We start from the raw sequence: 144,179 nt of genomic DNA, 5'->3' as shown, positions 1-144,179 counted from the left end.
ATTCCAGCAGTACAGTCAATGGATGCTATGGAAGTCCAATGCTCTTCCATCCTCCCTCCCTGCCTTCCTTTTTTTTAAGACAGAAGTTTCTACTACTTTTAGCTGTGGTTTGAAAACATTGCCTGTGCATATTCTTACACAGAAAGGAGAATCTGTGCTGGACATTCCCTCAATCATACACTGCATTTTTCAGGAGAAGCAATATTTTCTGTTCTCGTAGTATTCCAGTTTTGTTCATTGTTTTTCTGTTCTTTTGTGAGGCTGCTTTCCAAAGTTGCAATTTGGGACAGAGATAAGCTGTTTCAATCATATTTGTACTAATGGGGTTTATTTCAGGAATCACAGGCTTTAACACTGATAGTGCTTGCCTAAGGTTGTAGTCTTTAAAAATAATTACTACATTTTAAAAAATCATGTCACATAAAAAGAAAGAAAAATACCTTCCCCACTCACCCCTCTCCACATGGTTTATAACTAAGATTGGGGAGGAACGGTAGTCTTACAACCTCTGATTGATAAAATCCAGGGGGAAAGCACACATATCATTTAGTTATTTATTTTCATATTGTGTTTATTGCTGCCATTCTATTCTATAATTGTCTGTAAAAATAATAACTATATTTTCATTATTAACATATTTAGGAAAGAGTCACCAGTTTAAAATATATCCAGATTGACTTTCCTTTATCTACGAAGATAGTATAAGACATTTTTCCATGACAACTATAAAACAAATCCTTTGATACTATATTAAAAAAATAAACATAGGATTACTACTGGAATTTTTCAAAATAGTAAACAGTGTTTGAATTACTAAGTCCCCAAAAGAGCTAACAATTGAACAATCCCACCACATTTGTATACCATTAGGTGCACCTAAACAATCTCTCAAATATAGATCTGTTTCTGAATCCATAATTGTACAGATTTGAAGTTATGTTCTGTATAATTCATGTAATAACTTTAAAGTATTTTCCAAAATCTGAGCTGAGGCTAATTGGAAAAGTTTTTAAGACCAGATTTTAGGCAAAGTGTCATCAGACAAATTTTTCTATTGATTTGTTCCCCAATTGATTTTAAGAACTCTCTTATATTGGTTATTAATTTTTAATTAGATCATAAGACCAAGGTACCTGTCCCAAAGGCTGCAGTCTTGAATGTTCTTGTCTGAGAGTAAGGCCCTTTGAATTCAAGTGAGGCTTTTCGAAAGTTAGCACTATGGTATTCTTTCCAACATATGGAGTATGTCGGAAAGAACAAATGAGTTTGGCAGGAAATATAAATAATATTTTTTTTCAACTTGTGTATGCCAAGAGTATACAGCTTTTCCAGTACTGTACTAATTCTCTCTGCTCTGGGGAGAGCTGGAAAAAAGAGGGGAAGTAAAGTGGACTTCTAAGAAGCACATGAAGGATGCAAAGAGGAGCACGGATATCACAAAACAGGGTGTGGGCTACAAATGGATGGTCGCCTAGAAGACGCTTTCTTCTAATGTGGCAGAAGTAGAATCACTAATAGGGCTGTACCACATGTTCTCTAAACCTACAGTTATGTAGAACCAAGAACAGCATATAGGATTTTTCGATAGTCTGGAAATGGCCCTCCAAGAGTAGAGACAATTAGAGGAATCTTGGATGCCCTTCCCCTGGTCCCATAGTTCTTTCTTCAGTGATGAATGGCTGGATCATGGGATGTGCACTGGATTGGAATGTCCCATAGGCAGATTATAGGTGGCTCTGAATAATGCCAAAAGTATTCCATGCTTTTTACCATATTCCAAGCAACATAAAGGTAGACCATATCTGGGATTGGTCTCAATTACTTCATTCCCACAACACGCAGCAGGAGAGGAGAATCCGAGTCTTGCAAGAAAAGGAACAAGCACTGCTCCTTCTTCCATTGTTAGAGCTCTCTGAACTAGGATTAGCGTTGCCCTCAATTTAACACTTTGCTTCATAATATGTTTGAATTGTGGTGCTGGAGGAAGCTCTTGAGAGTCCCCTGGACTGCAAGGAGAACAAACCTATCCATTCTGAAGGAAATCAACCCTGAGTGGTCACTGGAAGGTCAGATCCTGAAGCTGAGGCTCCAATACTTTGGCCATCTCATGAGAAGAGAAAACTCCCTCGAAAAGACCCTGATATTTGGAAAGTGTGAAGGAAAGAGGAGAAGGGGACGAAAGAGGATGAGATGGTTGGACAGTGTCATCAAAGCTACCAACATGAATCTGACCCAACTCCGGGAGGCAGTGGAAGATAGGAGGGCCTGGCATGCTCTGGTCCATGGGGTCACGAAGAGTCGGACATGACTAAACGACTAAACGAAACGATGTTTGAATTAAAACATGTAGCTGGATTAATAGCTGCAAAATGTGGTGCCATTTCCTTCTTGCGGTTATTGATGTCATTTCCCTTCATTGTCTTAAGAAGATTAAGGAAATTACATTAACAAGAATATAGTACTGAAAATACTGAAGATGCATTGCCATGTGACATAAATGTAATCGAGAGGCACCTTTCAGCATTCAGGAAAACAAGCCTGAAAAGAAGTTTCGCCACAGTCCTACTCAGCAATCTTCTGCTTTCTTCTGTAGCTATGATTTTTTTTGAACCTTGATCCCTGACAGATTTTCAATTGACAGCATGCTTTGTATTCAATGCATTCTACTTTAAGTGTTAAGAAAGGCATTAAACAAATGTCTTTCTTTGAGATGTATGCACAAATATACTACACACAGTTTGGGACTTTTTTTTACTAGAACTCATTTTTTTAAAGGATTTGTGGTTTGTTTGCTTTTTTAAAAATCTAGACATAGATCACTTCATGCCTTTAAAAACTACAAATCCCAAAGGTTAAGTTTAATTCAACCTCGAAGCTTTTTTAAAAAGGGGGGGGGGTATGTTGCCTTTGGCACTGAGTTTCTGACAAATGATAAATAATCGGCAACTTTGTATGAAAATGTGTACTATAATTATTATGGCCATGACATGATGTCTGACTCATCCTTGGCGGCTTGGATCACATGTGTGGGATTGTGTTTTGGACAGAGCACTCCAGAATAGCAACACTCCATCAAAAAACACAGCAGTACACCTGTATTCCAAATGGCCGAATAAGGCAAAACATATGTCACCCGAACGCTGCAAGTGAAATTCAGCAGAAAAAGCTACAGGAGAAATAAAGGCAAGGACCATAATGCTGGTATGGCGGAGGATTTGTTTCTCCCTCTGTCTTTCTGGGATGATTTATTCGTCACTAAACCTCTGTTCACAAGCTATGTTTGATTTCACTTGATGCCGCCAAAGTTGCTTGCAACCGGATCTTTTAGGAAAAGAGGGCCAAAGAGTGTTTTATCCAGACAAATAAATTACAATTGCAGGCATAATTCACAGTGAAAAGCTAATGCTTCTAATGTGTGGTGGTCTTTTAAAATACTACAGGTACGATTCTTATTTACACAGAGTCTTATTTGTACTGCTTAGGACAGAAGGTCCTCTGTTGCTAGCCACATATGTTTATTTTTACAGTATTTCTGTTTACTGTATAGGGTGCCTTCACTCCAAGATGCTCCAGCATTGGCCGGGCAGCCACACTGTTCTTGCCTGAGGGGCAGCTCCAGTGGCTCTGTTTTGGACCGATGTTGAGCTCCACCTCTGGCGTTCTCAGTCGGAGGGAAGCCTTCAAGCCCTGGCTGGCTAGTGGTGGAAGCCCTGCCGTGGTTTTAAAAAGTGGTGCAATTTATTAAGTGCACAAGGGCTGGTGTCGTATGCAGCAACGGAAGTTGCTGAGAGTTCATTTTGCCTTTTCATGTAGTTATGGCCTTGGTGTAAACTGTTCACGGAGGAAGGAAATAAAATGTCACAAAATCAAAAAGGGAAAAGACAGTACTTTGTTTGCAGCGGCGAAAGACTCAGGAAGGCTCCGTTTGGTCAGCTACTGTATAAAAGAGTCCAGGTGCCAGAGCTTCCATTGGCATCGTCTTTCTTTGAAAAGACTTTAGCCACCGAGTATGCTTAAAAAATGAAATGAGCAAAACAAAACAAAACTCAGTGCCCCCCAAGCCCTCCTTCTCCTCCTCATTATTATGATTTGATCAATGGCATTTTCTAGGAAGAAAGGAGAAATGGCAATAGAAGGAAAGTGACATTAAGAACACGCGGACCTTGTCTTTCACATGGAAGCACCACACACATCCATATGGCAGAAGGAATGGATGGATATTTTTAAAAGAATTGCTGGATATATAAAAGCATGCTGCTGCAAAAGTTTTAACAGAAATGATTATCGTCCATTCATTGTGCCCTTTATGTTTTCTTTTACGACCCCCCTCCTGCCCAAGAAACACTGAATACAGTATTTCAAATTTCACAGTGAATCACATTCACCAGGATGACAAATGTAAATGTTACTCCTCAGGCATATGTCGGTGTGATGAGCCAAAAAGCCAGCAGCGTGAGTGCACATATGGTCTTGTTTGTACTCCAAAGTACGAAAGGACGAAACAAGTTAACAAATACAGATGGTTAAAATCAGTAAGGGTGTTTAATGAAAACAAACAAAACACCGGCTGTATATAAACCAGAACCTATTTACCTTTTGCTCCTTTTGGCCAGTGGAGGAGGACTGTTTTCTGAGGCTACAGCAGCCGCTCTCTTGTGACAAATGTCCTGTGCGGGTGTCCTTCTGAGGATTGGCTTCCACAGATGCTGCTGAGCGGCGTCTGTGTATGTACGTTTTTAATTCTTCCTTGAGAATAAAAATACTGTACATGTTTGGTTTAGTTTGGGGTGTTCAGTTTTTTTTTTTAAATAAGGGTTTGTGCAATCTGTGATTTACGAGAGAGATATATGTAGAAACAAGACAGTACTAACAGGGAAGAGAGACATATTTCACCGTGGTTCATAGATCATTTTATTTTAATTTATGACAATTTACAGCTCTCTCTGCATCTGAGAAGAACTCAAAACAGCTTGCAAATGATTTATAGGCAGTCCTTTCACTTATTAGTTTATTTTAGTAATCATCATCACCATCATATAAACACAGTGCAGATATTTAGTGAAGATATTCAAATGAAATTTGGAATTGACAGATGTGCAGCTCTGTCTATATTCTGTGGCAAGATCCAAAAACTAGATGGAATAGAGTTAAATAACTAGGGTTAAAAACTAACTGGAATAGAGTTAAAAATTGCAATATAATAAAATCACTATCAATCACTATCAAGTGATGAAAATTATAAATACCTTTGAATACTAGAAGCAGACAGCATTGTGCACACAGAATTTGAAGAACTGACAGAAAGGGAATATATCAAAAGACTGTGGAAAATCTTAAAATCAGAATTGAATGGTGGAAATACAATCAGTCATAAACAAATGTGCAGTTTCTGTAATCAGATACTCAGCTGGAATAATAAATTGGACCCAAAATGAATTAGAAGAATTGGATGGAAAAACATGGAAACTAATGAACATGCATCACGCACTACATCCAAAAAGTGATTTGAACAGATTATATTTACTATGAAGAATTGGAGGCCGTGGATTACTGCCAATACAGCAGGTAGTAAAGGAGAAAAAATAAGCCTAAATGGTAATACAGTATCAGTATAAGCAGAGAAAAATTACTTAAGGCCATGAAAATAGAGAATATTTAAAAAAACAGAAACAAAGGCTCAATATAAGAAACGACAGTTAAACAATTGGAAAAATAAACCGCTATATGGAAAACACCTGAAAAATATTGATGGAAACCATGATCATAATTCAACATGAGCATGGCTAAAATAGGGGACCATTAAGAAAGAAACAGAAGAACAAGAACAAGAACGCCAAACTAATGTGATGAAAGCTAGGATCCAAGGAATTAGCGCTAACAGCAAGTGTCGGCTCTGCCAAGAAAAAGAGGAAACTGTGCCATACCTATATATTCTGTTCCCCACTGTGCCGTGTGTGTGTGTGTGTGTGTGTGTGTGTGTGTGTGTGTGTGTGTGTGTGTGTGTGTGTGTGTGTGTGTGTGTGTGTGTGTGTGTGTGTGCATGCATGCATCTGCAACATCATTCTTCCCCACCCCCTCTTTATCTCATACACAATGCCACATAATCTACAGTACAGTAATAAGTTGGTATATTATATGTGGATAATAATATATCAATGAACCATAGAAGCATAGCATTGTAGAGGGGGAATTGACCTCAAGGATCACTGAGTCCAGCCCTGCCAGCACAGGGAAATATCTATCTATCTATCTATCTATCTATCTATCTATCTATCTATCTATCTATCTATCTATCTATCTATCTATCTATCTATCTATCTATCTATCTATCTATCTATCTATCTATCTATCTATCTATCTATCTATCTATCTATCTATCTATCTATCTATCTGTCTGTCTGTCTCTCTGTCTCTCTGTCTCTCTGTCTCTCTGTCTCTGTGCGGGCAGGGCTGGACTCAGTGATCCTTGAGGTCAATTCCCCCTCTACAATTCTATGCTTCTATGGTTCTGTTCCCCACTGTGCCTAATGTGTGTGTGTGCATGCGCATGTGTGCATGTTCTTGTCTATATCTATCTACTGTGTTTCCCCGAAAATAAGACAGGGTCTTATATTATTTATATTATTTATTTATTATATTATTTTTTGCTCCAAAAATGCATTAGGGCTTATTTTCAGGGGATGTTTTATTTTTTCATGTACAACAATCTACATTTTTTTTCACATACAGTCGTGTCATCTTCTTCTGGTTGCTGCACAAAGGTGGAGGGCGGGGTTTCACTCAATTGGGGCTTATTTTTGGGATAGGGCTTATATTACGAGAATCCTGAAAAATCATACTAGGTCTTATTTTCAGGTTAGCTCTTATTTTCGGGGAAACAGGGTATCTACCTATAAGTCCCTGTGAAGGGATCTTCCTACACTGGCAGGTGTGGGACTCAGCCATCCTTGAGGTCACTTTCCAGCTCTACAATGCTATGGCTCTAAGTTAAGCTGAGGTAATTTGATCAAAGCAGCTTAGTAAGCTTCAGAGCAAAATGGGGATATGAAGTCAGATATGCTTGTTTCTAATGTTTGGCCCATTATACCACATGAGCTTTTCATGATACAAAGCTTTTCTATATCAGCTCTACATACTTCATTCCAGAGAAACCACCTGTAGGCAACCTGTTCCCACAGTGCCTGATCAGATAGATGCCTCTGAAAAGGCAAGAGAGGAATAGCTCACTTTTGCAATTGTTTCCCAGTGGCTGGTGTTCAGCCATGTGCTGATCTGGAGACAGAGTATGGCCATCATGACTAGCAGTTATTGTGCCTCAGGGGAATCCATTTACGATGTTGCAAAGAGCATGAGCTCTTCTCAGATAAATTCTGGAAGGGATTAATAAATAAATCAGTACTTAAAAATCAACTCAATAAAATTCATTGTTTATCGAAAGGATTCATGATTTTTTTTTAAAAAAAGGGAAATTATTATTATTATTATTATTTATTTTATTTATATCCCGCCTATCTGGTCGTGTTAGGACCACTCTAGGTGGCTAACATCAAAAAGAATAATACAGTAATATACATATAAAACCAATTTACATAACAAAAGATACTAATCATTAAATGCTAGTGAGGTTAGGTTTTTGAGTGACAAACAACGATTTACATTAATTTCTTTCACTAGCATTTTTTTTACAAGGGGTTGCCTTTTGTGTTTAGTTTTAGTAATTTTAATTTCTTAAAAAACAATACATTAATAGCCGTTACTACAATGAATTACTGTTACATGTCCCCATTAATATTTTAATATCAAGAAATCCATTTTCTTTAGAAGTGAAATGTAAATGCATTAGGGTAAGTGCTCAAGTTCCCTAGCTCTGATGTACCATACCTGTTTCAGTAGGATTAGATGCAAGTTCTGAAGGCATCAGCCTTGGTGTGTGGCAGTGAAATCCACTGACACGTAGTGAACAAACTGTGGATAATTTAATAGGATTGTTTCAACAGAAAGAGTTGTAGCCAGCTATGGAATGGGGCAAAAGAACTGGGTTCAAAATGTAATCATTCAAAGCCTCTGTATTTGCTTGTTCGGTGGGAGATCTGCATCTCTCCAATATCCTTAGCCTGTCCCCTAACCCTAGGGCTTTTTCCAGAGTCAGTGTCTGCACCAACACTGTGGGTGTGATCAGGTGTCAGGAAAGGTGTTACCAGAAAGGGCTGCTTTGCAGGGAGCAATCTCTCTTAAAGCAATCTTTCCATCTGTCAGGGAATTGCTTCAGTCCAGCCCTAAAAAGTAGTAGCCCTATTGCTTGACCAAAAAGGGTCCAGCTTCGGCATGGATTGGGGTCAGACTGAAGTGCAATTTCCTGTATTGTTGTGTGATTGTCTGGAGATAGATTGCACTGAACCAATGCACAAGTGGACAAAAATATGATGCCTTTCACTGTGTGATCACACCCAGAGTTACCTTTGTTTTCAAGTTGCTAATGATTTTCCAATCTATCTCCTTGAGGGCTTACCATCCTTTCCCAAAGGGGGGTGGGGCTTTTCTAACTCCCTCACAGAAAACAACTCTTCTCCTGCATTCAGACATATAGATCACAACAAGAACTGTCGGGAAGTATAGTGCCAGTGCTCCACATGCCCATCAGGGTGACAGAGGGAGAGTCCTATGCTTATAGTTAAAGACCAAATTTCTGCAGCTCTTCCATCTCCCTCCCCCCATCAGATTATCTCTTGTAAGAGGAAAGCTGGAAGAAACAATGGGAAAACACACAACAGGGCTGGAAACGTCTTTGACTGGACCTTCTAAAAACTTTGACACAGTGCAATGGCACTATATCTGGAAGCATCACCGGTGTCTTGAGAAGCTCTGGGCTGAGAGATCCCATGAGAGCATTAATTGAAACTGCCCTCTGAACAAACCCTCCAAATAGCAACCTTGTTACTTGTTTTATGGAAGGCACCAAATTAATGAAGGCATAAACAGCACTCAGTGCTTACTCTATAGAACAGATCTACATAAGGCAGAACCTTATGATTCCCACAAAGAGAAATAAACCAAGGTGCTCATTTCATTCACTAAACAGAGCCAGCTTTATGCTAGCCTACGTTTGGAATATGATTAACTGAATGGGGTGTTTTTATATTGGAGCAGTTACAAATAAAATATAGCCTCAAAACGTTTCTTGCATTGTCAACTCTTTGATTTGATTTGATACTGGGAATAGACACGTACTTGAGGAGGGTCTTTGCTTTAAACAAAGCCAGTGTGTTGTGAAAATTGTGGTGCTATTCCCCCGAATGCCTAGCATTCACCAGCTCCATAGATCCCTCAGCTGCTACTGTATTTATGTTTAAAGGACAATGTTCTGAAAAATTAGCCATGGTGAATTCTATACAGTTGCTATATGTTTTTTAAATACAGCAACCTCTTGTGATGATATATTCACCTTAATTAGATGCAGTTTTTTTTAAAGAGAAGGAATGATCTTTAACAATTGTGCTTCTAAAATTTGAGTTTCTAGGGATCCCAGCATCTTAACACTCTGTTAACTCCAGCCTTTGGGAATGAGCAAAAATATAAACCAGTTATCTGGTAGCAATGTCATCCCCCCCCCCAATACAGCTTAAAACACTCAGAAATCAGTGTCAGGGGATTTTTTTTTTAAAAAATGAGACATTTATCATCTCGCTTTGGGGTTAATCTTTTGAGCCTGCACTAGGGTGGATGAGGTAATATTTCCACATGTTAAGGATAAGATAGAATAGAATAAATGGGTGGGAGAAAACGGGATTGTAACATGCTAAAAAGATTATGAGCCTGTTGGTTGAAATCAGTATGAGCTGTGACTGAGTAGTCATGTGTGAAAATGCCAGATTAGAACGGTTTTAATAGGGAATGTGATGCCCTTTGAAACACCAGTTTTGAACAGAGTATGCTGCAAAGGGGGATGCTTGGAAGAGTACAAAGATAAGTAATTGGAAGTTCGACACTATGCTGGGTGGAGAAGCTTATACAGCTTATAGAAACAACACATTTAGTGGATAAATGTCAAATTGTGGTCTCGTTGATTTACTTAGTAGTGTCAGCAGCTAACTTCCATGGAGTGTTGGAATGTTGAAGATAGGAGCCACATGGGAGAGAATGTGGCATACTGTTGCTACCTCGCCTGTTATTTATATTGTGAGAACTATTTTGGCATTTGTGTCTGTCCATGGTTCAACTTGATTAAACATTCACATCCTAATGTGCTGATTGAAGAAACCCATTAACTTTCATTTTCCTTGTCATTAGTGAAAGTGCAGTTCATCCAGATATTTTGTTATAATTTGCTTTTATCTGACATGAATGAAAAATGATTTCAGATATGAGAGGTGATGGTTGCGAATCTTATTCGCTTTTTAATCTCAGTTCCTTGCATCTCCAAATTCCAAGCAAATCAATTACTCTTAAAGGTATACTTGTAGTAACATGAAGGGGACTTTCACCTATCAAATTTACCTCATAACCAAGCTCTCTGATGTTCTCATACAATAACAACTTGGCACATAAGGGTCATGCATTTTACTGCCAGATAATATTTTAGAATTCACTCCACACTTCCTCAGAGCTACACCGAAGAAGCTGCAAACCTTGACAGGTCTCTTCGTGTAAGAATTGTAACAGCTTTGAGGAGGATGACTAAGATGTGTGGTAAAAAGTGTTTTGAGACATGCCTGCCTCTTTTGGTTCCAAGAGTTGAAGGTGGACATGTGGCGATCTTGTTTCACATACTGTTGGGCAAATATCCATATGCTATGTGTTAACCAAGAGTGGGAATGGTGTACAGGAGTCATGCTCTTCTCACATTATAAATATGACACCTGAAATAATCTTTGGGTCTTTTTGTGTGGAATGTGTCTCTAAGGAAAATGGTTCACTTGCCCATGAGGATTCGTCTTGAAACGATATCCGCTCTAGCAAATGTGGGAAGTCACACCTTGGATGTGGTTTCTATTCAGGGCTAAGGAATGATAATCTGTGATAAGGAATAGATCATCACCCACTCATATTTGATCACAAGGCTGTCACCCCTGCAGGGTGCAAGGCATTTTTCGTGGCCTGCCTCTTAAAATGGCTGGGTCCAAAGGGTTTTCTCAAGTCCTTGAGGAATTATTCTGCCTCATTAGCAATGAGGTAGAATTGCTGAGACTAATTTCTGCTTGGAACAGGAGGAAGAGCTGAGACCTTGACACAATTAGTCCTGGACTTCCCGGTTCAAATCCAAGTTGTGTCACCTTTTTGGAATCCAGTACGTGGAAACCCCTCCCAATAACTTATATCTGGCCTGTTCTGTACTGTATTTGCTTCTAGATGGACCTTGAAACCCTTCCTTTTTGAAGCTGCTTTTATCTGAGACTACAGATAGCTTGCTTGACTGGAGCAACCTTTCTGAGTCCTGAGAGCCTCATGTCACTGTGGTTAAACTGCTGTACTGCAGCTAAAAAAACTCTCACGACCTGGGGTTCAATCCCAGGTAGCCGGCTCAAGGTTGACTCAGCCTTCTATCCTTCCGAGGTCGGTAAAACGAGTACCCAGCTGGCGGGGGGAGCAATGTGTAGCCTTGTAAACTGCCCAGAGAGTGCTTGAAGCGCTATAGGACAGCATATAAGCAGCATGCTTTGCTTCGCTTTGTGTTCATTTCTACATGTTGATATACTATTTATATTACACTATGTTACACTCATTTTGCTGTCTTGTAAAAGTCTTGAAGAAAGGAAAGTGGAAGTACATTGGCTAATGTGATGGCTGATCTTTCATTGAAGCACATACCAAATTACTACAATCCAAAGGGACATTAGCAAGGATGATTCACATATATGCAGAATTAAAAACAAAACCAAACAAAATGCCTGAAACAAATGGTGTTCATTAAATTTGTTTGTTTGTTTGTTTGTTTTGTTGTCAGTCCAATAGATCATGTTTGATTGAATGGAGATCTTTGCAGCATATCATGGCAACCAGCAGTGAATGAATCAGAATATGATAATACAGAAGGGAGACTACCTCCATGCTTCTGCAATGTGAGGGCATAAAAAGCAGAGAGGCTTCAATAGATTGACTTTCCAGTTGCTAGACACCTTTCATATCTTTTGAGCAAAAAATTGTCCCCTGTTCCATAAATGAATCAGAAAATCATAGTTTATCCAACTTTTTTTTCGCTTTAAAGAAAAGAAGTTATCTGGAAAGAAATTTCCAAAATAGATGAGAAAATGTATTGATCATAATTTTCATCATGGTGTACCCTATTTGAGCAGCAAATTTGAGTGATCACATGAGGCAAATGTACCCCTTTTCTAATGATACTTTTCATACCTCTATTGTACTGAGTAGTGGTCATGTTTTATATATACCAGAATGAATGTTTCAATGTGTTTTCTTCTACATGAATCATTATGGCTGGCTACACCATGGTACTGATTTATTTTCTCTCTTCTTTTATGGGGCACTGCAGCCCCTTACTTTATTTTATTTTATTTAATTACCAATTGTCAATGAGTCAGAAAAGGGTTCCTGTTCATTAATATTTCCTCTGTTGTGCTGGCACCTCTGGTAGAACTGCATTGAACTCTATGGACCTGGCATGCCCATGCAGGGCTGTGTCGCTTGCCAGACAGTAGGTGGAGTGATGCAACACTTACCAATGTCCTGGCTAGAGATGGGAAGGCCAAGACAAAAAAAAAAAAAACACACACACACCTGGAAAATTTGGGAAAAAACATTTTTTCGCCAAAGCCATTTTCCCCCCTGGAAAAATTGAAAAAAAATATGGAGTGTGGTATATGCTCTTTTACAATGACAAATAATATGTCTGTAACATGGTATTCAAACTATATAACATGAAGATCTTAATGAATGACTTCTGAGACTTTATGCACAGTATTTAAGTATATAACCTGGCGGATTTAGGGGATATTGTCCTTGTGAAGCCGTCGACATAAATTTACCTATGTATCAATATACCAGCCACAATTTTTTTTAAAAAAAAATTATAGCAGGGCAGCTGTGCAGCAATAATGCTGGCTACCTTCCCTGGTGACTTGGCTTTGGAAAAGAATCGAGAGGGTCATGGCCATATGTCATAGCACTAAGGAATACATTGATACACCATCAGAACAAAATAACACAAGCCTCCCAGTGAGTGGGAAATGAATCACAATTACCCCACAGGTAGGGTAAATGATTCAATAATGTCTGTGTGTCTTGTGACTGGAAATTTGTACAACAGTCTAACTGGGGTATAAGTAGGGAACATTTGCTTCATGTGATCATGCCCTAAAATTTCATCAGTGAGAGCCTTTGTAGTATGGTGGGCAGATTGTTGAATTTGGGCTCAGGAAAACTACCATATTTGCCGGTGTATAAGATGACTGGGCGTATAAGACCACCCCCCAACATTCCCACTCAGAATGTAGAGTTTGTTATATACTTGCTTTATAAGACTACCCCCTCTTCTGCATGCGTGATTCTGTTTTGGCTGCATCATGGGGAGAGTTCCTTTTGCCCCTTTTGGTTCCTTTTCGGAGAGAGCCAGGGTTTGCTGGAAGAAGGAACAGCAGAGAGACGGCAGCCATTTTGGAGAGGCGGCAGCCATTTTGAGAGGTAGAAGCCATGTGGGCGCATCTCAAAATGGCTGCCTCCTCTCTGCTGTTCCCAACAGTCAGCTGTTCGGCGCTAGAGTCAGGCTCTTCCCAGGCTAGGAGCCGGGCTCTACTGGGTCTTACTACCAGGTAAGTGACTTCGCTGGGAGAGAGGGAGGGTTTGCTGGACATGCACCCGATGTACAAGACGACCCCCCACTTGGAGGCATGTTTTTCAGGGCCAAAAAGTCATCTTGTACGCTGGCAAATATGGGGTAGCTGCAAATCTCTGCTCATGTAAACTTGGCAGGGAATGGCACTGGTAAAACCACCCCTTAAATATCTTACATATCTTGGAAATTCTACTAGAGTTGCCATAAATTGGAACTGACTTAATGGCACACACACAGAAAGACAGAAAACAGAGCTAATGGGTGAGACATTATAATGGATGGGTAGAGAGAATTCATTCTCTTCCTTTCTTTGACTGGTTGACTTTGTTACTCTCTTGAAGGTATCTGGGAGGATCCCACCTTTTCTTTTCCTTGTTTAAACACAGTCTGAAGCACACTTGTGTTACGTGAAGGCCACTTAAAATTATTTACATTAGGAGACTATTCTCAGCAGTTTAATTGAGAGCCTACTAGCTGCAGAATTTTTTTTTAAAAAAAAACTTTTTCCGAAAACAGGATTTGTCCAGAAGCATCCTCTTCTAATTTTAAATGAAGCATTTTCCACAACAAGTCAGATCAAGTCAGGAAAAGACACTCTAATTACAAGACACTTGTATGGGAACAGTTAAAAGCAGATGTGAATTGACAAAAAGAATAGAAAAAATATTTTCCTCATCAAACCATGCATGAAAATTCTGCAAAGAACGGTTTGATGCTTCAAATATGCAATCTAGCTTATGTTTGATCTATCAACTGGGAAATTCAAGTTGACTTTTGCTTTTTCAACTTCACTTTGTGAGAATGAGAGTTGAGCAAAATTGTACTAATGTACTAATGGTTCAACCCATGATACCTTCTTTCAATGGAATTTGCCTTCCTTCACATACTGGCTGAAATCTTGTTGTGCAGCTCTATGCAATGGTGATAACTTAAGTATCAACAACAGCAAATTGCCACTGGTTAAAGTATTCCTTTAAAGGGTTGCATGTGACTTTATCACATTGTGTACATGTCATGCACATCACAAAATCACCTTTAATAAGTGACAATTTGCTATTGATAACGATATCATCACAACTGCTCCAGGATTTAAGCTACTATGTTTTTCTCTGTGTGCTAACCCTGATTGACATTATTTATTAAATTCAGAGTTTTCAAAAAGTAGAGAATGCCAGAGAATTAAGGATAATCCTGCAGGATCTCATTTATACTGTTACTTATATGGATACTACAGTGCCTCCAGAAACAACAAGACATCACCTCACTTATTTTCTGTACTGTATTTAAGTTAGAACGTCTAATATATGTCATTCATATATTAGAAATGTATGTTGATATAATTTAATGTAGTTTAGAATCGTTGTCTATTGTCATATTCTGTTGTGAACTGCCCAGAGTGGCCCTTGGCCAGATGGGAAGAATACAAATGAATTAAATAAATAATAAATTAAATTGTAAAAAAACATTCTAGATCCAGAAGCTAACCAGAATGGCAGCTGAATCTTATGCCAGTTCTGGTGACAGGATAGCATTTTCCTACCACTGCACATGATGACAGCAAGCTAACGTAGGGATCTGTAGTTGTGTGATCTGCCAGAAAAGAGCAGGTATTAGTCTCATACCCCTTCATAGACCCCTTCATGCAAGCCCCTTAGCCTTGTCATGGCGAAGGGGCTTGCATAATTCAGAGAAGCTATGGGCTATGCCGTACAGGGACACCCAAGACGGACAGGTCATAGTGGAGAGATCTGACTAAACATGATCCACCTGGAGCATGAACTGGCAAGCCATTCCAGTATCTTTGCCAAGAAAGCCCCATGAACAGAAACAAAAGGCTAAAAGATATGGTGCTGGAAGATGAGCCCCTCAGGTCGGAAGACATCCAACATGCTACTGAGGAAGAGCGGAGGATAAGTAGCTCCAGAGCTAATGAAGTGGTTGAGCCAAAGCCATAAGGACGCTTAGCTGTGGACGTGCCTGGAAGTGAAAGGAAAGTCCAATGCTACAAAGAAAAATACTGCATAGGAACCTGGAATGTAAGATCTATGAACCCTGGTAAGCTGGATGTGGTCAAACAGAAGATGGCAAGAATAAACATTGACATCCTGGGCATCAGTGAACTAAAATGGACGGGAATTGGCGAATTCAATTCAGACGATTATCATATCTACTACTGTGGGCAAGAAGCCCGTAGAAGGAATGGAGCAGCCCTCATAGTCAACAAAAGAGTGGGAAGAGCTGTACTGGGATACAATCCCAAAAATGATAGAATGATTTCAATATGAATCCAAGGCAGACCTTTCAACATCACAGTAATCAAAGTTTATGCATCAACCTCCAATGCTGAAGACGCTGAAATTGACCAATTCACCTTCTGGAACTGATACCAAAGAAAGATGTTCTTGTTATTATAGGGGACTCGAATGCTGAAGGAGGGAATAAAGAGATAAAAGGACCAACTGATAAGTTTGGCCTTAGAATTAAAAAAAACACCATTGCAAAGGCTAATTGAGTTTTGTCAAGAAAACAAGTTGGTCATCACAAACACTCTTTTCCAACAACACAAGAGGCATGGACATCATCAGATGGGCAATACCAAAATCAGATTGATTATGCTCTCTGCAGGCAAAGATGTAGAAGCTCTATACAGTCAGCAAAAACAAGACCTGGAGCTGATTGTGGCTCTGATCATCAGCTTCTTATATCAAAACCCAAGCTTAAACTGAAGAAAGTAGGAAAAACCACTGGGCTAATCAGGTATAATCTAAACCAAAGTCCTTGTGAATACACAGTGGAAGTGAAGAACAGATTTAAGGAACTCGATTTGGTGGACAGAGTGCCTGAAGAACTATGGATGGAGGCTCATAACATTGTACAGAAGGCAGGAACAAAAACCATCCCAAAGAAAAGGAAACGCAAGAAAGCAAAGTGGCTGTCCAATGAGGCCTTACAAATAGTAGACAAGAGAAGGGAAACAAAATCCAAGAGGGGGAAAGTTACAGAAAATTGAATGCAGACTTCCAAACAATAGCAAGGAGAGACAAGAGGGCCTTCTTAAATGAACAATGCAAAGATATAGAGGAAAATAATAGAAAGGGAAAAACTGGATATCTGTTCAAGAAAATTGGAGATATTAAAGGAACCTTTTGTGCAAAGATGGACATGATAAAGGACAAAAATGGTACGGACCTCACAGAAGCAGAAGACATCAAGAAGAGGTGGCAGTAATAGAAGAATTATACCAGAAAGATCTGGATGTCCCAGATAACCCAGATAGTGTGGCTGCTGACCTTGAGCAAGACATCCTGGAGAGTGAAGTCAAGTGGGCTTTAGAAAGCATGGCTAACACCAAGGCCAGTGGAGGTGATGGCATTCCAGTGAAACTATTTAAAATCTTGAAAGATGACGCTGTTAAGGTGCTACACTCAATTTGCCAGCAAGTTTAGAAAACTCAGCAGTGGCCAGAAGATTGGAAAATATCAGTCTACATCCCAATCCCAAAGAAGGGCAGTGCCAAAGAATACTCCAATTACCCTACAATTGCACTCATTTCACACACTAGTAAGGTTATGTTCAAAATCCTACAGGGTAGGATTCAGCAGTATGTGGACCGAGAACTCCCAGAAGTGCAAGCTGGATTCCGAAGGGGCAGAGGAACTAGAGAGCAAATTGCTAACATGCACTGGATTATGGAGAAAGCCAGAGAGTTCCAGAAAAACATCTACTTCTGCTTCATTGACTACCCAAAAGCCTTTGACTGTGTGGATCACAGCAAACTATGGCACATTCTTAAAGAAATGGGAGTACCTGACCACCTTATCTATCTCCTGAGAAATCTATCTGTGGGACAGGAAGCAACAATTAGAACTGGATATGGAACAACTGATTGGTTCAAAATTGGGAAAGGAGTACAACAAAGCTATATATTGCCTTGGGAGATCTCTGGCTGGAAACACACATACACACAAACACACCCACCCCCACCCCCACCCACCCACCCACACACACACACACACACACAGAGAGAGAGAGAGAGAGAGAGAGAGAGAGAGAGAGAGAGAGAGAATATTCTAGGAGTCTGTTTTTTGTTCTTAGTACCTATTAAGTGTGTATTCTCCATAAATATATTGTATATAATTAATAAATGAAAGACTGGCACAAATAAATACACTATTAAAACTGGGGAAAGTTAAAAGTTTTGGCAGTGTCCACAGCTAAATATGCAGGACAGGATCAGATCAAAGTCATTTAAAGCAGAGGTCCTAAACCCCCAGTCCGCGATCCGGTGTTGGTCCGTGACCTGAGCCGGACTGCGCCGTGGAGACAGACCTCCCACCCCCTGTACACACTCACCCCCGCACAGTTGATTTGTGCATGCACATGCACATGGGCGCAGGGGGTACCCCGCCTTCCCCCGCCGGTCCACAGGGTGAAAAAGGTTAGGAGCCCCTGATTTAAAGCATCAGGAGTATCAAAGATGATCAGGATCAAGATTGAGCCTCATAGCAGAATCATGGCCAGGATTCTAATCTGATTACAATGCTAAGTATGTTTATTTGGATGTTTACTTATTATCTGATTTACGCTATGTCTCGTGGAAATCAATGGTACTAAAAAGTCTGGGACCATTTAATTTGCTGGGCTATTTAGTTGTACCTAATTATTCTCTTACAAGCTGATGTAAAGACTTGAGAATTAGAGTGCAATTACATGGTCAAAATACTGCAGGATTTGCTCTGCTTATAAAACAGTTGAATTCTAAGTCTGTTTTTACTGATCACATGATGCAAAGGTGCAATCCTTTGTGCTCCCAAAGTGGTTCTCCCCCCTCTGTCACTGAGGGGCCTTCTACATTATCAGGCCAGAGCAATTTGAATGGTCTTTCCCCCATGCAGTTAGTTATTATACTTTCTTGTCAAGACAAGGTGATATTTTGGTGATGTAAGCAGTTATGGCATGCTGCTTAGGCTCAGGGGGACTTGCAAAAGTGAAGCACCGTGATTTTAATGTGGGGTTCTTGTCCTGAATCCTGTCAAACACAGTAAGCTTCAGGTTGTATGGGAAGACCCTTTTGTTGTGAAACAAAAGCTTAGTGCTGTTAATTACCTAATTGCTCTATCTGAAAGTGAACTAGTTTATCATGCCAATAGTTTAAAACCATATGAGGCCAAAGATGAAGTAATTCCTGTATGCACTATTTGAAAGAAAGAGAAAAGAGTAAAAGATGGGAAGGGGAAAGTGGTGATCCCCAGGGATGTTGGCAAGTCTTTGGAACCAAGTCCCAAGCCCCTAGTCTGACTCCTATTAAAAATGAGCTCTTTTCCAAGAAAAAAAGGGGGAGAAGTGGGTGGGTTCTGAGTTGTGAGTTGAGTTTGAGTCATTTAAAAAAAATACCCAAGTTGAGTCTGAGTTGAGTCACTGGTGCGACTCCTGACTGACTTGACAGTGAGTCCTGAGACTCTAGTCCCTACCCCTGGTGATCACTATTATGAAATCATTTTGAGGTGTGAATGATGATGTATTTTGCAAAATTACTGTTCAAATTTTTAATGTTCTGTACTCCTAGACTGTTATTTTTCTATAGAAACGTTTTCGAGAAATGCAGTAGTCTGAATCTTCAAATGAGAAAGCAGCTTCACAGTGAACCATAAAGGGATCAGCAGAGGCAGGACCAGAGGAAGGAAGGAAAGAAGGGGAGCTGTGGGCTGGAATGTGACTTACATCACATCCAGTATCAATGTTGAACTCTGGAATCAATCCATAGCCCCCATGTGAGTGCTGGTTTTGATTTCAAACACGATAGAGGATGACAATCAAATTTCCAGGGTAGTCACACCCTTACATTCAGTACATAGCCTTCTAACAGGAGTCTTGTCTAGGTTTCGCACAACAGTTTATTGACTGGAATGCTTATATATAACTATTGTCTGGAGCAAGCAAGAAACCAAAGTAGGGTCTCTTCAGAAAGCCTGTTCTCAGATGGAGTATGCCAGACCAGCAACAGCTATTGATGAATGGAAACTAGGTACTGAAGTTCTGAGGCCAGGGCCTAGGTTTTTATGACAGAATGAATGGACATGTTTTGTTTACTTTATTTTCCTTTATACGAACCCACGAATTTAAAAAGATTTTCAGATACTATGTACATTTTACATGTGCATTTCCTCCCTCCTCCTGGTGTGCTCCCCTCTGCATGATCGGTCACATAACTTGGTCACATGACCCATTTCCCATTCAGTGCTTGCTGATTCACATAAAAGCGGTCTGCTGGAACGAAAACAAAAACCCTTACATGATTCACCTTACACAATCATGTTAAGTGAACAGGATTCTAGCTGTTGAATTTGTTGGATCTTAAGTTTGGGGAAATCCAGCAATTTTGCTTTCTTCCATATTTAAATGTTTGAAACCTCATGGTCTTTCCATGCAGGATACAAAGATATTTGCAAATATTGATAAATGATTCAAAAATGATTCACAAAGGTTGCCTGTCAGTGGCAGCCAGTTTAAATTGTCACAGCTATTGCCAGCATGGAGAGGACTGTATTGCACTTGTCCACCATATAGATTTTAAACTAATGAAGAGTCTCTTTGGAGAAAGATGAAGCAACTGTAGTTCAGCACTAGGACAATTCAACAGTGATTCAAACAAAGGATTAAGCACTCAAATACAGGGGCTGATTTACTATGGAATTAATGAAGCTTAAGTTTCAGGACCCCTAATCCTGGAGTGGCCCAAGAAGTGACTTCAGTTAACTTCTGAACTGAAAAAAATTGTGATGATTTGTCTTGGAACAACCCCACTGAAGAAGATAACAGGGGTTAGTCAGAGCTCATTGCTGGTTGCAAACGGCCTCCCATAAACCATTCAAGCTTTAAGGGACCCCGAAAATGTAGGTCTGCCACTGCTCAAATGCTTGAGTCTTTTGGGTTTCCCCACACTCAGAATTTTTGAACCTCAGTTTAATATATTTGAGAATATAAAGACATCTGGAAATTTTGGTACATTCTTATTAAAAAAATGAACCCAAAGGAAAATCTTGTTCACCGCTCTTCCTAGATAAGTGTGGGTTGGCATCCAAAGAATTATCAATGAGCAAAATAACTGCTGACCTATTCAATCGGTAGGTAGAGGTCTGCTGGAAGCAGCCCAGGAAGTTTTGCGGCTGCTTCTGAGCTATGGTAAAATAACAGACAAAATGCTTTTTCCCCATACACCTGCTCTGATGCAGTCATTTTCTAATGTGCTGCCCTTATTAAAAACACACACTTCATTAAGTTTATGGGCTTACAGTACTGTACTTTCAAATAGCCATGTCATCAATATATTCTTTTTTCAAGTGTAAAATGTTTGTACTTACGAGGTTTTTTTTTTTTGTTGGAGGTCACTGGTGCCATAGATATCTGTGCAGATGGACCAGAGAGGAGTGGAGGAGGGAGATGCTGAAGTTTAAAACAGCATATGGGGAATCATTCAGAATGGCAAAATGGAGGTATTTGCATAAGGCCTTATTCAGTAACTAAATGTCTGACAGAGTCACATGACTGGCAGTGTCTTAAATGCTTGAGAGCTGCAAAAAAACACCACTGTTCCTGTAAAATCCGTTGCCACCGATCAAGTTACTGCCTGGGAAGACTTTTAACAATCCTCTACTTTACTTTTAACCAATAACAATTAGTATTAGCAAATGGCCCAGGCCATTGCCTGGAATCACATATGATTCCTATTCAAGGAAGACAAAAATCTTATTCAAACCAGATCTGTAAGCTCAACACAAGTTACTCCGCTTAAAATAATGACTCTGAAGTATTTATTGGGAATCAAGTCTCTCCCCTCCCCTTCACACACACACACAGTTTTCTTTGTCAGCCATCTGGAGGCAGGAGGCTGAAGCTGGACATATGCTTCATTTTGAAAATGATTATTCATTTTGTCTTTATGAAACCATTGTCTTTCCGTTATAACCAATCATCAGGCTAGCTTTGAAAACAGATGATAGGTTTTGGCTGTGGTAGGGAAGAGGGAGGGAGAAAGCAAGGAGACACAGCATAAAACAGATTTTTTTCCTAGGTGATTTATAATGTATTTCACAGACAAAACTGCCTTTTCGGGGTGGGAAGAGGGAAGAGGATATTAAAAAAAAAAATCAAATGCTAATTTTAGGTCATTCAAGTTCCTTTCCTAAATTAGTTGAGGCACAAAGAGATTATTCTTCAGAAATGATGCATGCCATGTATTCATGAAATATAAAGGATTTCTTTTGATTTCTAGTGCTTGGCAAGTATATGATGCCGTTCCTTTACCACATACCTCATGATCTAAAGGGAAGGGGAAACACACAACTGTTTTGATACAGAAGAAAAATATTGGCACTTCTAAGTCTTTTACTGCTTCTCTCACATGAAAGGGCTTGAAAATCTATCCTCTTGCTCGCTGCTGTAAATAGTTAAGAGGGTTTAAGCATAACCCTTATTTTTTTGTGGATACAAATAAGAAAGCACAAATATTTCAGATACTTCATTGTAGCAGACCCCTCCCACATCCTTAGGCAAAATTTTTGAAAACCTCTGTTCAGGGAATGGAAAATTTGCAAATCACCCGGAAATTGGAGGAGGAAAAGAAAGGTATTATGTTCATATGAAGAAAAAGTCCTGGAATAATTGTGGCTGGTAAAACTGGGCAATGTATGCTGAAGACTACTATAAAAATTATAGTTCCATACACGTTAGAAGATCAGCAGTCATACTCAGACTATTAGCCTCTTGGACTAGCAACCTCCTTGAGTTGGCTTCTTCCAGAAGGAATAGGCACAGCTATGGCCTTGCCATTCATAACACATCACAAGCCAAGAACAATTCTGTCTCAAGCATTTTCTATCGGTTCTTTTTTGGGGGCAGTTGGATATGTTCCACCATGTAGTATTCATAACTTTGGGGGATAGCCCCCTTTCCTTTGTAGCCGATGTACATAACTGCAGTTGTTATGCATCAGAAGGATAAGCAACTGTGCCACTCCAGACTTTGCTGGAGTACAACATTCCATAATTGCTCTCTATGAGCTATGTCAGCTATGGTTGATAAGAGTTGCAGCCCCACATTATTTAAAGGGCTGCTGTTGCCCACACCTGGAATGCAACAACAACTATTGTCTGCTCTCTCAGTCAGATGAGTCACACAATCCACCACTTTTCTCACATTATATTTTAAATTAGGGGAGGTACAAATCATTGGGGCAGACAGGGGTATTCACATTGTGGAACCTGAAAGTTGGGAAATCTGAAGAGTTTCTTCTTTGGAAATTGCAAATTCTGTCCCTTGTTTGTGTCAGGAATGATTCAAAATGAGTTGCGGAGTTTTGAATTTCTGTTAAAATTCCTTTGTTCTACACAGTAGAAATGCAGAGAGCCACAGAGGAGAATAGATACAAGTTCCCCAGGATCCACCCCTTTCTCATTAACTGGCATTTGCATCTCAGTAATTAACTCTGAAATATTTGTAAGAAAAAGAATAAAAAACGGTTGCTTACAGTTGCTTGAAATGACAGGCTTGTGTATGCTGATTTCTTTACTACCCTCATATTTCGCAACTAATTGAACAGATCAACAGCAAACAAACAACTTCCTCCAACCAAGGAAAGAGAAGGAAAAAGCGCTCAGCAGAGAAGCAGGGCTCTCTTTGAATTCAAAGGCTGGAAAGAATAATTGGTTAGTGCTTAATGAATAATCACCCCTCCCTAGAAAAATCCCTCCCAGTCACATAAAGTATAGATAGCATGCAAGGTTGCAAATAAAACTCTAATACCCCTTCTCAGATTTGCATGTAGTCACCCTCTTGAAGCCCTATTTTGCTACATAAGTTCTGGAAGTGGTCTCTTGGAAGAGGCTTGGTCAGCATCAAGGTTCCCGCTAAGCTGGGTGCACAAACACATGCATAACCCTATTTCCCTCCATGCAGCTCTATTCCTTCTCCGTGCAGCGATCATGTGAGGTACTGGGCATGATGGAAACCAGTGTACAGGGAGGCGGAGTCACGTGTGCACGCAGGGCCGAAGCCACATATGAGACAAGAGGAACCCTGCCCTGTGGGGCAGAAAATTAGAGGGTACATTGGTCAGCATGTCTACTGTCATCTCTGTGGTGTGACAGTACATCATCTCAGTTATGCCTTTCTCAGTCAGGTCACACACCCAGTAGTTTCTCTGGCCTATACATTCGTTTCCTCACTTTTCAATAGTTTGATGCAATTCTGGTTGTCTTCTATTACCTGGATTGCCATTTCTTCATTTATCCCAAAGTCATTCAGAAGCTTCTCCAGCCATAAGAGTTTTCTGTATGCTTCATCTGTAGCAATGAATTCAGACTCCGTGGAAGACAATTCTACAACATCTTAGAGTCATAGGGAGGCCAGTGTGGCTTCACAAAAAGCTCAGGGAGGCCCTAAAAACCAAAAAAAGACATGTACAGGAACTGAAAAGGTCAGACCATCAAGAATGAGTACAGACAAGTAGAAAGGAAATGAAAGAATGGCATTAGGAGGGCAAAAGCTGAGAATGAGCTGAGGTTAGCTAGGAACACTAAAAGCAATAAAAAGCATTCCTCAGGTATGTGAGTAGCAAAAGACAAACAAAAGACATAGAGGCACAGCTCTGCAATGGAAATGGAAAAATGATAAAAGAAGACAAAGAAAAGACAGAGGTGCTCAATTCCTATTTTAGTTCAGTCTTTTCCCATAAGACAGACTATGAAATTCCAAACAAATTGGAAGTGTAAGTGGGGGAGGGGAAGGGGGACAGGATTGCAGCTGGAGATTGATGAACAAATAGTCAAGGAATACCTTGCCACCTTGAACGAGTTCAGATATCCAGGGCCGGATGAACTGCATCTGAAAGTACTAAAGGAAGTGGCTATTCAGAACCGCTACTCATTATTTTCTTGAAATCATGGGAAATGGGTGAGGTGCCAGAGGATTGGAGGAGGGCCAATGTTGTCTCTATCTTCAAAAAGGGCAAAAAAAGAGAGAAGAACCTGGAAACTATAGGACAGTCAGCCTGATATCAATCTCAAAGTGGTCATTGTGCAAGTACCTAGAAAACAATGCAGTAATAGCTCGAAGCCAACACAGATTTGTCAAGAACAAATCCTGCCAAACTAATTTGATATCATTTTTTGATCAGATCACCTCCCTGATAGACAGGGAATGCTGTAGACATAGTATATCTTGACTTCAGCAAAGCTTTTGACAAAGTGCCCCATGATATCCTGATTAGCAGGCTAACTAGGTCTGGGCTGGATAGATCAAGTGTCAGGTGGATACACAATTGACTACAGAATCGTACTCAGAGGGTGATGATTAATGGGTCCTTCTCTAACTGGGAGAGGGTAACTAGTGGGGTACCCCAAGGCTCAATCCTGGTCCCGGTGCTCTTCGATATTTTTATTAATGACTTGGATGAGGGAATGCAGGGAATGCTTGTCAAATTTGCAGATCATACCAAATTGGGTGTAATAGCTAATACCCTAGAAGACAGAAACAAAATTCAAAATTACCTTGATAGGATGAAGCACTGGGCTGAAAGCAAGAGAATGAAATTCAACCGGGATAAGTACAAAGTACTGCACCTTGTAAAAAGAAACCAATTGCACAGTTACACGATGGGGGATACCTGGCTCAGCAAAACAATGAGCGAGAAGAATCTTGGAATTGTCGTAGATCACAAGCTAAATGTGAGTCAACAGTGTGATATGGCTACCAAAAAAGGCAAATGATATTTTATGCTGCGTTAATAGAAGTATAGTTTCCAAATCCCATGAGGTGCTAGTCCCCCTCTATTTAGCACTGGCTAGGCCTCACCTTGAGTATTGTGTCCAGTTCTGGACACCACACTTCAAGAAGGATGCTAACAAATTGGAACAGTTTCAGAGGAGGGCAACAAGGATGTTCAGGGGGCTGGAAACCAAGCCTCATGAGGAAAGGCTGAAAGAATTGGGCATGTTTAGCCTTGAGAAAAGAAGGCTGAGGGGTGATATGATAGCACATTTCAAATATTTGAAAGGCTGTCATACAGAGGCAGGCCAAGATCTGTTCTCGATCATCCCAAAGTGCAGGACACGCAACAACGGGCTCAAGTTACAGGAAGCCAGATTTTGCCAGAATATCAGGAAAAACTTCCTAACTGTTAGAGCAGTGGGACTGTGGAACCAGTTACCTTGGGAGTTGGTGAGTGCTCCAACACTGGAGGCATTCAAGAAAAACTTAGGTAATCACCTGGGTGATACGCTTTGATTGTATTCCTGCATTGAGCAGGGGGTTGGACTTGTAGGCCCCCTTCCAACTTCACTTTTCTATGATTCTGATTGTCAGAGTTTCAAGAAAAGTACCTTTCATGAAGCTGAGGTCTGGCTATATATATGCAGCTGGATGAGCTTTCCTATGCTTCAGAGGGATTTTTATGTAATGGCTCAATACTAAAAGGAAGTGACTCTGAACTCACTGGTTTCTCTTTAACATTCCTGAATAAGCTATTCTTCTTAAACTAAATTGTTTGATTTCTGATAATTTTTCTCTAAGTTTACAATATTTAGAAAATGCCTTTAAAGATCGTTTGAGATCAGTTCTGGACTAGGACAAAAGGGATGCATCATCTGTGAAAAGAAGAGTTGCTATAGTACTTCACTGGGCCAATTTTGGTTGATGACAAGATTCATCAATGAAGAGAGCAAGATTGTTTAGAAAGAAATTAAAAGGAGAAAATGCACACCCTTGTTGTACTCTTTTGCATAAGTCAAATGGGCTTGTCATTTCCCCCTTTAAACCACAACACACTTGGCCTGGGCAACCAATATACAGCCTTTGAATCAGCCCTAACAAGTGTTTATAGATCGTACAGTTCTATAATTTCTGCCATAGTTTATCATGATTAATTGAATCAGGTCCATAAAGTCCACAAAAAGGCACCCACCTGGAATACAGTAGCTGTATATTTTCTGCTAAATGTTTCAATGCGAGGCAACGATCAACTATAGGGGAATTCTTTCTAAAGCCAATTTGTTCTTGATCTATGATATTTTTGGCTTCTAGGCATTCTTTCACTTGGTCTAGTAGGTCATGGGTTTATAGTTTACCTAAAGAAGAGAGGAGGCTAATTCACATTTCAAAAACTTCATGATCGTGGCACATTTCCATATATCCAGGATACTGTAGATCCTATGTCATTGACCAAGTTAAATTCTGGGGCTAAGACTCATACCACCACTGAGGATTAGCTCTAAATAATTCAAAGTATATTGATGCAAACTAACAAAGAATAGTACAGATCACAAGTCCACTAGTGGTTTCCTGTTCATGTATGTTGATAGTCTTATTTCATGGGTTTGTCACAAGCAAGATGTTGCAGAATTGTCTTCCACAGTCTGAATTCGTTGCTACAGCTGAAGCATGCAGAGAACTGTTATTGCAAATACCAGGTCTTGAAAAGCACAGTTGTCTGCATTATGTCTTTAAGGCTCTCGGACTCAAGAGGGATTTTTTTTGTTTTTTTGTTTTAGTTTTAATTTAGGGGTTAGGGTTAGGGATGGGGACAGGGGACATGGAATTAAACAGGGGTTGTAAATCAACATGAACGTTTTACAATATTCATTCTTATCTGTTACATTTCAAAGATACATAAGTTTCCAGTGTAACTAATTTATCATACTCAAGAGTTTTTTTTTTTTTTAAAAAAAACAACAACTGCGCAGGAACATACAAAACTGTTATGCCTTCAGAAGTGGTGAGCGGATTTTTCCAAAGGTTCCTGTTTTCCCCTCCATAATTTGATGTTATTTGTCATCTTTGCAAGCTGTGCTGCTAATTGGATCATCACAGTTCTCCAGCTTTAAACTGAAGTCCTTTGTGATTGTATGGGACACTTCTGCTCTCCTGCTTGCTCTGCAGCATGGAGGTGTGTTAAGTGTCTACTAGATGTTGTGTGCAATGTAGGCACTGATGACACAATTCCATGAACAATCCTTTGCTTACATGGTTGTGGAGGAAAATCCCAGGAAGAAGGAAAGCTTGCAGAAACAAATGCCTAGCCATTTTGTAAAATATTAATGCACGGTCTGATCTTAGCCACACTTCTTTAAAAGTAAGACTTATTGTGTTCAGTGCAGAGCTGGAGAAGTTACTTTTTGTGGCCTTACTGCTTGGCAGAATTCTGGGAGCTCAGATAAGAAGAGTAACATTTCTAAGCTGTGAGTCTCAGTGGAACTCGATCCTGACAAAAATGTGCTTAGAAGTGCAGATGCACAAAACAATCCTCTGCCTACACCAAAGGAAATCTAGTCAAATTCAATGACATTTACTCCCAGGTGAGTGCACCCAGAAGTTATAACAATAATTGTAGAACTACAGAGCTGGAAGGGACCCTCTGGATTGTTGAGCCCAGTCCCTGTCAAGGAGGCAAAGTGGGAATCTGAATTCCCAATTTCTGGTTCCTCAGTAAGATGCCTAAACCACTGAGCTATCCAGCAACTTACAGTTCCCAACATTTACAGTCTTTGTTTATTCTATTAGTTGTTCTTGTTTTTTAAAAATGGTATTACCTTCTTCAATACTGGAGCACAAACAAAAGAAATGTATCACACACACACAAACAGAGCATATATGTATATATAAAAGGAGCACAAGAACCATTAAACTTATTATCCATGCTTTCTGAAAAACGCAAACCAGTGCCTCAACAACCACATCATCTTAGACTATCTTTACACCAATCTGTATTTTCTAGCTTTTGACTGTAATTGCTGTTAATATGCAGGAAATCCCCGACTTGATACTTCCAGCATTGCTTTTCTGCCGAGTCAGAGAGATCATTCGGGGGTCCCGCTTTGCCTTTTCCACCATGTTATCTGAGCATATGAGAACCTTTCCCCATTCACACGAAGCCCGGGCAGAGAGACCAAGCTGAGCCACTAATTTTCACACCTCATCAGCCGCAAGAGATCGCCTTGTTGCCCAACATGGGTTTGCTGAACAATCAGCAGGGGGTGCTCCTGCAGCAAGATTGCCTGCCTCCACTCCTGACACTCCCTGTGTGATAATCTCACCCGGCACATAAGAGAGGAGGGAAGTATTGGTTTATATACGTTATTAACTACAGTGCTCCGGGAGGCTAGCAGGCTCACATCTGTGGATATTTTATGTAAAAGACAAGTAACGGGAGAAGGTGAGATCTTCAAAGTGTCTTGTAACTCGAGAAGGCCTGTATTATACAAGCACAGGAGGCAGCAAGGGATAATGATAAGTTGTGTTTGGGCTATGAGGTTGAGCCTCGGCTCTTAGAGGAGCTATTTGGCTCATGGTGCCAGAGAAGCCCTTTTTGTGAGCATTCCATTTCCAGGTCTAAGTATACAGGCGAACTCCAGAGGGAATCCCACCACTTCCCCCACTTTGGGATGCGAAAGCCAAGCCACTGGATATGCTGTGCCGACAGTGTCTGACCCCACAAAGCCCAGAATCGCACATTCACAGCTCCCAGGATCTCCCAGCCAGCACGCAATGTATATTTAACACAAGACAGGTATGTTCTAGTCAAAGGGAAGGACTCACTAATACCAAGCAGATACTTTAAATTTTTACCTCCATCAAAACTGAAGGACCTAAAAGTGCTCAACTTTGGCTGGATCATGTCCTGTTTAAATAATTAGCCCGCTGGGATTCCAACAAAACTCTCTTCTTTGTTTAGTTTGTGAGTCTTTAGTGGAAGCCGTATTATTTTTTGCTTTTTCAAAAAATCAAAATAGAAAAGCACAAGCACAAGCACAGTTTCAACAAAAAAAAAGGAAAGTACGAAGCTCAACAAAACTTGGCTCCCAGCTATCAAACATACTACGTGGAAAAGGTCAACGAATTCTACCCACCCACATGGACAGGGGATCACTACACACAAAAGACCAGCTAATGACACCCATCAACCACAGGAAGAGATAATCTCTTCCCCTTAGCACAACAATACACCCACAACAATACACACTAATCACCCATCTACAGGAAAAGACAAAAGCCTATCTCACAGCCATAAATACTGCACTCCCAAGCCAACTACACCAGAGTACAGGTTGCTGTCCTCTGAAGATGCCGGCCACAGAGACTGGCGAAACGTCAGGAAGAACAACCTTCAGAACACGGCCAAAGAGCCCGAAAAACCCAGAACAACCACCAGAAAAGGTTATGTTGGCCAAAATATTGGTTGCGTACAATGAACTATGGGAGTGATGGGTATTTGGAAAACCCAGACTTCTTTCCATCATTAAAAGTAACATAATATTGCGAATTCAAGCTGAAAACAGAACAACCTCTGTTTGCATCAGGTTTCTTGAGTCTACAGTATTTACCTGTGATCATATTAGCTTGTCCTATCTAGAGACAACAGCCAATCAAAACGAAAAATGTACTGTGTCATTGGATCCCAGCTATTTATTTCCCTTTAAGTTTGAAATAGAGCTGAAACTATAAAATGAATACAGGATTAAATGTATATGTTCCTGCACTTCCAAATAAGTTCTGAAATGACCCATGTTATAGACTTCCATCACTGGGGGACTGCCCCCTTTGGGGGAGAAAATAGTTCATCCTTTGAATTTTGGTAAAAGTAAGGAACGAGGAACTAGTAACCAACTTCAGTTTCCTAAATGAGAAATACTTTGCCACCTTATAGTTCCTTTGAATATTTGATTACCCAAATAGCTCTCCCTGCATGAAGTTGATTCTAGTGTCTTGAATGCTGGGTTAGATTGAGGCATCTGTGTTGTGGATTCAGAGCACCTAAAGACTTTGTTATGGGTAAGATGTATGCTTGAATAATTTCACATTATCTGTCCTCAACTGCTTCTTTGCCTTGCAGGCAAATGTAGTTCAACATGGATGTTGATACGGAAAAATATATGGCAAGACCTTTCTGACATTTTGGTCCACACTGCCAACAGCCCCATGAAGTATATCACCCATGGTCAGGGATTGTAGTCATTCTAGCTGAAAACATCTGAAGCCCCAAAGCTTCCACCTCTCAATTTATGAGGACATGATTGATGGTGTTGTTCCCTTTGCTATCATGATAATCATGGTTGCATTTAGATTTTCACAATGGTTGGATCTCAGCCTCATGTGAGGTCTGATGTCATGGGAAGAAGAGACAGCAGAGCTGCCCTTCTTGCTACTGCTCTTCATGCCCCCGAAAAGGTACTCCAAAGATTTTTGGGATACTCCAGGAAAAAAAACACTGGACTGATATTGAACACCCCAGGATGAAGGGATAATACACTACAAACCATCAGCTTTCTCCTTTCTCAGATGGGAAGCCTTTGCTAGATCCCTCTGCCAATGGAACAATTCTTTTCATTTGCAAATGGGCATATATGGATCCCACCTCAAATCTGAAAGTGACCCACTAATTACTGACATTTCCAATTAGTCTAAGGTAACTTTCTGTCTTGGTTGTGTACAAAATAGGGTATCAACGTTGGGAAGTATTTTTCAAAAATCTCTCCTTAAAAAAAGTTTCTTTGAAAAATTATGCTTATTGGATGTAAAGTTAGAAGCATATGTATGTGAAGCATTGTCAGAATTTGAAATACTCCTTATAAATGCTTATAAACTTGAAATATTCCTTATAAATGCTTTTGTCATCATCATCACCATTACTATTGCAAACATGTTCACTTGTAAAAAAGCTTCCCTCGGATTGATGGATCTGATTTCCAAGTAAATATATTTTTAAGACTGCGGTTGTATGAAATAAGAAATGCAAAGACTTATGTTCAGGACTGGTGTAATGGGGTGGTTATGAGGTTCAAATCATGACACCTCCAGATTGAATTTCCCCCATGAACTCCCTAGGTGGCCTTCAGCAAGGCATTCTCTCTCAACAAAACCCTGACTATGTTATAAGGAGACTACTGCTGACCTTTATTGGACTGTTACAACATTTAGAACATGATTATGGGTCACAGATCCTAAAGTATGAGTGGAATGAAAATAGATGTTAGCTCTGTTTTATAGGTTTGCAGAGGAGTTCAGACAATTCTGTAATAATTAGGTCCTGTCATGATTCTATGCTTCTGCAAGAGATTATACTAGTAGAATTTGTGTGGGTTTACTTTCAGTTTTAGAAATATGGGAGGCTGATTTATACAGGTCACATTCTCTGTGCATCAAGTCCAGTGGTGTTTGTTTAGGCACCCAGAAGCTTTTCCAGGTTCCAGATGCAGAGACAGCATTTTTCACTACCTGCTGTTTGTCCTTTTATTTAGAAAGATACCAGCCTTGAACCTTCTGCATGCTAAGTCTGCGCTCTGCCACTCAGCGTCCATCCCTCCCCCCCTTATGTAATGCAACTTTCTACCAGGACAGGTAAAAGAGGGCTTCCGTCACCGGAAGATGAATTCTACATGCAGCAGAGCATCTCCAGATACAGCACTTTGTTCATGAAGCACTTTCAGCTATCTATAATGTATATATACAAAAAAAATATATCAAAGAACAGCTTAACAGCAAGGAAATGATGGTGCCACATGCGAGACATGATACTTGTTAATTCATGTATGGAAGATACAAAGAAGGAATTAGAATACAGTGAAAGGTCATTTGGTTGAACTCACTGGGAGTATTCCAGACAGACGTGTAGAAATAGGGAGAGGGTGTTGGGCTGAACCGGTAAGTTAGCTTTGGAAAAGCATTTCCATTAAATCTAAGGAAATTGTCACAAATGTAATATCTAGTAGGTTTAAATTACATGCAGTTTCTTGCAAGACCAGTTTGACTGCCAAAATAGCAAGTTAGCACTAAAGTCCGCTTAACTACCAGATACAAACATGTGAAAAACATTTATATTAAATAATCCTTCTGTATTTGAGAGTGATAGGGTGGTAATCAGACAGCTATGAAGTAACATGTCTGTTATCAAATGGCTATCTTCCCATAAAACAATCCTCAATTATTCAAGGCTTGACCCTCATCTTGCTGTTGTTCAAGAGGAAAACAATTGTTCTAGCTGTTTTACTGGATTAATACTATTTGCCATCAAATAATTCAAAAGTGTAATATTGTTCAGGTATGTGATTTTGGAATGCCTGTTAAAAATCTTTAGAATTAAAATGTACATATACATACACATAGACAGACAGACAGACAGACAGACAGACAGACAGACAGACATAACATTAAAGTTCTTCAGAAAATGGAGCAAACACTGTCCCGTGATGTTGTTTTGCACCTAAATGGAGGGAACTTGAGGAAGCAGAAATCTAGAACAGGCATAGAGCGCTAAAACTCTAGAACAGAGAACATTAGGTCAAAGATTTGTAGAACAAATGTTATTTTTTCAGTTTTTGAGAGAACGCAGGAAACTGTAGGGCCTGGGGAATAGCTGGAGTGGGATGGGCAAGAATAGGCACCTCTCCAAAGCTGAAAAAGATTCAAGGCCGTGTGCAATGCTGGCATGATTCTGTGGTGCTCTCCCTAAATTGCAGTGCTTACCTCCTTGTTCAGAGCTGAGTATGTGAATGTCATGTCTCCTCTCCAGGGTAAATACTTACTTCATTGAAGTCCCTGAGTGTCACTTCTGGCTTCGTTCCTACTCCAGAAATGCAGCTGCCCTGATTCTCCATGCAGCGATAATGCTATCAGTCATTTTACAGCTCCTCAATTACTGACGGAAGGTTTCGTTATGGTCTCTCCAAGAAATCTAGGAAATGTACTTCTTAAAAGTATTTGTTTCTTCTAATTGTTACAGAGGTTGAGAAGTAACCAGTGTCATTACCTGGAGCTTGAGAAAGCTACTTTTTTTGAGCCAAAACTCCCACAATCTGCCAGCCAACTTGGTCATTCTGGGAGCTATAGGTAAAAACAAAGCAAAAAAAGCAAAACAAGCAAGCAAACAAAAACCCCAAAGAATCAATGTTCCCAAGGTCTGTTCATCACAATGTGTGTGTGTGTGTATGTGTGTGTGTGTGTGTGTGTGATTCGTTGCATTGCTCATCCCTTTTCATTACTTCTTTGGGGAAAACAATAAGCTTGATAAGGGAATGGCATAAAAGTTGAAACATTCTTTTCAAAGTGCCCCTAAAATGCCCACAATGCCCTTTAGAAGTAACTATGGAAGATAAAGAGAAAACCTTAAAGACTGTACAAGTGAAGGAATTTTGTTCTTGTTTCTGAAATGCAACTTAGTCATATCGTCATGACCAGACCGAAATAATTCATCCCAAAGAACTAAGAACACATTATTTTCTCAGTAATTTCAAGCTCTCGTCTCTAGACCAGGCTTGTCCAACCTGCGGCCCGAGGGCTGCATGCAGCCCAGGTCAGCTCGTAATGCAGCCCAGTGCAATTTTTTATTTTTAAAGAAATTCCAAAGTTTCAAGTTACACTGCCGGCGCTTGCGGCTGGAATGTGGCCGGGGCATGTCACAACAGTAGAGGGGGAGAGAGGGAAGGAAGGAAGGAGTGGGAAGGGAGGGGACGGGGGGTGCGTGACTGCATTGCGCCGTCCCCATCAATAGGTGGACCCCCTCCAGGCCCCATAAAGCCGCCGGAGTCGAAGCTTGCAGCCTCTGTTGTCTGAGATCGCAGCTGCCGGTAAATGCGCTTGGAGCGGGGCTGCGGAGGACGGCTAGGGCTGCCCCTCCATGCGGCCCAAACCAAATTTTCATCTTCTGATGTGGCCCAGGGAAGATGAAAGGTTGGACACCCCTGCTGTAGACAGTGAAACGGCATCTGTCCTGCCAGGAAAAGCTCTGTTGGGCAATATGACAATTATATTTTTCATAACTGTTTGTAGTTTACACTTCTGGAATTTAGAAAGCTGCACACCATTTTTTGCCTTCCAAAACCTATCCCTCTTGTTTGCTGTGTATGCTACACAGTGCCTCCGCCTACAGCTCACTTGTTAGGATGTAGAGAACTTCCAATACTGCTTTTTTTAAAATGTAGAAACAATTATTTTCCCCTAGAGTGTTTCAGGAACAGCACTTCTGCTCTTCTTTAGGCTTAATGAGGCCTATGGGCATACAGCTGATTCAGTGAAACCCAACATTCAGAGTTTGAATACGCTCTGATGACAGCAGACTTTGCTTCATAGTGTAGTAGTGAAAAAGAAATGCAAACGAAAAAAGAGAACTGCTAATGGTTAAAACAGATGGACAGGAGGAGGGAAACAATGTTAGAACGTGTGAGGGGTGAAAGGGCGGGATGAACTAGCTCAGAGATTTCCTGTGGTCTGGGCTGTTTTCTACTACATGTCATAACAGGGAATTGTTTTTAATTAAGCAATTAATGTTTCTGCTGTGCTAAATTAGAGTGTGACGTTTCAGACGGTTTGGGCTAACAGAAAAGCTAGCAAGGTAGCAATGCCGAATGATTATCAATATTAGTTGGACTTTTAAAATTCATTTCTGTGTGTGCGGGTGATGGTGGGAGAGGATGCTTTGGTTACTGGGCTTCATGCTATGACTGGAAGAGAGCAGATAGCCCTGTTTTGCTTTGTCTTTTCATAACAATAGCTTATGGCATGTTGAAGGGGTACAAAAAAGAAAGGCAGCTGAAGGAAGGGCGGAAGCACCCAGCCGGAATGCATTAATAATAGATGCCTGCATCCGAAATTCATGAATCTGTGCCATAGAAAATATTTAAATTGGGGTCAGTGTAGTATTAAGTATTTAAGGGTAACCTGTGGTTTGCAAATCTATAATTTACTTTGGAAATCTAGATTTTTTAAACAAAGCCGGGAATTTAGACGAGTATGCATGTATTTATCCTTCAGACGGCACACCCCTGAACATTGAAAATGCTGTCGCAGTGTTAAGTTGGAGTCCTCAAATTCATTGCAAGAACCTCTTTCTTATCTCAATGTTCATTAAATGTTACTATGTTGTTGCACAGCAGGGTCAATCAACATCCTAAAAGGCAATTCCAAAAATGCGGGCAGCCGCCTCCCCCTCCAAATTATAACTTTGAAACCTGACTTTGGATCAGTACCAAATTTGGCACAGATGTAGCAGACGATCTGCTCTTGCTCTGGGCCAGATATGGGGACATTTTGAAAAATGGTTTTCAAGTTATGTTTTTTGAAAAGTAAAACTGTTTCCCCTCCCCGACAGACCAAGTGATCTTAAACATCCCCAGATTTAAAACAGATCAGATAACCTGAAAATAGTACCAATCCTGTTTATCTTGAAAGAGAATGGTTGCACCCACCATTTCTTTTTATTATTTTGAAAGAATCCAAATTCCAGGCACTGAAATACTGATAATAAAAAAAGAACTTTCAAAAGGGTAAACAAAAAACAAAAACAAAAACCAACCACTTTGTTATAGGACCAAGCATACACGAAACAGGTATACCCGAATGGTAGTGAGCAAAAGAGGGTTTCCTGTAGACCATCTTGACTGCTGATGTTGGTGCTGTCAACATTCCTGCTGCCCTTTGCTATGTAAAGCTTGGCGTTCTTTTTCCTGCTAGCAACCTGGGCATGATATTGTGTAGCAATATTGAGCCATTTCCTGGCACTCTGTTTAATGGAACCCAGGCCTTCTGAGTCCTAGTCTATCACTCTATCCACTACACCAGTGGTCCCCAACCTTGGGCCTCCAGATGTTCTTAGACTACAACTCCCAGAAGCCTTCACCACCACCTCTGCTGGCCAGGATTTCTGGGAGTTGAAGTCCAAGAACATCTGGAGGCCCAAGGTTGGGGACCACTGCACTACACCACAGTGTGTACAAAGATAAAATATTTTGTTGTTTAGTCATTTAGTCGTTAAGTTGTGTCCAACTCTTCGTGACCCCGTGGACCAGAGCATGCCAGGCCCTCCTGTCTTCCACTGCCTCCTGGAGTTGGGTCAAATTCATGTTGGTTGCTTCAATGACCCTGTCCAACCATCTCGTCCTCTGTTGTCCCCTTCTCCTCCTGTCCTCACACTTTCCCAACATCAGAGTCTTTTCCAGGGAGTCTTCTCCTCTCATGAGATGGCCAAAGTATTGGAGCCTCAGCTTCAGGATCTGTCCTTCCAGTGAGCACTCAGGTTTGATTTCCTTCAGGATGGATAGGTTTGTTCTCCTTGCAGTCCAGGGGACTCTCAAGAGTCTCCTCCAGCACCACAATTCAAAAGCATTAATTCTTTGGCGGTCAGCTCTCACTTCCATACATTGCTACTGGAAAAACCATAGCTTTGACTATGTGGACCTTTGTCGGCAAGGTGACATCTTCGCTTTTTAAGATGTTGTCTAGGTTTCTCACTTTGAACCAATCAGTTGTTCCATATCCAGTTCTAACTGTTGCTTCCTGTCCCACATATAGGTCTATCAGGAGATAGATAAGGTGGTCAGGCACTCTCATTCCTTTAAGGACTTGCCATAGTTTGCTGTGGTCCACACAGTCAAAGGCTATTCTTTGGCGCTGCCCTTCTTTGAGATTGGGATGTAGACTGATCTTTTCCAATCCTCTGGCCACTGCTGAGTTTTCCATACTTGCTGGCATATTGAGTGCAGCACCTTAACAACATCATCTTTTAAGATTTTAAATAGTTCCACTGGAATGCCATCACCTCCACTGGCCTTGTTAGCCAGGCTTTCTAAGGCCCACTTGATGTCACTCGCCAGGATATCTGGCTCAAGGTCAGCAACCACACTATCTGGGTTGTTCGGGACATCCAGGTCTTTCTGGTATAATTCCTCTGTGTATTCTTGCTACCTCTTCTTGATGTCTTCTGTGAGGTCCCTACCATTTTTGTCCTTTATCATGTCCATCTTTGCCCCAAATGTTCCTTTAATATCTCCAATTTTCTTAAACAGATCTCTGGTTTTTCCCTTCCTATTGTTTTCCTTTATTTCTTTGCACTCTTCATTTAAGAAGGCCCTCTTGTCTCTCCTTGCTATTCTTCGGAAGTGTGCACTCAATTTTCTGTAGCTTTCCCTGTCCGTCTTGCATTTTGGTTTCCTTCTCTTCTCTGCTATTTGTAAGGTCTCGTTGGACAGCCACTTTGCTGAAAATCTAGAGAAAATCTAGGGAACTAATTTTATTTGAATAGGGTCTGTGACAGGGTAAGGTGATAGGCAAATCAAAAAATATATATGGAAATGTTACTTTTTGGACCCCAGCTCTTAGAATTCCTCAGCTGACATGGCCAATAGCCATGTGGGCTGGGGGAATTTTGTCAGTTTTGTTCCCTTAAAGTAACTTTTCCAAGTTCTGAAGGAAAGTCATGTCTGTACTACACTTTTAGTTTGTTCCCTACTACTCTGGAAGTATTATTTTTCTACAATGGCTGTGTATCTGCTTTGCCAACAGTTCTTATTATTTTACAAGGCTCCAAGGGAACAATACACTCTGTACTCTGGTTGACATAATTATTCAGCCGTAATTATAGTCTGTGCAACCACAACAATGAAAATGTGACAATGTAACAAAGCAAGTTATTAATTAAGCAAAGAAAAGAGTTTAGAAAAAAGGAATGTAACAATTATAAAGACTTCCTGAAAATACTGTATACGCATGCAAACACTTTAGTTTCTAAAGAGATACGTAACTGAGCTCAGAGCTGTAGCCAATGTGCCAGAATGATAGGACTATCCTTAGTCTATTTCACACTTTGAAATATCTTTAATTTTGAAAAAAAAAAAAAAGAGCCACTCCTGTGTATAGGCTAAGACACTTCTCAGTTATGGCAATCTTGAGAAGGTTTTGTGAGTTCTGTGACATGTTCAAGGGATAGTTTACCATTAGCATCCACTCCCACTGCGTTTCTGTGCCAAATGGGGATTTGAATCGGGGCGTTCTAATTTGACAGATTATCCACTATGATGCACAGGTTCTCTCTCATGTGACCCATTAACCCATTGAAATCCACACTAAATATTTTGCTAGGCACTCCCTTTTTTTCCAATTGGTAATCACTTTTATGGATAATCCCCAAATGGCCAGTCTGCTGTTCAAGACCACCTCTTCCTCAACTAAGTTAAAATAATTCTGTTCTATTGCCAGTGGCTCTGCTCACTGGAGAATTCTGGGAACTGTAATTTCTGTGAAACAGAAAACTGAAGAGAATTTTGCTGAATGTGCCTATTTGACTGCAGAATATAGATACCTGCATTTTTTCACTCTGAATTCAGCTACTTTTTACCACTGCACAGGGTTGATGTTTAGCATTAAAAAGATTTTCAGCTTAAGACTTAGTGGTGACCAAGTAAGAAATGAAGCAACATTGATAGCAACGACATCAGCACTGGTGTTTTAAATTATATACAGAAGATAGTCTGAAAGCGCATGACACATTTATATTGCAGATGCTGAACAGATCTGGCCCTGTAAGCTTTGAAGTAAAATGCTCTGGAGTGAAATACATAGACATAGTTTATTTGCTCTTTGACACAGTCTATCTACCTCTATGCAACAGCAGGTGTAGTACAGCTCTATACATATAATGCATAAAAATGTTCAGGGATGCCTATTGTAGTTATCAGAGGAGATGTAATTCTTGCTGTCATAGCTAGAAGTTACTAGCAGGACTTTCAAAGCGGTTGTCTTACTTGGAAAACCTTTCTAGACAAGCTTGTCACTATGTACCTCTCTTCATTTTTCTTATGTTACTGCCAAAGGGCCTTGAAGTGATATATAAATGCGATTTAAAATATATAATAACTGGACTCCTGCTGCCATACTTTGTGCTGTGTATGACTGATGATTTCATCAGCAGTTATGAAATTTCAGAAATTACATCTTCAAGACTTCTTTCCAAGAGGTCCTGAGGCTCTCACACAATATCTTGCATCATTGAGAAGCTGTGGAAGCTGGAGGAGAGGAGGGGAAAGTCTTTAATGACACAATATGGCCACTGCCAGTAATGTTGTCCTTGTGGTGCTCATTTTTGGTAATTAAAGACTTTCCCCTCCTGTTCTGTGGCATCCATCGTTTCCTGATGATGAAAGGGGTTACACTGGAGCCTCAGGAGAGAAGTCAGACATGTTTAATTTCTATAAAATTGCTGCTGCTCCTGATGTCATCGGCCTTATACAGTGAAAGTTACACTGAGAGAATTTCAGCCAATAAAAACAATACCCTAAGACTATAGACAGTAATAACTTCAACAATCAAACTGAAAACAGAAAGTCAAAACCAGAAGTAATGAGGGGGGCAGGGATAGAAATATGGATCATTCTAAAAAACACAACAAATGATTATTATTTTCACTGTCAACCAGAAAGAGGGAAAGGTGGGAACTGTATGTGTCTTTCAGGGTGCAGACTAACAAGACGGATTCCTTTGGATTGGATGACAGTTGGTTCCATTCTGGTTGAACTGATTTTGTGGCTTCATGACCTTGTGTGTCCATCTTTTAAAATTAAAAATGCATTCTATTTTAATGTAGAAGCTAATTTCATGAAAAAGGTTTGGTTTAAATCAGCAGGTATTAGTGTATCGAATTTCAAATGGAAAGGCCATTGTTTAAAGGCCCCCACATTCGAAGCCTTCATACAGTTTTTAGAATTTATCTTTGCTATTTATTAGTTCTGTTTATTTCCTGCCTTCTCTCCAGTACTCCCAAGTGGGGTAAGCAGTATTCCTCCCCATTTCAACTCCAACCCTGTAGGTTAAGGCTGAGAGAGACTGACTGGCCTCAGGTCACTCATTGCGTTTCCTAATTGAGGGGAGATTTGAACGCAGGTCTCCTGAGCCATAATCCAGCACTCTAACGACTACATCACACTTTCGGTCAAACTGCCTCGCCTGGACCAGGCAGGCTGCCTTGAGTTCTTTTAAAAAAGGTAACTATGAAATAAATAAGAACCACCCTTATGTCCACCTGTTCCATTTCTGCAATGATATACGTGCTGTAACGCAGGACTAGGAAGCTTATGCTGCATCAGATGTTGTTGATCTCTGAATCCCATTAGCTAGCCTGACCAGTGGTGAGTTATGACTGGACACATAATTCATCAGCATCTGGAGGGCTGAAAGTCCTCTACCCATGTTGAGTGGGGGTGAGAGATTATTCCACTGGAGAGACTACCAATGAGTGAGAGCTGGCTTCATGGGACTAACAGAGGAGATGGAGAACAGGTAAGTGATCAAGTTCTACCTACCTTCTGCAGATCTCTTTCTTTGCATGGAATAAAATGCCCACCACTGTTGTTCCCAAATGTTGCCTGGGAAACTGAAATCCTCATTCTATCCCCCGCATTGGGCAACATTCCCCATCATTGTGTGATGTGGCGTAAGCAAATAAAATCAAACAAAAACTAATTTTTTAAAAAGAAAAAAGGCCATCTGCTGGCAATTATGACATTGCTTTGTGGATGAGACAGTGTACACCATGTAAATGCCTGTACTTCAAACAACATTTCTTAGCACCACCTCCACTGGCTCTGTTCCCTCCCTATGATGTCAATGGACCCCTACCGTTTATGCAGTTTATAGTGTGCGATTGAACTCTGCAACGAAGCTGAGATTTTGAGAGACTTCTAGTAAAACAACAATAACAATGCCCAAATATTATTTATGGGATCCCCTCCGAGAGAGGGCAGGCAAAGTACAGCCCTAGAAGCGTGTGGTGCCCTCCCAGAGCTGCTTTTGTGCCCCTGGTGCCATTAGACTCGCCTGTCCCTGCCTAGGGGAAAAAAATGGGAGGGGGCAATATTTGGATTCTTATTGAAGCCTCCGTGAGCTGCAACGACCCTTTAAACAGGTTGCAAGTGCCTGCTCTGTTTATCACCCCCAAGTGCCCAATCTTCAAAAACTGGAAGTGAAGTTTTAGTTGTGCCTGGCTTCATTTTCTTTGCTTCCCACCCACCCCAAATTGAATTACATGCAGTGAGAATATTGGACCCTGTCAGTTCTGCCAGAGTGACCCTCAGGTGCTCTAGGGGTGGGAGTGTATTTGTTTCATAAGGTTGCCATGGTCTTCTATAATGGATGATGTACAAGTCCCATCATTCCACCTATCAATGGAAGAGAAGTGTAGGACATTAGAGGGCCCATTGCAGCTGCCGTGTATGACTGCATAGTTAAATTACGTGATTTAATTATTGAATGCAGCGTGCGAAGACTCTTTACTGGTCCACAACGGTCATTCCACCCGCTAATCTCCACAACAGACATTTTCATTCTTCATAGTGAGTTTGCCAGGCCAAACAATTAACTCTATGCATTATATTTCTATAAAAGAACATCATTATTAGTTATTTTTGTTGTTACCCTTTGCTGGTTCCCATTGAACATATGTTTTTGAAACCATAGAAGAGTTTGTTTGGACATGCAAGTCTGTCTTTATTTTTAAAAATTGGCGAGCTCTATCCTGAACGTGTACTTTCTACCAAGTACACAGAGAGCAATGAAAGCATGCGCAATCCACAAGAATTATGTAGTGGGTTAGGTCATATTTCAGAACCATCTGTCATCAGGCCATCATTGCCAAGAGTACTGGAGCCATAATGACAGTCACTGGCAGGAGGGAACCCTTGAAAGGAACACTTCTATTAGAAGAGGGGATGTGCCACACTATTTTATGGCAGGCGCCATATGTGCCGCCCTGTTAAGGGAGATAATTTAAAGCATTTTTAAATTGATTGTTTGTGGGAGAAGGATTACAAGCAAATATAGCTTATCTCTAATCTACTTGTTCAAAAATAGAGCAACTATCTATCATCGTTTGTTATCAGACAACTTGCCATGAATGTCATGTGTGCTACCTAGCAGTGATTATTAGGAACTCACATGATATCACATTGCTTTCACTGGGGAAAGCAGTCATTAGAAGAAGAATTCTGTAGTTCTTTCCCATTTGACATATTTTTTACTTGAAGCCACCCATGTTTGCATCAGACTTTACTCTTGGTTGGTAGCAACTTATTTGTAAAACATAGGCTTCTTGGCATCACATATACTTCTCCTTATTTGCAGAATTCCTTTGTTTTCTTTATTTTCTGCCTACACAGCTAGAAGTACTAAAGTATCTGCATTGTTTTTGTATTGCTAATTTTGTATTCGGGCTGAGAACAGGTTCTAGACTCTTGTTTTGATCTGAGCTCTGATAACACTTTTTTTGTTGTTCTGAAAGGTATGGTTGATCATTTCAGTGGCACCAGTATAGTTTAAATTTTGTGGGATTGGAAGATCTATTCTGGGTTTTTAATAAGAATTTTAAGGGAGGTGTCCAAGGTAGTCAAGTATGTTTTGGATATGGTTGTTATCCATATCTTGGATAGCGCCTCTAAAGTTCAAACAAAAACTCACATCAGATTCCTGCCCCTTTGAAATTGGAATCACCCTCCTCCAATAAATGGCACCTTTGGAGTGTGTGGACACTGCTGTTAGATTTTTCTCTGCAGCAGCACTCAGTAGAAACAGCATTCAGAATAATCTGCATTGCCTTGGGTGCCTCAGGCACACAAAATTGAAACAGATAAGCCAGTGTTTCCCAACCTTGAGGCCCCAGATGTTGTTGGACTACAACTTCCAGAAATCCTGGTCAGCACAGCTAGTGGTAAAGTTCTTTTGGTCATGGAAGAAGGCTGGGCTGATTGGTGATCAGCTGTGTGTCATGCATCACCAGAAAATACAATTAACTTCTATAACTTAATTGTGCCAATGTCAGTACAAATCATGGGATAAGCTGCAAGCTAGGTGCACTTTATAGTTTTCTTGTGGAGTAATTCCCCCCACCCAAAAAAAGAGATGTGTCCACATGATTGGACTTCACATTTGAGACCAGTACAAACTCACATTCCATAGAAGTTGTTGAGGATGATCTAATTAAAGATATTAATATATCACCCACCCTAGCCCACAGTTCTTTTGGATCAGTGCTCTTTCTAATTATTTATCTTTTATTTTCTGTTTATGGAATTATAGTATTACACTGGCAGTTAAAAAAAGAAGAGAAAAGAAAGAAGATTAAAATCAACCCAGTATGAAATTTGTTCACTGCAATGCATGCTATAAGTAATCCTAGACACCAGCACAAATAACGACAACAAAACATTATGGTCCAGTAACAAAAAATTAGAGATTTGGTGCAAGTTACATACGGAATGTGGAATAATGTCCTTGATTATAGTGTATGCCACGAAAGCTGCCTTCCTGAGCATGGGTTAGTTTCATTCTAATGACGGAAATTTTCCTTTGCTTTATATCAATTTTCAAAAATATTTTGTTAATACAAGTCATACATTTGACTCGTGTAACAGATATCTGAAGACATTTTGTTCCTTTGCATATTTTATCACTAATCATGTCAAGCTGGGTAAGTGGAGCAAAAAGCCTGTGACCAGCTGAGCCATTATTGCAGCCTCTATTCTGTGCAGTTAGTCCATGAGATGAGAATTACCTTTCTGTGGTCCTGGTTTAACCCAATCATCAGTCCCAAGGAGAGCAGACCCAATGAATGAAATGAATTTGTTAACTCAACACTTAAAATAGGTTTGGCCTAACAATTCAATTTAACTTTTTTTTTTTTTTACAAAAGTAAGTTGATTCAATTGCCAAAGACTTGTGGTATAGTTATGGAAACAATGTAATTTATGAACTTGAATTGTCATACACTAGGAAATTTCCATTTGTGCATAAATCTGCATGCAGAATTAAGTAACTCAGTATGCAGTAGATAATGTCTATGGAGATTTATTCACTTTCTTAACTGTTTCCAAAAGTTATACCATTTGCATAACTGTGCGGTGGAATTTTAGCCAATGAGATGTCCTTGAATGATGAATTAATAAAGCACATTCATTCAGTAGGTCTTTTCTAGCTGGGAACTAAGGAATTATAATTTTGAGATCCATATGTTAGTACAGGAGGTTGTGGTCAGGTCACATAACATCAGAATTTACAAAGCTGAATTCCTTAAGTACTGCTAACCCCTGAGTAATGTTGGATTGGCCATAATAAGATTGATATGATAGGTTATATTGTTCTTACTATTAAAAGTTTTATTCTTCAAGAGTGATACTGAATGTGCAAAAGTAGCTCAAGAAACTATTGGTAAAGCAGACCTGGAAAATCTAGTTCAGTTGGATCTGGTGTTTTAATATGGAACTTTGAAGATGGACCTATACCAGTGATTCCCAATCTTGGGCAACCCAGATATTCTTGAACTGCAATTCCCAGAAGTCTTCACCACCACATGTGCTAGCCACGTTTTCTGGGAGTTGCAGACCAAGAACCCCTTGGTTACCCAAGGCTGGGAACCATTGACCTATATGATCAGTATTCACCAAAGTGATGTTAAACATCAGCTTTGTTTCCCCATAGTATGCTGTATTGACTGCTTCTTTAATATGAACTGAGAAAAGTAAGAGAAGAGAAACAAAACATTTCTGGAAATCATCCAGAAAGTAAAGTAGGCTGAATCCAGACCTGCTGTGCTACCACTTGACATGGTGTTGAGTCATTCATGAGGGCCAGTTTAAGAAGGCCTGTCACCTTCAATCAATAGCTGATGCAATTACTCAGCTAAAGAGCTCACTGGTATAATGGGTATCCGTGCTTAAAGGAAGGTATACACCCCTCCTTTGAGAAGCATCATTAGGTGAGCATTCCCATTGTGCCTCCATTCCTCTTCCTTAAAACAGACCCGCAGTGACACCCAAGAGACCATTTGGGAATGCTGCATACATGAGGCACCGTACGTCGCTTATCTGCTTCCTGGAGAAAGAAAGGAGAAAACCAACCGAACTTCTACAACCAAACAAATGGGAAACACTGATAAGACAGATGGTTCTCCGGTGCATGATGGTGTGATCTGAGGCAATCAGCACCACAGCAAACATAGGCATATCTTTCCATTACACATGTGGTTCCATACGTTACACATTATAATCCCATATGTTGAAAATACAAAGGTTTTCTTACTTTCCCTGCCTGAAAAGGAGACCAACATTAACTCCAGAAGCAGAATTTTTTTAAAAAAAATGATGGAACCCAGTGAACCCCGACTACGTAGGCAAAAAGCACAAATAGAGGAGGGAGAAGGGAAAGGGCTAGGCCGGGCTTGATTTTTTTTCTTTTTAAAGCACATATTACTATGCAAGGGTTCAACGGCAGCAGCAAAAAGAGCAACAGCTGAGGGAGGTCCAGGACGTCAAGCGCTCTCTCTCTCTCTCTCTCTCTCTCTCTCTCTCTCTCTGTGTGTGTGTGTGTGTAGCAATAAGCTATTGTGGAAGCAGCAAAAAGGATGAGAGGGAGAGATGTTCGGAGAAGAGCCATGCACTTGGTATGGGGAACTAACCTTACAGAGCAGGCTTTGTTTTAGATCAATAGAAAAGAAAACCATTCTCAAGTCCAGAATTTGGCAGTCTGCATGGAGGTGGGAGGGAAAAAAAACAGCAATTCCTCTCCTGATCAAGAGGCACAGTTATCCAATTAGAATGGACTTTCCTTTAATTCCCGGTCAAGCGTCCTGCTGTGGACCTCTCCTAGTGATTTGGCAGGCATGGAAAGAAGAGTGTAGGGGATCCTGCTTTGTGTTTGGGCTGCCAGATCTGGACAGGTGTGATTAGGAAAAAGAAATGGTAAAGAATTTATTGGGAATCCCATCTCCTGTTGAAAGTGCTCGTGATGCAAAACAAAGTGCACTTTTGCTCTAAAATCACAAATGTGCAAGACTTCTAGCATACTTCAAACAAATAGCATTCTCAGATAATGCTGACACTGAATGGATAAAAATGCATATATCTGGGGGTGGGGCGGCGGAATTGCCATGAAGAAACTTTAGCCAGTGTGAAAATTGTGTTTAAACATGCATATACTGCATATTAAAGTGCATCCAGAAATGTATTAAAGGTTTTAATGAAAAAATGTAATTTATTTGTGAAATGTGTGTGTGTGTGTGTGAATCTTATATATAACCTGGTACAAACCATGCTTTTGCTGTTTTTGCTTTCAATGGCTTTAACCTATTTTAACACCTCCCAACTCTTGCCTGCCCTACCTCTGTGATACCACAAAGGCCTACTGTGACAAAGACCCTCACCCATGAGTCCCTGATCTCAGGCTTTTTTGCCTCTGAAAACTCAGGGGATGGGATGATGGTAACCCAGCAATGCTAGTTTTCAATCTTATTTATTTATTTATTTATTTATTTATTTATTTATTTATTTATTTATTTATTTATTTAATTAATTAATTAATTAATTAATTAATTAATTAATTAATTAATTAATTAATTAATTAATTAATTAATTAATTAATTAATTAATTAATTAATTAATTAATTAATTAATTAATTAATTAATATGCCGCCCACTCTACCCAGAGGTCTCTGGGCGGCTTACAATAGGTTCCTGTGGATGAAGTGCTTCTGGAGAGTGCCTTAAACGACCTTGATTACAGCAGCTTTGAGATCTTCTGAGGCAGATGCAACTCTCATTTGGCAGCATTAAGATTTCTCTAGCTTTCTTTATGGAGCTGTGGGATCTTAAGATCTTTCTGTCTCTCTCTCCCCCCCCCCCACTTTTTAATTATCTTGTTATTTTGCTCCTTATTTATTTTTTATGGTGTGTTTTGAAAAACTGTCATGTTTATGGTGTGTTTTGAAAAACCACATTAGGAAAAAGAAAAACAGTGAAGAAATGTTCTTAAATAAATGCATAAATGCACAAACAAGCAGAAAAAAACCAAACAAATCTCAAGATACAGGCAGAACAGGTGATGAGGCAACAAATACACCCTAGGTCATTTGTCTTTTCACAATTTACAGCCTCAGTGACTAATCAAAAAGCGTACAGGAGCTTCAAGGAAGCCTATGTCAGAAGGACAATCTCCTGGAGACAGGTTAGTAACACCTTATGAGTAATAATGTTACCTAATAATGTTACCTCTGATATGTTACTTTCTGAGGTCATGAAATTCTTTTCCCAAGGATTTCAGGGCCAAAAACTGAGGCCCTATGTAGTAGTTCTCAACCTTTTTCGAGTTATGAGCCCCTTTCATAATAGTCAAGTAACCTGTATCCCCCTGCCTCATTTGCATAAAAAGTCATTGTTAATAAGGTAAAATCATCTCCTCTCAGAAAGTAGAGGCTTTTTCCTCCCCCTTCCTGGGCCTGTTTCTCATATATACATATATATGCTTTAATATCCCACTCTGAAAGATCAAGGAAGAAATTATTAAACAAGGGCTACAGGACATGAAAGGTGACCCACAATCCCCCCCAAAAAACACTTTGCAACCCCTTTGGGGATTATAACCCCCCAAAAATGGGAAACACTGCACTAAGCCAATGAGTCCTAGTGTCAGCTGGAAGTGAGTAGAGAAGGTTACCTAGGCTTTAAAACTCCCTTGTGTACATGAATGAATGAATGAACGAATAATACTTTTGCTTTAAATGGTGATGGCCCTGAGATTTCTCTAGAGAACCAAGGAAACATAGCAGTTCTGCAAAATTTCATTAAATGCTCTGAGACCTTGCAACTCCTAGCAGGAGAGCTAATCAGGACAAGAGCCGGGCTTATGCAAGGCCCAGGATGCCTTTTTCGGCCACCCCTTTCCCAGCAACCTGTGTAAATGATCTTCCCTCTGTTTTCAAGACATTCTCCACTCATTTCAATGGAAGTAAGTGACATGTAGAAATGTGTTTACACTTTATCTCCATTCCTTTTCCACAGTGTGCTAGCAGCCAAGTGCACAGTTATTCTGTACATGTATTTAAAACGTTGTTCTTTTCTTTGGCTGTAGTCCTCTGCGGCCTTTTGAAGACTGGGTTGTTTTCAAAAGGTCTCACAGACTGAGGGTCACAGTCCTTAAGGCAGAGTTCACATTGCGCTGTATTTGCAATAGTGTTAAATGAAACTGTAAGGCCTTTGGTGTTCAAGGTTTGCTGACTCCAAGTTAACTGTTTTCCTTTAATGCGAACAGAAGAAAATACATTAAAAATAGAATGTCAAAGCATTTAATCTTGGCTCCCCTGTTGAATCATCTAGTGAAAATAAAAGGGAATATTGAACCAGGCTTTGTTTTAGAATACCAGAGGTGGTTAAGCATTTACAGCTCTATATATTTCAGTTGAATTCTTCTAAAACCTCACGCCTCCTGAGCACTCCCCCCCTCAGATGATTTTCATTTTCAAAACATTCACATCCAATAAACTACACAAAACATAGTATGAGAGAGAAAAGGGGACAGGAAATGGCTCTGTTGCATGGTTATTACATCCTATTGCCCGTGGCTTGCTTTGTTATGAGTTTTAACTATGTAAATATGACGTATATAGCTTCAGAATTTAATCTAAAGCTACTAGGTGGGAGATAGAGTGTGACTTTATTGTTAGGGCTAAAAGCAACCGGGTGTTGACAGGTTTCCAAAGTCACCAAGTTTAAGCTTAAAAAGGAAAAGCCCAGACTGATAAGCTGTTCCTTGATTGACAACTTTAGGCATGACTGCAAGTATTGAAAACAGTTGGGCAAATTGGGGAAGGGAGAATTTTACTTCATAAGAAACTATACCAGGAAACACAGAAGGATTTATAGACTGATGTAGCTCCCCAACCTAAGAAAAACAGGTGTGAGGTTTTGAAAAATCTGGAGAATGGAACAGAATATAGTCCAGAAATGATTTCCCCAATTATAGTGTAATTAACTTCAAAAAAAAGGTCCTATGGAAAAATATTAATAATAATGCTTGGAAAGGGAAGGGAGGGGCTGTATCAGGCACATTGTTCAGCAAATCTTATGTCATTAGCACTATGGCATTAGTACCAAAGTTTTCCCCCCATCCCAAAACAAGAAAAGCAACAACACTGTAAAATGAAAAAGAGACTTGGACATCAGGAGTAGGGCCGTTGTGGAATATTTGAGACAAGAGGGGAAAGAATGTGCCTTTTTCATCTTCCTAGTGCAATCTGACTAAAATCTGACATTGTTTTTTCTTTAAAAGAATCTGAAATGTGAACAGTAAAGCTAAAGCAGTTTCAAGTAGTAGCTGCAGATTGATTGAAGTGTTATGATAGCCTCACATGCTATGTCTTCTCAAATAGCATCTATAAAGAATTATTCAATTCACTGTGTGCTGTTATCAGACGATGTGCATCATAAATTTTTATGGCTTGTTATGGAAGACCCCTTTTGCCAAACTCCTTCCCCCTCATTCCCATTCACAAGGTTGCCTCATCTCTTTTGAGATGAAAAACATGTTCTAATGTGGTGCAGTGTTAAAGAAATTTAATACCCTAGGGCTAAATCAAAATGCTAAGGCTCATCTCCCGGATAAGCGGGGTGGGGAGAAAGAGGCCACACAATTTATGAATGGACTATTCATTTCCTGAAGGGGACACAAGTGAAAACCTCATATGAAATTTAAAACTGATATGTTGGCCTTTTCTAGCTTCTACCATGTAACTCATCAACGCCATGTACTATGGACCATTGCAAAAGCCACATCTGGGAGGAATACTTTCAGAGGCGTTTTTTTTTAATGCAATGATATCTGCTCAGGCTGTAATTGAAAGCCAGACTAAGCTATCATGTTACCATCTTAATATATAGGTGCAGATATCCAAACGGCCTGTTGAATCTCATTCATGCTAGCAGGTTAGCAGTTCAATTTATTTATTTGCAGATACAGAGAAGGAAATTTTAAAAAGAAAAAAGTAAAAAAGTAAGAAGAATAGAACGAAAGAAAACCAGTTTGAAGGAGCACTAAGAAAGTTCAAGCAGTGACATTAACAAAGTTCAGGGCGTCATCTGTTCAGAACTGTAGCTTAGTGAGTTGGAGCACCTGGCTTTGAAGCCAGGGACTGGGAGTTTTAATCTCCATTGTGCCTCCCAGGAGAGAGGCCAGCTGAGATCACCCAGAGCACATGTAGTTCATGGAGCTACATGCTTTGCTAGCCAATTGGGCAAGGCATGTACAGTAGGCAAGTTGAACAGTCCCAGAGCATCACCAGAAGGAAGGATGGCTAAACCATGCCTGAAGCTTTTATATGTAGAAATCCCTGGGAGGCTCGCCGCAGATCGGAAGTGGCTTGACAACCTCAAACATCCCAATCAATCTAAGCAGTGCATGTAACCTGGACAAGACGGAGGTCTTGAGGGTGGGTGGTCCTTCCATCAGCAGCGTGGGTGACTCCCTCTCTTTTGGGGGGGGTCGACCCTCACTGCAAAGAGTGAGGTCTGCAGCTTGGGGATACACCTGGACCCGACGCTTACCATGGAAACCCAGGTAGCGTCCGTGGTCCGTTCTGCCTATTTTCACCTGTGGCAGATCACCCAGCTGCGACCATATATTGATGGGGGGCCTCACTACTTTTGTCCACGTGCTCGTAATCTCGAGATTAGACCACTGTAATGCACTCTACGTGGGGCTGCCTTTGGGATTGAGGCGGAAACTTCAAATGGTGCAAAATGCGGCAGCCAGGCTTCTTAGTGGGGTGAGGAAATATCAGCATATCTCCCCCACCCTGGCTGCTCTGCATTGGTTGCCTGTTCGTTTCCACATTGATTTCAAAGTTCTGATGATGACGTATAAAGCCCTAAAGGGTTTGGGTCCTCGATACCTGGCTGATCGTCTTCTCCCACCCAGGTCTACTCGAATCACCCGACAAAGCCAGCAGGGACGGCTGAGGGGCCTTACGCCGAGAGAGGCCCGGAAAGAAAGAACAAGAAACTGGGCCTTCTCGGCAGTGGCCCCTCGGCTATGGAACTCTCTCCCTACAGAAATCTGTCTGGCTCCCTCGCTGGGTGTTTTTAAAAGCCATTTAAAAACATGGCTCTTTAGGCAGTAAATTAACTGTTTTGTTTTTTAGTTTCCTATCTTGACATATCCACTAGTTAGTTCTTTGTATTATTAAGCTTTTAGTAATTATATTTTTTATTGTATTTTATCACTTTTTTGTAAGCTGCCCCGAGTAGACTTTGTCTAGAGGGGCGGGATATAAATCCAAATAAAGTAAAAAGTAAAGTAAAGTAAAGTAACAATAGCAACACCAAAAAAATCCAGCCAGAAAAATTGACACTAAGATATATATTGAAATACAGAAAAAGCAGTGAGATCTCTGGACTATTGAATGAGCATTTGTCCTTCTGGGCTTGGAGTATGGATGCCTTTGCAATGTTAAGGGCTCAGGAAGTCCATCTATGCTAACCCTCTGAGATGAAATATGGCAGTGCATGAACACTGATGAGTATCAAAGATTTCTGTAAAACATATGTATCATATTTTTGTGTATAATACGCCCCCACATATAAGACGCCCCCACTTTTCTAACCCAGAATTTTTTCGTAAGAAAGTGGGGGGGGGGAAGGCAGGGATCAAAGCGCTTTGACTCCTGCTTTCCCCCTCCACTTTCTTGTGAAGAAAGTGCTTTCCCCCTTCACTTTCTTCACGAGAAAGTGGAGGGGCAAAGCAGGAATCATCAAAGCAATTTATCAAAGCGATTCCTGTTTTTCAGAAGAAAGTGGAGGGGGAAAACACTTTCCTTGCAAGAAAGTGCTTTCTTGAGAGGAAAGTGGAGGGGGAAAGCACTTTCTTGTGAGGAAAGTGGAGGGGGAAAGCAGGAATTGATTTGATAAATTACTTTGATGATTCCTGCTTTCCCCCTCCACTTCCCCCTTACTTCCATGTATAAGACAAACCTATATTTTTAATCTAAATATTTTAGAGAAACGTATCATCTTATACACGGAAAAATACAGTACATACATTCTTTATTACTGTTGCAGTCCAGCAAGATTATAAAAAGATAAAACATACAGAAAACTCCTATATGGAGTATACGAAGCCTTCTTTCAAGTTGATTGCAAAATTTTCTCTCTAGTTCTCATATCAATCAATAAAAATTTAGACACCCTGTTAGTAATATAAGTGGATGCACCCTCTAACAAGACAACAGATATATAGGGCTACCATGCAGAGCCCATTCATGGATTGCTGCCTTGTCGAGGTGAAGGGGCTTGAGTTATTCAGAGAAGCTATGGGCTATGCTGTGCAGGGACACCCAAGACGGGCAAGTCATAGTGGAGAGTTCTGACCAAGCGCGATCCACCTGGAGCAGGAACTGGCAAGCCACTCCAGTATTTTTGCCAAGAAAACTCAATGGACAGAAACAAAACAAAAGGCTAAAAGATATGACACTGGAAGATGAGCCCCTCAGCTCGGAAGGCATCCAAAATGCTACCGAGGAAGAGTGGAGGACAAGTACAAATAGCTCCAGAGCTAATGAAGTGGTTGGGCCAAAGCTGAATGGACGCTCAGCTGAGGACATGCCTGGAAGTGAAAGGAAAGTCCAATGCTGCAAAGAAAAATACTGCATAGGAACCTGAAATGTAAGATCTATGAACATTGGGAAGCTGGAGGTGGTCAAACAGGAGATGGCAAGAATAAACATTGACATCCTGGGCGTCAGTGAACTAAAATCGACAGGAATGGGTGAATTCAATTCAAACGATTATCATATCTACTACTGTGGGCAAGAATCCCGTAGAAGAAATGGAGTAGCCCTCATAGTCAACAAAAGAGTGGGAAAACTGTACTGGGATACAATCTCAAAAATGATAGAATAGAATAGAATTTATTTATTACGGTCAGGTGACCAGTCCACAAAACATCCACGGCAAAAATGATTTCAATACCAATTCAAGGAAGAGCCTTCAACATCACAGTAATCCATGTTTATGCTGAAGAGGTTGAAATTGACCAGTTCTATGAAGACTTACAACACCTTCTAGAACTGACACCAAAGAAAGATATTCTTGTCATTATAGGGGTCAGGAATGCTACAGTAGGAAGTCAAGAGATAAAAGGAACAACAGGAAAGTTTGGCCTTGGAATTCAAAACGAATCAGGGCAAAGGCTAATAGAGTTTTGTCAAGAGAACAAGCTGATCATTACAAACACTCTTTTCCAGCAACACAAGAGGAGACTCTACACATTGACATCACCAGATGGGCAACACCAAAATCAAATTGATTATATTCTCTGCAGCCAAAGAGGGAGAAGCTCTATACAGTCAGCAAAAACAAGACCTGGAGCTGATTGTGGCTCTGATTAGCTTCTTATAGCAAAACTCAGGCTTAAACTGAAGAAAGTAGGAAAAACCACTGGGCTACTCAGGTATAATCTAAAGCAAACCCCTTATGAATACACAGTGGAGGTGAAGAATAGATTTAAGGAACTCGATTTGGTGGACAGAATGCCTGAGGAACTATGGATGGAGGCTTGTAACATTGTACAGGAGGCAGAAACAAAAACCATCCCAAAGAAAAGGAAATGGGAAGAAAGCGAAATGGCTGTCCAACAAGGCCTTACAAATAGCAGAGAAGAGAAGGGAAACAGAATGCAAGAGAGATAGGGAAAGTTACAGAAAATTGAATACAGATTTCCAAAGAATAGCAAGGAGAGACAAGAGGGCCTTCTTAAATGAACAGTGCAAAGAAATAGAGGAAAATAATAGAAAGGGAAAAACCAGAGATCTGTTATGGAAAATTGGAGATATTAAAGGAACCTTTTGTGCCAAGATGGTCATGATAAAGGATAAAAATGGTAGGGACCTAACAGAAGCAGAAGACATCAAGAAGAGGTGGCGAGAAGACACAGAGGAGCTATACCAGGAAGATCTGGATGTCCCGAACAACCCAGATAGTGTGGTTGCTTACCTTGAGTCAGACATCCTAGCGTGTGACGTCAAGTGGGCCTTAGAAAGCATAGCTACAACAAGGCCAGTGAAGGCGATGGCATTCTGGTGGAACTATTTAAAAATCTTTTAAAATGACGCTGTTAAGGTGCTACACTCAATATGCCAGCAAGTTTGGAAAACTCAGCAATGGCCAGAGGATTGGAAGAGACCAGTCTACATCCCAATCCCCTCTAAGGTAGGCTTCAGCACTATGTGGACCGAGAGCGCAAAAAATGGTCTGAAGCACAAAAAAACTAAGATCATGGTAACCGGTCCCATCACCTCCTGGCAAATAGAAGGGGAAGATATGTAGGCAGTGACAGTTTTTACTTTCTTGGGCTTCATGATCACTGCAGATGGTGATAGTAGCCACGAAATTAAAAGACACCTGCTTCTTGGGAGGAAAGCGATGACAAACCTCGATAGCATCTTTAAAAGCAGAGACATCCCTTGCTGACAAAACTCTGCATAGTCAAAGCTATGGTTTTTCCAGTAGTGATGTATGGAAGTAAGAGCTGGACCATAAAGAAGGCTGACCACTGAAGAATTGATGCCTTTGAATTGTGGTGCTGGAGGAGACTCTTGAGAGTCCCCTCGACTGCAAGAAGAACAAACCTATCCATTTTAAAGGAAATCAACCCTGAGTGCTCACTGGAGGACAGATCCTGAAGCTGAGGCTCTGATACTTTAGCCATCTCATGAGAAGAGAAGACTCCCTGAAAAAAAAAACTGATGTTGTGAAAGTGTGAAGGCAAGAGGAGAAGGGGACGGCAGAGGACGAGATGGCTGGACAGTGCCATCGAAGCTACCAACATGAATTTGACCAAACTCTGGGAGGTAGTGGATAACAGGAGGGCCTGGCATGCTCTGGTCCATGGGGTCACAAAGAGTCGGACCCGACTAGACGACTAAACAAAAACAAATATTTTGGAATGGACAATGCATATAGGTATGGAACAATGAAGAGTCCATAGTTATTAATTTTATTATAGATCAGTGGATAGCAGCATTTATTGCCTGCAGTTCTTAATTGCTATAGGTCCATGTAAGGCAAAATCATGGCAAATCAAAATGAATACATATCATTCCAACTAAGTACTGTAAAAGGAACTTCCAACTGAAAGGAAACTATGGGGCAGGGGCACAATTTACCATATCCTTCATGAGAAACATTATCCCTATTACTTTCTAGATGGCTGGCTGAGCTAGCCAGTTTGTTTTCTTTTTGTAGTAAGAATTGCATAGAGTTAACTTCATTTGTCCCTCACTTCAGGGACCATTTTCATTTCCTTTTATAAACTTTGCAGCAGCAAACCTTACCGGTAAGTATTATATTTTGCCATATTGTGGGCCATTATTCCATTTTTTTGTTGCAAAGTGTTAGTCTGGTTTCTTAGGTAAAGGTTTGTTTATGCAAACCAGTCTTCTGGTTTCTTTCCAAAGTGTAAGCAACCCTTGCAGATTACAGTTTTTATAATGGAACTTTGAAGGAAGGCAACAAAAGGAACATGGCTAAAAACTCTGCCCTTAGGCAACCATGAAGTAGCTCTTTTGTGTGAATGATGCTGTAGTGAGGCCATATCCAGATCTCATCCCCTCAAGAACGTGAGTTGCTGGTGGACAAATCTAATTTGAGAAGAAGCATATCTGCTACTTCCTCATGCAACAGCAAGCCACAGACTGCATGGAACTCAGTCATGCACTTTTCACTGGATTCTGGCCAAAATTCTATTTATTGTACATCGTTTATTAGACTGTTTTGCAGCGAGTCATGTTAAAATACCCTATTTCAGGCCTTCAGAATATTCTTTTCTGGCTGTATGATTTTGTGTGGATGTATTTTGTGTTAAATTTTACTTCATACATGCAGGAAGGCTGGCTGGATAGCTCAGTGAGTTAAGTATCCCACTGCAGAGCCATAGGAGTTGGGAATTCAATTCCCCATTGTGCCTCTTTGGAAAAGAGCCAGCCTGTGTGGCTTTGGGCAAGCTGCACAGTCTCAGGGTGCCCCCAAAATAAGGGAATGGTAAACTAGGTCTGAGTACTTTCTACCGAGAAAAACCTTTGAAAGGTTCTCCATAAATCAGAACTGACTTGATGGTACACAAATATTAGGACTATATGCAATAAGAGAAGTACAAATACCAGTTTGCCCCCCACCACACACACACACACACACACACACACCTGGGGTATGGACTGCAGCTTTAGGGAATGTGTGGTCTTGCCCCAAAATCATACATTTATTTATTATTGCCTAATTCAGCTAGTGGTGTGGTTAATGGAAGCTGATGAATAGTGCTGGTAGAATGATGAGAATATAGTCCAACAGCTTGAAAGGTGCCATTTTGGGAAGCAGGTTCACATCTTTTGGGAAGGGAGGGGAAACCTTTTACTGAGTAATCTCTAAGGCTGACTAACGTAACTAGGTTTCAAGATAAATGACATGAAATTTATAAAGTTCTTTGTGCCAGTGATTAGGCAGTCAATGCTGTCAAAATGTTGTACAATTCTATTGGGTTGAGAGTAAAACCAATTATCTTTCTTTTCTTTTCTTTTCTTTTTTCTTTTCTTTTTTTTTTTTTGGACTCCTTTCTGAGTAGAGCATATATATACCCATGCATGTATGAGAAAGAAAAGATGTCAGGTTTCACTTTCTGCTCTTAGTATAATTTCACCATTAGACATGTTGTAATTGGTCCTGTCAGCAGTGATTTCCTTAAATAAATTCGACAATAGCCAAAATATAAAAAAGTAATTTCAGAATGTCAATCTTTTAAGCATCAGACATGTTTTAAATAGCATAACAGAAATTCCAAAGGTTTGATTTGGAAGCCCCAATAAATACTTCCAAATATAGGCAGATTTCAAAAGCAAAACATCCAAATAGCTAAAAATAATTTCAGAAATGTGAGTGAAAGCATAGAGATTATATTACTTCATTAGGCTAGGGCTGTTCACATCAGAGGGGCAAATAATTTTTTCCCTTGACATTCCCATTTGAAAGTTACATTTTTATGGTTTCACTTACTAACCAGAGGTATACAGAAATTGCTATAAAGGATTCCACTTGCTAAACCTCTCTCAAACAACCACTACAGAACTGTGGTAAATCTTGAAGATTTCATTCTGAGGAAAAATATTCTGAGTTGATTGGTTGCATAATAAGTGTACAGCAGAATGAAACTTGTTGGCATCAATAGTATTAACTTCCTTTAGCTAATTTAGTGACTGAACTTATAATCTTAATATCTGTTCATAACTGAACTTGGTCACTCTGGGCATCTAAGGGCTATAAGAGATGCGAGCTGTCAGATAAAACAAAAGGATCTGGGATTGTTTCCCAGAGCATCTCAGTTCTATTCATAACCATGACTGCACACTTGTTGCTTCTGCTGCACTTCTGCCTGCTACACTTGGAAGGGAACTGGATTTACTTTCAAGTAATCATCCCAATTTTGGGGGAAGAAGATATCAATGAAGGGAAGAATGTGTGTGCATAGTTAAACATACTCTGATGGAAACTGCTGGTGTTGATGTCTATTTTGAATGGAAAACTCCATTCACATTGTTTAATTGACTGGACAATGGCTTTTCAGGTGAATATCCATTAGCAGTGGCTGCTGGTCCTTACATGAGTCTTGATGCCTGTAACTGAGGCTGGATGGAAATCAAGTTAAACACAAGGCTATTTTCTTGTATGTTATTTTGCATAGCTTTTCTTCCCCCCCCCCCCCAGAAAGGTGGAGATGCATGTTTTGAGAAGCCTCCAAAGGTTTCATTCTTCTCTAAAAGAAGGCACAGGCTCAAATTAAAGTTTGTTTTAGTACACTTTGTCCAGTTTTTTTTTAAATAAACCTTTGCTAGGAGGACCCATTCCCTCTTGCAGCAGGTCTCAAAGGAAAATGGAAAATGACATCTGGAAACTCCAGAGTTGCTTGGTCATGACAGAAAAAGATAGAATTGTAGGGGAAGTGAGGCTGGAAGCTGCTAAGGTAGGTATTAGAAATGTGCACAGTGAAAACTTCCATTTTCATTTTATTTGAGGGGTTTTTTAGGGTGCTTCTTTCATTTTCATGCCTTTCATGCACCAATTCTCTTGTTAAGCACAAAAGGGACTTCATCTTTTAGATCATTTCATTTCATTTCCCCTCATTTGTGCTTTCTAGTGCTAGTCCAAAATAACCCTAAAGGACTCATAAAAATTACTTCAGAAGAACATGGGCAGAGCAACAGACAATCAATCTATTTCAAAAGCTGACAATAGTACAACCAACCACCACTACTATGAAACAAAACCAAAATATAGATCTTTAACAGAAGAAATACGTACTACGAAAATAACAATTTTATAAAATCATACACACACAAAGGGGATAACAGCAAAATAGAACACACAAATACAGTCTCCTGGTACAAAAACAAAAACAAAAGTCAAAATATATACAATAATAACTCCCCTCAAGCAAAATCACTAAAATATGGAGAGATTTCTTTCCCCCTGCACCACGTGCCTTCACTTTTTGAGTCCAGCGCAGCAACAGGCATGCAACAAAAATAATCTAAGAAATGAAATGACCAAAGAGCCAAAAAAGAAATCCCCACAAACATGAGGTGGGGGGATTTAAAAAAAATCAAGAAAATAGGGAAGGATCTTAGAGATGGGCAGGCTAGTGGCAGCAGGGCAGTACAAGACAGAGGGTGCCAGGATTGCTCACACATTTAGAAAAAAAAAGAAGGAAATAAAGAAAAATTATTGCTACAGGAGTCCAACCTATCTAGGCCTTTTAAGGGCTTCAACACTCCAGCTCCCACCCCCGACGAAATTCTAATTAGCTGCTTACAAAAGCCCTCATGGTGCTGGTGAATGAAAACTTTCCTGGGTAATTTGACAGACAAGGGGTGCAAGAAAGGTTAAATCAAAGAGGGACATGTGAAAAAAAACTTTAATGTCTCTTTCTTTTGTTAATATGAAGCATTCCTGTTTAAGGTTTTTTTCCTGAGAATCAATAAAAGAACACAAAAACAAAAAAGAGTGCCTATTTTTTTAAACATAGTTACTTGATTTTAGGCAGTAACCAATAACTTCTTCAGACAAAAGCCTTGGTTTCTTTGACTCCAGGTTACCTGGTATTTTCTCCTCTCCATGTTTATATAGAAATGAATGAAGGCCATGAGAGTATCTTTAATAAGTAAAATGAAAGCTGTAACAGAAACTTATATGCTACATCAAAGCACCATGGAAGTTTTATGTTGATCATTATCTGTTCCTCAGGTTTTAGCACTCTGAAGAGTGCCACACATTTTGTGTATACTCAAGCCATTGCTATGACAGTTGCATTTGGTTACCCAGATGTGTTGCAGTTACAGATGTGTAAAAAAGTACGTTTGATATGTGTTTGAAAGGTTAAACGGTTATTTTAAAACCTTGTTATAACCACCTTCTTCATAATACCACCGGTTCATAATAACATCTAAAGCTTGAGGCTTAACCATTGTGCTATGATGAAAGTAGACCACAATATATTTATAACAAGAGTAGGTCAATGGTTCTAGGGTAGTTTCCTATTATGGAAAGGATAAAATAACTGAAATCAATAAATCTACAGATCATAAATGTAGCTACAGTCTGGTAAGGTTGGGAAAATTATTAGCAGAGCCTCGTGATGTCTGGATATTGTAGCTTGTAAATTTCCCCATACATATGTGTGTGGTTATGTACATGCTTGCTATTCATCCCCCCACAGAATTCCTTTAAAAGAGCTAGAGGAATGTGTGTTTTATTCTCCTTTCATTTTTGTTTTAAAAAAGAGAGAGAGCAGACAATAGGACACCCCCAAGATGTATCACTTTGGCTATTGTATTGTTAAAGAAACCACACATTTTGCAACTCACTCTTCCACCTAAAATGGCTACAGAGAGTATGATGATGACGACATTTGGATCAAACAAGATTCATTCACAATTCTGCAGGTTTCAATATTTACTATTGGTTAATGTTTCAATCTTTAGTATTCCCTAGTTCAGTGTTTCAATATTTATTATCAGACTTTTTAAGATGTGTCTTCTTCATTACACAGTTACATCAGTTTGAAATTATTTTAATTGCCATAGTTTTATCCTGTGGTATCCTAGGATTTGTACTTTTATGGGAGTACTGAGCATTCTCCACTATATTTCAACGGGGTGCACATGCACGCTTTAGCAGAGCATGCTTAGGTACCTTGTAAAACTACAAATCCCACAATCCCATCAAAGTCAAAGCTGCATTACTACTATTGTTTGATTCAGGAGTATGATTATTTTCCACATATGCTTTTGGCTCCTGAGTGGAACAAAAGTATGTAATGAGAACTCATGCATTTTATCATATTTGACAAAAAAAAGGAGGTCATGATAGATGGAAACTCTTTGTTTAAAAAATTCTCAACTGGTGCCAAAATTTATTTGCTCCTGCAAAAGAATTTTTAGTCAGCAGTAGCATTAGCAAACAAAGACAAAAACAGAATAAAGAAAAACAAAGCAAAACAAAACATCTGTGAGGTTTTTTGCACACAAACATTGTGGAGAATAGATGTTTACGCTAAACAATATCATGGCAATTTGGAATGGCCAGCACCTCTAATACTGGTCTAAATGCTTCTAAGTTAGGACAGTGCAGACTTTAGTTAACAAAATCAATGCTTGAAAATTCCTGTACTGTATATTCATTGTTTGATATTGTGTCAGGAGATGCTATAATAAAGTTTGGAAACAGCTGTGAGTTATTTCAGTGTCTGGTACAATACTTGCTAGTGTGTCTTCATATAACTTATTTTATGTACTTTTGACAGTTAACCTGGGTATATCTTAAAAAACTGCATGTAGCTGTTCTAAAAAAGATAGGGGATGGGACAGAAGCCAATGGAAACCAAGAAAATTGCAAGTTTTTATGAAAGAAAATAATTTCTATGTTCAAAGGTCAACTCAAAATTCTCAACAGCTGATTTTTAAAAAGTATTTAATTGTAGTACAAAACAACAGGGAAATGTTGCAGTTAGATTGGACATTCTAATAATAATTCAACCATCTATTTAAAGGAATGTTCAGTGACCCACTCAATCCCAGAAACTAACAAGGTGCAAGAAAATTACAAGGAACTAATCTCAAGTGTGGTGTAGAGATTAGAATGTTGGATTAGGACTCAGGAAACCCCAGTTCAGCTCTTCACTCAGCTATGAAGCACACTGGATGTTGTTCTCTCTCAGATTGACCTACCTCACTGGTTGTTGTGAAGTGAGGAGGAAGTGAACCTTTTATAGCTTGAACTTACCAGAGGAAAAATGGAGTATAGATTTATTAAGCAAAAAGATAACGCAGAATGGAAAAGACTTGTAAAGATCAGAGATTAATTGCAAACACAACAATGTGTCTAAATACATTTTCTTTGTCAGAGAAATGCTGCTTTATATAACTTTAAGTATTTTTACATGTATCAATTCTTTGCACAGTCAGTAGTGCCTTTAATGGTTTTTTGAGACACTGCTGGAGTCAGCCCCTCATTCGCAGTGTGGAGAAGTCACCTAAGTAACAGGTGTCCTGAAAGGGATGCAAAGTGCAAATGACAAGTTATTTAATTATGTATGAGTAATGATGTCATTTAGTTATTTAGTTATGTATGACTAATGATGTGACCCTGGAGACGAAGGGCAAGGTCATCTGTGCTATGGTATGTCCATGTTGAAGATACCTGTGAACGCTGGACAGGGAAGAAAGCTGACAGGGAAAAAAACACAATTTGAAATGTGAAGGTTTGTATGGCTACCAGAAAGACATATAAGAGGGTTCTCAATTAATCAAATTAATTGCGAGCTCCTTATGGGGAAAAATGACAAAAGTGAGAGAATCATACCTTGGACACATCATGAGATGACAAGATTCACTGCAAGAGACAATAACTCTGAGAAAGTTTGAAAGCATCAGGAGAAAAGGAAGACCAAATAGGGGAGAGATGGACTCAATAAAGGGAGTCATAGCCTTGAGTTTGCAAGACCTGAAGAGGGTTGCTGATGATAGTATTTTGGAGGGTCCTGATTCATACATAAGGTTGCTATAGATTCGAACTTGACAGCCACAATAACAATTGCCATTATTATATTTTTACTTGCAAGGAAACAAGGAGGTGCTGGTGGGATTTTTCTTTCTCAGAACCTTGAGTATTACACATCTTAGCTGGGGGGGGGGAGTTGCCCTAGAGCCTAGCTTATTAACTCAATTTATTCATCCAAAGTTCTGCTCTACAATGTAATGCTGTTCAGAGCCAAGAGCTTCCACAGCAGCATTCATTATTATTATATATAGGGCAGGAGAAGATTAGTTTCTGGGGAGCTATATGTGGCACTCTCCCAACTCCAAGGCATGAAGGGCCATTTAAAGATACACACATACACCTGGATGGAGTGTGGGTGGGGACCATTTGTGACTGTGCTTCGGCTACCAAAATACCTTTGGCCAGTCTGTGCTGCTCCTTTAAAGACAAGAGAAAGCAAGTGAGAATTTTTTTTTTTTTTGAAACTGAACTGTTGCTTCCACAAGGGTGACAAAGAATGATTCACAAGGCTTGGGGTACCTTCAGAAGCATGTGGTTCTTATCACTACAAGTCAAATGTTCCGTGTTTTCCTGCTTAATAGATTGTGTTGCGATTTTAAAAAGGAAAAAAAGCAAGAGCAGAAAAGCATAGGAAGTTTATGAATGCAGCCTTCAGAAAAGTCAGTTCTGACGTACCCTGAATTTTTTGAACGCTGTTGTCTATGCATTTTGAAACAATAGCAGGCGCTGTCCATAGACCACTGTTCTACTGCTTGATCGTGGCAGACTTGTACTTGAAAAGGCCAATGTGTGAAGCCAAAAGGGAACTGTGAGAGTGGGAGAAACATTTTTAACACCACTGTACTTTCTTACTGTTGTTGGATATGCCTGCCTCAGGCAGCGCTGTATTGCTACCAAGGATGACTGTGAATGATGGTTGCCAGAATGGTTTCAGAGAAGGGCAACTGCCAAAACAGGTGATCTTGAGAAATAAACAATATGAGCTAAAAGGAGGCTCTGAGGGATCCTGTATCTTCATGAGGAATTTTTCAATTGCTTTGTGACATGACAAGTGGAAGACACCATAAGGAAAATGCCATTGCCTTAAATGGGAAGGGAGGGAAGCTAAAAGGCTCAAGGAGCTCAAATGAACAAACACTGGGCTAGGGGATCCATCAGAAAAGATGCAGACAGTCCATGCACCTTCTGACATATCCCCACAATCAGGCTGGTTCCCCGTGTATTAGTAGCTATTCTTACTTTGGATTCTTCCCTGCAGTTTTGAGATGAAGTATGACTCAGCTAGAGGAGGAAGTGCTTCCATGTTACTACCAATATTTCTCTAGAAGACCAATTGATGTCAATGTGGACTTTTTCTTTCACCGAGGGAAGTGCTGCAAATTTATTTTCTTATGAAAATGTAACAGTTGCTAATCTGCCTTCCCTATGCATTTATGAAATGAACTGTTGATGATGTAAATGCAAGGGATGGAAGAACAGTTACGAATATAAGTTTAGTATCCACTGTATTTTTGTCAGTCAAACAAGTGAGCTAGCAAATTACAGGATACTTCACACAGGCAATTTTCTTTATTCATTTTGCAGTGCTAAGAAGAGCACCTCATGGAGAAAGATTTTAGCAAATAAATTGCCATAAGCAACATTTTAAAACTGTGGGTGATTACTTAATTGAACCTGTCTTAAAAGAACCTGCAGAGGTGGATTCTGAAGATGTGCATTACACAGTGATGTAACCGATGTGCTGCTTTCTGGCTTATAAGACACTGCAGAGACCATTTACACCATTCTATTTATTTCAATAATTGTCTCAGTCTATATGCTGTAATTGGATTTGTTTGTTTGGTCTTACATTCTTCCTTGATTCCTCCCCCCCAAAAAAGGGGGTGAGGTGAGGGAATATGAATAATTTCATGTTTTTAATTTTTTTCATTGGTTCTAACTATCTTACAATTCATAACTGACTTCTCAGGATGAGGCATATATTTTTTGCATCTTTGTATAAGGTACGATTGCTTCTGTTAGAAGCATTTCCACTGACATGGTTATCCTAGGAGAGAATGTCTTGGGATACCATCTGAACAATTGAGAAAAACATTGTTTGTTAGAAATATGTAACGAAGCAGACTGCGTAGTGAAATATTAAACTGAGATGTAAATATTGTTTTAAAAGTAGCCAAAAGAGCCGTGGAATATTGTTTTCAGACTATGAAACTGGAGAAAAGTATGAACATTCGTATGCCTTCCTGCAATTTCATAATGACAGAATAAAACTGTCCAGATAATTGCCGAGCGAAAAATATGGCTAGGCACACACAGTTCTGTAAATTGTGCAGAGACAGCTTTATGATGTCCTAATTATGCTAATGTTTTTATACAGGGTCTTATGAAATCTAACAGTCAAACTGAATGGATATGAAACAGCCTTTTCGAAAGAGTTCTGGCACAATTCAACAACAACTACTAAATGTTCACAATTCTTCACCTTGAAAATACTATGCTAACGACTTTATCCAAGTCACCAGAGCTTCAGCCTGGATGGGGGAGATTTTTTTTTTAATGCTGAAAAATGATCAGAGGTGATAGAAATGAATTTCTAAGCTGCAAATATATCCGCAGCTGTTAAAACATATGAAGGGTCTAGCTGGATCAGACCGAAGGCCTGTTTAGTTCAGCATGCTGTTCCCACTGTGGCCAACTAGACGCCTAGAGGAAACCCACAAGCAGGCTGCAAGAGCAGTACAAGAGCACCGTCCCACTTGGGTGCTCCAACAAATGATATTCACGAACGTTATCACTTTCGGATCCAAAATTCACTTTCTGCTCGTGAGGAACTGAAGGACAAAATCATCTTGAGCATTTGATGGGCTGAAGTAAAAGGTCTGCATTTATTGGATCAATCATATTTTTCCCTGGATTCTACAAAAATGCCACTAAAACAAGTTTGTTTGCGATTTGGAAATTAACTACTGTTTTTAAATATGTTTTGTTACCAAGTCAGCTCATGTATTTTGCTCACAAAAATCAGCTCAGCGTGAGAGATGCTAAATCGCTCCAAGTTCTTAAAGAACTATAAATATAAGCTATGCTAAAGAGCTGGAAGCAGGGAGTACATATTTTTAAAAACCCTATTTATTTCACATGAGTTCTATTATTAGCTTTTTCTAATGCTGTTTTCTGTTACTGTTTTCAGGATTTATTATGCATTTATTTCTTTTTGAGGGCTGGAATACAGTATTGTTAGATGCCTTGAACTCTATTCATAGCGGAGAAGGAGGATGCCAGTCATCTCTACAAATAAAACAAGTAAATACCTTTAAATTGTGGCAGAACCATGTCAAACGTTTTTGTGTCCCTTGTATTTCAGTGGTTTGTGTTTTATGTCTCAAACTGGCTAGATGCAGTTAACATATGCAGAAAATTCAGAAGTTTGATGGGAAGAAGGAAAAGATTTATTGTACAAAATGCTAAGAAAGCACCACTATTTTTAGATCATAGGTATTGTTACTATGTTGTTATAGTATATGATAGCTGTCTAGAATTATGCCTAGTGATTATGATCAAAGGTTTAATTTGTGAATGTAAGTAATTACCTTCTTTGTTGTATATAGTCTTTCTCTCTCTCTGGACATGTAGACACATAAATGTAAATCTCTTTCTCATCCATCTAGCAGAAAAAACTGGATGTTTGCAAAAATATGCGCATTTCCTGTGTCTGAAAGTTGAGATCTAGGACTGCAGCTCTAATATTGGTTACCACAAATTCATATGGATGGAAGAAGGGGACAAACTGAAATCAAGACATCATTATTCTTCCCTTTCCTCTGATGGATGATAGGCACTGCTCAATGCATCCTGATCTAGTGTCTACAACACTAGTTTTCCCCAAAACTATACAAGTGATATTTGCTGGAATATTCATTATAGTTAAGAGACAAGAAGTGCTTCATCTACTTCTGTATATTTCCTGAGATGGTACATGTGAGAGTACTGAATTAAATGTTTATAAGACAATTTGAACTGTTGCAATGGAATGATTTTTATTATCAAGCAACTTGGTGTGCTTCCAGGTGTATGTCTCCTAATAATACCTTTCAAACAATACCTTTTAATTATGCAGCTATTCCGTCCCCCCCCCCCAACCAGATTTGTTTTCCTAAAGGGGGGAAAAAGATGAAAGACATGGTAGGGAGATGTGAGAAGATTACAAATAGAAGACCATGTCAGTTGGATCTCCCACAAAATTATGTGAATGCTATTGTACAAGAAATACTTCCCTGGTAGTACCCAAGGGTAGGTTTTAAATTATTTAACACTGGTAAGCAGTTGAACGATTTCATTGCCCATCCAGTATCACAGCTGAAGGGAAAATGGTACAAATTATGTGAATTTGTACCACTTTGTACTCAACTAAAGCATTCAGATCCCCTGCTTGTGCAAATTCCCCCTGGAGGCACTGAAAGGAAAGCATAAGACACTCTCATATCCATGTTTGCTAAATATTGTTTGGGTGTTAGGCACTTTTTTAAAAAAATACATTCGTTGCTCTATTAATTCTTGAAATGCCAGAAGAATACCATCAGGCAAACTGTAAAGCAGTAGAAAAGAAGCCTGCTCTGTTTGAAAAATGACATGGTTAAAAGTTCCATGCAGGTTATTAAAAATTCTGCTTACTTTACAGTGGTCTGTTAACAGCCCTAATGTCTTTAACATGTGCAGCCTATTGACTTTTAAGCAGCATTTTATGGAAGCAATGGACGTGGTTATTAGGCAGTAAGATTTACGCTTCATTTTCAGTCCTGAATCTGGAAATATAGCAAAAGGGAGAAACACCTCCAAATAACAAACCTTGAGAAGGTGCCTTGTGAGGTGACACTCAAGATGAAACATGTGCCATAGCACAAGAAATGGAAAGATCAGAGGTGAGCTTAAAGACAAAAGCTTGAGCCCAGAGTTGGGCTTCATGAATAGAAGGACTCTGTCCCTTGTTGGTGGAATCCAGGACCAAATAGACCTTCCCTGGTGGAGGAAACAGGTGGGGTGATACATTTTGGCACCTTCTCTCCAGCCTTTAGTCCCAGTACCACCTGACATACTAATATAGAGGGCCACTAAATTTTCCACAGCAGTTTATTGTGTTCAGAGGTGGCTGCAAGGAGAATGGGGAGCTGGGAGCAGATCATACATGTAGAGAATGTATAGGCACTGACACAAGCAAAAAACAAGCACACATCCATTCAGAGGCAGATTTGTCTCACAATACAGCAAAGCTCAGCATCTTCATAAGGCAATACAGGACCTCAATAAGTTGGAGTATCTTTGGTGGTCCCAGTCAGTCCACTCCTTCCACCTATATTTAGGCCTGAATGACAAAGACAAGGCATGGGTGCATGAAGAGTAAGCTGTAAGCAAGTATAATTTGTGACATTGTGCAACATTATTTCGGATCATGTAGCACTAGTTCTGGAGCCCAGTTTTCTCTCTTTCTGAGGCTTGAGCTAATGTGAAATAGTCTTAACTCTGATCTTAATCTGGTAGATTTTTCTTTAAAAAGCATTTGATATGTATACAGTTCTTCTTTAAAAAAAAAGAAAACAGAGGGGAATCATAGCAATAGATAGGGTGGCTGTACAGCAGCAGTTGGAATCCTTTAGCCCTCTGGATAGTTTTGGTCTCTAATTCCTATTGACTAAACAAGCAAGGTCAGTTATCAGGCATGATAGCAGTTGTAGTTCAGAAACATCTGGATGGCCACAGTCTCATCTTCCAGCCTTCCAGGAATTTTTTTTGAGGGATGATGTCTGCAAAAACATGGAGCAGCATGGAGGATTACTACACGACTTCAGTTTAGAAACAGTGGAGGCATGGCGTCTCATGTAATATTAATTCTTATGAACAATAATTAACAGGTATATTCAAGACTTACAAAACCAACACCTGCAACTTCTAGATAAAGTCCAGGTCTGAGATACCAAAGATCAAATTCTTGCTCAGTTGTCAGCCTCCCATGTATCTTCACCCAGGTCACACCTGTCGGTTTTACTTCACTTTTAAGATTGTTGTTGCCTATCTATGATAAACACAAACAATATTTAACTCAGTAGTTTGCTTTTGAGTAATGCAGGCTTGGAGCCGTGCTCCTGCAAACAAAAGGCAGGCTAAATGTGCAATAAACTATTTATAACATTGATTTTTGGATGTTTTATTACCCATCAATGTTCAAATCCCAGAACTATTTAAGTTTCCATCCCAAAGAGATTGCACTTTTCAGGTGAGAAGAGAAAAGCAACGTGAGGGGAGAAAGCAAATGTGAAAAGGGAAGCCACCAACTTCCACAAAAATGGTGTCAGTACAGGATGAGTGTGACAGCGCAGCAGAAGTAATTTGTGAGCTGGAAGGATAAGGAAGGCTCACAATGAAAGGAAAGGCAGCTCAAGAAAACATGATGACTGCTCCAGAAAGAGGGAATTGAAGACATGGAAATGAAGGGGGTGGTAGAAGACATAGGAAGGTGACAAAAGGTACGCCTATGGAGCAGAAGGAGCAAGAACAGCAGGAAACTCTTTCGCACATTAAAGTTGGCATCTGGAGACCACAGCAGGAGAAAGATTGCACTTGTGACACCTGTCTTTCCTGCCAGTAGGGATAATCCAGAGATGTGGCCTAGGTTACCTGCAGCAATAGGCCAGGGAATCTCAAGTCAAAGCCAAGTCAGACCTAATACAGTGGATCAGGCATCCAGGGGCTCACAGGCATCCAGAAGCGCAAAGTCTATAGCACAGTCCAGTACCAGTCTATAGAAGTAAGGTAAGTAGCTCGCAACAACCACAAATGCTCAAAGATGTAGTCATTCAGTCAGTCTACAGAGTCATGGTCCAAGAGTCAGTAACAGGGGCTCCAGGTATACAGGATGTGTAATCAGGAGCCAGAAGAGACACCTTCTGTGGTAACTAGTGATCTCCAACTGGACATTTATACGGTTGAATTATTATACCATTTTCCAGATGTAGATCTACTAGGAAGGTGAGTGCTAAAGGAAGGCCTAAGCTAAAGGCTTGGGATAACTAATTTTGCTGGAAGTAAGAGCTTTCTTCTATAAAGGAGACTTGCTTCCAATGATACTTCTTGTCCTGAGGAGCCCTTCCTGAAGCTATGTACATTGTCTGAGCTCATGACTTCAGTCTGCATTCCTCCTGTGGGGAAGGGCTCAGTTGCCTGGACTGATTCAATGACCAGGCAGCCGTCAGATGAAGTCTTCCTTCCACAGCCACCATAACCATGGAAGCCGCAGCTGTCTCAGGCCCACATGAAAAAGCTAGACTTCTGCCCCATTCAATTACTTTGTGACTTCAATTAGGGGTAATCCAACATATGAAACAGGGATGTATGTAAATCTTCACATTGGAGGACAAGGAACTGCAAAACTAGTCACCTCATCCTGTGAGAGAGCAAGATGTTTTGTGTTCTCTCTCCTTGAGAGAGAACAAATTTTTGAGCAAATTAAGCAAAATTGTGAAAATAATGTAAAAAAAGGCACATCGTGTAAAATGATGGTGGTTGTTGCTATGTTGTGTGGATTTTAAGGAGTAGAAGCACTGGGGATTGTTTGCATATGAGGATTAATACCAAAAGTTAAAGAACACTACTTTTGCTCAAATTTGTGCAAATTGTGGAAAGCAAGCAAACAAACAAAAGCCCAAAACCATTTATAGTCTCATTCTTTTCTGGAAGTAAAGAACTTCACAGGCTTGACAAGCCCTTCCTGAAGTGCCCATCTAGTTGAGATAGACTCCATAAATGAGAAAGAATTTCTCAAAAATTATTTACATCCCTGTTACTAGCACAATGAAGCATGTTTCAGTTAAAAAAATAGAGGCTGAAATCCTCTTACCTAGTTTATGTTGGTGTACACAAACAGCACAACTTTGGGAGGCAAACTGCCTTCAGTTAAGAAATCATGGTAGACCTGCATACTAAGTTTTGTCACTCAACATGCAATTAATAATGTCTGTGGTGATTTTTTAAAAAAAAAACAACTTGTGAAATTTGCCTCCAAAAATGATGCCAGTTGTGTAGCTATGAAAGAGGATTTTAGATGCCATGTTCCTTGTTTCTGTAAAACCTACAAAAGTCTCATCAATGTCTGATAGTGGTTTGGTTTCTTTGCACCAAAGAAGGGAACTTGCTACATGGTGTCTATTTGTGTATGTCAACCAGACCAACTCTAGCCAGAGGCAGAGAGGTTAACAGTTCAAGGAATGACTTTTAACACACATTAAGAATGACTTTTAACACACATTAAGTATTTATATGGATATTAATAAACCAAATTATTTGTTGACTTGTTGACAAAACTGCTTGAATCTACTTCGCTCATCATGAAGCACTATTTCAACATTAAGAGGCTACCAGAGGATTCTTGATTTTTGTTGTTATTAATCTTTGGATCCATTTGACATTCCCCAAAACAGGATGGCTTCTGTCCCATAATGTTTTCAGAAACATCATAAGATGGACGTTTATGGTAAAATAGATTGAGATTGCAGTATACTAGATAGTGTTAGCCTGTACTAATTCTTTCCTTTCTTATGAAGTAATCTTTTTCTTTTTCTTCTTCTCATTACCAACATCTGACCTGATGGAGGATGATTGTCTATCAGCCTCCAGGCTCACATTGTTAACATTGCAGATCTCTTCAGAGGCCTTGGGAATGATACTAATATATTCACAACAGGAGGAAACGGCCAACAGAAACAGATCCTGAATGTGTTCCCAAGCAGGATATTTTTTTAAAAAAAAAGGAAGAAAAGGAGAAAGAAAAAGAAGACGTCCATGCAGACCACACACAAATCTTCTGGCTTACATGTGGAGCCTGTAGCATACATTTACTTTGCCCTAGCTATATAAACAGCAGGCACAGAGCTTTTTACATGGGTACACAAGCCATTTTTGCTTGTAGTGTTTAAACTCAGCGGTATATCCCTTTTAAAAAACCAAGACAATTTTTGAAGCAAAATATATGATCTTGAAGAAAGCAGTGGCATAGTTTACCAATTTACATTCACAGATGTATTTTGCTGGTTTCTCTTCAGTAAGATAACTGACACTGCTTTAAAAATGTAAATATTCACATCTTGCTGCATTTAATTTAAAGATATCAGATCAAATAAATTTAAAGTTATATAAATTTTTAGATAATGAAAATTGTACTCCCCCCCCCCCAGCTCATGTGCCTTTAGTACAAGAAATTCATTTTCAATGAAAACAAAAAAAGGTGCTTGTAATCTTAGGCACTTTTATTAGTGTTCTTTCATAAACCCAGCAGTACTTACATCTAAGTAAGCATATTTAGGATCATGCCACACAGCTGTATAAAAATATGGAGCTTACACTTCAGAAGGACCCAGTAATACCTAGTAAAATGCTTACCATTGAGGAACCTTATTTCATTGTAAAAATGCTCTGAAATGAACCACAAAAAGAAAGGTTGCTGTAGGCTGAAAACGAATGGCTTTTATAAATTCCAAAGACAATGTAAAGACTCTATAGGAGACTTTTCCAAAGCTGGTTAATAGTCTAGCCCAACACCTTTAATAAAATCAAGGTGACAGACCATGAAAATATTTACTTCAGTCCTATAAGCAAATCCGATACCGTTGCTGAAAGATGCCCTCAGGCATCTGCACAAGCCTTCAACAGCAGTGGCGATGGTGCTAGTACATTGGGGGGGGGGGCTTAGCTTGGTGGGCTGAAAACTCCTTCTGGACAACTGGCATACCTTTGATATTTTATACTAGTTAGCAACTGAAAAAAAAAGAAAGAAAAGCTGAACTCAAATATTTACAGAGGTCACATGATACAATGTGCCATTTGAAAAGAAAACATATTTTCTCATTAAAAATTAGAGCATTCTTGACCAACTTTCTACTCAGAATGTGGTTTCATAAATTAACACCGCAGGCACATGAAGGAAACTGAGAAACAAGCATGAAATTATTTTATGTGCACTTCACAGCTCACACTTCAGCAAACATTACTGGCAGGCAGACACAGGAAGGGGAAGAGATGCAAATTTCACACCCAAAACACAAATAGATAGTCAAATACCTGGAGCTTTGCTACCTTCTAATGTGGAGTTTCACCAAAACAAAAACTATCAATACTTTCCCACTCCCTGGACAGGGGTTTTAAAATTCCTTGTACAGGCATTAAGGAGCAATAATCTTAAAACAATTTCAAGAAGTAACACTGCAGGAATGAAATTCTATTTTTAACTAGAAAGAACTTTAAGAAGATTTTTTAAAAGCATTCATTTAAAATAACTCCTTAAATGATGTTTTAACTTGACTTACTCAGGGTAAGTTATTTACTTATGATGGGCTCTTGAATTTATTTAGGGTGCATGTGTGTTTTTATAATTTGTGCTAATCTTTTATTCTACAATTCTGGATGCTGATATTAAAGAATGACCTGTCTGATTAGCATGAGCATTACAAGAAACAGACATTGATGTCAACGTTGGCTTGTGCATGTCATGAGAACGGCTGATGGTCGGATTCCAAAAGATCTCCTGTATTGAGAATTAGTGCAGGGAAAGCACTCCAGAAGAAGAACACAGCTGTGATACAAGGATATCTGCAAGCGGATATCCTGAAAGCCTTAGGAATAGACCTCAACAGATGGGAAAACTTGACATCTGAGTGTTCAGCCTGGAGGCAGGCAGTGCAGCATGGCCTCTCCCAATTTGAAGAGACTCTAATCCAGCAGGCCGAGGCATAGAGGCAATCCCGAAACAAGCAAAACCAGGGATCTGTACAGGGGACAGATTGTATTTGCCCTCAGTGTGGAAGGGATTGCCACTCTCGAATTGGCCTTCTCAGCCACACTAGATGCTGTTCCAAGACCTCTATTCAGAGCACGTTATCATAGTCTCTTGAGACTGAGGGATGCCTACATGAAATATCATATCAAATTACAAGTACTGTACTGGATCCATCTGACCCAAATCAGAGAGACACAAGAGTTTTGAGATGCCCACTATGGCCTGCTGTAATTCTGGAGCCTTCTTTACGCTAAACAAGAAACATATGATCTATTGTAGCATCATCTCAATTTAGTACTGGCTAGCTATTTTTCATCTCCCGCCCCCCCAAAGGAAATATATAGCTCAAGACAAAAGTCTACAACATAATGTTGTTGCACATTCTGTATTGGATAGACTGCTTACCATCCGTGGTCTTCAACTTAAATCAGCTAATGTGAGAGGAACTGTGACCGGTACACAGAGTTTTAGAGCCAGGCCTACCATTATGCAGAGTGACTGAGCCTCCTCAAGGAGTAGTTTGTGGGCATTTGTTTATGCACAGCTCTTTTAAGGTCCCACCACAGCATTTCAGTTGGGTTATGGTCTGGACTTTGACTGGGCCATTGCAACACCTTGATTCTTTTCTTTTTCAGGCATTCCGTTGCAGATTTTCTTGTGTTCATGGGATCATTGTCCTGTTGCATGAACCAATTTTGGAGAAGCTTTAGCTGTTAGCCTCATATTTGACTCTAGAATACTTTGGTTTACAGAGGAATTCATAGTTGGCTCAATGACTGCAAAGTGTCCAGGTCCTGTGGCTGCAAAACAAGCCCAGATCATCACCCTTCCGCCACCAAGTTTGGCAGTTGATATGAGGTGTTTGTGCTGATATGCTGTGTTTGGTTTTTGCTAAACGTGGCACTGGGCCTTATGGCCAAACATCTCCACTTTGATCTTGTCTGTCCAATAGATTAGCAACTGTCATGAATGTTTTTCACTTATGAATAATTTTCCTCACTGTAGAATGAGGGACTTTAAATTGTTTGGAAATGGCCTTATAGCCCTTCCCAGTTTGATGGGCAGCAACAATTACTTCTCTACAAGCATTGCTGATATATTCCTCTTTCTCATTGTCCTAACACACACTTGAATGCTCCAGACCAGTAAACCACTAAAACTTCACCTTTTATAGAGGTGGCCACACTCGCTGATGATCAATTACTCAAGGGCATTTGGTTAGCAGCACCTGGCTGCTACTTAGCCCCTTAATTCCTATGGAAGCAGTAAGATTGTACATAGTTTTTCACACATAGCTTCTCCATTTTGGTTTTATTTTTGTAAAATAAATAATGACACAGTATAATATGCCATGTGTTGTTCTTCCTCTGACATTGTACTTACCTTATTTTTGGACCTGCCAAGGACCATATGATTTTTATTATATCCTGATATGCAAAACCATGGAATTCAAAGAGGGTGTTCTTTCTTTTTCACATGACTGTAGAGAGATAGATAGATAGATAGATAGATAGATAGATAGACAGACAGACAGACAGACAGACAGACAGACAGACAGATAGATAGATAGATAGATAGATAGATAGATAGATAGATAGATAGATAGATAGATAGATAGATAGATAGATAGATAGATAGATAGATAGATAGATAGATAGATAGATAGATAGGCAGTTCTAGCCAAGTCATGTTAGTTAAGCCATTATATAAGGATGACTCACATCACTTGCATTGACTATGACCATTACTCCATTAATTATGGAAAATTTGGGGGAAAAACCTCGATGCTGCCATTTGTCCTGCTATGGGCGTGATTTTAAAAAGAAATCAGAAACAGTCCATATTTTTGTTATGATAATTCAAAAATAAGAATTTATTCAAGATCTTTTTTTTAAAAAAAAAATCTCTTGTTTATTTTTCTAGCTGCTGCAGGCTTTCCTTCCCATTATAGTTTTTTGTTTCCTTGTGGTTTATTTAATTAAGCAGCAGCAACTTAAGCCTAACAATGTAAGACCAGTTTTGCACTCAGGCCTCTTGCCTTATATCCAGTTGCTAAACCCATCTACAGCAGACCCACTGAAGCAAGGGGATTCCCATTAGTGCTGAACTGCCATTCAGTAAGTGAGTCAGTGAGCAAGGCCTAGCAACAGGATTTAGGCCTTTCTTCCTTGCATTAATTAAATTAATAACATTTTGCTTGTTTGTGATAGTGGCCTCTCTTTGTAAATGCTGGATGTGAGCTTTGAAAATCCTCTGGTATGCATGGCTGCATTTTGGATTTACTGTGTAGAAAGAAGGTGGAGGAATAAAGAACACAATACAATGGTATTATATATTTATAGCAATGCACCCAATAGAACATGTCCATTCTAAATTTTTAACATTTCAATTTAGTTTTTAAACAGAAAAAAAAACAAAGAACAAAAATACTGTGCAACCACATCTTCCAGTACACCATTGTATAGTCCTCAGTAAAATGATACAATAAACAATATACAGCAATAAATCCGAGGATACATTCAGACCACATGTACTCTTCCAGTAAAATGTTCTGTTCATACAAAGTTCATAACAATTTTAACATCCAGCTAAACTCAGTTCCACCAAGCAGCTGAAACATACAGAACACTTGAGTCTCTCATTATTCGTGGCCAGATTTTAGCAACTCATTCTGTGGCCACTTCTGTATGCAAACAGTCTCTTCGGAGTGCATGGTGCCACCAATTCCAAAGGGGCCTCTGCAGGCAGCCATTATTACAAGTCAAGCCAACCCTGCTAAATATCCAGCCATTATCCCCTTCCTATGCAGGCTTCCCACCCACCCCCCATGCCATATCTCAGGACTTTCTGAAGGATCCCCTGGCATGAGAAAAGACATTTCAGGATTTGGCCTTGTGGTAGGAGCCAACCACCCTACTGTAGGCTTTTGGTCGTGTACTGTGATGTAACCTTCTTTATTTATAAAAGAGTTTGCTAAATTTTTTTTAAAATGTGGGGAGGTATGGTAAGTTTGTACATTTGGATAATATTGGCCACTTTCAGCAGTATTATTAACATTTTAAATCAATAGCTGTTATGTAAAAAATTTAAGTAACCCTCGTATTTCCTCTAGTATCATATGGTGAATTTCAACTCTCATAGCTGTCACTAAAGAGACAATTTTCACTGGGGCTGATACCATCTACTGTTTATATGACATAGCTCCATGCTTCACTTACATCGTTTTGCTGCTTGAGGCAAAGACACCATCTCTAATCTTGTGTAGGTGGGTGGGCGGGTGGTTATTTATTTATTTATTTATTTATTTATTTATTTATTTATTTACTTACTTACTTACTTACTTACTTACTTACTTACTTACTTACTTACTGCCCCATTAGTGCCACACACTATTCGGGGTGGTTTACAGCATGATAAAATATAACATGCAACAATAGGGTTATAAATAAAACCAAGAGACTATAAAACATAACACAGTGGTGCCTTGCAAGACGATTGCCTCGCAGGATGATTAATCCGCAAGACAATGGGTTTTTGTGATCGCTTCGCAAGAAGGTTTTTTCCTATGGACGATTTTCGCAAGACATGCTTGGGTCTATGCTTCGCAAGACTTTTTTTTTTTTAGACCGATGCTTCGCAAGACGTTTTTTCCCCATTGGAACACATTAAATAGATTTCAATGCATTCCAATGGGGAACCGCGTTTCGCAAGATGGTTTTTTTTTAAACTGATGCTTCGCTAGATGGTTCCCCCCCCCCATTGGAACGCGTTAAATAGATTTCAGTGCATTTCAATGGGGAACCGCATTTTGCAAGATGATGATTTCTGTGGACGATTTTCGCAAGACAACGATTCCCCCCCCCCCCCGATTGGAACGCATTAAATAGATTTCAATGCATTCCAATGGGGAACCACATTTCTCAAGACGATGTTTTTGCAAGACAGCGATTTTCGCGGAACTAATTAACATTGTCATGCGAGGCACCACTGTATAAGAGACTTAATATCAGATAAGGCATAAGGCATAAAATCTGGTAGAAGATTTATGGGAGTGGCCAGCCAGAGAAGCATTGCCTGGTATGGGTTGGTGCAGCAGATAACATCAACAAGGCTGACAGTTGAATGGTTTTTCAGTACTAACAATGGAACAGCATCTTCTACCATACTTGAGGGCTGCAGGCTAGCTTGAGGATGCAGAGCTGGTTGCCCAGCACTCAGTTTTTTCCTTCCATAGCTTGCTAGCACTTCCTAGCATTTGCCGTCTGAGTTAACTGCTCATTTTGCCTCATGGCAGGATGGGCTGCAGATGATTCACATAGCAGAGAAATCAAAATCCCAGCAAGAACATGACAACAAATAAGGAAGATGAAACAATTGCTCACAGGCTGGAAATGTTTGCTAGATTTTTCCAATCCCCAGGAAAGGATATGCCAAGGAGTGCAGTAACTATAGGACTATTGCTCTCATTTTCCATGAAAGCAAAACGATGCTTAAGGTGTTGCAACAAATACTTTTACTGTACATGAAGCAAGAAATGCTGGATGTTCAAACTGGATCCTGAAAAGGAAGAGGCACTCAAGATCATATTGCAAATATCCACTGGTTACTGGATCACACCAAAGAATTTCAGAAGAAGATCATTCTGTGCTTCGTAGATTAAAACCTTTTACTGTTTAGATCATTAGAATCTATGGATTTTTCTGGAAGAAATGGGTATGCCTCAGCACTTTATAGATTTCTGATCACCATGTATGGGTGTGAAAGCTCAAAGATGAAGATGGTTGACAGGGGAAAAAATTGATTCATTTGACACATGGTACTGGATGAGAGCTTTGCAGATACCCTGGACAGTCAGAAAGACAAACAAATGGACAAATCAAGCCTGAATTACCCTTGGAGACAAAAATGATGAAATAGAGGCATACTTTTGGCACATCACGAGAAGACAAGAATCGCTAGAGAAAACAACAAAGTTGAAGGCAGCAGGAGAGGAGGAAGATGAAATAGGAGAGGGATTGACTCCATAAAGGAAACCACAGTCTTGAGTTTAGAAGAGGTGAGCTGGGCTGTTGAGGACAGAACATTTTGGAGATCTTTCATTCATAGGGTTGTTGTTGTAAGTCAAAGGTGACTGCAACAGTAGAGAGATGTGAGAGTTCTAAGACATCAAGAAAGGATTATACTTGGCATGAATTGATATAAGCCATTGCTGCAGTCCTCTCACAAATGGTACTGCATTTTTTAAAAGTTCTTGAACTTGGTCTCTGTGTTTGTGTGTGTATGTGTCTGGGGGGGGGTGAGGCACATAGTAATAATAATGGGGAAAAGGTCTTAGAATGTCAGTTTCTGAGTAATAAGATACACATGACCATTAAGAATAATAGCAACTATTGGATCATTTGGTAAACAACATGCAGTAAATTTTAATATTGTTTTCCTCTTTAAAATAAAAATAAAATGCGTTCCATAATCTCTCATTATAGATGTTCATAAACAGAGAAAGGCATGTCACCCCTAAATAGCAATGCTAACACAAAGTGAAATAGACAAGTTTAATATCCAAAATGTTTTTATTAAAGGCAGAAATACTGGTCTTGTTGAACTTTTCAAGCTCTCAGAGATGTGTGTGGTTGTGTGGTTATAAACCAGAGGCCGTCAAGATGTTTAGCGTAGGATGGTAATCTTCTTTATCCCAGGTTTACAGAGTTCTGTGGCTTTGTCCATTAATGTCAGGCTAGCCCTTGACACAGTAATGTAAAAATTCCAGGCCAAGTTCAAGATGCAATGATATTGCAAATTATACTGAGGAAAGAAAGCATCTGGAATGTTTGTATTCAGTGCTAACCAGGAAGAGACTGTAGACTGCCATATTTAAATCCTACATATTCGTTTTAACTGGGGCAATAAGGAGCTCAGTGAGTAACCTAGAATCCCTAATCAGGCATTTAAAGATAAAGAACAAAATCCAAACTGTATAAAAGTGGGGAGGGGAGGGGGAATTTATGAGTGTAATTACAAGCTTCAGTGTCATTGCTGCTTGGATAAAGGAGGGGTACTTTATAACTATTTGCATTTCAATGCTGCTCCATTTCTGTTTGTGTATTTTCCAACTTTGGGCCAATTAAGGACTGGAGGGGACAGGGCAGCCTTCTACACTTATATGTTTTTGAAACATGATCTGGCCTTAATGGGAATTTTTAAGTATCAAATAATGTCTGGACCTAGCCCTCATTCTTTCTGCACCCCCTCGGTTACAGCACAATGTCTGGTTCGATGGACATCTTCCCATACCCACTTTCTCTGTGGGAGTGATACAAATAGGAATAAACAAGGAGAGGTATTCTGACACAGTTCAAAACATGCCAGGTCATTTTTTAAATCCTGAAATTTTCCTTGGGGTGGCAAGAAGAAAGGAAAAACAGGAAGCATGTTTATAGAGCAGTGTTACAAAAGAGGGAGATGGAAGAAGAGAAGTTAAAAGAGCAGGTCCCCCCCCCATGTCTTCTTTGCTTAATATGGGAAAGCAAACAGGAGAGAGAGCTGGGAGGGGGTGTCATTTCCAGCCATTGACTACAGGGGAATTGAAATCCACTATGACACCTGGAGGTAATTCTTGCTCCACTCAAGGGGCATGTCAGGGAAGGCTTGTGGGTCTAGAACTTCTCTCAGAATATATCCCTTTGATGTTCTCCAGTAACCGTCAGCTCCACACTATTTGACAGGGTCATGTTAGACATAAAAAGTAACATGTACTCCCCACAGTTAATATATATTCCCTCCTGCAATGGGATTTTCCCAGAGATGAGTGCCTCAGCCATTGGATTTGCTAATTTCACAAAATAAAACTCGCTAAATGCAAGAAGCATAAAGAAAAATAACATACTTTGACAAGCAGATCATTTTCACCCCTTAAGGGAGCACCTCTTCTAAAAACAAGCCACTTTTATCATCTTGTTTGAGTCAGTCATAGCAGGGAGGGTTGTAATACCCCCAGAGGGGGAGAACTGAAAATTTCTGTGGCCCCTGGGATGTCCTTCTAGGGATTATAGTATGGTGACCACAATGTACCAACATGAATTTGACCCAACTCTGGGAGGCAGTGGAAGACAGGAGGGCCTGGCGTGCTCTGGTCCATGGGGTCACGAAGAGTCAGACACGACTAAACAACTAAACAACAACAACCAACTACAATGTGTTATTTAGACAGGAAGTCACAAAGCTCATGTTTCTACATGTAATGCAGCACAGATAGTTAGCCACCAAATAACAGAAGCACTTAGTTATTATTAAAAATGGTGGTTGCTACACTTAATAATGCTATGAAAATATTTATGAATTCTATTCAAAACTAAGGTCAGAATTCAGGTATTTTTTTCCTGTCTGTGGAGCTGTCTGGTCTGTACATGGTTCTTTTGTGCCATTTTTAGACTCCCATGAAAGGTGCAAAAAAGAAAACAGATACAAAAGGGGAGGTGGTGGAGACAGGTGACCGAGTGTTTCATTTTCTGAGGTAAAATGTTGGAAGAAAGAAAGTTGATCATAGCCCCTTCAATGGAGTCACCAGGGGGTGGCAGCCTAAGGCATGGTTTTGCTGGGAATTCTTGTATTTTCTATGAAAGCAGGAAACAGATGTCCCGTTTTCTGGCATGTTGGTGTGAGGGCCCTTGCCCAGTGCAAATTACAATCAATTTACAGGGAACTATGTTTTTATTTTTTATTTTTTTAAAAAAGATGAGGCCTTTTATAAAACAAACAAGAACATATGTGACGATGGAAAGGAGAACTGCTTATTTTTCTCAGCAAATGTAATATTTAATCTTTCACTGCAGATTTGTTGAATTAATGACTAAAACCACTAATTAATTAAACCATTATTGTACACTTAGCTGAGTCCATAGCTATGTTTCATCTTGTACTGAAGAAAATGAAGGTGGATCCTCCATTTTTAATCTGAATCATTGGGAGAAGAAAGTGGTTTGAATTATGGAAAGGACAGCAGGTTAAATTTATCAAGATGGTGGTACAGTATTATGATATAAGTGCTAATAATCACATTATGTTCATATAATAAATACCCATAAAGATATATAAAATATTCACAAAATATTTATTTTCATTATAAAAGAAGCTGCATTGGGTAATGCGCCTTAACATTGTACAGTTCTGATGGTCTCTAACATCCCAGCTCACTCTCTAGGCCACAGGTGAACAACTGGGGCCGTACATATGTTTCTTGCCTGTGCCCGGCACCACAGCCAATGATTCTGGCTAGGTGTTGCAGTCTAAACACATCTGGAAGACCACGGTTGCCACCCAACCTGTACAATCTAGGTTTCCCAAATCAATGCCCTTGAAATATGTTATACTACATTATATTCCCATTATCCCCAGATTGTGAAATTATTACAGGTCGAAGCTATATGGAGTGGAAATCCATTAGTCTCATGAAGAGATTCACCCACATATAACTCTTCTAACCAAAAGCAAACAGCAGGGCCAAATGTGAAAAAGTTGTGTACTGTACAGACTGTGTCAAGAGATCATACCACACTCTCTTCAGAAACATGTGAACTGCCTGATCAGCATTCTGAGAGGGAAGATCAAAAGTGAAATCTTACATCTGGAGTAACATGTACAAGAAATTCTTCCAGATAAGGTAAGTCATCAATAAGACACAATTTACTTGTCTAAAGAAAGAAGGGGAAATAGTCTGGGAACTATTTTAACTTGCTATGAGCCTTCCAATAGAAATTTGGCCCCAAATATTGTTCAGCTGTCCAGCCACACATAGTTACATCCAGGCAGAGACACAAGTTATCTCACAGGGCCTATTGTTCCACTCCAACAAATCCACACACATAATATAAGCCCTGGTCAGCTTTTGTCTTCACAGACAGGCTAGCTGGGGGAGCCCCCAGCCCCTCCCTTCTCCACTGGGCTTCTGCATGTGTCTGTGAAGGAGAAGTCTCTGCTCATACGTAGGTTCACATTTCCCGAGGAATTAGATGTCCCTCCCCCACAATGCTATTTCAGGCTTCTTAGCACTTTTGAGAAAAGTTCGAAAAGTGCCGTGGCATCCTCATGACCACTGACTCACTCTATTTCCCTAGCTTTGGCACTGTTACAGACTTGTATTGCTTTAACACAGTGTTTCCCAACCTGAGGGCTATGATGCCTAAGGGGTCACAAAGTGTTTCCTGGGGCAGGGCGGGGTGTCACTGGTCACCTTATTTGCGTGGTAACCTTTCTTAAATAATTTCTTCCTTGACCTTTCATGGCAAGCTATTCAAGTTTATTGTGTATGAGATGCAGGCCCTTTGGGGGAGAAAGAAGTCTCTATTTTCTGAGAAGGGATGACTTTATGCCATGCTTGTCCAACCTGCGGCCCGAGGGCCACATGCGGCCCAGGTCAGCTCGTAATGCGGTCCAGTGCAATTTTTTATTTTAAAAGAAATTCCAAAGTTTCAAGTAACACTGCCGGAGCTTGCAGCAGGAATGTGGCCGGGGCATGTCACAACAGTAGAGAGGGAGAGAGGGAAGGAAAGAAGGAGTGGGAGGGGAGGGGATGGGGGGCTGCGTGACTGCATTGTGCAATCCCCGTCAATAGGTGGACCCCCTCCTGGCCCCATAAAGCTGCCGGAGTCAAAGCTGGCAGCCTCTGCTGTCTGAGATCGCAGTTGCTGGTAAGCGCGCTTGGAGCAGGGCTGTGGAGGACAGCTAGGGCTGCCCCCCCCATGCGGCCCAAACCAAATGTATGTGCGGCCCAAACCAAATTTTCATCATCTAATGTGGCCCAGGGAAGGTGAAAGGTTGGACACCCCTGCTTTATGCCGTTAAAAATGCCCGGGCTCTACAGTGGTGCCTCGCTCACCGATCTCTCAGTTGAGCGATGAAACCGCATACCAAAGCTGTTTTTGCAGTTGCAAAAGCGATCGCTTTGCGATGTTTCCTATGGGAAAAAATCGTTTTGCGATGATCGCGCAGAAGCGATCACCACAAAGCGCCCATTTTTTAACAGCTGATCGGCGGTTCCAAAATGGCAGCTGCAAAAACAAAATGGCCGCCGCTGTTTTGCCTTGCTCTAGAGGTATCCAAAATGGCCACCGCTATGGAGGAATTTCGCATAAGGTGAGTTTTTAAGCCCACAGGAACGTATTAAACGCGTTTTAAAAAGTTCCTAGGGGCTTTTTTAAATCACTTAGCGATTAAATCACTTAGTGATGTTTTTCCTGGAACGGATTAACGTCGCTAAGTGAGGCACCACTGTATTTAGAAATGACATAATTCCTACATGAAGAGCCCTTCTGGGTCAGAAAAATGTCACAATCAAAAATGACTGTATTTTGCAGCATATGTGTATGAAAGGAAGCTGCATTCAGTTACAACTTTCCAACATGTGCCCACCATGTGCACACAACAAAGTGAAATAAATATGCATCACACAAGATAATCTAGATGCAAGTTGTAAACTATTTACGTGTTGAAGCAGTTTCAGTATAGTAATTTTGCCTCATTGCAAACAGCCATTACATTTGTTACTCTTCCACTTTCAGTACATTATATTCCCCACAGATCTGAAACCTTCGAGATTCCATAGAAAGATTATTTATCTGCGGTTCTGACAAATGAAAGACAGCCTGACATCACACAGATTTCTATTCAAACGTTTGGCTCACTCCCACGATTTTGTCTCTTGGCCGTTGTGCCCTGTGGTGTCATTCCACTAGCCCAGACCTTCTATGACTTGCAGAACTCATGTCATACTTGGATTCTACTGTGGAAGCCATTGCTCATGCTGTTGCACAAATTGTTGTATAAGGCTTCCACAACTTATTACTGCTTCATTAGACTAAGACTGCTTCTTGAAATTGATCCACTAGTTATTGCACACTCAACTGGCCAAACAATGCCATCTCTTTCTCTTTCTCTGTTAGCTCAACCTGGGATATAACTTGCTGATTTATTGTTGCTGCCCACTATTACCTTACAAAGCTTGATTCTCAGAGATAAAGTCATTACCATTTAATCTTGGCTAGACTTGGCAATATGATTAATAGAGGAATGCAATACATTCAAAAGTAAGCCCCCTTAAAGAGTATGGAGACATACTCTTGAATAAGTGAATCATAAGACTTTTTGCTCACCCAAAGTGATATACAGCATACAATTGCAACAATCAGTATAAAAATTCTTACATAAAACCATAATATTTTTTTTACAAAAAACAAATCTTTTCTTAAAAGTTAGATTAAAACATTGTCACCAATAGGCAACAGTAAGGCAATTGAATGATTTGTATCTTAGACAGTGAATTTTAAAAAGCTTGGTTTTACTTGGATGAAATGCTTTGCATTATGCAAACAACATAACTTTTAGAGGAACATTGCAATACATTTAAAAAAATCTCCATAGACAGTATCTGTTGCAAGCTGAGCTGCAGTATGACAACACACTGCGAAAAGGGAACATTGTGTATTTATAAAAATCAAGGGTAAAAATCTATTGCTTAGCTCTGCCAGCATAATTCCAAATTATGTAGGCAGCTGTGAAATTTGTACCAAGGCAGAAGTCATATCTAGTGAGTTGTTCTGCAACTGCAGTCACACAACTAGTTGTGCAGTCAGACATGCAGACTACCTGGGTATAATTCCCTGCACATCCTCCAAAGGTACATCTTTATGCTAGGCCAATAGGATTTCAACCACTAGATTATAAATGGTTTGGGACTTCGGTTCATGACATCCTCCTTCCAAGAATGGTTGCCCAGTCCACCTGTGCTTTTCAGACTGGGTGGCTGAAGATGCTTACCCCAAAGGAGGCTTAGAAGGAGGAAATAATAAATGGTGCCTTCTCAGTGGTTGCTCCTGTATTTTGGAATGAATGACCACCTAAGATCTTTTGGCAGGCTTTCTAAATTACACCATTGTGCAATGCTCCACTTTGAATTTAACATCTCCATCCCTCTGATTAATTTTCATTTTATTATATGTGCTATGCTGTATATTATATCTGACCATTGGTCAGATGGGCAGCCTAGATTTTTTAAATATATATATATTAAAACATAGATTACTAAATGCAGTGTCTCTCAGATGTTCCTAAAGAAAGCATAAAGTGTTAAACCTTCCACCGCATTTCCGATTGTATCCTGCTTGTTGCTGAAGAACAATAGTAGAATGGAAACCAAGGCCTTAAATCTGTCCCCAAGAACAGGACAGACATGTTCACTCTCCTATAATGTACGCAGCAAAAGTTTACTGCGTTTATGAAAGGAAAGGAAAGGAAATGTATTAGAACTAAAAGTGACTGACAGATAAAACCATTATGGACCTTTAATTACATGGGTTGAGTTTGTTTTTGTATCAAAACCAGAATGGCATCAGGTTTCATGTTGCAAGTTTTGCATAACGAGAATGTAAATCCTTTTTTGACTCCCTGTCCATCTGTGTATGCCTGTCATTTTTGTGAAATGAATGACACCATATTGTCCTTGCCCAGTTTGAACTGGTGCATTTAAAGGATTTACTTGGATTACATTGTGTTACAGCTTTTCACTGCCCACCTGGCCCACAGAATATGGTCATACGGATTCTCAAGGCTGGTTCTAATACTTTCAGCTGTTATCACACTTTACTGATAGTAATCACTTCTTTTATGGCTTCTTTTGCAGGTGCCCTTTGAATTAACTACAATACCTTTGGGCTGGGTTTTTAATATCCTGAAATTCTGAAGCCAAAGTGAGAACTGATATATAGCCATGTGTATTTTTCTCTTGAACCCCTAGCTGCATGTTATAAAATGAAGTGCATCCATCCTATTCTGGATCAAAGTAGTCAGTTACATCTGTCGTTTAGTCTGGCTTAAGGTATGACCCCTAAAGAGAAAAGAAAAAAAAAAAAACAGTGCCAGTAGAAACAGTGTAGATAAAACTTCCAGAGTTACTTTTGGACTGACCACAGTGAGACTTCTTTTTCCTACAGGAACCCTATAACATTGACAATGAAGAAACTGAAATAGAGATTTTGTATACCTTGCTTGAGTCATCAATACAAATGAAGACTGCAACGAACAAATCAGAAGACTGAGACTTGGAAGAGTAGCAATTAATGACCTTGTAAAGATATCAGGTTTAAGGATGTGTCACTGGAGTCCATCCACACTCTTGTATTCTTGATCATCATGTATGGGAATGAAAGCTGGACAATAAAGTAAGCTGGAGAGGAAAGAAACGGATTCGTTTGAAATGTGGTGCTGGAGGAGAGCTTTGTGGATACCCTGGCCTGACAGAAAGATGAACCAGTGGGTCCAAGATCCAATCAAGCCTGAACTATCTCTGCTAGAAAAAATATTGAGGCTGTCCTGCTTCAGTCACCTCATGAGAAGGCAGGATGCTCTGGAAAAGACAATAATACTGGAAAGGGTGTAAGGAAGCAGGAAAGGAAGATGAAACAGGAGATGGATTCACTCCCTAAGGAAACCCCAGGCTTGAGTTTGCAAGGATTTAGCAGGGCAGGGCATTTTGGAGATGGCTTATTCACAGGGTCACCACAAATTGGAGGTGACTTGATGGCACATAAACAGCAACAACAACCACCCAGCCCCTTTGCCGTCTTCCCAACATCAGGCTAAAATATTTTGACTGCACAGACATTCTGACCTCCTTTGACTTTCACTTTGTTAAAAGATTTAATTGCTTCATAGATACTGTTTCACAGCAAAAATAACTTCAGATCCAGTAAGGCAAATAGTGGTATATGCATGTTCTATATAAATTACAAATAAAAATCATTTATCTCTAAAGCGCCAGCTGGGTAAAATCCTTTGATAAACATAGTAGCAATATAAAGCCTATAGGTTAATTTGACTACAAATCAAAAGGACATGGACTTTTCTCGTTTCATCAGAGTATAATTTTACTGTGTGCTTTCAACACAGCTGTCATCATGATCTTAACTGCTCTAATTGTCACAAGGCATCACCCCCCCACTCCCCTCAACTGTTCTGATCTGTTAATCTGTGTTCATCGTCTGTAAGAGAATTGAGACAGACACCTTTCATCCTGTAGTTTATACAAGTCAACTGGGGGCAAATAGTTAAAAGCCTCTGCTTAGGAGTTACATATCGTATGAGAAGAACATCGCTTCTGAATGGCCAGGAGATATGGTTTCAGGTGCCAGAGTATCATCACTTGCATGTAGGCATACATACGTATGTAGGCTCACACGAATACGCACACATGCGTCCAATGAATGAAATAAAGCTGGACCACAGATAATTATAAAGGAACGCATGGGTGATGTGTGTTTCAGTCATGTCCAAAAATAAATAGTGATGGTACGCGCCCAGATGAACATTAATCTAACAATGCAGAGTGCTCCAACAAAAGCAACAAAGGGCTAAGAAGATTGAAACAGGAATTGTGTTAATGGATTACAAACTGCCTGGCTTTGATCACATTTCACAACCCTCCAGAAACAGAGTGAAAAATGTTTTAAAAGGATGTCAGTACAAATTTGCCCCTGAAATGTAAAGACAACTATCAACTTGCCATTTGCAGTACAATCTAGTTTCACAAGACCCTTTCAAGATAAGGTGTCAATAATGAAAGCAGACTTATCACTGTCTTAGCAAATATATCATTACCTTAGCAGAGCTGCCTAAGTAGAAAAGCATTCCCTGTACAGTGGATCTTACAAAGAGAAGGTGCTGTCTATCTAACAATGCAGATAAAGTATGTTTTAAAAAGTATACATGTTTTCTTTATTCCATGATTGAAATTAAAACATGGCCTTCTATAGTCCAAAAATGCAGCAATTTTACTGGATGCAGCATTTAACATTTCTTGATCTTAAGAGTGATAGCCATCATCTCAGTGCTTTTGCACACAAATTTGTAGACAAATGTGAAGACATAAAACTTCATATATTAAGGGGTAATATATGGTAATAAGTGATCAGCTACAATGTTATTTGCCAAAGCATTGAAAATCTAGACTTGCTGTTTCTGAAATATTTGCATAATGGCCAGAATCTTTTTAGTGCTTTCAAATGTTTTGTGTAACTGTATAATAATCCTTTTTAAATTTATTCATGTATTTTATGCTGTAAGCCGCCTAGAGTGTTCATAACTGACCAGATAGGCGGGATATATATATCCCGCCTATCTGGTCAGTTATGAACACTCTAGGCAGCTTTATATAACTTGCCTTGGCTAATTGTGGCTAATTGATGAGGTGCTGAGGCATGTCTCAGTTTTGCAAGTGGGCACGTAACCAGACATGTGGTGGAGACAGTGCCTGCAGAACTGCCTGCTGGATATGACTTCTTCCTTGGTGTGAATTCTGCAACTGCTTGCATAACTTGTGATCATGCAGGTGTAGCTATCAAACAGGATTTTGGCTTTGAGTGTCACAAAAGAGCAGAAAATTCTTCTTTACTGTTACTGTGTGTTTTGTTAGGCTGCTAAATGGCTTGGGCTGGACCTGATCTGGGTCCATTGATTATGTTTGTGTAAGTAACAGCATTATTTCTGGCATTCCATGAAGTACAAAATATTTGAAGACTTGAAGATAGGGATGCCAATGAGATACATGCTCCTCCTCTATGTATGTATGTATGTATGTATGTATGTATGTATGTATGTATGTATGTATGTATGTATGTATGTATGTATGTATGTATGTATGTATGGGCAATCTTAAATTGTCTTTCTGCTTAAGGTTTATATATTAGACAAAGAATGAACTTTGTTACCTTAACTCACATCCGTCCATGTATAATTTATGGCTGATTTACCTATAACTGGTTCCTTGGTTCCTATTTCTCCTCTTTCCTCTGGCTGCACAGTGTAAATATTTTATCTTTGTGTCTTATCTTCCAAATTACATCTCAGAAACTTCATAATTGCAGAGGCTAAGACTAGGCTAGTTATTTATTTGGAAAGTTTGCCTTTTGTAGCATCTCAGCCTGTCAGAAAAGCCCATTAAATACTCTGAGACCTTGTGTGTTTGGCTACTCTGCTCTAAATCAAATAAATTAGGCCAGTTATATTTTGAGCTGAAAGAGCCCTGAGGGATGAAGTTATTAGAGAGGAAACCCAATATCCTAGAAATAAGGATAAGGAACAAAAACTGAATAGGATAAAATAAAGGTAAGGCTCATTGACTAGCCATCAAATGTGCTACAGTTTGCAGGCTTGATCCACACCCCAGTGAAGGGGAAGTGTTTGGAAATAAGCCCATGCAGACCCATTATGTTTAATGATACTACACTGGTTTAAATCCAACTACTTCATTTTAATTCAGTTGTAGATTAAAAGCAAAGCGTGCTACTTATATACCGCCCCATAGTGCTTCAAGCACTCTCTGGGCGGTTTACAAGTTAATTATGCAGGCTACACATTGTCCCCCCAGCAAGCTGGGTACTCATTTTACCGACCTCGGAAGGATAGAAGGCTGAGTCAACCTTGAGCCGCTACCTGGGATTGAACCCCAAGTCGTCAGCACAGTTTTGGCTGCAGTACAGCAATTTAACTACTGCGCCACGAGGCTCAGTATCTCAGTATCTTAAGCCAGTATCTTAGTAGGCTATTGGGTAAGTGAGCCGTAGTGGCTGAGAGTTCAGTTCCGCACTTTGCTGCCTGGGAGAACACACAGACTATGTAGCCTTGGGCAAACTACATGGTCCTAGAGTGCCCCCCCCCGAAGAAAGGAATGGTAAACCAAATCTCCATTTTTATACTTAGAAAACCCTGGACAAGGTTGCCATCAGATGGAATTGACTTGACGGCATGCTGTTATTGTTATTTATTATATAAATATTAAACCGGTTATAAGCAGCAAATAAACAATAACATGTTATTTGATATGTGTGTGCATGTGTGTGTATATAATACATATAATGTATATGTGTTTGTGTTAATAGAGAGGTAGATAAATGGAGATGGATTAGATAGAAGTGTAGATGTTTAATTAATCTATAAAATGTTTTGTAACTTTATCAGTCTTGATTACTTTGAACAGACCTTTAAAATCCCAATTAAAAACATGGCTGTTTATTCAGGCCTTCCCTCCAGCCAACTCTTGATTTTTTTCTTACTTTTCCTTTTTATCTTTACTGCTGTTCTTGTTTGATTATTATGTATTTGTCTATGTTTTATTATTTGATTTTATATTTGGAAGCTGCCTAGAGTGGTCCGGTGGGCCAGATAGGTGAGGCATAAATTAAATCAATCAATCAATCAATCAATCAATCAATCAATCAATCAATCAATCAATCAATCAATCAATCAATCAATCAATCAATCAATCAATAAATAAATAAATAAATAAATAAATAAATAAATAATATATGAAGAACTGATGAGTGTGGAGGGATTTCTTACAAGAAAACTGTGATTTTCTTAAACATTGGGGCAGGTTTCCTGATGCCTTAGAAATTATCTCTGGCTTTCAGAAGGTGATGCTAGCCGGTTAGAAAACATGGAGAGAGAAACAGGAAATAATTTTGGAGTTTGAATTTAGGCAGATGCAGAGATGAGGGAGCTCAGATCAAATTAGATAAAACTGGGAATCAGCCATGGCAAGGTGAGTGTTTGAAGAACATCAATAGGAATTTGATTCAGGATACTTGGTATTGCTGTTACAAGGTACCAAGTATAATTACCTTCTGGGGAGGTACCTTATTGATTTTGTTACTGTGCATAACACAAATATTACAGACAACCATGCTTCCAGTGTTTTGTTATCCAAAGGAAAGGTAAAAGATGCTCCTTGATGTCTTATTGCTTCATCCCTTACCAGAAATAACTGTAATCAATAGCCCATCAATAATCTGTTTTATGCATTTTTTCACACCTAGGTTAAACCTGCAAGCTTTGTGTTTAATATGCACATACTCAATGTAATACCTGGGAGCACATAGCTGTACATGGATAATTACTCAGCACAATTAGGCACCTCAATCAAGAAGGACTCTGATGGCACAAAGTGTCACTTTTCATGTTATTACATATTATTGTTGTTGAGGTGGTGGTGGTGGTTTGACTTATATAATGCCCTATAGTGTTAGAGTATAGAGGCCCCCTTACAGATATCCCAAAGAATGTGTGTGCATCCTGATAACATCAGAGGCAAGGATAATGGAGGCCTGTTCCTTTCTCTGTGTCTTGGGGCTTTTAATTCACTGGAAATAACATTCTAGTATTTCTCAGACCCATAAGGTGTACTTCCAGACAGTAGCTTTTTGCTCCATATCTGTGCCGTGGGTTAATATGTGCAAGGCATGTTTTTCATGGCTTCTGAGCTCAATGGATGGTCATAAGATCCATCTGTTACTGGGATGAGGACTCTCTGGTTAGTGGACCAGGTGTGGCCTGCAGGGGTGCCCTGTGCAGTTGGGAGCTCTTTCTGCTGCAACATCCCAGCAGGGACTGAAGATCAGAGGTAGTGGGCCATTTGTAGGGAAGCTCTTGTGGCGCTGTGCTTTGTAGGCTAAGAAACTGCTGCATGAACCGGATGTCTGGTTTGCAGTCCAGACATAGAACTGATCTCTGGCCTGCTGCTTGGATGCTGGTGAACTGAAGCTTGATGGTGAGTAGACAGGCCTAGAACAGAGCTGGGCTTTCTATGTCTAATATGTAATGTGTGATTACATATTAGACATTTGCCCTGAGTAGGCAAATAAACCATTCCTCCTCCCAGTTTTGTCTAGCACTGTGTGCCGTGGTTACGTCTGATAGCGAGGAAAAATTGACTGTGCAGGAAAATGGTACAGGTAGTATTTAGGGGAAAGCTTTAACACACATAGTTTAAATCAAGGTAAGTTTAAACAGAGCAGTGCCCAACTTAACGTTCTGAGCTTGGTAACACTTAAATTGTCCTGGTCTGTCCATTCTGGCCACATACCCAGGTCAGTACAGAACGTTCAGACACGACTCTCAGCTTTGGTACATTGGTATTGTGATTCTGGCCACTGTTTTGTCCGAGAGCACATCACGGACTCATAAACTAGCCTGCACAAAATGCCAGGTTTTCCAAGCTGTCTCTCCACTGGGCCAGTTTATTTCTCATTACATTCATGCCTAGATCTGTGCAAATAAGCAAAGCCTTCGTTTCCTGGGAAAAATGATGCTTACATAGCACTTACGATTCTCAAAGAACCACTGTTCAATGTGCACACAAATGTGGTTTCACAAGAAGACAGAGATTATTTTATTGCCCCAGGATGCCAGGAAATTTTCATTTGACTTCCTCTGATCTCTGGGATAAAAGTGGGACAGTGAGGAAAGAATTCCCCTTGCTGTCTTATATTTCTGTTTTCAGGAAAATGTGTTATGTTTTCTAAGATCTGATACTCTGCAGTTTATTTTTAGCTTACTATTTTACATTTTACCTCCCCTGTTTTCTTTTCCTTTTAATTCCTGCAAAGGAATAATTTGTCCTCTCTAACTTCCTCTTTCTGGCTTTCTAATACGACTGCACTTGTGACTGTAAAACTGGTTATACCTTTCACACCTCTTAGTGTTATTTAGTATACGATTCCACAACCTGTAAAAAGCATGACTGCAATCCTAGACTGACTTCTTCTATTACAGGATCCTTGGGGGATGGCGTTTATTTGCTAGTAATTTCTAATAAGTTTTGTTTTGTTTTATGGTCTTATGTCCATTGCATTTTCTTAAACATTGATCCTGGACCGAAATCCTTGAGAGCACATCTTCTTGGGACAACTCCACTTGTCTAGTAGTGCTGGTGTAGCACTAGACATGGAGCCAAATTATCTTAAATTAAGAAATCAAGGTAGAAATTATCTGTGTGACTCGGTGTACAATTGATGAGGTCTACAGTGATTTTTTAACTTGAGGTGATTTGTTTCCAATAGTTATACCATTTGCTTAGCTCTGCAAGAAGAGTTTGGCCCCTGAATTCCATTGGACTTACATTTGAGAAAAATAGTTAAGGAAAACTGGGCTGAAATCTGATATTTAATTGCTTAAGACCAATCTCCATTGTACTCCCTGGGATTTATTTCTGACTCAATGGGCAAAATCCTGTTGCACAGCTGTGTGGAGCTGGGGTAACTACAACAACTACAATTGTATTATACAATTTCCTGTTGCTGGGTGCAATTCCTGGCACATTTATGTGGGTGTACCTTTACACTTGCACGAACAGAATTTTGCCCATTAGGTATAAGATCCCAGTTTTACTCTTGCTGTAATATAAGCTGGGCTGCTTCTAAATTTTCTATATCTGGATTATCAAGGTTTTTTTTTGTGTGAGAACACCGATTTCCCTTCAGATCTCTGAATGCCAAATAAAGTGAATAATGTGCCAAATTATATTCCCCATAAAATAAAATTATAAATTGCAGTTTGTTTTTCTAAGGAGTACTTGGTCATTTTCTGTGAAGATATGATTGGACACACACATACTATAGAATTGTTATTTTTCTTACATTAACCCTATAGTACCAAGGCAATTTTCTTAAGTGTTAGTGTTGTGTTAACCTCTCCCTTGACTGAAATCCAGTCAAAGCAGAAGAAATACACTATATTTAGTATAATGGAGGCACACATTTTCTATCATTTAGGAAGAAAACCAATCTTAAATGTAAAATTCTATTTCTGTCCTCCAGGATAAATACAGGTTTAATTCATTTTCATATTTTAATGTTTGGGTTTTAAACTTTTTAATGTTTAATTTGTTGTATACTACTCTGAAATATATTTACATGTGAGAAATAGTATGGAATAGCAAGAAATACAGTGGTGCCTCACTTAGCAATCGCTCCGTTTAACGAAGAAATCGCTTAGCGATGCTGTTTTTGCAATCGCAAAAGCGATCGCTTTGCGATGTTTCCTATGGGGAAAATTCGCTTTGCGATGATCGCGGGGAAGCAATCATCGCAAAGCCCCCATTTTTGGCCAGCTGATCGGCGGTTCCAAAATGGCCGCCGGAAAACAAATGTCTGACCACTGTGTTGCCTCGCTTTAGAGGCACTGAAAATGGCTGCCGCAATGGAGGATCTTCACTGGATGGTGAGTTTCACGCACATAGGAACGCATTAAACGCATTTTTATGCGTTTCTATGGGCTTTTTAAAATCGCTTAGCGATGTTATAGCTTAGCAGCAATTTTTGCTGCACGGATTAACATCGCTAAGCGAGGCACCACTGTAATAGTAATTTCCACATGTTGGTTGTCAAGAAATGTTATGCCATTGTGAATGATGAAAAGCTTCCCTAGAACATGGTCAGGCAAAGTGTGTCCTTTCATGCAAATACCAGCCTTCTTTATTTTCAGCTATAGTGCTTCAATGGCTAAGGTTTATAATGGTCGTAAGTATCCATGATTGGGAGGGAAAACTTAATTAGCCTATACTTTGCTAGGCTAACATTTCTGTGTTACACTGGAAATATGTGGGTGGGGTCAATCAGGGATTTAGAGTTCAAAGTATACCACTCTCAGTATTTGGTGATACATAGCCTTATCCCTTTTTTTAAAAAATTGGTCCAGGTTACTAGCTGGTGGTCTGGACATGTGTGAAAGATGAATAATGATGGGGAAGATGGATAATTTCGTTGTATGGGTATACTGTGTATCTACTTACAATGACAATAAATTATATTATATTATTATTATTATTATTATTATTATTATTATTATTATTATTATTATTATTATTATTATTATTATTATTATTATTATTATTATTATTATTATTATTATTATTATAAATTTGGTTGGGAGGACACAAATGTGAAGGAGGTAATGAGGACTATAACACTTCAGAGAACAGGTACAAATGCATTTTGTAATGCTCCATGTTTAAGAAAACCTACAAACCCACACATGGACCTCCTATATGGGGGGAAAGATATAACCCCACTGATACTCTAGATTAGGGGCCTCCAAACTATGGCCTATGGGCCAAATCCAGCCCGCCTTGCCTTTTTATCAGGTCCGGCGAACGTTGCAGGCTCAGGTCCATTCCCTTCAGCCTGTAGGCGTGTGTGTGTTTGTGTGTGTGTGTGTGAAGGCATTTGCGTGTGTTCCTTTGGCCCTTGTAAATGTGGAGCATATATGATGTGGCCCTCGTGCTGAAAACTTTGGTGACCCTTGCTCTAGATGCTAAGTCTCTACTTACATAACTCTCCCGCCTCCCATTTTAAATACATGGAAGCATTAAAAGATCCTGCATCTTAAGTGCAATGTGGTACAAACTATGTTGCCACCTCATTCTTCCCTATACTATATTTGATGGCGCATGATTAGTTTGCAACTGTTAGGTATAATGAGACAGATGCTGGTGTTAGCACGTTTAGCATGCCATGAAAAGGCAACAAATTATTAACTACTTATTTTGCTGTTACTGTGTTTTTGCTGCCAGGAATGGTGAAAAATACTTGTAGGATTTTCTGCATCACATACCGGGAAAACATTGCTGGGTTCAGTATTTTGAGTCTCGACAAAGGCAGAGACGGCATTGGCTTGGCCAGCAAAACCTCCAGGACCTGCCCTTCTGTCTTTGTATGGCCATTTTCATTTAAATTATCTATGAAGAATCTTGTAAATTTTTAGAGAGAACTGCTCTATATAGATGGTTTCCCAATAAACTGCTTTCATTTTTATAAAACAAGCTATTCTATAAACCCAGCAGAATTCTGCTTTAAACTCTCAGCAAGTAGTTCATTTTCTGCTAATATCTGAGACCAAACCAGATCAAAACATTCTGGTTAAGTTTCTTATTAAGCAGTTAAAATCCAGGGGCGGCCCAGTGACATCTGCACAATTGTATCAGGTATCACCCTTTTTCAGAATGTGGTAGCCATTTTCAGAACCACTCCATGCTCAACACTGTCGCCTCTTTGACACTTGCATGGATAAAGACTCTTTTACTGTGAGCCTGGCTGTTGAAAGTGAATATGTCCCTTCAAAGACTTTGTGTGGAATGATCCAAGGTGTACCTTTCATCCTGAAATCCTGCTATCTAAACAGTGCCGTAGCTTTGAAATGCAAATGATCTTTGCAAAGTAGTGTTTTTGTTAAATGCAAGTCTACACTAGGTGTGTCCCTAAACTACTGCCCTTCCAATAATAAAGTAAAATAAAATAATGTAAAACCTCCTTTCAATTGCGGCATCAAGGTTTTTCTCCATTTAAAAATATAACTGCACTGTGACGTCATTGCAAACGTTTAATCAGCCAAACATCTGCACTTTGTTAATATAAATGTATCAGATATAAAGAATGAGATAAGTATTTTCTCCCAGAGGTGATAACTTATGATTATGTATATATATTTATATATATCTATATATATAAAAGTTTTGAGAGGTCCTTAATAAGTGAACAGTCAATCTGCTGAAATTAAACAAGAATGACATAATAAAAACTTTCCCATAGCAGATGTAGCCACACCAGGAGAGAATCCTGTTACAATATTAAACACAGAACTCCTTTACCATTATCAAAGTTTGTTCAGGCATCTTCAGTTCACTCCCATCAGAAAAATTATGAGAGTTTTTTTCTTTCTCCTCTTTTCTTATACAACAATCTATCGTCTCTGTTCAGAGCCGTGCCACTAACAAGTTACATAATCTAACCGCCACATTGTAAACTTTTACACATGCTCTCATCCAGATAATTATGCAATTAATTTTCACTTAGTACAGCTGAAACAAGGATAATGAAATTTCCACTGGTGTACTGTTACATCCGGGGGTCAGGGGTCAGCTTCCTGTTTGGATAAGGGTGAGTTTAAAGAGGATTTCTGACAGTCTCCTTGCTTCAACCGAGTCTAAAAACATTGGAATGGAATTTCAATTTGCAGCGAAACTTCAATGAAAGGAGCAGATGTTGGGAGTGTGGCATCGCCGTTCTGGGAAGGCCTGCAGCACAGGTGTCCTCAGAAACTGAAAGGCTTCTTCCTCCCACCCCAACCTCTATTCTTTAAGAAAAGCAACCAGAGTACAATCTGGAACCAGGTCCTCTATTTAAATATTACCTTCCTCTAGCTTACAGTTCCTAGGATGGTTGTCATTTCTTGGGAATTGGCTAGCTCTATCCCCTTTGCATTTTCTCCCCCAGATGTCCCAGTCCGTGACAAACAGTCCAGAGCCAAGGATTCGTTTTATTTATCCCGTTATATGCTATTTTTTTTCTCCCAGAACTGAGACTCAAGGCTGCTTACAGTATGGTTAAAAAAACAATAGAATTAAAATGCAGCAAGTTACAAATGTTAAAATAGAATTAAACCCATTGCCCTATTAAATATGATGCCCTGTTGACATGCAGATTAAAAATATGTCCCCCTCTCCTAAATGCCTTTGACAAAATAGGGGTGGGGGGGTGGCAGTGTGGACACATACGTTTTGAATGAATACAACAGTTTATAGTAAAATAAAATAAGGGCACTGCTAGACAGAGTCCCATTTGTTTATATCTAGACCTGTACACACAGAAGAGTGGTGGTTGTGGCCGAAGCGGCAGTGGCACAACTTAAAAAAAAAAAAAAAAACAGAGGAACATTTTTCTGTGGTGGGTATGGAACCAAACTCTACCTATGTCTGCCACTTAATGCCACAAGGACATTTCTCCAAGTCAAGCTGACTCCTCCTATGGGAATTCAGTATCAAATTCCTGCTGGTAGCTGAAGAAACATTAGCAGCCAGCACATTTTGTTAAGAAAATCTGTGGTAGAGGGTCTATAGGACAAATGGGCAACTGTGACATTCTTTGTGTTTCCTCCTTAAAATTCCCATTAATCCAAGTCAGCATAGCCGGTGGGAAAGAATTATGGACAAAAAACCATCTCTAGTGTCATTGGTGTTCATCCCTGGTTCGCAGCCTTCCCCATGCCCTTTTTGCAGCAAAAAAGTGACATGTTACTTTAAATAACTGGCTGGATAGCTCAGTGAGTTAGGTACCTGGCTGCGGTGCCAGAGGTTGGGAGTTCAATTCTGTGTCTGTGTTCTGAAACCTTCAATGGCATTTACAAGTTACAACAACACAAACAACATAGGAAAAGTAACATTACACAGATTACACAAATTAGGAGCGAGAAGCAGGGGACAATTTCAAAATTGCAGATAAGAAACCTGCAACAGCAGCGGTCAGGGCATTACATTCATCGCTCATGAAAATAGAAAGAATTGACACAGAAGAATTGGAAAAATAAGAGAACCAAGGTTCAAGAAAAAAAATTCAGAGGTGGGAATGAGCAGGGTATTGAAACAGTATATGAACCAGGGTGTCAGGCGTCTCTAAGCAAAAAAAACCCCAAAGTCTTTTTTGGTTGTTCTGGGTTTTTTGGGCTCTTTGGCCGTGTTCTGAAGGTTGTTCTTCCTGACGTTTCGCCAGTCTCTGTGGCCGGCATCTTCAGAGGACAGCAACCTGTACTGCTGTCCTCTGAAGATGCCAGCCACAGAGACTGGTGAAATGTCAGGAAGAACAACCTTCAGAACACAGCCAAAGAGCCCGAAAAACGCAGAACAACCATTAGATCCCGACCGTGAAAGCCTTCGCGAATATAAAGTCTTTTTTCATGAGGGATATTGAGAAATCGACCGGCATGGGTGGCCGAAGGAAAAATGTAAAAACGGGCTAACATAAAATCTCTTCTTAGATGTGGATTTACTAGGGAGTGGAAATATTTGGGAGAGTGATCCTGAGATGGAAAATATCCAACAGAAAGAGGGGAACATACAGGGTTAAGGTTATTGCATAGGTGATTGAATTATGGAATAAGCCCTAGTGAGATTCATATCTACTAAAGATTCCAGGGATATGTGAAGAGAAGAGAGTTTCTTTTCAATAAGCTGGAACCAAGAAAAAGAGTAAGAATCGCACAATAAATCATATATCAGGGATCCAGAATGTGAGTTTAAAAAAAGACAGAGCCAAAATTTAAATGTAAGTAACCAGGCAGTTGTGGAAGGTAGGTGAATGCCCAATTCTAAAGAAATAGTAGAAAGCCGAATTAAGTTAGGAACTCCTAATATTCTGCGAAAAAACGTTGCTGCAACTTGATCAATATCCAAATTAGCCGAGTGTATCCATATAGGCACACCGTACAGCAAATGAGAAAGAATCTTAGAGTGAAAAATCCGAATGGCTCCTGGGATATATTGGTTTCCGGAAGAATAATGAAATTTAGAAATAGCTTTTAATTGGGGAGAAATTGAAGAAATGGCAGCTTTTTAATGAAATGTCCAGCTGAATTTGTGATGAATATGAAGACCCAGATACTTATAAGAGTGTAATTGATGGTAGGAAGAAGATCCTATTATCCAAGATGTAGGGGACCAAGAGCGGGAAAAAACCAAAATTTGGGTTTTATTAGGGTTAATGGATAGATCATTAAGATCACAGAAATCCTGAAATTTAAGTAAAGTGCGACGAAGACCTGATTTAGTACGAGACATCAGCACTGTATCGTCAGCATACAGGAGTATAGATAAGGGAACACCATTAAGGGCCGGAGCCGACTGGTTGCAAGGGGAAAGAAAAGAGGGAAGTGTTACATACAGCACTGATGTTACCTGTCTGTCATGGGTTTGGAGGGAAAGTTCCATCCTATGGGGAGTGGAAGGCGGGACATCAGGAGGAGGGGCTGTACTGTATATATATGTGGAGCTTGTGTGGAGAAGAAGAAGAAGCTGGAGAGCTGAGAGAAGAAGCTGGAGTGGGAGTCTGTGTGTCAGACAGGGTACTACTGTGTGTCAGTCAGTACCAACCTGATAGGTTCAGGTGTCTGTATGGTTAGCCAGAACTGATAGGTTCAGGGTCTGTGCTTTATTTAAAGGTGTTCTGTGTGAACCAAACTGGTGTATGTATGATTGAGACTAAGCCACGTTACTGTATCTTATTCACTTGATCATTTTATTTTCCCTGTGTGTTATTTAAATAAACCTTATTCCTTTGTTAGTTAAAAATCCATCCCTGGTCTGTGTGACTTCTTATAGGGAATGGTTGGTGGCAGCTTAGTGAAACTGTGGCATCCTCCAGTAGGTCTGGGTTTGTCACAGGAAGATCGGCTAAAAATAAATTAAATAACAAAAGGGCCAAAATGCAACCTTGGCGAGCACCTTTGAAAATTGGAATTTTTTGGGTAAGAGTGTTGGAATCAGGTAAACGAACCTGACAGAAATTATGGGAATGCAATTGGCGGATCAAAAATAGCAGGCGTGGATCAATACTCCAGTTGGACTCGGAGGTCCACAAAGGCAACAAAAAGTTTGGTTTTGTTGTGGATTGCGTATTTTTCAGCAAGAAAAGTCAGCAAAAAGATATGATCCAGAGTGGACGCTCTGGCACGAAAGCCTATCTGTTCCTTTCCAGGAAGATCCTTGTCAGCAGCCCATGTAGAGAGTTTTTTCAAGAGATATTTAGAATATAATTTTCCAATATTGAATAATAAGCTTATTGGGCGATAATTTGAGGGTTGAGAGGGATTGTCTTTTTTATGAATAGGTATAAATATGGAAGATAACCAGGAGTTTGGAAAACAGCCAGAGTGATTTATCAAGGTAAAAAGAGTAGCTAAGGGCTCTGCCCACCAATGAGGGTTTATGGTCAAGATATCATTAAAAATGAGATCGGGTCCAGGAGCTTTGCCTGGCTTAAGTGAGATAATTAGTTCGAGGATCTCTTCAGAGGTGACTGGGGACCACTCAGGAAGGTCTTGTGATATGTGTACTGTTCCTTACCAGGAAGAACCTTGTCAGCAGCCCATGTACAGAGTGTTTTCAAGAGATATTTAGAATATAATTTCCCACTGTGCCTTCCATGAATAGAGCCAGCTTGTGTGGTCTTGGGCAAGCTGCACAGTCCCAGAATACCCCCAGAAGAAGGGAATGGTAAACCACTTCTGAGTACTTTTTGGCCAGAAAAGAGTTGACAGAAGTCACAATTGACTTGACAGCACACAATAATTATCATTATTACTTTATATGTCACTGGGAAGTCCATGCTTTAAATTGGAAGGCCTGCTGTCATTGCATATGGTTTGGCTGTGAGGAAGCCAGAGACAAACCATTTTAATGTGGTTAGGACTCCTCCTGAGGAGCATTCCCTAAAGCACTGGTTCTTAACCTTGGGTTACTCAGGAGTTTTGAACTGCAACTCCCAGAAGCCTTCACCACCAGCTGTCCTGACTGGGGTTTCTGGGAGTTGCAGTTCAAAAGCATCCGAGTAACAAAGGTTAAGAACCACTGCCCTAAAGCATGCCTAACTTTCTGAAACATATTTTTAATGCCCCTGCTTCCTTAAAAAATGAACAAACCTGGTAGATACAGACGTCTCCCAGTCCTAGCATTCATATCAATACATGTCAATGTCCCTGTGAGGGAGTTGCCCTAAGCATGTGACTTGAGCAGGCCATGTGACCCCACCCCACAAGCCCAGGAGAGCCTGGAAGACAATGAGTCTCCTGGGCCCCAGCTGGCAGGGATGCACTGCCGCAGGTGGAGGAAGAGCCATTTGGAGGAAGGCATGATGGTAGGAAAGGGTGGGAGCTACCAGGCTCAGGGCTGCCATTATCAGCCATGTCAGATGAAGGGGACATGAGGGAAGAGGAAGTTGAGCATTGGGACCCCCCCTCTTTTGCACCTCTGTAGAGTTGCAAACAGGGATAGAGGACAAGGGGAGCCACCTCCTCCCACCCAGCCTGTTCAGCCACGGAAGGTGTCAAGGAACTGAGGCTCTGCCAACACAGGTCTTGGTGGCCTCCCCCCACCTGATGGGAGCCATGGAGCTTATACCGAACTCAGCTTTGGCTCTGAAGAAGCAAGCAGTAACAGGCGTCACAAAGGAGGCTCCATAAAGAGCAGCGCTGTGGAGCCGGCTCTGCATTACCTTTTCCAGCTCTCCCTAAAAGGATTGTGCCCTGGATTGGGACTCATATTTCCCTGCCTCCTTTTCTGGACCTGGAATTTTGGGAACCCTGGTGAAGTCAGCTAGGGCCCCAGATGCTCTGACTGGGCCTGGGGGGGTTAATGCCAGAAACTCAGCCCCCTGGGATCATGGGGGCAGGGCAGTAGGGGCTGACTCTGTACCTGCGTAGAGTGACCAAACCAGGCTAAGAACCATGGAATTTTTGCTGAGGGACTTCTCAGGTGCCAGGCCTCTGGGAGGGGGACCCAGTACCATTGGCTTTATTCACATTAATGTCCATTAATGTGTTATACAGATTAAATGTAAGGAATTCTATTTATCGACAATCGTGGTCTGAGACAAAATATTATTCAAAAGCCTTTCTTGTGTTTATAAGCCAACAAACCTCACATCCTCCAGACTAAGTAGCTTTTGCACATGGAGAATCAAGCAGTGCAAGCAGCCTGTGTGGTCATCCTCTGTAGCATTCCTGATATGGATCCATGGAGAGAGAGAGAGAGAGAGAGAGAGAGAGAGAGATTGTGCTTTTAGAGTTTCTCACTATGGGCACATTTGCAGGAACACTAGCAAAACAGACAGGAGCAAACTACTACCTGCGTCAGAGGGTAGAGAAGTGAGCAAGAAAGTCAAAAGGAGAGCAGGATACTGACATTTGGTCCATCTAATGGCTTAGACTACAACTCCTTTGCACTGTCCATGCTGGGTAGGGATGATGGGAGTTGTAAACAAAAACGTCAGGGCAGTGTTAACATTCTCCACTGCTGTAACTTTACCTTGCTCACTTTGTATTTTGGCCAATGAAACAACAAGTTTCTAAAAGCAACAAGAACAACAACAGGTAAGTTTCTATATCACATTGCCACCGCCCAAGGTTTTGTAGGAATTATACATGAAATACAGAAAATATAAGATGTGTGTATAATACACTGGCACTGTGGTGTGCACATTGGTGGTTAATGGATGGAATAAATGTAGAATGATGTGATAAACCCAAATCTGGGGAAGCTGTTTAATTTATAATATCTGATCTTGGCTTGTTTGAATCCACTGCTCCTTCAGTCTTAATTTAAGCATCCCATTAGATCTGGCATTATATATGACTAGTTTAAAATGAAAAGGGTCAATTTTTGACCTCTTCTGATGCCTGCCAAAGCCAAATAGAGATAGCACCATGCAAGCTGGAACTTTGCTGCAGCTTATTCATGTAATGCAGCCATTTTCGGGGGGGGGGGGGGGAAACATATGGGCCCCAGGGTGTGTGTGTTGCTGGCACATTTGAAGGGGGCCACAGATGAAACTATTGACTTACACAATTCTGATTCAGCCTATATTTCTTTCATATTGTATTTATGGCCGTGGCCAAAAAAAAGGTTAAGAATGGCTGATGTAATGGTAAACTGTGGTCAGTTTCAAGTATAGTTAGGGTGGGATCAGAGGGCTGCAAAGGTGCAGCCTGATCACATGGGAAACTATTACTTTTATGGGAGCCATCTCCCTTAAAGTGACCCTTCTGTCTATCGGGGAATTGCTCCAGCCAGAACTAGAAGCCCTGTAGCTGGACTGAAACGGTCCAGCAAGGGCATGGATCAGGATCAGACTGCAGCACATTTTCCCATGCAGTGTGTGATTTCTTGGAAACAGACTGCATTGGACTGCTCCACCAAACTATGATCTATTTCTCCTGTGTGATCACACCTGCAGTTTAACTATGTCAGTTTGTTTTGATACAGGATCTGTTAATTCACAGTTCAAATGTTTTGTTTGGTTTTTTAAAGTTCCATTAATCTTTTTTATCATGTGATCAATCTAAACCTTTTAAAGAAAGCCCAAACTCTGAGAAGAAGAGGGACAAAAAAACCAACCAACCAACCAATGGGCCCAATCCATTCCATGCATATATGTGGAAACAGAATAGTGTCATGTTAAAATACATAGAGCTTACAAATTGCTTTGTGGTTTCTTAACGGCCTACTTCTATATTTTAATGTACCTGGCATTTAATAAATAATGTACAATTCTGGGATTTTTTCATTACCTGCAGTACTTTATGTTGGAGGTTCTGCAGAGGTTCTGTTCTTCAAGCAGGTAAAGGAAGACGATGCCACTAATGCTGAGTCTTTTCAGTAGACCACACCTGACGTTAGCAGTGCCCAGAGACCAATTTCAGACACTCTGGAGCTACAGATGGATGAACCATAAAATCCTGACCATCCCATATGCTCATACATTCGCTGGAAAATAAATGGCAACTCTCCAGCAGAGAGATTTCAAAGGGAACATAGTGTAGCCTTTATTAGTCCAGAGTGGGGTGGGGGGGTAGGGGTGGATGAAAAGACATATGAATTCAGTTTAGCTGAGATCCTCAGACAACCTTCAACATTTCATGGCAAAACCGAAGGCTGCTCTGACAACAAAGAAGTCACATCTTTTAGATGGTAAGATACTAGAGATAGCAGATAACAAAAGTTATCATAGCCATTTAGAACTTTTGCCTAAAGACAATATACGTATGTCAAATTAGTTTTCTTTGTCGTTCATTTGCTTGCTCCATTCAGATTTCACAGCAGAGTTTGTATAAGTGGAGGGACTGGGGCTGAGGTGCCATCCTTGTTAAAGTTCTATAGCAGTCATGGTTCATTGAACATGGAGTTACTAGGTCTCCCAAAACACCAGACAGAGTGTTAGTGAAACCATATTTTCTTCATGCCGGTTAGGACATATGGAGAAATGGTCAAAAGATTTGATACTTCACTATGCATTTTGTACACTTTTAGAGACACTGGAAAAAGTAGTATGATGTACAGTATGTGGCAAGCTAGGGAAAAGTCTTATGGGGGGGTTAGTCCCTTTACATTTTGAAAAACATGAGAAAATCACATATAAAATTAAGATTTGTGTGGGTAGAAGAAACCTGGGTGCGCCTTGCAACTTGCCTGTGCTAATAATTACAATTCACAGTCTATAGTACAAAATGGGTCTGAGTTAGAATAGGCCTATTGAAATGGGATTTAAATTATGATTTCTGTCTAACCTCACATGTAACCCATTATATGTAATTTGTATATTCTAGAGGTGTGCAGATTTGTGGTTTTTGGCCACCAACTCCCAGAATCCCCCAGATGGTAGTCAAAAAACACAAATCTACACACTTCTAATTACCTCTAACCCTGGATGCAATTCAATGTATGTAATCGGTATATTATTGCTTATAAAAACAATCCTACAACCAGTCATGTGTTTACTGCATAATTTTAATTTCATTAACCAATAGCTTTTACAGAATCCTCCTCAGATTTTTGTGCTCCATTTGTATGTGGTAGGGATGTTAAGAGGTGCAGCCAATGTGTGTTTCTATGTCCCTACCATGAATATAACCACATATTCAGATGAACATCTAATAGATCTTTTATCTTGTAGTGTTATATGTTTTATGTGAAAAATATATTTACTTCAAGCAGTGGGGTGATTGGCAACCCTTTTGAAACCTCCCCTTTCTATCCATTTTCATTATCTTCTCTCTAGAATCAGTCTGGAGAAATGTCAGAAGCCCTTGAATAGATTGTAGGTATTTCATCCTTTCCTAGGACCTCTGAGCAAAATGCTAAACAAGTATTTAGTAGAAGATAAATACAGTTGTCCCATCAAGTCACCCCCTCCTCTGAAAGAGGAATGGAAATATACACTTCTAGTATCTTTCTTGACCTCTTGTACATGAGGAAGATAGCTGCGTCTCAGGCTGCAGGCTGAAATATCACAGAACTGTTATGTCTCTGGGTCTCCAGGCAGGGAAACAAATTTCAGGATGAATGCTGGAAGAGGATGATGTTTGGTTTCCCTGTGTGTGGTGGCTTTAAAGCAGGGATGACCAACTTCCTGAGACCCAAGATGGTTTTGCCATGTTGCCATCCCTACGCCTTTGAGTGCCACACACACTTTTGTGCCCTGCACCGCTCCAAATATTTTTCTGGTTTTTGTTTTTGTTTTACTACAAAAGCCCACTTTCACCCTCTAGTGCACTCTAGTGAAAAAATTCTTAGCTTTTTATGCAAATTTATAATGACCTTTTTGTGTTTGATGTTTTGGAACATGTAACAGTTCCTAATAAACCTCTTTCACTGCATCCTGCGCTTGTGTGTACAAACCCTCACTGCTTTCTTAGACACATCTGTTAAGGTTGCCCTTGGTTTTATATGAAAAATTGAGGCATCACCAAATGACTGCAGCATGAAAGTAATACCTTTTTTGAGGGAATGCAATATCTGTTTTTGAAAAGATTTATTATGATCGTTATTATTTTTATTGATTTATTTTATTTGAACTGCTTGAGTGTGTAACTCCTATCTCCTAAGGTAAAAGGAGAAAACTCATGTGTGATCCACCCTCAATCCCGCCCACCTCCAGTGTGGACTAGGTTAATTACTGTGGGTGCGGGGATGGGACAATGTCATTTTGTTATGCCAAATAAAAGGTGCTACAAAACCTTAAACTGTGTTTTTGTTACTTATGGGGGGGGGGCTTATGAACTGAACAGGGTCTTACCCCAAAATGTTATAGTGGGACTTCCCCCTTCCTGAGCCCTAATTCCAACCTACTCTATCCTGTTAGCCTCATTTCAACAATATTGAAAATAACAATAATTATTCAACAACTGTTAGCAATAGTAAGTATATTCAAATACAGTGGGGGGGGGAATCCTTTCTCCCTGTTATTAGGTGCTACAATAATGATGCTAGTCATGGAGGAAGGAGAACTAGATCTCTAGAGAGAACAAAGAAACAGCTGAGCTCAATTGTTTCTGGATGCAGTTGTGAATTCTTTGTGACCTTAAAACTGAGGCGATGAAGTTTTGTCCTTGTCCTTGATGAGGAGAATTACCCCATCACTAGAAAAAAGTGAGACAGCTGCCCCTGGCAGCAGATGGTGTTTGTGAATGTGTGGGTGCACATTACAGAACAATGGGTAAGGTGCTAGAAAACACATGTATATGTGCTGTGCAACTTCCTCTGCACCCTGCCTAGCCTCCTTCCTTCAGGTGCTGTGAAAGGTGATGTCCTGTCATCATTGTTTGTGTGACACCCTTCTGCCAGGGCAGTCCTTTTATGTAGAAAAAGGAAGACACACTTTGTCTCTTGCTTTGGGCAGGAAGACTTTTCAGGTGGCTCTGCTGGCAACATTTCAGCTGGGTGAAGTTTAGTCTCTCCTCATCTGTACGCTTCTGCATTGACACTGTTATATAAAGATTACTTAGAACTACAAGTATAAAGCCTAGGGTTCCACAATCCTGAGAGGTATGTTTGATGGGAAGCAAAAGAGATAGCTCCCATGGTCTGGAACTCCCCACCAATGAAGGCTATCTTGTTTCCCTGGTAAGTACAGTGGTGCCTCGCTTAAAGAGCGCACTGTTTAATGACGAATCCGCATAGCAATGCATTTTTTGCGATCGCTAATGCGATCGCATTGCGATGATTCCAATGGGCGAAAATCGCATTGTGATGATTGGTAAGCGTTTCGCTTACCTAGCTTCGCATTGCGATGTTCTAAAAACAGCTGATCGGCGGTTCCAAAATGGCCACCGGGTCAACAAAATGGCCACCTGCAGCGTTTTTGCGCCCTGCCCTCGCTTACCGAGGTGGTGAAAATGGCGGCCAGATGGGGAATCTTCGCTTACCGGTGAGTTTTCGCCCCATAGGAACACATTAAACAGAGTTTAATGCGTTCCTATGGGGTTTTATATTCCGTATAGCGATGTTTCCGGATAGCGACGTTAATCCTGGAACGGATTAACGTTGCTATGCGGGGCACCACTGTAAATGGTTTTTTTAATTTAAAAAAATGTACAGTGGTGCCTCGCTTAACGATTGCTTCGTACAACGAAAAATTCACTTAACGATGGCTTTTTCAGAGTGATCTTGTGCTTCACTTAACGATTTTCCCTATGGGCGATTTTCACTTAACGATTTCGGGACCATGCTTCACTTAACAATGACAGTTTTAGGTCCCCTTGTTTCGCTTAACTTTTTTTTACAGCCCCGTTTTTGCTATTTTTAAAATATTCTAAAATGTTTAAAAAATGTTTAAAATGCTTGGAATCGTTAGTGCACCTAATAAAACCTTCGTTAACTTAATTTGGCTTTGTTCTGAGTCTTTTTGAATTTTTTGTGAATTTTTTCCCCCCATTGAAATAGGCTTCAATGCATTTCAATGGGTTTCGCTTTACGTTTTTTCCTATGGGGATTTTCGCTTAAGGATGGTAATCCGTTCCAATTGGAACAAATTATCTGGTTTTCAATGCATCTCTATGGGAAATGGTGTTTCGCTTAACGATGTTTTCACATAGCGATGTTTTTTTTTGAACCAATTAAAATTGTTAATCGAGGCACCACTGTAGTTAGTCTTTCTACAGTTGACCTACTATACTGCTGAGTGCTGAACCTTTTCTAGTGGTGCATTTTTAAAATGTGGTTTTATTTATTTTAAATGTGACTTCTACTTGTTTAGCATATTAATAGAGTGGGAAGTGTTCTTCTTTTATTAAATATTAGCCACACTGAGTCTTTGGATGAAGATTTTATTTATTTATTTATTTATTTATTTATTTATTTATTTATTTATTTATTTATTTATTTATTTATTTATTTATTTATTTATTTATTTATTTATTTATATGCACTGAGGTGTCCCACAGCAAATAAAACAACAGATTGCTAAATAGATAAAGCATAAATAACGTATAACAGAAATTTGGTAACCCAGTATGCTTGTTGTTAGAGGACGTGGTGGCGCTGTGGGCTAAACCGCAGAAGCCTGTGCTGCAGGGTCAGAAGACCAGCAGTCGTAAGATTGAATCCATGTGATGGAGTGAGTGCCCGTCGCTTTGTTCCAGCTCCCGCCAACCTAGCGGTTCGAAAGCATGCAAATGCAAGTAGATCAATAGGGACCACCTTGATGGGAAGGTAACAGCGTTCCGTGTCTAAGTTGCACTGGCCATGTGACCACGGAAGATTGTCTTTGGACAAAACACTGGTTCTATGGCTTGGAAACAGGGATGAGCACCGCCCCCTAGAGTCGAACACGACTGGACAAAAATTGTCAAGGGGAACCTTTACCTTTACCTTTATGCTTGTTGTTGCCATGTCTTCTTGCATTTTGTTCCTCTGTTTTAGTCCAGTCTCAGTAGTCAATGATGATGATGATTATCATGACAACAACGACGTGCCATCAAGTCAATTTTGACTTATGGTGACCTTTTTCAGGGGTTTTCAGATAGCAAATACTCAGAAGTGATCTACCACTCTCTTCTGTTGGCATCCTGAGATTTGCCCAAGGCCACACAGGCTGGCTCTACTCACACAAGACACATTGTGGTTTTGAACTCCCAACCTCTGGCTCCACAGCCAGATACTTAAACCAGTGGTCAATAAGTACCTTAAAATATACATATCTGTTGTTGAACTTAAAATTGTAAATGATCAATGTCCAGTCTTCATCTTCTCTTTACAGCCCCCGTTCATAGTCCTGAATCAGCTAGCAACAGAAATAATTTCAGCAGGTAATTAGTTTTCTTACTGACAGAAAATATCAGAGAGTAAAAAAACTAGAATTTCCTGGAGCGCTCCTTGAGGAGTAATGACCTTTTGAACTGTAAATGCTGGTTTATGCATCTTCTGCATGTGGGATATTAATATGCCTTTATAATAAACAGGAATGCTTTGAATCTAAATTAACACCTGCACCATGACTTAGTGAGGAGAATTGCTCATTACCTCAAGTGATTTAATAATGATTTTAATGCTGTGAACCAAATATAACGTGACGTTTATGACTTCCACAAAGCATCAGCTGGTAAGGTAAGCAAACAAAAACAATAAAGTCCCTTTCTCTTCAGAAAACAACCCTCCCCTCTAAACTAATAAGCATGCTTCTGATATTAAAATCAACTCAGAACCTATTCATTTTCATTGCATATAATTTATACCACTTGAATGTAGTTTAATAAGGCTATAAAAATGCCAGTTGTTTTTATAAACTGCCTTTTACAGTCTGGCCTTTGTTCCAAAGTTCAAAGTGACAACTGAAATGCACAGGTTGCCAAGAGTTCCTTCTTTCTCAGGGACGGCATGGCAAGTACCTTAATTTTTAGTATACACATATATTTTCAAATCTTGGTAATTGGGGGGAACATTCCTTTCCTACAGATATGCCAAAACTGATATTTTTCAACTTTTTTTTTTTAAAAAATGAAAAATCAGAATAACTTATTTTGTTTTATTACTTTGCTTTTTATTATTATTATTAAATGATAACTATGCAATATTTATTCGAAAGCAGTTCCAAGTCAAAACAATATTGTTAAGGGCTGTTACAATAACAACATTATATTGTCCCTTGTCAGCTTTTGATTACTTCAGCTGCCAATCCGATCACTGACTTATTTCCTGATTTAGGGAAACAGGGTTTTGGGTATACAGTACTTTCTCTCAGACATTTCAGGGAAGATAAATTAAATAATGTTTGCAATTTAATATTGCGATAGTGCTAAAATATTTCTTTCAAGCTTCAAGTCCCACCACAAGTTTCCAATAAGATTGTTCTTTTCACATACTACTTTAAACCCGAGGTTTTATTAAATTCTACAGCTGCACCCAGTATTTATGTTTTCATTTACGAACATGGATGTTTCAAATAATGCAAGGCAAGGAGTATATACATATATAACCACAGATAGCGCTCACACTTCTCTTTAGACATAGACTTTTATTTAAAATGACAACAAAAGTCACTAAAATAGAGATGGCAGGATTGTAAACATTGTTTTGCATGATCCATGTGAATTTGCTTCAATGTGAGATACTCAGGTCAGTAACTGATGTTATAGTTAGTCTGTGAGCAAAAAAAGAAAATTATTAACTAATGAAAGCCTCTGAGTGTAACAGCAGGAACTACTCCCACCTCTTGGAATATGCAGATTAACTTGCTTTGTTTGGTAATTAGCCTGAAGGATTTAAGCCTGGGATTCCTTTGAAGTCTGATTCTGAAAAAAACGAGTGAAAACCACCTCAGTCATGTCTTCTTAGCATAGATTATTGCCACCAGTAAGAGTTCCAACAATTTATTAACCCTTGCCAGTTAAAAAAAGAGAAAAGATAACAGGTGTGGTGATTTGACTAGACAGATTTTTGACACTGTGTGTTTGGGATAATATGCCATGGAACAAAGGGCCAGGATGCTGGACCTAAAGTTCACCAGGGCTGCAGATGACCAGGACATGAGCAAAAGGCAAGAACTGGACTGGTATTTTGCTATAAACCCATTGACTTCTGGACATTTCATCTTGAAAGATCTGTTGTCTTGCAAATTAGTGTTACTTCTGGAGCATCAACATATTTAAAATCATGTGGGCGTTTCAGATATGGAGTAGGACAAATGATGAAAGAGATGAGGTTGGGGCAGACTCATCCTGGGAAAACATAGAATCAAGCTTTCGGATGATCCAATTGCCCTCCTCCCTCCTTCCCTCCCTCCCACTGTCTTGCAGGAAATTCTGACTTCATGTTTATTTTTCCTGACTTGAGATGCTCGCTTTTGAAAACAGATTCCCAGCCACAGTCAAGCTCATGTTCTGCAAAAGGGGTGAGGTGGGGGCGGGGGAACCGAAAACACAGTGCTGTGGAGCCCAGTGTATTTTCAAAGCCCAATGCTGGATACAGATGGAAAATAAGTCTAAATTCATTCTGAGTTGCAATGAATAGAATAGAATAGAATTTATTTATTATGGTCAGGTGACCAGCCCACGAAACATATCCATGGCTAAAACATACAAAATACAGTTCAAAAATATACAAACAATTCACAAAGTTACTATGTGGCCAAAATACACAAAATTCTGAGTTGCAATGAGGGTTTGTTTAAATATATATTATGATAAATAAGGCAGAAACAATTGTATGGTAAAAGCAACTAGAAGGTATTTGTCCTTTCTTTTTGGTACTGCACATTTCAGGAGTAGGAGAAGGGCACAATCTTTACTGGAATCATTGTGGGGGCAAAGAACTCAAAGCCACTCTACTCCCTATACTACGATTTCAAACTAGATCACTACCCTTCATTTCTCTTGCAGTTGTGGCCAGAACTGTGCAGCTGAGGCCCAAACTAGGCAACATAGTTAAGCTCCCTGAAGTGATAAAAACATCTGATTGTCCCAGAGTGAGGAGCAAATTATCATTTGCAAATTAGCTTGTTTTTGTTTTCTGATTGGTCAGCAGGAGGTAAACCTGAACTTCATCTGCCAGTTTGTTTTTGCTTGAAAGGAAATTTCGTAATAGTAGGAAACAAGCATCTCTTTCCATGTGTGGTTTGATCCTGAGATAATATAGAAGTTGGCTCTGTGGAGAGCTGAAACCATGACCTATCTTGGGTGAAACTCAATGTGGCTGGTGGCATCTGATACATCTCCATCACTTCTGATTTAGTTCTGGTTTAGTTTCTCACTTCTGCCACTTGCTAGGCTACAGGACCGCACAGTGGGGTTTTTTTGGGGGGCAACTGGAGTGAGTGTTTGATAAGAACTCTTAGCTGTTTGAATCATCATCATCCTGCAGTATCTTTTAATTTCTTATTCCTGTGTTGTTTATATGTTCACTTCCATGCCTTCCAATGTCAGCTTGGTATACTGGATTATTATACTAGAACTCTTAGCTCATAAGACTAAAACATGTAAGTTTCCTAACTACTACTGCTGTGGGCTTTCTGTTGCTCAAACAGTTGCACAACCAGTCTTGTAACTGGTGCAAGAAAAGAGAAATAAGGGAAAACATGCCAGAAGGGGGAGGGCATTGACATCAGCGGCCCCCAACATTTTTAGCCCCATGGACCTGCTGGGGAAGGCAGGGCATGCCCCCTGCGTTCATGCACAGGCGCGAAGGGCGGTGCAGCACTTGCGCGGGCACACGGGTGCTTGTGTGCATGCTCAAAGGGCAGCGCAGTGCTCATGTGGGTGTGCGTTCGCTCACATGCAGGCACAAACAGACTGTATGGGGTGAGTGTGTGTGGGGATGGGGGGGTAGGTCTCTCTCCATGGCCCGTTCGGGCTCAGGCCACGGACTGGCACCAGGCTGTGGACCGGGGTTGGGGACCTCTGATTTACATGATTGCCCTTTCCTTCAACATTTAAGCCATCAGGTAGTAGCCATGATGTGAAATCCTCTAACATGAAGGTGGGGAATGTGTAGCTTTCTATATTTTGTGGTACCAATCATGGAGAAGTTCTTCCCGCCCTCCTTCCTTCCCTGTGTTTCTTATGTACAATTCCTAAAAATTTCCAGAAAGCATGGCTATTGGCCAAGCTGATTTGGTAATTATACACACCGTAGCCCACAACATAATTTTCTAAGCTTTGTAGAGTGGGACTACAGTTCCCAACACACAAAGTCATTGGCTGTGCTTGTTTTGTACAACAAAACCTGAAGGGCAACAGATTCTTCTCCATACTGTAATATGCCAAGGATAGGAGCATTAGAGCCTTAACGTGTCTCTGAGATCACCAAAATGTTGCATCTCAGCAAGGTTAAATATATGATAATAAAAGAATAAACAACAATAAAAATATCAATAGTGAAAAGCAAAGAAACAAAATAAAACAGAAAGATTAGAGAAAACAGTTAACAAATTTGGCAATTTCTTAAAAGTAGAATTATTTCCCATGTCCTTTTTCACCACTTTTATTATTAACTGAGACAAATATTTTCAGGATGGGATGCTAAAACATGTAATACTTTATTTTTTTTTTTGGTGGGCCTAAGACACCCAGGAAAGTGTCTGTGTTTGCCTTTCATGCTGAATTGTTAATTCCTGTATTAATCCTATAAATTCACTGGATTTCCCTCTGAGTAGGCATGTGTAGGAATCCTGTTGCAAGGCTCTCTTTGTTTCTTGGTGTTAAGTCCTTTCCTTTTATATTTTACTTCTCCAGTGTTATACAAGATCACAGTGAACTCCTGCAAATATGTGTGCATTTAAGGAAGTCTAAAATGCCACCTATCAGTTACATAGTATGTTCTTTGTGAGTCAGAGTGTGGGAAACTGTCCTTTGAGTTCATTTTCATGACAGAAGCATTGAACCACATTAGCACAGAAGGAAGATGTGGAAACCTATTTTAATGGTGTTGCAAGGTTGTGTTTATTCTTAGTCAGGAGGACGTGGCTTCCCAATGATCCCAGCTTGCCATGTGCCTATGGAAGGTTAACCGCTGGGCACAATAACCAGAATGCCTTCTCCCCTGCTCTCTTTCTCATTGGGTGTGTTAGTCATCATTACCGAACATTTGTCAGACTTAATGTCCTACAGCAGACTGTAGGTCACAATGTGTCATTTGCAAGAGAACTTTGACTTTTTCCCTTTCTAAGGTCAAGAGCTAGTCATGTTTACCTGAGATCACCAAGAGCTTACACCTCAACACTTCTACCAGGAGGACAAAAACTTTCAAGAATATATACTAGATGGGAGTGGACTGGAAACTAATATTTTTTGGGCAGTCAAAAACTGAGAGAATGGTTTTGCAGAAGCAATGAGGAATTTCAGATTTGTATTTTTCTAAAAAAAAAAAGGGGGGGCATGCCCTTTGATGGGAATGTATAGTTTATAAAGAGCAGTTTAAAACATATGCAGCCAGATGTTATTCCTGCTAACTCAGTCACAAGCTTAAGAACATGGAAGGGAATCCATGCAGACAGACTGGTTGCCTAAGAGAATTTGCAAAGAGAGCAGGAAAAAAAGTATATTTAACAGTGGTGTATTTTTTTTTAAAAAATGCTTCTTTTCTCATGGAGTGCTTTTATTTGGTTATTGTAAATATATTCATCCACTCCTCCCCCCCCCATATACTTGAAAATTATCCCCACATAGTCAGACTTAAGTCGCACCAGTGACTTGACTTGGTTTTTTTTTTCACCCAATGACTTGGACTTGACTTGCAACTTGGAACCCACCCACCTTTCCTTTTTTACTGGGGGGAGGGGGAAAGCTTATTTTTAATAGGGGCTCAGACTAGGGCCTTGTGACTTGTTACCAAGGTCTTGGACTTGGGACCCTGACAGCTTGACCATGCTTTATTAGGGGCTCATTGCCCCAAAAGTAATTAGCTACAGGCAATTACGTGACTTGTACTTCATCATATCCATGCTCTGCCTAGACCTAAATACAAGGGTGAGTACCTTTTGTTGGATCAGGACACCAATTTTCTGTCTCTAGGATCCTCTGGGTTACTCAAGGACTCTTAATAATGTGAAAAAACAGAGCTGAAAAATCTCTGGAAGTCAACTTCTACTTTTGAAAAGTAGAAGCTCATTGCAGCTCTCTCAGCTTATTTAAAAGATGAATTACTGTTCCTCAAGGCTTTCGGGAGAAAGTCATTAATTAGGGGCATGGGGTTGGGAAGTCTGATGGGGTGATAGGGATAGCCACAAAGCAATTTTGGAGCCCACATGTGGCCCAGAGATACATTTTACTCATCCCAGCCTTAATCAAACATAAACACATCTCAATGCCCTGCCAAGTCCTTTGCTCACAGATACTTCCCTCCACAACCACCTATAAAGTAGTGCACACCAACAGAATTGCTTCCCATTTGACCTAAGACTAAAAACAGTGGACGTGCACTGCAGAAGAGACAGCAAGAATACTCCTGTATGTCCAGCTTCCAGATGCTCATGATACATATGCTGTATACATCTAAGATCTGTATGCAGAAGCTGGCAGTGTGAAAAAAAACAAGTCTCAAATATCAGAAGGAAGTGTATGCATGTATGATTTGCATATGTATAGGCTTTCTGCTTATGAACGACCTTCTTAATGTGCCAAGGTTAGGGGGCAGGGAACGTGGGTGTGCTTCCAGAAATCCCCATGTGCTCATTAGCAGCTAGAGGATATACCCGCTAGTTATCTGATCATCACTGCATGTGTAAGAAAAAGTTCCATGAAAACTGCCTTCCCTTGTCATGCTCCAAGCTCTTTGAAGTAGGGGAGTCATCTAAGTGTTTATAAACGCAGGCATAGGCTTATGATTATAAATGATTAAGATAATGTTTATCTATCTATCTATCTATCTATCTATCTATCTATCTATCTATCTATCTATCTATCTATCTATCTATCTATCTATCTATCTATCTATCTATCTATCTATCTATCTATATATCTATCTATCTATCTATCTATCTATCTATCTATCTATCTATCTATCTATCTATCTATCTATCTATCTATCTATCTATCTATCTATCTATCTATCTATCTATCTATCTATCTTATATGCCGCCCACACTACCCAAAGGTCTCTGGGCGGCTTACAGCAATTAAATTATAATAAAAAAGATAAAACACTTAAAATACAATTAAAATATATACTCTAAAAATTGCCATCAGGACCCACAGTTGATATTATTTCAATTAAAAGCCTTCTGGAACAGGAAGGTTTTGCACTGGCACCGAATTATCATCAGCATCGTTGCCAGACAAATCTCAAATGGGATGGTGTTCCATTCGGCAGCTGCCAAAAAGGCCCTTTGTCTACAAGCCATTCCTCTTACCTCTTTGAGGGAAAGTATCTGTGTTTCAAAATGCACAAACTGTCACATCTCTCCTTTGCAAAATAGTTAGGGAACTTTGCTAAACTGAGTTATTGTAGCTCACTGTATTGTATTTTAAATAACTTATTTCATATTTTTAGTATGAAGTTATTGCAAATACACGTTAAAACGCTGTGAGAAATGATGTGGAAAGAGGACTACTGTGTATTTGCCAGGACGCTGTGTATTTCAGCATGTGTCAATGATTAAAAAAAAAAAAAGGAGTATGAGAACCCAATAAAATTTTATGTGTCATAATAATGAAACAGAAACGTGTTTTCTGGTGCCAAGTTTCTATAAAACTAGTCTTTGAAACAAAAATGTTCATCTCACTACTGTATGTTGAGATTTTAATGCAGAGCTTTACAGTGGATCTGGCATCGAGCAGCCTTTAATAATGAAAAAGTGCAGTGAATATTCAGAACAAGCTTCGCTAAAGGATGGAGCTACATGAGTCACTTCCAATTGTAAGGAGGCATCTAAAATCAAGACCATGGAGAAGTACCTTTTTTGGACTACAACATCCAGAATCCTTTGCCACCAAGGCTATGCTGGCTGGAGGATATTGGGAGTTGTGGTCCAGAAAAGTAATTTTTCTCAGGCTCTGCTAAAATATACACTCAAAACAAAATTCAGAAGTAAGTCCCCACTCAAAGGGTGCTCGCTCCCATATGTGTAAATATAGAAGTGCTGCCTAAAACATGCAGGTGTGTAGAAATCAATGGGCTTAAGGACACTCAACTCTTCCTTGGGCTATCACCAAGATCTTTTTTATGTTGTCTATAAAAATATTTAAAAGTGCTTGGTGATCTTTATTATCTTGACCCCCTTAATAACGAGGTAAATAGATTGCCAACTTTAATCTTTAGTCGATGAACTAAAGTTGACTGAAGTTCTAGCTAATTAATCATTGGAAACTAATTTGAATCTATGAGGGCAAGTTTTAATCTATGGAGTAGCAAATCACAAGTTAGTTGGGTTGTGGCATACTATTTAAAAAAGAAAGGAAAAAGAAAACAATAATAAGAATTCATTTTCATTCTTAATGTTATATGTACAGTGGTGCCTCGCATTGCGACGTTAATTTGTTCCGCAAAAATTGCTGCAGAACGAAAACGTCGCAATGTGAAATAAAAGAGCCCATAGAAACGCATTAAAACACGATTAATTTGTTCCTATGGGCTTAAAACTCACTGTTCAGTGAAGATCCTCCATAGTGTGGCCATTTCTGGTGCTTCTTAAGCGAGGAATCCGTCCCAGAAAACAGCGGGCGGCCATGTTTTTTCCCCAGTGGCCATTTTGAAACCGCCGATCAGCTGGCCGAAAATGGTCGCTTTTTGATGATCGTTCATCGCAAAGCGAAATTCCCCCATAGGGAGCATCGTAAAGCGATTGCTTTTGTGATTGCAAAAAATGTGTCACAAAGTGATTTCGTAGCTAAACGGAGCGATCGCTATGTGAAGCCCCACTGTATTCCAATATTTTAAAATAGAGCTTATTTGGAGACAGAAACCATTGAGATCGTTTTTGGCCACTGTTAAAGAAATTACAGACCAACCTATTCATCAATGGTATTTAACCTAAGTAAGACTGTCTCATATTTTGAAAAAAAAATCTACAAATCTCTGTTGAACAGGGTCTAATGCTCTGGGATTGTGTTCATGTATGTGATGGTGATGGGCAAATGTTAGTCCATTTTTGTCAAAGATATATAGAAAAATTGAAAAGTACAATACAGTGGTGCCTTGCATAGCGAGGTTAATCCGTTCCGGATTAACCTTCGCTATGCTGAAGCATCGTTGAACGGGGCAGGGATTTCCATTGGAACGCATTAAACATCGTTTAATGCGTTCCAAATGGGCCAAATACTCACCGTTCAACGAAGCTTCTTAATGGCCGGCAGCCATTTTCGCGCCCTCGCCTCACTTAACGAGGGCGCGAAAACGCTGTGCGCGGCCATTTTGGGCCATTTCCGGGCTTCCGGCGGCCATTTTGGCCGCTGAACAGCTGATCGTTGGGCTTCGTTTTGCGAAGATCGGTAAGCGAAACGCTTACCGGTCTTCGCAAAGCGAATTTAGCCCTATTTAAAAAACGTTAAGCGATCGCATTAGCGATCCGAAAAAACGGATCGCTATGCGATTTCGTTGTTATGCGGTGCGCTCGTTAAGTGAGGCACCACTGTATAATAATCCAACAATTTCAATTAAATTAATCATTAGCCTTGTTTCTCACAGAGAAACTAATTTCTCACAGAGAATACTAAGATTTTATGTACAAATCTTACCACACTTACGTAATTTATAACAACACATCAAGAAACAGCAAAGTGTTGGAAATATGCTATGGATCTGAATGCAGAGTATAAATTAGTGTGTCATCTTGTTTTATTGGAAAGATTAACACAAGAAATGAGGAATGCAGATAATAATACAGATTTTAATTTTATCTCAGTTTGTCTTCCTTTTATTACTTATGTCCAGTCCCATTACTGTATTATGGAAATAATACAATTAATCCTTCTGACACACCTGAGAATATTTAGAATAATAAGCTGGGTCCTCCACATAAAACCTATAATGTGTTTAATCTTTAAATGTATATTTTTATTGATGCGTATTTAAAATATTTAAAAAATATTATTTGTATCGATTTGTATGGAATTAGATTTAAATATAACCAAAAAAAAAAATCACACACCCCCTGAATTCAATAATCAGTTGAAAAGCAATTGATGGTGCAGTCTTGCATATGCCTACACAGAGATAAGCCTGTTGAATTCAATGGTGATTACTCCAAGTCATTCTAGGACGGCATCTCACAAATAATTTGTGGGCTTGACAGCTCCACAAATAAAAGGAAATAAGAAATTATTATTCCATTTCTATTGGCCATGTGAATAATAGCATCTTCTTGACCAAGGTCATACAAAACTGTGTGGCAGAGGTGAGACTTCGTCTTAATTTCCTTTCATCTCCTCTGCCCATATGGCTCCTGTTAGTTCAGTTTCTAAAGAATCAAACAATTATATTTTACACCCTATTACTTTAAAACGTGTGTACTGCTAAACATAGTATGTGCAGAAAAACACACTAGTATGTCTGTTTCTTGAGAAATCTTACTTAGAAAGAAGTTGCTAAGGAGAAATTTACCACCCTTTAGATTTATCCCAGGGATCTCTCTTTCTTTCTCTCTCTAAATAAAATTTATGTTTTGCCACACAATGTCAGTCATGCCCCATGGGTAACCTTATGGGCTACCCAAGAGCGAAGTTAAATGCGGTACTGTTGGTGTGAATTAAAATCCTGCAACAAAAACTCTTACACCTTAGAAATGTTTAGCTCACCCTTTAAAAATAATCAGTCTTGCCCTGAGGTGCCACAGTTATTCTTTTTATTAACATGCCATTGTGCCTCTGTTGGCCAGCTTTCCGCCAGCTGAGTATAATATAAAGCTTTAGGCCTGCAGAAGTGTTCATTGCAATTAAATAGAACTATACTTTAAGGAGCCTCATTTTAAGAGCAGAAAAACCTCAGCTCTTCCTTTTCTGGGCTTTACTAGGCCACCAGCCTCTGAAACTTGCAAAAAACCAGCTTTTTATGTGGTGTGGTTTGGGGAAAAAGCTGACGTGGGGAGGCGGGGGCTGGAGGCCACAGGGAAATGTTAATAGTCATTTTCAGTGATGTTTTCTTTTAAAGATTAGAGTCTAATGAGTGCATTGCTGTGAAATTTTGGATGGGATCTTGGCAGTGCAGCTCGGCTCTGTTTGTGCAGTTAAGTCTCTCATCTGAAACGAACACCTCTGTGCAGTCTCTTAGAAAACAAGCAGAGCCATTCCCACTCAACACAGAAATGAGATCCATATTTATTTATTTGATTTTGCAGTTCTTATTCTGTTGATATAATAAATTCAGAGGATAATTTAGAGAAAACATCCTAAATAAATGGAGGGTTAAGAAACTGGGCTAGGAAATCTTCCCGCTCATACTCAGAGTTTCCAAAGGGAGTGTGCGGGGTGGGTGGGAAAGGTTGTACCCTTTTGTTCTGAAGGGAGATCTGACATCACAGATCGAAGTCATGGCAACCCATCGGCTTCTTCTCCTGTGTGAACAGTAGTAGAACCAACTCGGGCAAACAGAGGCTCAGTGATCTGTGTAGAAAAGAATAAAGGAAATAGAAGAAGCCACCCTCAGATTTCTGTCACATTTTGAGGAAATTCTTTCTCTCGGCCACACTTTCACATCAAACCAGTTCAAACGCTTCAACCTCTACATATTTGTTGATATGTTGGTAGTCCACTGAGAAATGCAAACACCCAGATCTTGGAAGGTTATTCTGGATAAGGAATTCATTGTGTTACTAATTATTTTGCTCAGGCATCAGGCCACTATTGTTAGAAAAGTAATTTGTTGTCTTGTTCATTAACATGGTAGCATCACCCTTGCACCACAGGAAAATACTCTCTGGCTCTCTCGACAATATTCTTTAAGCACCTCTCCCCACCACTAACATAAATTACAATTACAGTATATATTGTAAATCGTACACATTAAATAACAAATTAGAAAACTATATAACTCCCACGCTTCCTTGTCCCTGTATTATCCTGCAAACATAAAGATGCTTATATTGCCAGCTAAACAAAGCAGTTGAATTCTCTTCATACAACCTCATGTTTGTGGTATATTCTGCCCTATTAAGTCTACATAGAAATAAACCCCCCTGAATTCAGTGGTAGTATAACTTGCTACTAGCAGTGTGCATCGCAGGGTTTCACCATAGCTTTAAACAACAACTCATCCCAACCTCCTGTAGTTTAGGTGTTCACCCAGTTCCCTCCTTTTATTCTACTGAAATGGAATAAAGAAGTTGCTTTGCTTTGGAAGTACTGCTCGGGAGATGGAAAAGACAGGAGTAAAGAAAGAGAAGAGGAGGAAATGCAAAAATCTTCCACACTGATACCCATGAATGAACAAGTTCTCTGGTGGTCACAGCTGCAGCTTAAGCATTAATATCATTACCACCATGGAACCACAGCCAGGCTCTCCAGAACCACCCTTTGAACTGAAATCCTGTCTGACAATGAAACCCTGCAAACGTCATTCTGCCAGAAGTGGTACCTATTACCCCATCTGCTCTTTGCTTGTTACGAAACTCTGTACATAAAGAGGGACAGGGGAGGCAGCAGCCATGATTCCCTCTTTTCCTCCCCTCCGCTGCTCAAGTCAACCTCCCCATCCACTGCATCTCAAACAACCACCTGGTTCTTGTTCCACTGAGAAACAGTACATGACACTAATTAAGTATACAAACACTAACAAGGATCAAACAAATGCCATACAAAAAACATGAGCAACACCAAAACACATTTGAAACTGTAAGGTACAGCAATCCATAAAAAAAAAAAACCCACTCAGGTAGCTAGCCAGTCACTCGGGGAAAGCTTGCCAGAAGAAAAATGTCTTCGCCTGCTTGCAGAAGGACAACAAAGATGGGACTAGACAATCATTATCTAAGCTCATGGATCAATTAACTTGTCTGGATAAATCCACACTTGTCTTATGACATGTTGTGCAGGTGTCATGTACATTGATTATGTTGAAATAATAGTACACTGATGACACAGCTCTATCTCTCTTTTGCTTCATCTGCAGGTGATAATGCACAGGTCCTTGAGCGCTGTCTAGCACGGATAATGGACTGAACAAAAGCCAATAAACTGAAGCTGAATCCAGAAAAGATGGAGTTCCTACTGTTAGGAGGATCATTTGACTGCTTAGAGGAAAACTTACCTGGCTTTAATGGTGCTATACTCCCTGTGAAGGATCAGGTCTGGAGTTTGGGGTACTTCTGGACCCAGCATTCTCTATGAAGCCTCAAAGATTGTAAGTGGCCTGGAGTGGCTTTTATCAACTCCAGTTGATTGTTGCACCTCTACCTGAATAAGAAATGCCTAGTAACATTGGTTCACACATAGGTAATTATTGCTGCACAAGAGTGCAGTAATAGATACTGTGCAACAGAGCAAACCAACATTTGATAAAGCAACTCAAAAAATGGTGGTGCCCCGAACAAAAAGTTATAACTTTGAAACTGGATGCCATACAATATCAAATTTGACAGAGGTACAACAGACATCTGCTCTTACTCTGTACCAAATTTGGGGGAAATGGTTTTCGAGTTACAATTTTTCAAAAAAGTAAAACTGTTCTCCCCCATGCAAACATTGACAATCTTTTCTGGCTGCAGATTTAAAACAGATCAAATATATTGAAAAGACCAAACTTGCTTATCTTGAATGAGAATGGCTAACATGAGCCTCCCTTTTTTTAAAAAAATTTTTTTTGTAAAGGAATCCAAGCTTGTGGGGGGGGGGTAAACTGAATCTAAGAAAAGCCATTTCAAAGGGGTAAAGACTTAGACTTTCTTATAAGCATGCGTATTCTAAATATAAGAGGGACATGGTGGTGCTGTGGGTTAAACCATAGAAGCCTCTGTGCTACAAGGTCAGAAGACCAGCCCTTGTAAGATCGAATCCACGCAACAGAGTAAGCTGTTGCTTGTCCCAGCTCCTGCCAACCTAGCAGTTGGAAAGCATGTTAAAAATGCGAGTAGATAAATAGGTACCACCTTGGTGGGGAGGTAACAGTGTTCTGTGTCTAGTTATTTTAATTTCAAAAGGTGAAGGAACATTTTTTGGAAAACATGCACACAATATGGACATAGAACTTTTGGTCTGATATAGCTTTTCTTCATCAGGTATCCTTCTCCAAGGAAATGGATTAGAAATTGGAACTTACCTTTCTAGACTGCATTTTGCAGAGTGGGGCATTAATTTACCTGAGAGGTAAAAGGTTGCATCTTTAAGTCCAAAAACAGCCCTTCAAAATATTTTGACACTAAGGCACTACAGCCACATCCCAGCTGATCTTGGTTCTGTCTTCTCCCAGCATCTATAATACAAATCATGTTCTCATTTCTCAGATCCTCTAGCACTGGATAATTCTACATGAGTAAAATGTCAGTTGGAATTGGTGTATAGTGTAGGCTCACCCTGCCATTAGACAAAATAAGACCATTCACACATTTTTCCACACTTGTTGAGCAAAAGCCCTGACAATTGCTTTGTGCTTGGGTGATAAGTAATTTACTGATGAAAAAAGGACTCAGCTTCTGGAGTTTCCCTTGTGTGGTGTCACTTTGTGAATGGTAGTGAACAGAAGAGTGTTTCCTATAGATAATCTTGGCTACTTCCATTGGTGTTGTCGGCATTCAGGCTACCCTTTGCCATGTGAATTTTGGTATCTTTTTCCTGCTGGCAAAGCGGACATGATATTGTGCAGCAATATTGGGACATTTCTGGATTCTTGAATTATGGGGAGAGAAGTACAGTACCCCACATCTGTATAATTGAATCCGAAAAATAGACTACTGCAATGCTCTCTACACAGAGCTGCCCTTGAAAACAGTGCAGAAAATTTAGCAGGTCCAACGTGTGACAGCTAGTCTGATTTCTGGGATTAGTAAATTTGATCATATTGTATATCCCCAGTCTTGGCCTGCCAGCATTGGCTCCCGGTCAGTTTCTGTGTTCATTTCAAGGTGATGGTTATGACCTATAAAGCCTTAATGGTTTAGGGCAGTGGTCCCCAACTTTGGGCCTCCAGATGTTCTTGGACTTTAACTCCCAAAAATCCTGGCCAGCAGAGGTGGTGGTGAAGGTTTCTGGTAGTTGTAGTCCAAGAACATCTGGAGGCCCAAGGTTGGGGACCACTGGTTTAGGGCCTTGAAACTTGTCAGAACGTCTCTCTCAGAAAACAGCTGCCCATTTCACCCACTCCTCTCAATCCAAGTTGCTAAAAGTGGCCACTCTTTCTCTGGACTGAGAGCACTAAAAATTCTGGTGCTGGTTTCCATTTTTGACCTGAAACAATGTTTCCCCATATAAATCCATCTGTTTATTTGTAATCAACCCAGTCTGCTGGTTTGTTTGATTAAATGTAGGCATGAATGTGCCTACAGTTACATGCGATCCATTATGTAGTCTTCTGAAGTTATATACTTGTTAGTTCATTGCAGTATGTATATTTCATTTGAGCTCACAATGCATTTGGACTATTTAAAATTTTTGCTTTCTTGTTTTGAAATGAAATCCACATTTTTAAAGAAGCTTGCCTCTTGGAAAAAAGGATAGATGAAATTAAAGACAAATGGTTTGATAACAGTCTAACGAGGACTGCGAAGCCTGTGAACAGCCAAAGTTGGTTGAGTACAAGACTCACAAATCCTGACCATCAGGTATGTTGGCTGAGGCCAAGGGAGTTGAAATACAGTAACATGTGGAAGGCCAAAATTTCTCAGTCTGTGAGTTAAATAGGCACATATATCATGACAAAGAATACTAGCTACAGTCATAGAAAATCTCATTAAGGAATATGCTACAATCTGTGTAGATTCCCAAGTGCTCTTATATTTTCAAAACAATATTCTAAAATGACTTAACCACAGAATTCAACCTGAATTCTGCTGCAAGGAGGACCTGTGAAGTACAGGGAAGCAGAATCTATTACAATAAGGTCTTTTCTCCTGAAATAATGAAAGAATTAACATAAATTTGTAGAATTAAAACCAGTTCCCATATCAGCAAATATTTGTCAACATCCCTCCCCAAACGCTAGCATTTTAAAGATGTTACAGTAAGCTTTAGGAGGGAATAGAATGGGTGGGTGTGAGGATATGTGTGTGAGAGAAAGAGGCCAAAAGAATGAAGGAGAGCGAGCGAGTATGTGTTCAAACCAAAGGTGGATTTGAAAGGGTTGCCTTTTCAATTCAGCCCACGCATGCTTCAAGCAAAATGTGCCACTGACAAAGTGATTTGCATCGATAAAATCTGCATGGATTGTTTTGCCAAAAGCTTGTTCCCTTTTGGGAATGCCACAGTTTGGCAAGTTAGCCGTGGGGTAGCCCACCTCACCAAAAGCTCCTCTCCTTCCCTGACCTGACCCAATGTTTATCCTGCTGTTTACACATTTCACCCACAATCTCTGCAAATGGACTTTAATTACTTTCACTCATGGCAGCATTCTGTTTAAAGCAGGTTTTGGAAATGCTGCCAGAACGGTGGTGATGTTTATTTACACAACACTGCTCCCACTCCTCTTTCTTTTCAATGGGAGGAGTTCTGTTCACTGGCTATCTTCAGAGAGTATCAGGTTGTCAAAGCCTGGACCATAAACAGCTCAGAAAATAAGTAATATTAAGAAAGTCTTTAATTTCAAATAGCATACATGATTTTTTCTTCAGGGAGGTAAATGGGTGATTTGTTCTAATATATTCACTACCTTTAATTGATTTCAAATATCCATCTGGAAAGCCAGCTCTGGTAAGGGCTTCATAATCATTTGGATTACATATGGCACATGATATTTATAAAGCTTTGATGTTGGGCAGCTGAGGCTTGAGGCATCTGAAACTAGGCTTAAATCTGGCTACTCTCTCCCACATGAAGAGATTTAGACTTCTCTTTCTACAGCTTGCTGCCTGCTGGCATTTCCTCCTGTGAGCAGGTGGCTGCAGAAAGGTATGATACCTCATTTCCCATTCAGCTTTTTCCTCTCTCAGGAAAAAAGAGCAAAATGGGTCACCATCAGAGCCAGCCCTATCCTTAGGTCCCAGTTTAGAAGTATTAGATGTTTGACAATGATCATATTGATTTGAGGATTCTGGGAGCTATAGTCCATAAATGTAATTTTCCCCCAAACTCCACCTCAGACAGAGCCAGTCAACAGTCTCAAAGGACAAGTGCAGGCAGGCAGCTGTGGTGACTTTCCAGCCACTCTTCTCAGGTTTCTGGACTACATCCCCCTGTTAGACCAACTACTGTATGCAACTCGCAAAAAACTGGTTCTGCACCCCCTAAACATACCTGTTGACTTCAGCAGGACACTGTCTTGGGACTGTTGCTGCTGCTGAGCTAAAACAGTTTCCCCCATTCATCTCTGAAGATGGAAGAAGCACATTATTGTCCTTTCTGTCAGGCAACAAAACAACCTGGGCTGGCTGAGATAACAAAGATACTTGGACTTTACTCCTTGCTGTGCTTCAAATGGCACAATGGGTTTGCACATATGTATCCACTGGGTCTGTCCTCAGCCCCCTCCCATAAAACTCTTATCTTTGATGCACCGGTGTTGCATGTGCACAACACATATGGCTGTGTTACAAGGTTTGGCCATTAGATAGGCGGGATAAATAAACCCTGAAGTAATATATATATATATATATTTAAAAATCACCACTGTGCTGAGTCAGTGAGTCTTCACCACATTACAGAGACATTTCTTTAAAAAAATAATCCTCTCCAGCCCTGCTTGCCCTGACGTTTGTCTCCAAACCTGGAGAACTGCGGAGGCAGAACAACTCTTTGTGACTCCATTGGCACTTTACCACCTGCCAAGGCTGCATCTATCTCGACTCTTCTCTCTTGAATCAGAGGAATGTGAAGGGACTGGATCTGTTTTCCATTTTTGTGGACAACCAACTGCTGCCACTGTAGAGCCACATGCATTGGAAGCTACTGAAGAGATATTAGGTAAGGCCTGTATGAGCACAGAAGTGGAGCAAACATGGAGAATGATTAAGAAAACTGGGATGGGTGTGGGGACAAGAGACAAACACAGAGTGAGCCCAAGTATATCAAATAAGTTTGATCCAGGTGCTTAAAAAAGGGCTAATTTGAAAGCATGAGCAGGTGTCCCCCCCCATCCCTGGTTTATTACCACAGTCGTACCCCGCTTAACGATTACCCAGTATAACGACAAATCTGCTTCACGACAATGTTTTTGTGATCACAACTGCAATCGCAAAACAATGTTTTAATGGGTTTTTTTCACTTTGTGACGATTGGTTCCCTGCTTTGGGAACCAATTCTTCGCATTACGACGATCAAAGCAGCTGATCGTCGGGTTTTCAAAATGGCCACCGGCTGCTCAAAGTGGCTCCCCGCTATTTTTAGGAGGCATTTTTCACAAGACAGGCACCCGAAAATGGCCGCCGTATGGAGGATCTTCTCTGGTCAAGCAGGTATTCAGCCCATTGGAATGCACTGAACAGTTTTCAATGCATTTCGATGGACTTTTTAAATTCGCTTTACGTTTTCGCTCTACAGCGATTTTGCTGGAATGAATTAACGTTGTCAAATGAGGCACCACTGCATTTTCACAAGACTCCTATGTCTTTCATCTTCAAAGTCACTCAATGGCCTTATATCTTCTTCAAATGGCCGATGGATCTGTAGATAAAACAGTGGATAACAAAGACATGAAGCAGCAGGCCTGCGTTGTTGCAGAGAGAGCATGCAAAGCTGTACTTCAGGGCAAGTGGCATCATTTGCCATCCAATCCACATGAGACATGGTCATCACCAACCTCCCCATAAAAAAGAAGGAAAAGAATGTGGCATCCCCAAAAAAGAAAGGATATGCTTTAAAAAGGGGGAAGGAAGAATAGGCAGGTGGTGCTGCCATTTGTATTTCTCTAGCACTCACTACTAGCTTCACTTTCAGATTTCAGTGCCATCTAAATTTCTAACTTGCTTTGCCCTAGTTAGAACCTTGAAGGCAGGAAAGATGAAGAAAGCATGCATTGTGGGATTTAAAGAGAGAAAGACATCTTCATGTTTAATACAGTGATGTGATCCTCTTGGTTTGTAAAAAATTGTCCTGGGCACTTAGAGTTGTGTACTACGATCCCAGACAGGGCTTGGAAAACATTATTTCTGGACTACAATTCCCAGGACCTCACAGCTAGCATGATTCTGGGAATCTGGTCCAATAAAGTCACATTTCTAAGCTCCATTGCTTAGGTGAACACAAATGTTTGGACCATAGGCCTACTGAACTGCCTCTCACTTGACAAACCCGTCCATAGCTCAAAAAATGCAGAGGGATGAAGAGGGTGGCATTTTAGGGAGTATTCACAGGAAAAACAACAACAAAGAGCTTTGCACAACTTGCCAGTCTCTCCCCCCCCCCCCCCGCTCTCCAAATATAAAGCTTGAAAGCTCTAAGTGTTCAGTTTGGTCTTAGGGTGATGGAGGTACAGTAATTATTTAAGTGCAGGGGAGCTGTTTTCCAAGTGCTGTCACTACAGGGAAAACACAAATGTTTCATCCTCCGGTTTTTCTGGGCTTTGAAAAAAACAATAATGTGGGTTTTTTTTTTAACAGTGTAACCACAGTTGACAGTAGCAGACATCTAATGGCTCGTGGCTTTGACATCACAGTATATTCCTCAATTCCCGGAGAACTCTTTCTACTGTGTGGGTTTTTTCCTTTAAAGTTTGTGAATAACAAGCCATGTCCACAAACATAATAGAAGAATGTGAATTGTGCCATTTTGCCATGTAAAAGCAAATAAGACACAAAGGGGTTTCTGTCACCTTGAGTACAGAAAATTGATGGGCTCATTAAAACAATTGGGCTGATGCAATTCTGCAGTATTTGTTTCAATGTTCTTTTCTTTTTTTTAAAGGATGGCACATCTTCCTCACATCTTCTCATGCCTTCAGTTCCGCCATGGAGGCAAAAATCGAACCTGCAGAAAATGTAAAGGTAACTGACATTGACTTGCTATGGAATGAAAGCACAGCTGGGCTGAACGACTTGCGCTGACCGGCCAGTTCTACAGTGCAGTGTAAGTATCTGTTCTACGGAGTAACAAAACCTGAATTGAGAGCCATAAAACCGGATCATGTTTGTCAACAAAATGGTAGGTTTTATTCTCATGGGTGGGGCGAATAATCCAAAATTGTCATTCACAAACATAATTCTGATTCTAAAAACTGTTTAAACCATGGCAGGGTTAAGACTCACACAGATACATTTTGAGTTTTATTTCTGAAGCGGCTGTTTATTCATGTAGCAAGATGGTGTCACTCAACATTGAGGCAGGACATATTCCCCAAAGATACTGGATATTTAAGATCCAATACTTCTGAAACATTTCTCTCTTCCTGGCAAATAGCTCATCACCCAAAAGTCTTTTTCTCTGTGTATGTTACCCTTGCCTGTCGAAACCTGGGCTGAGAATCATCCTAGGAGTGGTTATTTGACCTTGCTTGGCATTTTTCTGAAACACACACAAGTACTTTATCAAATAGTGAGGAGTAGATGAGCCAGGATACACAGGGATGCCCCCCCCAATCCAAGGAGACAGGTCTATGGAGCAATTAATCTTCCACCGAAAATGACTCCTCTCTTAAATCAATGTAGGCCTGTATTTCATGCCCATCACCAGCATTAGGAGGAGACTTTGCAGACAGATAAGTGAGACCAAATTAAAGAACAGTCGAAGAATGTCTTTCCACATTGAAAGAGGCAGCAGCAGTTTTGAAACGTTAGATATGCTGGTGGTGCTAAAATCTAATCATTCTGGAAATGCTGTAAAAACATGAGGTAATTGCTCTTTTATGTGAGGGAAAAAATGATGCGTCCAATTGTGAATTTTTAGCATACTGGAATATTATCAGTCTTTCAGCCTTGGCTCAACAAATGTTCCCAGGCTGAAATAAGTCATTAAAACAAATTGAGCTGCTCTTATTTATGAGAGTTTGGGTTTATCTTGGTTAGATATAAAGGATTCAAATAATGATCCTTTTTAAAGGGGGGATGATAATATAAAGGACAAAGTATATATGAACTTCTAGACTATCTCGTTTATGCTCATCGTCAAGTACAAAACACTTCATATTCTTGATAAATGAATTATGCAAGGTTAAGTAGACAAATGTAGCTGCCAAAATTGCATCACTATGTGATGTAACTATTGCTTCTGCAGACCCTGGCTAAAGGAGGAAAACCAGGCAAATTAACTATAGGGCTGTAATTCTACACATGTTTTAGTTAGTAGGAAGCAAACCATACTGAATAAAAGAAAAGAGAAGAAAAACTTTTGGATTGGGCTGTAATGTAGAGTGGCGTGGTGTCTTCTTTTTCAGAAGACAGTTCTCTGCCTGAAGGGCTGCCTGAGGACAGACACTCCAGTTGGAAGGCTGCCCATGAGTTAATATTAAAGATCTAAAGCACTGAAGTTGCCCATCCACAATCAGCACATAGACAGCAGAGCAGGGGCACAGATCCTGTGGTCACCATTTTATTTATTTATGTGATATGCATTGTAAATCTGTTCAAACTATTAAAAATAATTTCTGATTTTGTTATCTGTACATACAAATCTGTACGGCAAATGTTATCTGTTATCTGTACAGCAAATGTCATTTTATTCTAATTGAGGTCCTCTTTCCTCTTTTTGTTTAGTTTTTTTTGGGGGGCATGCCCTCTTTTTTGGTAATGCATGAAGAAACTCAAGAAGACAAACACTTCTCTTTTAGCAGGGAAAGCAAACCCCTTGAGTTCAACATGATATTGCCAGGTGAGTGCATATAATGCCAGTAAGTAATGGACTTGGCCTGACCTGTGAGTAATCATATTTGGACTGTACAACCACTCTAGCAACTTAAAGCCAGTTACTTGTCCACAGCACAGCCTTTATGTGCACAGTGTCTGCTGCCCATCCTCATATGCACACTTCTTTTTCGGACGACAAGAAAGTAACAAAAAAAGGAAATCAGTCTGCTTCTTTGTAGAGCCTGACTTTTTCCAAACAAAGTATTTCATGTCATGAGAATAACCCAAGCTTGGTCTTATGCATCTAGAAATCTTCTTAGATACAGTACTTTCTTTTCCCCCACACCAAAAACCTACTGGATAGCTCAATGGTTGTGATTATAGCCACAGATCAAGCCTCATCTGAACACTGTGTGAAGAGATTGTTATTGTCAGTAAAACCCAGCCCTCGTGGCGCAGTGGTTAAACTGCAGTCCTGCAGCTAAAATTGTGCTGGGATTCAATCCCAGGTAGCAGCTCAAGGTTGACTTAGTCTTCTATCCTTCCGAGGTTGGTAAAATGAGTACCCAGCTCGCTGGGGGGGGGGGGGCAATGTGTAGCCTGCATAATTAACTTGTAAACCACCCAGAGAGTGCTTGAAGCACTATGGGGCAGTATATACAGTAAGCAGCACACTTTGCTTTGCTTTGCTTTGCTTTATAGGAAAGTTGGTTTGTCCGGATGAGCAGTAAGCTTCATTATGATGGCAGTCAAAATCTGATTTGAGTCCACTATTAGCCTTACATATATCACTGTGTTGTAAGGCCTGCCCACTATTTCAGATTTTGTCCCACTACCCTTCTCTCCTGGTTCTATGGAGTGTGCAGTGGAGATTTGTCAAACGTATTCAACAGTTAAAAGACATACAGTATATAAATGAATGTGACAATTTTGCTCGTGGTCTTTTCGGCACTTTTTGACCCTGCAAAAGGGGTTGGAGAGTAGTCCATTGGGTCCAGCTTTGTTGCCTTCTAACTGTATAGTGTAATCTTCTTGTTTAGGTACGTATGATCTATGAAAAATTGCATTACCTTCCAAGCACTAAGCATACAATAAAATGTAACTCTAAACATATTCCAGTGGGTGTCAGTGTCTTTTTCCAGCACAATGTATTTCTGGCCTAATGTTCTCCTGAAGAAGGGAATGGGAGGGATGGTTTACTGCCCCGATCCTTTCACATAAACATGTGTAGTATAACTGACAGGGAGTGCACAATATCAGATGAGGAATAAGAATGAAACCTGGCATCACATGTGGGCAAGCAGGAAGATTGATGGGTGGCTGCCATGTCATGACATCATCAAGATTTTGGTAGAACTAGCATGGCAGCATGGAGGGAAGTGATGGATGCCTTCATTTCCAGTCCACATGTTTGAGCGATTAAAATAAATGTTTTAATCTTGTGAATGAAAAAAAAAGTTTTACAAAAGGTAAAAGACCTTTTTTGTATTATAGATGTTCTGAAATAAAGTACTTCTTTCCCATTTCGTTTGACGGTCTTCAACAAACCTAATCGAACGTTAATTTGTGGGACGAATCCCATAAGGGTTAAACACAATGGCCAGTATCCTACTAAGGGGATGCACAGCGGAGGGACAATTACTCAAGTGTTTCCCTTGGTCCAGTAGGCTCTATGTGCTCAGTCTCACACTGGCTGTAAGGTCCATTGTGAACTGGTTGCAAGGGTGACCATGCTGTGGTGGAACTGCTGGGAGGTGAATACCACTTTGTGATTGCTCTTATGGGCATGCTTTTTCTTTATAAGACACATTTCACACTTCAGATGCCCTTTCAATATAGAGCTTTCCTTTCTATACTAGAATTCCCAATCTGCTATACATGGATTTATCTCCAGCCAGCCGCCTGGGAATGGTAGGAGTTGTAGTCTTCAACACATGGGATTTGTGGAGACTGCTGTACACATGTCTAACCTTCCACAAAGGTGGACAATTTTGTAGTGGAAATCACATGTAAGTGTTGTGTTTCAACCTCTGTATGGGAGTACTTTTATACTACTGTGAAACACGGCTCGTTTCACCTTCCTTCTTTGGCCATCTTCTAACGCAATTGTTCAGTTGTCTACAAAAGGATGATAGGTGCCCCGATCAAAGCTGAAATGTTAAGCTTCTCCCTTTTGAACATGCTGGTTCTGGATTAGTTATACATTTCCTCTTAAATTTGAGAGCAAAAGCAGAGGTACACATCTGGCAATCTGATACCCAAAACTACACATTGTTGTGACCTTTGGCCTGAGCCATTTTTAAACAGTGCTGTGGGTGGGTGTAGGAACCAGAGGAATTATTTTTCATGTTGTGCTTATGGAAAGGGTGGAGTTTCCAAAAGAGTACCATTCACACAGATCATGCTCAGGAAGCCATATTTTTATGTGCCCGTAAATAAACCAAGAAAAATACTAGTCTGAGTGCAGAATGTGCCTTTTTGTGGAGATATTAAGGAATTCAAATTAAAATGAACACCATAATAAGCCTACCCACCCTCTTTCAAAATAAAAAAGGGGGCAAAGCACAGGAAAAGATCTACCAATTTTATGGTATGCTGAATCCCACAAATAAAATTTGTGAGATTATATATATCCTGTTCTTACACAGTTAACAAGGTAGGTTGTGGATGACTGCATTTTCTTGTTCCAGGATTCCTTCCAAATTTATTTCAGGCAGATGCTAGACGAAAGAGCACTATTGTGTTAATTGAGAACCTTTGTAACTTCTAGGATGGCCAGGAATAGACATTCCTAGGGAAATATTTGAAGGTGTTGGCCCATATCCTGCCTGCATGACCATGCCATAAGACACTGCTACCTTTATTGGGCACTTGTTGATTGTCAAATAACACTCCTGTTTACACCAGGAATGTGCCACTTACATCATTCTGGGAATCTCTTTCATATATGTACCAACTCAACTGGTCTATGTTGCTATGTTAACCACAGAAACAAGTTTTTGTTTCAGGCTTAAGGCAGTACATCATTTAACTCTTTCTTTTTCAGCACCTTCCCTTGTCCCCCAAGTTATCACTCACTGTCTCTGTACTATTAAAGATCTCATTCTAAGCCTTTTGTCCTGTTAACCCTTCACCTGATCTTGCATTTCTTCAAGCTCTCTTTCTACTCTGTTCATACCCCAGCTCCTCTGACCTCTCTCTCTGTTTTTTTTTTAAATTTTACTTATCTTCCAGAGTAGATGTATTTTATTTAATCTTTTTACTAGAGAAAGTAGTGGCTTAAACCTGGTTAGAAACCCATTAGTTCCACCCCCCAACCTAGAGATCTCTCGTTCTGTCTTTTTTTGGCCATCCTACTTTTCTTTTTTCCTGCTGGTCCTCCTCTTCCTCCATTCCACTCCTCTCTTCCCAAGAAAAGTCCCCTAAAGTCTCTATTAGCTTTGCATGAGATGGGAACCACTTAACTCCATACCCACAATTCTCTGTGGTTTCTCATGTCCACCTGCCTCTGTTTCTTTCTTTCTGGTCTTTCTTTTTCCATCCCAGTGCTCATTAAACCTATCTCTCTCCTAATTCTGCTCCCTACCTTAGCAGACATCAAGAGTTTTGTGTCACTTAGTAAAGGTTCCCCTTGACATTTAGTCCAGTCGTGTCCAACTCTAGGGTGTGGTGCCCATTCCCATCTCCAAGTCAAGTTTGTCCGTGGTCACGTGGCCAGCGCGACTAGACATGGAACGCCGTTACCTTCCCACCGTGGTGGTACCTATTTATCTACTCGCATTTTTACATGCTTTTGAACTGGGGAGTGATTGAAAGGTGCCCTGTCATTGGCCCAAAATGATACAAATACTCCTAATTTGGGCTCTTTTGCAATTTGTTTCCAAAGACAGTGCACATCCCAATCTGAATCAACATTTCTGAAATATTGCAGCAGAAGCCAGCCGGAAAAGTGTCGCAAACCCTATTTCAATTAATTGTTAGAACAATCTTGCAGATGTTTACTCACATGTAAGTTCCAGTATGCTCAACAGGACTTACTTCAGATAAGTGTGTATCAGATTGCAAGTTGGAATACTTCACAAGGTTTCCTAGCAAAGATGATACGACATCCTGTGAGGTAAAAGAAGAAATCAGAATGTTGCTGGAACAAATTCACATTTGTTTGCACATGGAGATAGCAAAGATAAGCTTGCTAATGTACCATATGTTGTCACCAGCTGGAATTCAGTCAACACTTTGTTAGATTTTGGCTTCAGTGTGTTATGCAAGAAGGCTTAAAGAACCCAGCAACAGCCGTATCCATGCTTGGAAGTGGAGCCCTTAATAGGTGGACTGCAGTTCCCAAAACGAACTCTTGCTGTTGTCCTTGGAGAGAGGAGATACAGATTTGTTCCCGTTTTTCCTGGAGTTGTCTTGCAATAACAAGGGCTTTTTCAGCCCGTTGTCACTGTCCTGAGATCGTAGTTGCAGGAAATTTCATCCGTGATAGCATCTAATCTTGCAGTGTTTGCTTGGAAACCAGTTGATGAAACCAAAATAAAGGTATTCAAAGAAAACTGAGAGGAACTGGTGGAGAGCAGCTGAAAGTAAAGTATTTACAAAGACTGTTAGAATTCCTGATTAAAGATATTGGCTGGAAGGTGGCCCATTACAAAACTTTGTAATTCATATTATCAGGGGAGACAAAAATGTTCGTCCGGCTTGCACAAATGATAGCAAGCATGAAACATAATAGTCCATGACTGTGGATAGGAAATTGAAAATTCTCATTTTGGAAAGTTTTTCATGGGTTATGTATATTTAATTACAGAAAGCATTAATCCCTTCAGCAAGTGAGCAATGCATCTTAGAAATGTAGAAATGCATGCAAAAATATATTTATAAATATAGAAATTGTGAATTGGATTAACTTGTTATGTCACAGCACAATATTGCTAATCTAGCTTTATGTTAGATTGTTTTATGAATTTTTATAAGCTGTCACAATCCTGCTGCAAAATATGTATCTCAACTTTATAGAGGAACAATTAAAATGAGACTGAAATTCATAATGTGTTTTATCATAAAGTATTCAGATACAAAATCTTTCAACTTAGTACTCATAAATGAGTCAATGTTATTTTGATATCAGAAGGGGCAGCTTTCATTGACTTTTCTGCTTTTGAAAGAAACTGTCAGACATTTATACTCCTTATCTTCAATAGTGTGGGGTAATCACTGAGCAGCAACCATATTCTCCTGAAACAACAAGGATATCATGTAGCACTTTTAGACAGATAATGTGAAGGTTTGGATGGGGAAATTTGTGCTGGGGATATCAAAGTTCAACAGCTAATTAAAGTGTTTATCATTTGACAAGGAGCATAGTGGAATGGATGAAGTCATGGCATCTAGGGAAAAGCTTGTCATGAAGTAAAGGGCCAAGTATGGCTGCTATCCTCAAACACGTAGAACAACATTTGAATTGAAGGCATTTTAATGATACTATGAGCAAGCTACTTGGCCATCTGTTATCTGTATCCATGTTGTTGTTGTTTAGACATTAAGTCGTGTCTGATTCTTCATGATCCCATGGACTGGAGCACGTTAGGCCCTCCTGTCTTCCACTGCCTCCCGGATTCATGTTGGTTGCTTCGGTGACACTGTCCAATCATCTCATCCTCTGTCATCCCCTTCTCCTCTTGCCTCCACGCTTTCCCAACTTCAGGGTCTTTTCCAGGGAGTCTCTCCTTGCTATTCTTTGGAAGTCTGCATTCCATTTTCTGTAACTTTCCCTATCTCCTTTGCATTTTGCTTCCCTTCTTTTTTCTGCTATTTGTAAGGCCTCGTTGGAAAGCCACTTTGCTTTCTTGCACTTCCTTTTCTTTGGGATGGTTTTTGTTGCTGCCTCCTGTACAATGTTACAAGCCTCCATCCATAGTTCTTTAGGCACTCTGTCCACCAAATCGAGTTCCTTAAATCTCTTCTTCACCTCCACTGTGTATTCATAAGGGGTTTGGTTTAGATTATACCTGAGTAGCCCAGTGGTTTTTCCTACTTTCTTCAGTTTAAGCTTGAGTTTTGCTATAAGAAGCTAATCAGAGCCACAATCAGCTCCAGGTCTTGTTTTTGCTGACTGTATAGAGCTTCTCCATCTTTGGCTGCAGAGAATATAATCAATCTGATTTCAGTGTTGCCCATCCAGTGATGTCCATGTGAAGAGTCACCTTTTGTGTTGTTCAAAAGGAGTGTTTGTGATGACCAGCTTGTTCTCTTGACAAAACTCTATTAGCCTTTGCCCTGCTTCGTTTTGAACTCCAATGCGAAACTTACGTGTTGTTCCTTTTATCTCTTGGCTCCCTACTTTAGCTTTCCAGTCCCCTATATAATGAGAAGAATATCTTTCTTTGGTGTCAGTTCTAGAAGGTGTTGTAAGTCTCCGTAGGATTGGTGAATTTCATCCTCTTCATCATCGGTGGTTGGTGCATAAACTTGGATTACTGTGATGTTGGAAGTTCTGCCTTGGATTCGTATCCATGCCTACCATGCTAATGAATGCACTATCCTAGACAGTTTGAACCTAGACGGTTACTACTTGATCTCTATTCCCATTTTAGATAAAGTATTGGAGAGGATGAGGATATCTTAACTCCAGGCAGTACTGGAAGAAAAGAAAGACTATCTGGATCTGTCATAGCCCAGATGCCAGTTTGGTCTGGGAATTAGAACAGTCTTGGTCTGTCAGGTGGAGGATTTGCACAAGGAACTGCCCAGGGAGAATGTAACTCTGCTTGTCCTGCCAAATTCCTCTGTGACTTTTGGTAGCACTAGCCATGGAACCCTTCTCTCTGGGGTAGATTTAGGAGACATGGTATTGCAGTGGCTTGTGTTTTTCCTGGATGGTTGATGTCAGAAAGTGATGCTGGGGAATCTGTGTTCCAAGCCATGGCCTTTGGCTCTTGAAATGACTGAAGGTTCTGTCTTGATTCCTATGCTTTTTGCCATCAATATAAGGCCACAGTGAGAAGTGGTCCAGAAATCTGAATGTCAGTGTCACCAGTAGCCTTATGGGAATGCATGAGTATGAACAAGCTGAAAATAAATCAAGTCAAGACCAAGGTACTGCGCATTGAGAAGTCAGACATTATGAACAGAGATCTGAAACCTTCTCCGATGCATTCCCTTGAAGAAGCTGTTTAATTGCTTGAGGATTCTCCTGACTTGAGAGCTATCTGGAGAGAGGCAGGTGGCCCCAGTGGTTAGGAGAGGCTCTTACCGTCTGAGTTATATTGGGAGCAGTGGTTGACCTTGCGCCTATTACATCCAACATGGTTCCCTGCAGCACAACGTATGTAGAGCTATTGCTGAGGAGGTTCAGAAGAATCAACAATTGCAAATGCAGAATGGTGTTAAGAACATTTACATTTGGGGGAGAAATCCAATTAGTCACAACTAGGGGTGACCCACTGAATCAATGAGACTTGTGTAAGTATCTATTTATTGAGTTCCATTCACTCAGTATATCTGGATTGCTTGGGATTAACAGTTGGACTGAGCTCCTTCTTACTACATCAGCTGGAAGTTACTCTTAACAAAACTTACCCAGTGTGGTCCAAGGTAAGAAGTAAAGATGTTGAGGAGTTGAGCTTTCTCAAGTGCTCTGTTTTGCAAAAGTTGTCATCCCTTAATGCAGCTTAGCAAACAAAGCTGTTACTTGATTTGTTGTGAAATCCGTCATATTCAATTAGTTTTAATTAATACAAACTAGGAATAATAATGGGGTCTCTATCAAATGTACCTAGCAGTGATTAAGACACATTTAAAGGGAGTTTGGGCTAATATATCAGCAAATGAGGAGCTATAAACATGATTAATAAGCACATTAGACTTTCCTTATCACATTTTGTTGGCAGTTTTTATCCGGTCACAGCTGAAATTCCATAGAGTTCTTTCTCCTTTTGTATAAAATACAGATTATGTGGAGACAGCCGTCTGAGCAACTGGGGTTTCATCTTGCAGGGCCATTAATTTATTATTGCTACTTCAGTGTTTCTTATCTTTAACAGCCGAGCAATGTAGAACTGTATTTTTGGTCATTTTCCAGTAAGAAAACAGACTCATATGATGATGGCACCTCTGTCTCTTTTATAGGAAGCAAGAGCAGCAGTTCATGAGTTCATCTGGAAAATAGATACTTAATAATAATTGCGCGCACGTGCATTTTAAAATATAGCAGGAAAACCTAAGATTTCAAAGATGGGGGCCACTTCATTAATAAACAAATTATTAAGTTATTAAAACTGAAGCCTATGCAGATGTAATAAGCAGTGAAAAGAGGGTGTTGCAACAAAGTATTTAAAAAGGGATGTCATTCTGCTTAGAGTTACATTCCAACTTCTCTCCTCCTTCTGCCCCCCCCCAACACTAAATATCCCAAGGCTACTGAGCATGCACAGTTCTCATTGCTCTCATTAGTCTATTTCCTATTTGATTTGGGCAGGAGAAGAGTTGTAAGTGGGGCAGGGTAACTGTGGCTTTGACTTGGGCTCCTGAAATGAAATGCCCCCCCAGCATGCACATGAGCTCCAGCTGTTTCTTCTTGGATGGGGGGGACACAAAGCAGGAGGACTCAGCGAGGAACCAATATTGCCATCACACCCAGGAATTTCTCTCTGTTCTTCCATCCTCTCCCTATGTATGACAACCTCATGCGCTTTAAATTTAATTCAGCCCTGGGTGCCAATATTGCTAGTTTGTGTGTCTTTCTCTCTATGACAAATGGCTGTCTGGTCCCTGCTGCATAATACAGTGGTGCCCCGTATAGCGAGGTTAATCCGTTCCGGATTAACCTTCGCTATACGAAAACATCGCTGTGCGGGTAAGGAAAGCCTATTGGAACGCATTAAACTTAGTTTAATGCGTTCCAATAAGCTTCGAAACTTACCCCTCCAGCGATGTTTTCGCGTCCGGCGGCCATTTTGGAGCCGCCGATCAGCTGATCGGCGGCTCCAAAATGGCCGCCGGATGACCCGAAATGGCCCCTATCAGTGTTTTCGCGCCCTCCCCTTGCTTACGGAGGTCGCGAAAACGCTGCGGGGGGGCATTTCGGGCCATCCATGGTCATTTTAAAGGGATCGCTATACGGATTCTTTGTTAAACGGTGCGCTCGTTAAGCGAGGCACCACTGTAATCCTAATGTCCCCTTTGATTTCAATGAGCAATTCTTATTTTCATCCTTGGGGATATTTTTAAAATAGCCTCTCTTTGTGGTCTACTAACACCGGGAGGTGACCTACTGAAACAAGGGCCAAAATCTATTGCACAACTATGCATGCACAACCCAAGGTTCCACACATGGTAGGTGCACTGTGGCCAGGATGGAAGTGCTATCCCTTGAAGCGCTTCCATTGGCATATTGCACCAACTGCACAGTTTGATAATATAATTCCTTGTTGCTGGGACATAATGCCCAGCCTATTTACACTAGCATAACTTTACATGACACTGGCACAAACACAGTATTTTCATTCTTTCTGTCCTTTATATGTATCTCTCTCATTCACTTCTCCCTTTCCATGGAGCTACTCCAGTTCATTCCTTCTCTCTCCGGTTTCATGGAGACACATCCTTTGTCTTTCAGTTGTTATGGGGATACTGCTTCCTTCAAAGCATTACAATAGATTGCTCACAATTTACAGGTGATATTCTATCCAGCAAAGAGTGTTTGCTTTTAGCTGTTGATGTGTAAGGATTTTCTATATTAATACAGGGGTTTGGCCCCACTGAGTAGAATCTCATCCTGTGACTTGATCATTTCACAGGTATTGACCAGATATTCGGTAAATACTTACCTATTGATCTTCAGAGTTAGCCCTTAGGTCCAAACAAAATAAAATACAAATGCCAAAATAGGCAATACTCTTATAGACTCTTATAGACCACCTTGGTGGGAAGGTAACAGAGTTCCGTGTCTAAGTCGCACTGGCCATGTGACCACGGAAGATTGTCTTCGAACAAAACGCTGGCTCTATGGCTTGGAAACAGGGATGAGCACCGCCCCCTAGAGTTGAACACGACTAGACAAAAATTGTCAAGGGGAACCTTTACTTTTACCTTATAGACTACGAAGAATCATCATACAATTCACCAGCTTTCATAGATTAATGATGTGAGGACTAGAAGTGAGTGGGTCTTTACACAGGCATCTGCTTTACTGTTTTGTTTTTATCCACATCCTTTTAGAGAATGTAATGCCACCGTCTTTGAGAATATGTTTAGTTGTTTGCCAGGCAGGAAAAACCTGATTTAGACAATGGCTTGAATTCTACAGGAATGACCAGGTTGCCTGCTTGACTCTGGCTGCTGGTATCACACAATAGTGTCATGCTCATTAAGGGCTGATGGGAGTTGCAGTTCAACGACAATCTGAATGGCAACGCAAACTTTCCCTCCACCTCTACATTCAAAAAGCCTTATCCTTGCTTGTTGCTACCCCTCAGATGATCCATAGGGTCACTTCCAGCTCTGCAGTTCTTTAAAGATGATGGCAAGGATGATTGAATGCTTCTTTAGTACACCATTTCCTTCAGAAGTATATTGCCTGTCAAGCACAGAAAGGAGAAGAAGAAAAAAAGATGGCAGGCAAAACACCTATTAGATAGGAAAATACTGGCATGTTTAGAAAGAGGTGTATTCATTCAAAAGGCTCTAATTACATCCCATTCATCCCAAAGACAGCAACTTTTGCCAGTGATCTAGAAAATGGACAGTGCAGGATCAGCTTATAGCTAAAATATTTTTTAATAATGCAAATCCATCCAGGAAAAATAATGTTAAGAAAAACAAAACATATTGGGTCCTTCCTGCAACTGCATTCCATCTGCCTACTATGGACAGCACAGCAACTGCCTGTGCCATGGCCATGACATGCAGATCGTGTTGGAACAATATGATGGGAGTATCATGACAGGTTCATATTTATGATTCCCACTAAGTAGTGGCTGGAGCCTGAAACTGAGATCCTTAGATAGCTTCAGCTCTCAATTTTTTTTTAAAAAAAGTACCCTTTACTCTTTTACTCAAGATGTGTAATTGACTAGAAACATTCTCACTCAAGCTGACTGATGGTAGAAAAGTATAATGATATATTAGGTTATCTTACACAAATAATGCCTAGTCTGAACAAGTTTGGGGGAAATTATATGCATTTTTCTCCTTTGCTTTTTCCCAAGTTACTATGAGCCAAAGGCTCCTTCCATTACTAAAGTCAGCTATTTTTCATTCAGTTTTGTGAACGTTTATAGCAAATGTCACTTCTCAGCCACCAGAAGGAAGTAGTGAAATGAAATAATATAGAATTCTCTACTGCCTTGACTTATTTTTTTTTAAAGCAAAAGCATCACTGAATGTGAGCTAAGTCACACACTCAACATGAGGCTGCCACTAATGAAACAAGGTGTAAAGCTGAATTTTCCTCAGTAGAGTCCTGGAACCCTTGTCGATCTTCTGACATTATGATGTTATGGTGTTTTCCTGGCAACCCAGCAACAGTCAATGAAGTTGTCTGCTTAGGAACACGAATGCACAATGTGATTAATTTGTGATGCAAATCATCTGAGGCTGCCCTTGTTTGGAAGCTGCTCCATATTGAGGGCAATATCACTCTCAGAAATATACTCAACAGAGAAAGAGGACTTCTGAAATATAAATATGGGCTACACCTTCATTTCGTTATTATGAATTTTCAGAATGGAAGGAGCAGTATTAATCTGTGGCACCAAAAAAAACAACAAACTCCTAAGAAACTGAAAGACAACGATTACAGCATAAAGTTTTGTGAGTGCTGACTACTTCATTAGATGCTTAAAGAGTTACCTTACATACAGAGTGCTGTCCTCTGAAGATGCCGGCCACAGAGACTGGCAAAATGTTAGGAAGAACAACCTTCAGAACGCGGCCAAAGAGCCTGAAAAACCCACAACAACCAGTTACCTTACACTGTCAGATTTATTTAAACATGTGAGGAAGACAGGATATGGAATTTTAGCTCAATACAGTACTTCCACTAGACTGATGGTTCATGCCACTTGTTTTCATATTATATCCCATAATGATTACCCCCAAGAGCAGTACTAGTATGTAGTATATCCCACATTACATAATTATTATACATACTGTTCTCAAGAAGGTGATGGATTGCATACTGTGCTTTCTTCCTGATGTTACTATACACAAGAGCTGTGTCACAAAAATGACTGCCTGTTAGTGCACAAAACATGAGGCTGATTCATGAGCCTGAACCTCAGAAGATGTTGGGGCCACCCTCTTCACTATGTGAACCTCTGAGTATGCCAATATTGTTTTCTCTTACTGGCTAAAATTGAGAGCCCTTCCTCTACGTTTCTTCCACCCAAGGAAGTGGAAATGTATTCACGAAGGCTTTCACGGCCAGGATCTAATGGTTGTTGTGGGTTTTTCGGGCTCTTTGGCTGCATTCTGAAGGTTGTTCTTCCTAACGTTTCACCAGTCTCTGTGGCCAGCAAGTGGAAATGAATTGTTTCCTGCACCTCTGTAGCTTGATTCAGGTATTCACCTCCCTGTGTGGGAAGCTGAATAGTTGGTGGGGACATGGGCATACATGTAAGCCCCACACATGAATATCTTCATGCCCCTCCATGTTTAGAGCTTGAAGGTCTCTGTAATGCATTTGACTGAATGTGGTTACAGAGCTCCTGTGATCAGGAATCCTGATAAGGCTGGGTTTCTTTCCAGGAGTTTTGTAAGGGCCTCCAGTTGGACATGGAACAACTGAGTGGTTCAAAATTGGGAAAGGAGTACGACAAGGCTGTATATTGTCTCCCAGCTTATTCAATTTATATGCAGAATACATCATGCGGAAGGCTGGACTGGAGGAATCCCAAGCCGGAATTAAGATTGCCGGAAGAAATATCAACAAC

The 144,179-nt window shown here is 40.0% G+C and overlaps 2 long non-coding RNA genes across 2 annotated transcripts; one reads left to right on the top strand and one right to left on the bottom strand.

Annotated features, from left to right (window-relative positions):
- Positions 1-35,141: 35,141 nt before the first annotated feature.
- On the top strand, positions 35,142-66,525 carry LOC140707485 (uncharacterized). The gene is made up of 2 exons (XR_013538619.1): positions 35,142-48,364; positions 64,886-66,525. It is a non-coding gene; the product is annotated as an uncharacterized LOC140707485 (long non-coding RNA).
- LOC140707473 (uncharacterized) lies at positions 65,712-99,810 on the bottom strand. Its single transcript, XR_012087565.2, has 3 exons — positions 96,792-99,810; positions 68,432-68,571; positions 65,712-67,867 (listed from the first exon to the last, which is right to left on the bottom strand). It is a non-coding gene; the product is annotated as an uncharacterized LOC140707473 (long non-coding RNA).
- Between the last annotated feature and the right edge of the window lie 44,369 nt (positions 99,811-144,179).

This window comes from Pogona vitticeps, chromosome 1, assembly GCF_051106095.1.
Source record: "Pogona vitticeps strain Pit_001003342236 chromosome 1, PviZW2.1, whole genome shotgun sequence".
Classification (NCBI taxonomy): domain Eukaryota; kingdom Metazoa; phylum Chordata; class Lepidosauria; order Squamata; family Agamidae; genus Pogona; species Pogona vitticeps.
This window is presented reverse-complemented; position numbering and strand designations above follow the sequence as displayed.